General features: G+C 36.3%; 3 protein-coding genes across 3 annotated transcripts; all 3 read left to right on the top strand.

The window, feature by feature from the left end:
- The first annotated feature begins 15,242 nt into the window (after window positions 1-15,242).
- Window positions 15,243-97,939, top strand: LOC132844504 (metabotropic glutamate receptor 4-like). The gene is made up of 10 exons (XM_060868002.1): window positions 15,243-15,770; window positions 60,551-60,767; window positions 70,864-70,999; window positions 76,610-76,764; window positions 77,036-77,176; window positions 83,189-83,389; window positions 85,127-85,263; window positions 85,444-86,379; window positions 96,199-96,448; window positions 97,774-97,939. Exons 1-10 carry the CDS (start codon window positions 15,243-15,245, stop codon window positions 97,821-97,823), a joined length of 2,751 nt encoding a protein of 916 aa, XP_060723985.1. The 3' UTR covers window positions 97,824-97,939.
- Window positions 97,940-114,056: 16,117 nt separating this feature from the next.
- pxmp4 (peroxisomal membrane protein 4) lies at window positions 114,057-116,605 on the top strand. Its single transcript, XM_060867098.1, has 4 exons — window positions 114,057-114,237; window positions 114,959-115,021; window positions 115,262-115,460; window positions 115,621-116,605. The coding sequence occupies exons 1-4, from the start codon at window positions 114,125-114,127 to the stop codon at window positions 115,876-115,878; spliced, it is 633 nt and encodes a 210-aa protein (XP_060723081.1). The 5' UTR covers window positions 114,057-114,124; the 3' UTR covers window positions 115,879-116,605.
- Window positions 116,606-123,851: 7,246 nt separating this feature from the next.
- tgm5l (transglutaminase 5, like) lies at window positions 123,852-129,116 on the top strand. Its single transcript, XM_060867100.1, has 14 exons — window positions 123,852-123,890; window positions 124,075-124,266; window positions 124,579-124,815; window positions 124,986-125,104; window positions 125,553-125,681; window positions 125,770-125,947; window positions 126,025-126,157; window positions 126,246-126,349; window positions 126,481-126,720; window positions 126,850-126,876; window positions 127,028-127,237; window positions 127,675-127,832; window positions 128,027-128,163; window positions 128,728-129,116. Exons 1-14 carry the CDS (start codon window positions 123,884-123,886, stop codon window positions 128,879-128,881), a joined length of 2,025 nt encoding a protein of 674 aa, XP_060723083.1. The 5' UTR covers window positions 123,852-123,883; the 3' UTR covers window positions 128,882-129,116.
- The last annotated feature ends 15,063 nt before the right edge of the window (window positions 129,117-144,179 follow it).

The raw sequence follows: 144,179 nt of genomic DNA on the forward strand, positions 1-144,179 counted from the left end.
TTATAAGTACCACATTAATAATTCAATCTCATTCATAGTTTCATCATTTCTTTTGCATTTAAGAAACTTGCCTTCTGCTTTAGAGATATTATCCAAAACATTTAGTATTATTTTTGTTCGGACATATTTATGGGTACTCCGTCCAGGGTGTATCCTGCCTTGATGCCCGATGATGCCTGAGATAGGCACAGGCTCCCTGTGACCCAAGAATAGTTTGGATAAGCAGTAGAAAATGAATGAATGAATGAATGAATGAATGAATGAATATTTATGGGTTAAATCCTGTAGGTTGTTCTCAGCTATGCTAAAAAAGAAAGAAAGAAAGAAAAAAGTTCAACTGCTGTCTCCACTGAAAGTGTTTTTCTTTAAACAGGCTTTGCATTTGATTGAAAAACAACTTTTATGATCAACAATGATGTCAAAAGGTCAGAAATCATGCATTTCATGTATATTAACAGATTATTTTATATACTCTGGGAGTATATAAAATGCACAATTGCACAATTTTATTTGCAATTTCTGAGTTAAGACAGTTGCTGCACACTGCCTTTGATTTACTCCAGGTTAATTGTTTAATGTTCAAATGAATCCATCCATGCACACTTCATTATTGAGCTGTGAAAGGTTGCTCCATTGTGTGCCTGGATATCGACCTTTTCTTGCTCTGCTGATGTAAGGCATTTTTTTATACAGCTACATCCCAAACTCCAGAGATCCACGATTTCGGCTCAGGCTAGATGTGCATTCCCCTCTACTCACTGCTGATGAAATATTAATCACCTTCACAGCTTATCTTTGTACAATATGTGGCAGAGTTCCCACCAGAGAATGACAGTGAATTATTTAGCTCTAAAGACCTGTCTTCCAATTAGGGAGACTAGAATGACAGTTCTGAAGGTCATTACATTATGTCCACATTCTCCTGTACAGCTCAGAAAGAATTTTCCCCCACAATTTTTACCAAAAGCTGGAAAGTTAAAAAATGTTTCATTAATATTCATAGTGCTGTGCTAGATAGCCTAGTACTTCCCTGAAAATTAAATCACAGCAACAGTTTAAACACTATGTGGTGTGTGTGTGAGATGTGACTGAAATTTTTTTCTGCTAGCTTGTATATGCTTACAGTCTGGTGAGTCAGTCTCCTGAGTGCCATCGTACCTTGTGGATGTGTGCAGTACTTGTGTCAAGGTCGTCTATGTGAATTTGTTGATTTTTTTCTTCTTCAATTCTCATAGCAGATGTTAAAAGCATGATAACACAGCTACTATGCTAGAGCAAACCTTTCAAGACCACTGCATGCTGGAGCATCTCCACAACCAAAACAATTATGATTGTGTTTTTGACAACAGACTTGTTCATTGGGAGTTTGTGATTTTTCATTGTATCAGGAAAAATTCACCATGACAGTGCACTGAGACATCTTTTCCCCTTCAGTCTCATTTATAGTTTCGGCAAACAGAAAATACCACAAGGAGCAAGGATCAGGTGAATATGGGGAAATGATGTTTTTCTGCACACCCTTGTAAAGAGTGTTTGAATTACTGTAGCTTTCCTGTCAGCTTGACACAGTCTGGTTATTCCTCTTTGACCATTCTCATCAGTAAAGGGTGTACAGAGCTCACTGGATGTTTTTTTTTGTTTGTTTGCTTGCTTTTGGACCATTTTGTGTAAACTCTAAAGACTGTTGTATGAAAACAGTCATGAAAATCCCAGAAGATCACCAGTTTTTGATATATGCAAAACAGTCCATCTGGCACTGACAACCATGAAAGCTGTTGAGATGAAAAACCTTTGCCCCATTTTAATGTCTGATACGTTTTCTCATGAACTGAATCACAACCTTGACCTGTATTTGTATGATGCTTTTTAACTATTGTACTGTTTTGATTGACTGATTGGATAATTGCCTGAATGTGAAGGGCTATGGGGGTTTATATTATAGTCACTTGTCAATCATATCACAAATAAAGCAAATTATGAAATGTTTTAGGTCAATAATCGGGATTTCTATCAGAGAAACATGCCCCAGATTCACATGGAAGAACCATTTCCCACGAGTGTGATATACGCTGTACTTAGGAAGGAGTTAATACAAAAGCTGCACACATTTAATACTGCTCTGGTTTGTGTGTAGTGGCTGTGTTCTATAACTTCTGTATGTGTTCTAGCATCGTTAGTTAATTTTTTTAGCCATTTAAATTTACATTTTGGCCAAAGTAAATAAAACAAACCAGACTGCTATTTGATGACAATAATAAATATATAAATATGATTTTATGAAATAAATAAATAAATAGTCCATGCTTCTGCTGCAGCAGTGTCTTTTACCCCTAAGGTCTGTGATTCTTTATAGGGCTTAAATAGTATTTTAATAGATAACTGTGTATCAAATGGTTCCTGCAAGCCTGTAAATCCTGCAGATCTCTGTGCTGAGATTTACTGGTTATTTTATATAGAGAATGTAGACATTCTTTGTTCTGCCATTGTTCTCCATTGTTATTAGGATCGTATAATTATGTATAATATGCTGCTACTATATAGCCACAGACTGCAGGTGGATTCTAGGTTCAGGATTTTTGGCTTTGGATTTTTGGTTAATTAGTTAAATCTTTTCTTTTTTTTTAATCCACACGTGTGACAATTATTGGCATTCCTGTCAAAGAACTGTGATAGGCACAACAAATGTTGATTCTGTGGTCATTGAACCACAGAATCCTGAATGCTTCAGTTACAAATGTATTACATCTATTTATTTAGTTTGGGTTTTTATTTTCTTAGAACATATTTACTTTAATTAAAGCTTAGATATCTCTTACATCTTCAGTGTGAGATTAAGCTAATTAAACATTTTTGTGTGACCTTTTTTGCTCATCTTTATCAAGGCTACCAATAATTGTGAAACTGAACGTGTTCCTTTTTGAAACTTTATACGTTTTTTTAATTGTGTCTTGTTTTTATGCTATGTCAGTGTGCAATTGACAGAAATAATGTGATCAGCCTCATCAGTCTGCGTTATCTATTCCCCATTACTTTCAGGTGTAAAGGCTTTAAGTTTAAATGGAGAGGTCTGGGCAATATTGAGAATTTTCTTATCTCACACCTCTTTTTATTGAAATTAGCTGTGTGCACAAGAATAATCAGGCATCCTCAGAGATGTGAACTGCATGCAATTGTATTAATCTGAATGGGCCACCTAAAAAAATCAGGTTATGCATGCACTTACAGTAGCATAAGTCTGAATATGGATGACATTCATTTATATGAAATATATTGAGCTTATGATTCATATTCAAAATTTATAAGCATACAAAAAATATGCTTCTATTAGACCTGGGGTCTCCAACATGTCCCTCATAACACACTTCTGAGTAGCTTGCTTAAAGTTTCATAGAATATGTACAAAATTGCTAAAATCAAATTAACTCAATAAACATGTTTAAGTTTTATCCCAATCAAATTCACAGACGTCTTGCCCCTTTTCCGGACTTGGACTGAAGTCTGATTCCCTGGACACATCATACTCCGCTAGCATCAAGACCATACATGGACCCTTATATAAACCTAAATCCATAAGCACTAATTAAAGTAGTTTGGATAAAGGATAAAGAAAACACATGGCAGATCCATTCAACTTGGAAGCTGCTGGAGATAAAAGTTAGGAATAAAACTCAGATGCTGCCAAAGAAAAAACCTTTAATTTTACATGAAAATGAATATACCTGTATTTATCTACATAAAGATGCAGGACGAGTGTGCTGAGCACATTTCTTATTAGTGCAGGTGATGTTTCTTAGGAACCTACAATTTAATATTTCCCATTGCAATAGGCATAAAAATACTTTTATTTAATTTGTGAGAGCTCTTGAAAAAAACACTTTAAGTACTGTGTTTTTAGTTGGGATTTTCTCAAAGGTACAGAAAAAACACTGATGCTGAAAATCCAGTCAGAAATAAAAGCATTAAATAGCACCTGTTAATGATGTAATTAAAAAATGCTCTCCATGTAAAATCATTGCTGTCTAAATAGGGCTATTTTCAAATATCCAAAATAGAGTACTTACTGTAATTGAGTACTCACTTGCTTGTTCTCCAACCTAATTCTAGCAAATAACCAGCTCAAACTTGAAATATTGTAAAATAACACTGTTTAATAGAAAAAAAAATATTCTGTCACAAATATACCATGCTTATATAATATTATGCTGACCCATATCTGATCTACTAATGACTAATGACAAACAAATAGCAATACAAACTTCAATATAAGCTTATTTAAGCTACACATATTAATTATACTATACTCCCTATACTATACTATACATCAGAGTTAAATATTATTATTAATTGATCACACTTTCACTCAGATAAAATGTATAAACGATTAAATATAATTGTCTTGCATATGAATGCCATAAAAATACTATTATTTAATCACATAAAGTAAAATATTGACCGTCTCTGTTTTAAAAATTAATATTGCCTCAAAAGGTGTTCATTTTTTAATAAAAGGAGTCTTTTTAAATTGGCTGATAAATATCAAAATCCATATGAATGAAGGAAATCTGACAATGATAATCGATATGTTTTGTCAGCAAACCCATTGTGTTAAATCAATGAACTTGACTCAACTATTAACATGCTGCTTTATTTAAATAATATAAATAATAACTAATTGAAAATGATTTATTGCAGAATATGACAGCGTGATATCGGCATTATTTTAAGTTCACACAGAAATAGCTTATTCAGCTGGTTTGGTTTATGGTAATAAGCTATGTAAAGAAATGCTACTAATAATAAAAAAACATGAGTGGCTCTTTTCACCTTAGTTTCAAAAAAGTAGCTCTTAGAGGATAAAAGATTGGAAATCCCTGCATTAGACCATGTCTGCAGAGGAAAAAAAAAACTCTGGTATAATCTCAAGATAGCCGCTTTTTTCAGCTGTGATTGTTTTTTATAGATAACAGTTTGTCATACAGTCCAAGAACCCTCATATGGTAGTCTATTTGACATTTCTTAAATTCACCAAAACAGTTTAGGTTAGTATGTGATGATTCCTCTTGATGCTAAAATTCTGTATTTAAGAATCACCTACTTGTTAACTATATTAGCCTCATAGCTACAGTTAAAAATGTTGGGATTCTATTGGCATAAGAAGTGTCTAAAGAAATGTTCGAAACTAACCGTGCCTGATTGACAACCTTTTGGATAATTGGAAAATTGTGCACATCCCATTTTATTTTTAATGTTTAGATCTATTGCGTTAACACAATGAAAAGTAATCATGAAATTGTAATACATACAGGGGTTTATTTGTTCAACAGTCTTAAAAATCTATTAGACCATGGATTAAGTTTTTACTTTTCACACTCACTCAGTGCAGTGAACTTATATGGGACATTTTTGCATACCTCATAGCCAGAGGCACACAGCTGGATGGAAATGACAACAGCAAAAGTGTCCCATACTGCAGGTTTGTGCTTTGCTTTAGGGGCATAACAGTAGTAGGTAAAGGAAAGAAGGATCTGTTGATGTATTTAAACTTTTCACTACTGTTAAGTGGTGGCCTGCAGCATTTGGATCTTGCATGTCATGAACTGTGGTACTGAAATATACTGAAATCCATGTAATCCTATAGCCTGGGGCTAGACTAATCGACCTACCACAATGGTTAAAATGGAACTGTATTACTACAGTTTTTGTGGTTATTGAAATTCATTGGAGAGTGGATTTGGGTTTTCTACTTTCCAAAGATCAATTTCTCCTGTCCTTTTTTTCTGTGGTGGACGTTAGCCATACTGAGACATTATATTCTCATAATGACATCAATAATAAGATATTTTAGTCTATTCAGCGATATAAAAACATCTGGACATCTGTGAATTAACATGGACCTAGTGATTTCTCCTTTTCCAACTAATCTGGATGCGTGTGTTGGTTACTTTTATATATCATTTCTTTTATATATCATGTGGTAATCTCTTGATATTGTGGCATATAGTGAGATATTATTGCATATCTGCATCACTGGGATTAGCATAAAGTCAGCTAGCAATGGCATGCTCATTTGATTGACTTTATCTTCTTTTTCTTTATAATGGGATCTCAATTTAGACAATGTGATAATGGACCATAGCAGCTATATTATTTGAGAGTCTCCTGCAAAGCATCAATCATTTCATAATTGCTTTAAGTCTTTATAAAGATTCCCTGGACACGCATGCAACGACTGACAAATGAGGCTTATATCACTGGTCAAAATGTTATTTTATGCAGGAGACACCATCTGCATGTAAAATCGTGTGGTATGGACCAGTTTACTATTATCAGAGTATGCTTAAATTTGTGAGAACACTGTAAGTATTTTATTTTGTAGCTGGGATATTCTCAAAGGTACAAGAAAAAACACAGACCCTGAAAATCCAGTCAGAAATAAAAGCATTAAATGGCACCTGTAAATGATGCAATTAGAAAAATGCTCTCCATGTAAAATGAACGTTGTCCAAATAGGGCTATTATTAATTGCTATTATGTTATAAAAATATCCAAAATTGAGGACTTTTTTCCCTCACTTGCTTGTTCTCAGACCTAGTTCTAGAAAATCACCAGCTCAAACTTGAAATATTGTAAAATAACACTGTTTAATAGAAAATAAATAAATACTGTCACAAAAACACCATGCTTATATAATGTTATAAAACATTTAAAAAGTCCCTGATCCATATATGATGTATTTATGACTAATGACAAACAAATAGCAATACAAACTTCAATATAATCTTATATAAGCTACACATATTAAATATATTTTCATATTATAATTAGCAATGCAAAATAACATTCTCCATACTATACATCAGAGTTAAATATGAATTTTAATTGATCACTCACTCAGAAAAAACATTACTCACTCACTCACTCACTCACTCACTCACTCACTTTCTACCGCTTATCCGAACTACCTCGGGTCACGGGGAGCCTGTGCCTATCTCAGGCGTCATCGGGCATCAAGGCAGGATACACCCTGGACGGAGTGCCAACCCATAGCAGGGCACACACACACACTCTCATTCACTCACGCAATCACACACTACGGACAATTTTCCAGAAATGCCAATCAACCTACCATGCATGTCTTTGGACCGGGGAGGAAAACGGAGTACCCAGAGGAAACCCCGAGGCACGGGGAGAACATGCAAACTCCACACACACAAGGTGGAGGTGGGAATTGAACCCCCAACCCTGGAGGTGTGAGGCGAACGTGCTAACCACTAAGCCACCATGCCCAGAAAAAACATTAAAACAATGAAATATAATTGTCTAAACAGTTATAATTCTCTAAGCTGCTTGTCAGAAAGACTGACTCACATCCTGTGTCATCACTAATGCCCTTTTCTCTACGTTGAGTAGAGACACTGATGACTAACTGATATTCAAATGAATGAACTGTAAGAAATGACTCACCTAATGGAAATGTGTATTGAAAGGGGCTTGCCACCTTTAGTGAGCTAATAAATGAATGTGCAATGGATCTACTGGATTATGAGTACCTCTTTCAAAGGCAACCTTTACTCCAGTACATGCACGTTTTTGTATTTGTTAACCTTCTGAAGGGAGTTTATCTGAGATCAGTTACAGCTCTAACTGGCTTTATGGTGTTGGTGTAGTGGATATAATAAGCTGCAAAACACACATGATTTCAAAACTTGATTTTACAGCATAAGCAGAATTCTGCTGACGTTAACAACATTGCAGTTCTGTTAGACTGGTTTGTATTATCTATAAAATGTTATTTTTCAAATCTGAACCATTTATTTTGTGAGCAGAAATTGCAGAAACTTGCAAATGGGACATAATAAATGCTTATGGTTCATAATCTGTTACTGGATGAGGGTCTCAAATTAATTATATCTAGTATTTCATATATAATACAGCATAGAACAATAGTGAACATAGACAATATGGGACCTAGAACTCATTTTTCTTATTGCAATTGTTTCTTTTTCTCAAGTTTCTCCAATGTTGTAATGGGTACACACTCAAACAATAGCCATAGAAAAGGGACAATAATTCTTTTATCCACATTGTTTACTCGGCAGCTTACAAAACTTTCATCACAAAACATGTTTGCTATCATATAAATCCGTCTAAAGTTTTCATTTATTTGTTGTGGTTAAGTCAACAGTCCTACAAACAGTTATTATTCGGCTTGTGTTCAGTTACAACTCTAATCCTCTTACAGCTTTTTTAAAATTGGGATTGTGTATCAGAGCATGTGTAGTCATTTCCTACCTGTGGTAACATTCTAACAAAAGACTCAAGGTTCATGTCAACTTAAAAGGAAAAGGGTTTCAGTATAAATATTTGCCTACATGATCTCTTACAATACCAGATATTTCAGCTCAGTTCACAGTATTCTTTTAAAGTACTGAAGCAGCAGGACCAGTTTTTTTTTGTACACTGAAGACATTGTGGGTTTGAGATAAAATGGTGAAATTTAGCCAATGATCAGTATATAAGCCTTCGTTCCCTGATATTTACACTAGATATGTTTAACAACTTATGAACATAGCACCTCTGGTTTTATGAGCATTTCATTTGTTTTATGTTTTGCATGCTCAATAGGTTCCACTTTATATGTTTTTCCGATAATGAAGTCCTTTGTTGTGTTGTATAGTGTGGATCATTGTCTTGCTGCATGATGAATTTTCTCCTAATTAGATTGGATGAATTTCTCTTTATATTGTCAGAATGTTTCTGTAGTCTCCTGAAATCATTTTGCTGCTGCCGCCATCATGCTACCAGCATCATAAAAGATTAGTGAGCGCATTTCAGAAGCAGCCATGCAAACCGAAGCCAGGTACTGTACCTTTACTATGCCTGACTGATGAGCTTGTATGTTTTGGATCACAAGCAGATCCTTTCTTTCCCCCACACTTTGGCCTTTGGTAGAGGTTAATCTTGGTTCTAGATCATTTGTGGCTCATCTCTGTATGTCTTTGTGAATATCAATCTGGCTTTCAGATTCTTACTGGCAATGATTGTTTTGTATCATTTGCTATGGCCATTTTGCTATGTGACACCTTCACCAATGCCCTATGGAAATTTTGGTAATGTCACTGACTGTTGATTTTTGGGGATTATCTTCAGAGCTCTCAAAATGCTTCTGTCATCAGTGCTTCTGTTTTCTTTGGCCATGTCTGGTATAATAGTGGTTTCTTTCTTTTTAAGAGATTCCAAATTGTTGAATTGGCTATGCTTAAAGCTTGTGCAAAGGCTGATAAATTTTCTGTTTTTTTCATCTGCTCTTTATGTTGGTTTATCCTTTTTAACAAGTTAAACCTAGGGCTTAAATAAAGAGTAGACATTCATTCTTTTGTATCTTAATGGGCAAATCAGTCACACTCCAAAACCTAGTGGAAAACCTTTCTAGAATAAGTTACTATAACAGCAAAGGGGAGACAAATTTGGATTGTGATTTTCAACAAGCATTTCTGGGTGTGATTGATCAGGTGTCCACAAACTATTGGCCATATAGCATACAATTCAAATTTCTACATGTCATGTCATCTTTACATTTTTTTCTTCTTATACCCATCCATCAAATCATTCACCTATTCATCCAAATATACATCCAGTTTCTGTACCACTGGAACACTGGAGTCTCTCTGAGGGCAACTGGGGTACAATTCAGGAACACCCAAGATGGGGTGCCAACCCATCAGCTTTCTTATTACATGTTTTGTGGAAATATATGAATGAAGAAGGAAACATAACATACTGTATTTGTTTATGTATATGCAAATCAAGATAATTAAATTTTTCCTGTGCCCCAAGCTTTATGGTTGCATCTCTAAAGGATTTCTTCAGCAGGTTCAGTATATTGAGTGACATAAATTCGCTCATACACTACCGAATCTCATGGTATTAATTAACAAACTTCCCCAGCCAACAGCTTGGGTAAAGCACATGGGGTGTGGGGTGCAGGGCTTGCTGTAAGAGAGAGGGAGGATTCCCCGAGCACTTTGGTAATGAGAGATTGTTAGCAGCAGGTGCTTGAATCTTCTCCCACACATATCACTGAAATCACAGCCATGTTTGTTAAGTAGTTCAGGCTTCCCATACTGAATGTAGATAACAGCTAGTTTTCTCTGTAATCAAGGACAGTTATAATACCGTCCACTTTCGTTTAAAGCTCTTGAAACAAACAGCTGGAGAAAGAGCCTTAAACCTGTGGACCATTTTGTACATACTCAGGGGAAAGAATCCCTTGTTGTCTCTCTTATCAAAGCATATGGTTGAAAAAAATCATTTCATGGCTTCTACAAAAAACCAGGTTTAAGTATCAGACACTTTAGGAGACATATCTGCATCTTCTTAGTAACAGAGTAAGGGCTAGCGGTGAAATGAAGAAAGGTGAGATCGAATAAAAATGGTCTGCTGAGCATAGTACTGGGATTATAGACCACTGCAGTGTGCTGCTTCTAATACACTTATAAGTGAAGGTTAAAATGAGTTTCTGAGCTTTGGTGAGCAACAATAAAAGACAGTTGCAGAAAATTTTGAATCTGCTGTAGTGAAATAGGTCATGGTTGTGGTATCTTCTTACAATGTGATTAGATAACACTGGCACTCATGCAGCTGCTAATATTTTGCCCAAATCAAGAAAAGTGTAATAACTCATGCTAAGATATTGAGTGTCTTGTACAAGACTTTGTTAAATGGTCAGTTAGTAAATCATAATTATGGAGAATTTGTCTATTATTCTCAAAATCAGGCAAGCTGCCAAATAAATAAATAAAGAATCTTAACAAGTAAAAATATATACTGAATATCGGTAAATACGCCAAAATTTTTTTTCTGTTAGGTTATTATTAATCCAAATAAATTGTTCAAAATTGTTTTAGATGCATTTACAATTTTCAAGATTGAATTGTTCATTTCATTCAACTAAAATACTTAAAATGAGAAAATATCGACCAATAAAACAAGACTTTCAATTCTGAAGTTTATAGGTTTATAATAGGAAAAAAATGACTATAAGAGACTTATACCTGACAAAATGTTGTTTTACAGTGCTTGTGCAGAGACTGGAGGTGATTGTCTATTAATTAATTTGTCAAAAGTTCCACTTTCAATATAAATTAATAATGTTATTTAAGTCTATAATGAATTTTAACCTTGGAGTTGAAAAAGGAATAAGAAAAAAGGATCAGACATGAGTCATATTTTGCACATTGACCCTCCTTTGCTTCAGTAAGTTTATATTCCTTGCCATCTTCCTCTTCCTTCTCCTGTGTGAGAGACACAGAATGCATATAAAGTGAGTGTTTTTTAGGCAAAAGAGCACAGGGGGTGATTACAGACAGTGAATACTTAGAATAGTATCACTTGGTAGCAGACCAAAAAAAAAAAAAAAAAAATTCAATTCAGTTCAATTCAAGTTTATTTGTATAGCGCTTTTTACAATGGACATTGTCTCAAAGCAGCTTTACAGAACATAAACATAGAACAGAAGATAAACATAAGGAGTAATATAAAGAATTAATATAATAAAAATTCAAAATATATATAGTTCACAGTGTGTATGTACGTATGTATGTATATGTATTTATCCCCAATGAGCAAGTCTGAAGTGACTCAGGCAGCAGTGGCAAGGAAAAACTCCCTTAGATTGGTAAAGGAAGAAACCTTGAGAGGAACCAGACTCAAAGGGGAACCCATCCTCATATGGGTGACACTAGATGGTGTGATTACAAATATACAGTCAGACAAGTGTTGTATTGGTGTAGGGATCGCATGGAGTTCAGATCTCCTCTTAGTATCACAGAGTCCAACTGGAGCTGGTAGATCTGTAGATGTCTCAGGATTCTCACAGAGTCTGCCTCATCTCAGCGGAGGTCCAAGAACTTCATCGCATCGGAGCTGGTACAATGTCTGGGTGTCTCAGCATGGGTAGAAAAAGAGGAGAGCAGTGCAGAGGGATTAACATATCTGCTGTTCATAAAAATGTGCAAGTCTAGTGTAATAGTGCACAATATAATATAATGGGATATGTTATGTGTACGCCTGACTACAGAGATGAGTTTTTAATCTACATTTAAACTGAGAAAGTGTGTCTGAGCCCCGAACACTATCAGGAAGACTATTCCAGAGTTTGGGAGCTAAATAAGAAAACGCTCTACCGCCTTTAGTAGACTTAGATATTCTGGGAAATCCCAGAAGTCCTGGGTTTTGTGATCTCAGAGAGCGTGAAGGATTGTAACGTGTTAGAAGACTAGTTAGATACGTGGGAGCTAAACCGTTAAGAGCCTTGTACGTAAATAGCAGCAGTTTGTAATCAATTCTAAACTTAACAGGTAGCCAGTGTAGAGATGATAAAATTGGGGTTATATGGTCATACTTTCTAGTCCTAGTGAGAACTCTGGCAGCTGCATTTTGGACTAACTGTAGCCTATTTATTAAAGATGCAGGACAACCCCCTAGTAATGCATTACAATAGTCCAGTCTAGAGGTCATGAAAGCATGAACTAGTTTCTCAGCATCAGATACAGACAGGATGTTTCTCAGCTTGGCAATATTTCTAAGGTGAAAGGAGGCTGTTTTTGTGGTTTCGGCGACATGATTTTCAATATTTCAATTATATTGAAATTTCAATATGTCTAATATAACACCCAGGTCTTTCACTGTCGAGCTACTAGTAACAGTACATCCCTCTAATTGGAAGTTAAATTGTGAGAGTTTCTGTGTACTGGTTTTTGGACCTATAAGTAGTATTTCTGTCTTATCAGAGTTTAATAACAGAAAATTACGGCTCATCCAGTCTTTTATCTCTCTAAGACACTGAGTTAATTTGGACAATTTCGTTATTTCATCTGGTTTGGATGAGATATATAACTGTGTGTCGTCAGCATAGCAGTGAAAACTAATCCCATGTCTTCTAATGATGTTCCCTAATGGAAGCATGTATATCGAGAAAAGCAGAGGTCCTAGAACTGATCCTTGAGGGACCCCATGATTAACTGGTGGTAAACTGGAGGGTTCACCATCTAATTCTACAAAATGGTATCGGTCAGACAGGTAGGATCTAAACCAACTTAAAGCTTTCCATGAGTCCATGTGTAATTTTGTAAACGATCTAGGAGAAAACACCACAGTAACTATTTCGAGTCACTATTACAATGATATAAACGTTATAATGTGTTATATTATTATTTTCATCTGTTTTTATTTTCTTTGTTATAATCGGTCTGATATATATTGCTTTATGCTTTTTGTAATAAGCAACTTTGGGCAATTGAAATTGCAGTAAAATGTGCTATATAAATGAATAAAGTTGAAGTTGAAGTTATAATGTTATAATTACTTATTCTTATACTTTTGGCTTTTCCTGTTAGTAATTGCCACAGCGAATCATCTGTTTCCATCTAACTATATCCTCAGCATCCTCTACTCTCGCATCAATTACCTTCATATACACTTTCAACACATCCATATATCTCCTCTTTGGCCTTTCTCTTGACCCCTTACCTGGCAGCTCCATCTCCAACATCCTTCTATACCTCAATATAACCATCTCCCTCCTCTGTACATGTCCAAACTATCTCAATGTAGCCTCTCTGACCTTGGCCCCAAACAGCCAACCTGAGCTGTCCCTCTGATGTGCTCATTCCTAATCCTGTCCATTCTTGTCACTCCTAAAGAGAACCTCAACATCCTCATGCTACCTCCATCTCTACCTCATGTCTATTCCTCACTGCTACAGTCTCTAACCCATACAGCAGAGCTGGTCTCACTACTGTCTTTTACACCTTTCCTTTCAATTTTATAATTACTTATAATCTTATAATGTTATAATTGTCAGAAGAAAGGTTTTAAATTCAGAACTAATTAATGCTTTTTACAGCTCAGCTGACTAACTACATAATGTTATTAATTTATGGTAGATTTCAGGCCAGGATATGGTTTCCTAGCAGTGGGTTTCAATGCCAGAGTTTTGTCAGATTTTCACACATTTTAAATCTTTATGCTACATTTGAACCTTCATTGTAATAAAATAAAAATAAGTGACAGCAAGAAGCAAAAAAATGAAAGGGAGTGGCCATGTCTTTGTCTTTCTGAATAAAGAACCTTGAGAAGCAGACTTATATAAGGGATGTCATTATATATAGTGATGTACTTTCATCAAGAAACCTAACCAATAAAGACAATATATCATCTTCACATGCTACACATAGCTTACAAAGAATATCCTGCTGCATTATAAAGACACAGAAATTATTCCACACACTGTAGATGCCCCTTTTTCTTTTAACATCTGAACACGTCCCTGCTGATAATATGGTAATTCTCATTAATTCTTAGTAATATCTTCCCAATATATTTCAATTAGCAACCCCAACTGCAAATTAGGCTTATTTATGCATGACATAAAATCAAACTGAGATCACTTATTAGACCCTCACACTAATAGGTTTGCAAAATCCGTGTGAGGGTGCACATATTTTATTATTTAATTAATGCTCATTTACTTTCCTTGGGAACTGGAAAAACTGTAGAATTTTACAAGAGTAAAATACACCTTTTATCCTGCGATGACTTGCTCTTTCATATCAGCATATAGAGTGAAGAATAATTTTATTTTTTCTTATGACATACTATCATTAAATAAATAAAACAAAAAAACTGTATAGAATATGAATTTTGGTGAGACGAGAGAGAAAAGGTTAACCAGAATGCAGCTCTGTTACTCAAAGTAGCAAAACAGACAAGCGGGAACTAACCTTGGGAGCCCATAGCAACTATTTAAGTGTGTGTGTGTGAGAGAGAGAGAGAGAGACAGAGAGAGAGAGAGAGAGAGAGAGAGAGAGAGAGAGAGAGAGAGAGAGAGAGGATGCCTCAAACTGCCCAAACCAATCCAGATATTGCACACATTTTTGACTGATTCCTTTTCATCATTTCTCTTTTCCAGGAAGTCACTCCAGAGGACAAAGCCTAAAGGGAGCTATTGAAAAACCTGACCTCAAGGAGATGAATATTTATCAACTATGAACAATGGAGTAAAAGACAGAGCCTACTAGAAAAACCAAATGTCTGTTTCACTTTATTTCACCTATCTTGATATATCAATGCAACAATGAGCTTTAAAATGCTTTTATACCATTGAAAGGGGTCTCTGTTACTCATCTTCTGAACCACGTAAAAAAAAAAAACAAAAACATAGCAAAAGCTGGACTGTTGCAATGTCTCCACCCTTATTAAGTGGAATCAGATGGACCAAATGTTATGGCTTATATTCAGTGCTTGTTTTTTTTGGTCTTTTTCTGGCTACTTTGGCAGGGAAACCCAAAGTCCCAGGTCATACACATCTAAACTCCATTCGTATTGATGGAGACATCTCCCTTGGAGGACTGTTCCCAGTGCACGCAAGGGGCCATGGTGGAAAACCCTGTGGTGAACTGAAAAAAGAGAAGGGAATTCATCGTCTGGAGGCAATGCTTTTTGCTCTGGACCGCATCAACAATGACCATGACTTGCTTCCAAACATCACACTAGGTGCCCGTATACTGGACACATGTTCCCGAGATACACATGCACTGGAGCAGTCACTAACTTTTGTCCAGGCACTTATAGAGAAGGATGGGATGGATGTGAAGTGTGCTGATGGTGGATCTCCTATTATCACAAAGCCAGAGAGAGTTGTGGGTGTTATCGGTGCTTCTTCTAGCTCAGTGTCCATCATGGTGGCTAATATCCTGCGTTTGTTTAAGGTATGTACCCCTATGTTTAAGGTATGTTTCTTCTGGGCTGCAAGCATGTGTGGTCATATATTTCTAATGATGCAGTAAGCTAACATGAACATGGGTAAAATACATTACTGAACATTATTTTTTACACTTCCATGCTACGAAATTGCAAGTATAAATAAAAGTGTTTTTTAAAAATCAGGGTTAAATTGCAGTCCCCCAACATACCCAAAGCATTTAAGCAAACATCACTATGTGAGCTTTCACTCATTTCCTACCATTGCCTGTGGGAAAGAAATGGCATTGTGCTGTTCACTGGGATGAGGGTAGCATTTGAAGATTTTACAAGGCAGCATGTACATTTCACTATTTAAAAACTGCTGGCTATAACTAGCTACATTAACTGTGAACTTAGCAAACCATATTAATTGTTCATCACCTCTGAAAATCACACATTAAATCTTATTAGCATAGTGGTGCTGTTGAAAGTTGTCTTCCCAGACCCTATGGCTAATGCTAACCAGGCATATGCAGAATGGCATATAGGATGCATTATATACTGAAATTAAAATGGATTTTTGGTGGATGTGATTTATGCAACATGCGAACCCCTTTGAAGGTGCAAAATAAATTTTTATTGTGACACAACAATAGTTAGGGCAAGAAATAAGAAATCTGGAAGTATGAAAGTATAAAAGTGTCCCTTAAATGTGATACTTTGCTGAGAACCAAGAATTCTAGCATTTATTGCAGAGTGACAGTATAGGTACACACTCCTAGGTTTCCTTCTCAGTGATTCAAGTTTTCACACAGCTTTTTTTTTTTAGCCGAGAACACTGCAGTCCCTGGTGGCACAGCAGGTAGTGTTCTGAGCTTAAATTACTGTCTTTGTAGAGTTCCTCTGCATCCTCTGCTCATGTCCATGTGACTTTCCATCAGGTTCTCTAGTTTTCTCCCAACAGCATGTAAGTAGATGGATTGGCTCAGCTTAATGGTCCCTAGTTGTGAGTGTGTGTGAATGGTGCACTGTGATTTACCTCATACCCAGTGTTGCCATGCTAGGTTCTGGATCCACTCTGACCCAGACCAGGATAGTGCAGTTTTCAGAGGCATTACTAGACCTTTTTTTAAGCTTGTTAACTGTTAAAACAATGCTTGCTTATCTCTTCTAATTTGCCATTCTGCCATAAAGTCATCTGTAAAAGCTTTTTGCAATTACTTGGTTATTTAGGGGCTAGTAAAAGTATTTAGTTATTGTTTACAAATTATGAGTGTTAAAACAAAGTTCCAACGTATAAAAAATATGGAGTTTATCATCATCATTAACCAAAAGGCAACCAGATTTAATACCTAAACAAGTTTACATAAACAATTTTAGCAAAACACAAAGAAAATTGAAATGTAAAATTAATGAAATAATAAAATGCTCAGCAGCACATAGATACATTAAATAATATGACGAAAATAGAAAATAAGAGAAAAGAAAAGAAAGAAAGAAAATAAATAAATAATCACAAAAAGTCACCCAAATTTAATGCTTTGTTGCTGTTTTTGCAAAAAGAAAATCTTCACATGCAACATGCCTGTGACCTCCCTAGAGGTATTCTGTAAAGCTCTTGGAGTAGCCTGTGCCTCGGTAGTGATCAAACTGTAGAAATGCCTCCAACAGTTGCTAAAGATGAATGAATAAGTGAAAGAAAATTTGCCATTCTTCAATGACACTGTATATTCATTATCCATATGATCCGGTTTATATTTGTAAAACATGTTGATATATCGACCCTCGCGAACGAGAAAGTAATTTTATTTTCAAACATCCAGTATAGTGCATATGTATTTTGGAATGTCAGGTAATACATCAGTATGATGAATGTTAAATAGCAAGCTTTAATGAATGCTTGAGTGCTGAGGATATGAATATGTAAATTGCTAAATGATGAATTGAACGTATAAATAATGATTTTGCCCACCTTCATGCAGTGCAAACAGAACAGTAGTATGAAAATTATATACAAAAGGACTTCAGAGTCATTCTCTCTTGTATTTTTATTAACATTATAATGGAAACATACATCAAATCACCAGAATATTGCTACTCGAATTGTATTTTACTGTATTTTTTAGAATGCATGTGATTATTAAGCTCAGCTTTAAATATTTCAACAGGCTGAATTATTTTTTTGGTAAAGGAAGTGATTTGGGCCAAGCGTTCTGCTGCAGTTTGCACTTCCATGCTATTAGCAGTCTAACTGCCAGAGCTTATAACACCAGGAATAATCTCATACTAACCTAGAATAGCAAATATTTTCTCTGCTTTAACCAGATAAGCATTTACCGGATTTAAAAACCATGGATTTGGGCTAGCTTGTGGTATAATGAAATAGATCTGTAGACTCCATGGGCTGGTTTTTCCAGACACTGATTAAACTTAGTCATAAAATTAAAAGACCTTCCAGTGGGAAATGCCCAACACTTAATCCTGTCAAGAAAAAAAAAAATATGCCTCTATGATTCATATTTAATTCGTTCCTAATGCTACAACTAAAACAAGTCATTACTTTCACTCCTGATTGCTACATGAATTTTAAACCATTCTGAAAGATCAAAAGACACCTTTCAAATGTCTGATGGATTCTGTGTAGTAATGTACCCAAATTTTGTTTGCATTCAGGATCAATTTTGCACCTGCTGTGTATGAATAATGTACGAATCTACGTTTAGCTGTGATTGTCATCCACTGCTGTTCTGTAGTCTATGTGATTGATCCTTTTCCTTGTTCTAAGCTGTGTGGCCTAGAGACAGCTGTGTGTTTAATGGATGTTTACAAAAAAAAAGAAAAGAAAGAAAAAAAAGACATTTATGCTGGAGCATTCATCAGTGCTAGAGCTGTGATTACATATCTAAGGCTCTGTGCGTGTGTGCGCACATGTGTGTGTGTGTCACAATTGTGGCAGTGATGATACGCTTTGGGCACAAATGCTGCTATAAGCACATTTAAAGCATACAGCTACTAAAATGCTAGCATTACTAATTGAGCGGCAGCGTGGTCTGGATCAGAGCATGCTTGCTGTGGCTTGATCACAAACAGTGTAGACACAATTTTTTTTCATATTTTCACCTCTGCACAATAACAATCAGCTCTGAGATCGCCACTGATTAAACTCTTTAGTCTCTAACCCTCTACACAATCTTCTGAATCATCAGTTACACTTTACCTTGATCTATACTCTTCAGCTCTTCGCAATCAGCCTCAAAATTTTCTTGAACAAAAGAGGTATCTGTTTCCCCTATTTGACAAAATTACTAATTTCTATGCTTTCAATAAACATGCATTTCTCCTTGCATTCATCCATAAATGCCATTTGTTCTTCTTCATCAGTTACATTCATTTACTCATGGATAGCTCTCTATTTCCATTCTTTTTCTTCAACCGATTTCTGTCTGTGTAAAATTGCTGTATGGCACTGCTGGTGAGCACTTAGTTTCTGTAACATTTCCGTAGTCCTCAAGCTCCAGGATTTTCCTTCACCAGACATCAAAGGATTTACAAGATAGAGGCTGGTGCTAAATTGTGCACCTTTCTAAGATGCAAAAAATCTTGCCAGACAATAACACTCTTTTCCGAGATGCTTTATTATGGATTAAACGGTAAATCTGGAAATGATCTGGCTTCTCCCTCATTCACTTAAGGGCTGAACAGAGACACATTTACTCAGAGCAGACAAATGTGTTCACAGGGAAGCAAAGTGTCTTTCTTTCAAGTCATTTTAAGCCATTTCCCACTGAGATTTAAGCTCTTTCACCTATTGCATATAATATTCATTTGCATATCTCATGTCAAATATGATGACCAAGGATGCTGTATCACCTTGATACAGTCACACAAGCAAGATCAGACACCCACATAAACACGCTGGTTGACGTGCTTAACGGAAATCTATCTCAGCAGAAGTGGAGTGTAATAAGTGTCTTGCACTTTGCCTGATTAATATTTTAAATAAACATTGCATAACAGCTGGGGAAACCAGCTGCATCCCCACAAGACCTTGCTGAACTCATCTCAATATACACATTTAAAGGTCAAAATGCACTCAAGGTATTACACTGAGACCAATTTTGGCAGCTGTAAGCCAGTGATTAGGGTTCTGTGCTATTGGTCTGAAGGTTGTCAGTTGCCATTGCACATTGCACGGACTTGCTATTCTAATGTGCTTTGAGCTGTATGATTGTATGAATGTATATGTACACTGTGCCCTGTAATGGAATGGACTTTTGACAGTTTCTGGGCATGTGTAAGGCAAGCCTCAGATAAAGAGGTTAATGAAAACGAATGACTAAATAAACGAATGATATATGGTGCATTTTAAAATATTAATTTCATTAATAACCTTTGACAATGATTAGAATTTCACATTATTTACATTTTTCATAATTGCTTACATATTTGTATAAGTTGTGTTTATTTGTTTGTTTGTTTGTTTGTACATTCATTCTTTAATTCATTTATTTATTTGTTTACTTATTTAGTAGTACAATCAAGATCAATCAATACTTCTTGTATTATACAGACCACCGCAGTGTGGATTTTGGGTACATATGAAGTGATAGATTTCCCACTTCCATAAAATAACTTATAAGCTCTGTTCTGGTACATAGTTTATAATACAGGCATACTGATCATTTATTTTATCGATATTTCATTAAAGCCTGTTAATGTTTTAGTTGATAATTGATAGTTTAAGAATGCTCTACTTTATACTCCATCTCCATCTCTACTCTATACTCCATTAATATGATTAAAATTCAGAAGGACATAAAAACCCAACAGCAGACACCTTGGAAATAATAGATTTCTTTTGTAGATTTCTTGCCCTTTCAATTGTGAATTAGTTAGATATGCATTGTAAATGCTTTTAAAATGACTCAAAAACCTTCAATCCTCACTACGATTGCTGCAATTAAATTACTGAAAAATTGTACTGATTGGGACTTTACAAAGTTGACCACATTTGCATATGACTAACTGCAGCAACGTGGCTCTGTGCCCAGTTAGTAAATACCACAGTAACAAAAACACACCTCATCCTGTATGATCAGTTAATCGCGGTACAAAAAGGAATTTTGCAATATGCATGCTGTCAGTGATCATTTAAATATTCTTTTCAATTTGTGACAGCAATTAGGCAATTAATGTCCTTCCAAAACAACAATTTGTCATTTTTTTAGTTACACAACATTGGCAATATTAGAAGTATAATTTTGTGGCTGTACCATAGAGATGGGAAAAGAAAACTGTAACATTTGCCAGCATATTTGGGGGAAAAAATCTTTTCTTTAAGCTGTGTCTAGAGAGAGTCAAACTGCATGCATTTGTAAGCAAGAGGCACAGAGAGTCCACGTTTCAGCACATAGTGTATGTACCTTGTCCAAGATTTCCACTAAAATCAAGGCATTGATAGGGAACTGGACTTCGCATTTTTACGACATGCTGGCTGTCTATTAGATTATGAAACATTACTTCATTAGGTTTTTGGATGACGTTGAGGTCAGGGATCTGTGCAGGCCAGCCAAGATCTTCCCCTCTGTTCACAACAAACAATTTCAGCACAGACCACATGGATGGTATTTAGAATGTGCAGATTAAGATCTTCTTCTTCTTCTTCTTCTTCTTCTTCTTCTTCCTCCTCCTCCTCCTCTTCTTCTTCTTCTTCTTCTTCTTCTTCTAAGGTGATTAAGCTGATTTTCCTGCTGGCATGTTCAGATGGTTAAAATTGATTTCAAGTAAAAACAAGAGATAATTTAAAATAAGCAATTAATAACAAAGTGATCACAACTAATACAGTGATGAGAATTATATAGTCAAATTAACATCTAATAGGCATTTAGTGTATTGATAATATATTCCTGAATCAATAGTCATAGTTGTTATCATCACATTAATCACTGAAAATCAGTTCCCCACCTCATTATTTAGCACACTTACAAAATGATCCAGCACATCCAGTTTTTTACCTGGTCACGAAGAAGAAGTACAGTTGCAGAATGCATGCAGGTAGGCAGGGATATAAAACGCTGTATATGCTGTTGAGCATTGCTGTGGACAGGCCATAATAATATTTTATTTTATTAATATTATGTGTGGACACATGATTATACGCATAATTATACACATAATTAAATGCAGCCACAGGGTGCTAAATTAAGGTCATGAAATTATAATGTGTGTGCAGAATGTAAGCTTTTTTGTTATGCTTTTGATTGGGTATTTTGATATAAGAAAATTAATAAAATAATAGCAATGACAGAATTGTTGTGGAAGCCAAAGCATTATTTTTTGGTTATCTACAGTTTTACTATTGGTTTGTCTGTGCATCTATCCATCTATTTGTCTATATGAGCTACTCATTAGTGTGATATCTCAAGTGGTTAAATGTATGATTTATACAGCATTATTGTCATAACCAGCAGATGAACTGATTAAAGTTACATCAAGGTCAAATGTGTAAAATAGTCTTTCTTCATTGCCTTCATTCTTGTTTGAAGATAAGTTTAAGAGCATTTTTGAATTCTGAATTTTTGGACCCCTGTGGAGTCCTGCTTGTTTTTTTTTTACAGCCCAGAACATGATTTTCAGTATGACACATTGTGATTACAACAATTAGTCAAATAGTGGCACTGTACTTAATACTGCTCCTCCTTTGAGCCTCTATAACACAAGAGGCACAACTGCCTTTTAACTCTGTACTCATGTCTATGGTCTGACTAATATGTTCACTTTTGGTATTAACTCAGAATACAATGGCATGGACACAGGGACATTGTCATTCCGAAACCAAAATAATTGTCCCACAATGAAAAAAAAGGAAGAACTGTTTTGCATGTCACATGACTAGCTTCAAACATGAACAAAGCCTTAGAGCATTATTTTTCCTCTTTCACATTTTACAGTTGGAATTATATGTTGAGGCAGGTAGCGTTCTTAAGGCATCTGCCAAAACTAGACTTATCTGTCAGACTGCCAGGCACTGAAGTGTGATTCATCACTCCAGAGTACATGTTTATACTCCTCCAGAGTCTAATGGCACTGAATTTTATATCACTCATACTGAAGTTTGACATTGTGCATGGTGATCTTAGGGTTTTGTGAAACTGCTTAGACATAAAAAACAATGTTTAGCTCCTGGGCATTTGCTTCCAGAGACAGCCTGGAACTCAGTAGTGGTTGGACCAACAGAAGACAAATAATTTTTACTTGATATGTACTTCAGGACTCTTTAGTAGTGAGTCTGTGTGACCTGTCACTTCACAGATAAGCTGTTGTTGCTCTTGGTTGTTTCCACTCAGTTCTCCAGAGTATCCCAATATCCTGCCAGTGTTTTCCATTGAGATTACATGGCTGTGTGCACAAGTAAACATCTGTGGAAGGAAAAGGCATGACTTAAAAACTGAAATGCAATATTTTAAAGTGGTGTCGGGATACTCTTGTGGACATATGTGGTATACAATAGATGCATTTATTTCTTGTCACTGGCACTGTCTTTATTTGTAAATGTTCTAGCCTGCTTTATTAAATCCACTACCTGATCCTTGAAGTAAGCAAACAAAATAAACCTGAATACATAATCCCTAACTGAATTAATAAAATTAATATGTTTTATGTAAACTAAAAATTAGTTTGAACTAATTGTAGTTTTATTAATATGAATGTCTATGTGTATTTCTTGGTAAGGTCACCAGACAAATAACCTTGGTGAGCAGGGAAAGCTAAAGGTATCTGACATGACGAGCCCGTACTGATTACCTTGAGGGTCTTTGACCCAGTGTAAAGACTGCCTGGAACTCCGCTCCTCTCAGCACGGTCACTCAGAATAGGCACTCAGACTTGAGTCACACTCGAGTAGAATGTCGACTGACTCACAACGTGACTTGGAATGAAGACTGAAGATGTGACATTTTTGTCTTGATAAAAACAAACAAACAAAGAGAAGCATAATAAAAATAACTAAAAGAATATAACCATTGTTTTCCAGACTCTCTGCCATTGTCAGTTCTATGAATGCCATGCAGAGTAATTTATTGCAGTGGTATTAGTGTTCAAAACATGTTTTGTTTAAAAACATGGTGGAATCCCCAAAAATTTAGGAACAGGTATACATGGTAAAAGAGAGTATAATTAATATGCTTAATTTCTAAAACTATATTCAAAACAGATTTTTGTTTCTCTGTAAATGTATGTTGTCAATGCATTATTAGAAAGTTAGCATTATCACAGACATTCTAGGCTGATCTAGGTCTAGACAGATCTAGGCTGCTGTTCTAATTCAGCATTGCCTTTGTGTACTTCCTTTGCACAGCTTGAGCAGAAAATCTAACCTCAGTTGGCAACCAGGGAAGTTCTGACAGGATGTTGGATAAAAGCATACTATGATAAACAGTAGACCTTATTCAATATACATTATATACAGAGTGCGGCCTGATAAATTTACTGCTCGTAAAAAAAGACTCCAAAGTGCTTCCAAAATGACAAGAAACCTAGAATAATCCCAAGTAGTGCTTTTGGTGGAGAAATTTATAACTGGCAACTATAAAGAGAAAGAAATAACTATAATAATATAGAACATTATTATTTAAAGGCAATCAATGTCCAAAATACACATTTTCATTAGGGCTAGTATTATATTTTAATATGTTCAACCCTATTATCATAGGGCAAGTTTAGGTAGAGGCCCAGTGATATGTAAAGTAAGTCTACACTCTTAAAAAATGTCCTTGAGGTTCTATATAGTTATGTACTTGCCAATATAACCCCTCCAAATAGTTGTATGTAGAACCCTTAAAACAAACTTCCCAAAACTTTATGGTATGCTATCTATATGTAGGTAATGCTGTGAGAAGTTTTGAAATAATATGTTTTTTGAATGACATATTTTAGAAAATATCAAATAGTTTAATGAACCCTTCTATATAAATAACCATTTTGGAGTTCCATATATGAAGTGGGGTATACGAAATGGCATATACAGTATGAAGCGCATCTGATGTAAGACCTGTGCTAAATAAAATATGTGGAGCAAATGGTAATTTCAGAAACTATAAAAGGTTGATATAGATGGTAAAGTATATACTGTATATACAAGCCACTGATGTTTCAAATTTTAAATATTTCTTCAAATTATGAGCAATTAATATGAATTATTATGTGCCACTGTCTCTCAGTTTCACATTCGTCCAGTTATCTCTGACCTTTAGTCACCTCATGTTTTCTGGGTCATATGATAATTATGATTATGATATGAGCCTTAATATTCTAATGTACTGTGTCTACAGGATTTCTTCTGTCATTGTTCACTTGAAGAGTTTGTATTGACTGTGGAAAATATTTTCACTCTTAATGAAACATAATATGCAGCCACCGACAGTTAGAATAGCAGAATAGCAAGAGGCATCAACATTAGTGGTAAGACATGGAAAACCAGAAAATTTCTTTAACATTCTCATTATTATGCATTCAGGTCTAGTGCAAACCGTTCTGAAAAAGACTCTATTCTTCAAGCATGGTGAAATATATCTTGCTGTGTTCCTAGCAACAAGTTGGTTGAAACTATTCTAAGCTGTGAAAGAATTTGTTCTTGTGGGATTGTTTTGTGGGCGGTTATACAAGTCATTTCTGATTTAGGCATGTTGAGAATGATGAGACGTCTCTTACTACTAGACCAGTGGTAGGAAAGACAAAAAGACACTTAAGTCTATGCAAAAAAAAAAAAAAAATCCAATTCAGAGCAATGCTCTGTGACATTAAATGGCATAAATTTTACACAGATTAAGTGAAATTTAATATATTCATATTATTTTGAAAGATATCCAGGGTTCTCCTGTATAGAGGATGCTACTAAATGCTGTATAACACTGCAATGACATTATTTTAGTTTTTAGTTTATTTTAGTTATGTAGGACAGCTGCAAGAATATTAAATAAAAATAAATTCATTTGCTATGAGATCTCTCTTAGCCGACTGGTTTAATAAAAAATGTAAATGTTCAGTTTTCTTTGAAAATTCTGAAAATCTTTAAAATCTAGTAGTTTTTTAAAGGATGTATATATTTAAAGAATACTATTATCAATAATTAAATTTAGAGTAATTATTTTCTCATATCTGATACAGAGAGAGTAGCTTCGGTCCAAACGTATGTTCTTAGCTCAATTATTTTAAAGTCACAGTGAGGATGAATTAACTGGGTGATGGCAAAAAATAATACCTGACAATGTCTTCTCCTCCAAACTGTACTGTTAAAACTATGAATGATGTATCTCACTACATGGCATTTGAGAATACTGACAGCATGTCAACCTCACCCTTGGCTGCTTTTAACCTGTAAATTGGTCAATTGGGACAGTTGGGAAGCTTTCTTTTAATTCATAGTCCTGAGAGGTCTAATTTACAATATAGCTGCTGTTTTCTGCTCAGAGACCAAAGCAGGAATGATCCCATGACAGGTGTTTGGTAATCCATGTGGATGACTGTTTCTGCAAAAGGATTTGACGGTACAGCACTGGGTGGCTGAGTCACAAAAGGCAACTTAAAGCCCAGATAGCAATAGCTAGCACTGTACAGTACTTCTTTTGTCCTTTTTGAAGAAATGTATTTGAAGATGGCAGATTAGATGAACAACACCAGCGAGAACAACTGCAGCAGCTTGTGAATCTAGCTGTAAATTGTAAATAAATACATAAATAAATAATAAAGGAGAGAGATTGACACGTCTTACATACCCCTTTTATAAGAAAAAAGGTCACTATGGTGCAGACACCTTTCTGACTTTGAGTCTACTCTGCATTATCACATTTTCCTCTCCCAGTTTACAATAGACATCACTCTATACATCATATACATATTGTCTGAATTTAATTCTGATTATTTTCCCAATATGGCAACCCTGTCATTAATTTATATGTATATATATATACATTAGAGTATTTTAGTAGGTGAATTTAAATTCTAGATGGGTATAAGTCTAGATGTCTGCTTAGCACAACAATATGAAAATATATAAAAACTCTTGAGCACTTTCAAAGATTGTATTTCACCACACATTTTGTATTCCAGACGAATTTTTCCTCTTTCTTCTTCCCTTAGGATGGGTTATGCAAGGTTAGTGCTTTTTGCTTTTCTGACTGATGAGGCTTTTATGTCTTGGCAGAAAAATACAACGCTTTGATTGCACTGACATAAACTTGGCAAACTTTTGCAAAAGCCTACATTTACAATAAGACACCAGATAAACAAGAATCCATTTATTAATGAATTGTAGTCAATCCAAAGGGATGTTTTTACCCCCCTCCTTGCTCCCCTCCCCAACCTGAGCTGAATTAAATCCCTAAAGACAGAGCAGAGGAATTAGTTGACATAGTCTTTAGGCTCATAATGTATGGGTTACACATTATAAAATGAAAACCTTTCTGAATTAAAAGGGTCTGTCCAATTGATCACTAGTTAAAAATTTAAATGAACACAATGAACATTGATTTGTGGAATGAGATTAATGTGATTTATCGTCTTTGAATTAATTTAAGAAGCTTTTAAAATAAAAGATTTAGCTGTGGCTTTTTGTACAATGTTTCTAAGTTGTTTGTTCTGAAATGTTTCTAATGTTTTATTACATGCCCATAATGATGTTATGTGTGGGCACAAGCACTTCAATGTGTTGTCTCTCATCCTAGTCTCAGAAGGTGCCACTGTATTTATAATGTTATTTATTTCCAGTATTATCCAACTTTTTATTCATTGGTTCAATAAAAAAGTGCGGGGCACTGATTCACATTTTACTATACGTAAATATATTGTAAGGCATCAGAGGGATTTTCATCATAGAAAAACAAACTGAAACAATATGGTACTGCTGTGCTAAATTTTATTTTACTTGAACATACTGTAGTTTTTAATGTATCATACATAAGGTTGAAACATTTATTACCCAATATGATTGTAGTTTCTAGCCTTTTCAGAAATATTTAAGGCCTGTGGTCAGCAGTTTCCTCTGTTCAAATGTGAACATTATCAAACATTGTGACAGGAGCTGAAATTAGTTTGACTTGCAGCATACTGTATGTTTTGCAAATTAATACATAAGAGAGTAATGTTATGGGACCTAAAAAAAAGAAAACGCAATACTTTGATTATACATCTTACATTCAAAAGAATCTCCTATTAGTTATTCAGTTTTTTCCCAAGTTTCCCAAAAAATTCAGTTTTCCCATTTCTTGTAGCTTTGTTGGTATATACAGTATTTGTTGGACTGCTATAAGGTCCTGCTTGACAACTGCAGGTTAGTGGTTTGTGCAGGTTATAATATGGGTTTGTGGGAGATCTGTGTGTGAAGGACAGTGCCAAGAAATACACTGTAAAGGTCTTTGGAGAGTTCTTTCCCTTTAGGAATTGCCCAGGTACATTTTTTTCTGGAAATACAATGATATTGACCACTGACCTGAGATTAGTTTCGACTTACATCCTACCACACACTGTCATGGTGGTCGATTCCATCAAAGCACACAGACAGTTTTCACTCACAATCTCATTACACATTCTTTTTCTCCGGTTGAAAACTGACCATATGGCACAAGCAAAGAAAAACATAACAAAGGCTAGACATATTCTTGATGAGATTTTGTACAAAATAAGAGAGATTCAAACTGGCAAATCACCAAAAATGTTTCATTCTGAAAAAGGTACATTTCTGTCATGAGCAGCTGTTATTATTGCCACAGAGGAAAGTCTGTACAGAAATACTAATGGCATTGTGTATTAGTCGCATGTGTTACTATTTAAATCATATGATCATATTGTATAGATTTTGTAGACTCTAAGCTTTTTAGATGTGACTGAACTCATGGTGTGTCAGTTACACGCAGGTAACCAAGGTTGTATGTTAAAAACTTTGTAAAGGTTTTATTAAAAATATTCCTGTACTTTTATCGATTTAAGGATCAGATTTTATCGATTTAAGGATCAGATTTTATTGATTTAAGGATCAAATCACTTATCAGATCACTATTGTAATTAAAGCTGTGTCCTGGTTGTGCACATGAATGGCTATATTACATGCATTTACCCAAGTTACACTGTCTGCAAGAATACAGTACCATTACTAATTTCAAATAGTCCTGGTTTCACACACTGCTCTCAGTAGCACAGGGTTACCTGAAATTTTGGTTAAACTTAGTCCTTGCCAAATCATATTCCAGCACTGAAGTCCAAGCTTTATGTGCATGCACTTCAGAAAAAACACGCACTTCAAAACTTCAGGTGTCTCCTACAATTAGGAATTTCACCTTGTGTTCATTATTGTCCTGTGTGTTACACTGTTTGAATAAATGTAGAGAAATATTGTATTGTATACTCTCCATTGGTTTGTATATGTATATCAAACCTCACCAGTCCCTAATGAGGCTGAACAAACATTGATATTTCACAGCTCACATGTGCAACAAGGTCACATTTAAAATTTGTTCACATGCAACAAAAAAAAGGATAAAACTTGTTACCATATATTATATGCTTGATTACCCTTTCACTTATAGTAACTTGCTTTAAAGGGATGTGTTTCTGTAGATTCTGTTTCTGTGTTTCACATTATTGACATTTTAGCTAGCATTCTGTATCTAGTGTTAATGAACTTTTGTCTGAGGGAATTTGACCCAACCCCTGTTACGAATATGATATTTCCCTAGGCTGGTTTACTGTCTAGTCAGTCCCTGTAACTAATTAAAACGAAAGAACTCTAATTATGCCTGTACGTCTTTTAAACCCGACAAGGGCATTATTGAGTTATGTGCCATGTCGAATCTCTCCTATCCTAGATTTTTTTCTCATGCTTTTACAAAACCTGAATTTTGTTACATGTGTATTAGAAATACGTACAGTACAGTAAGTGTCTTGTGTTTGCCTAGTGGTTAAGGTGTTGCACTACCAATCGGAAGGTTGTGAGTTTGAATCCCATATCCACCAGGCTGTCTATGCTGGGGCTCTAAACAAGGCCCTTAACCCTCAATTGCTCAGTTGTATAAAAATAAGATAAAAAATGTAAGTCGCTCTGGATAAGGGCATCTGCTAAATGCTGTAAATGTAAACCTAAGAGCATGGGTATTAGAAAGTGCTACAATATTACTTAAAATATATTATTTATAATACAATATTATCATTCCCCCTGGTCCTTTCTTCTACTTAAATACAAACAAAAGTAGAAATAAAATATTATTTTTTAACATTATTATTTATATATTTTTATTATTATATCTTTTCAATTCTACTGCAATTAAACATGTTTACATTACAGCAGTGATCCAGTTTTAGATGTATACATGAGACTACAAGCATATCCAATCCAATTATCACCTCTCTGTCTATTGAAAGACTTATCCAGTTCTAAAATCATCAGCTATGCTTTTGCTGTTCCATTGATCCACTACACCAAGATTGCAGCTCATACAACCAGTGAACTCAGTGCACTGCAGCCCCTAAGGCAAATCCTTTCAATTTCTCAGCCCTGGGTTTCACCTAAGGTTTGCCCATAGTACTTATTATACTTTTACCAGATGTCTAATAAATTCTAAGCAGCAGTGACATATGCCACAATAAAATTTAGTCTCTAAATCTGAACATAAGGGCAAAATAATTTTACTTTAAACTATGGTGTGAAAGAAGGATGAACTCCAAATAACATTTTTTTGTTCATTCGTTGGGATTACTTTTGCAGGGCACCACGCATTTGTGTTGTCTCTGGGATTCGTGATGTATAACTAAGCCCCAGGACATGTCTCTGGATGACTGACAAATGAGTAGCTTCTGTTCAGGGACAAGCAAAGGAATCCAATGCTTTTCTTCACACCACTTTCTAAATCTGAGCTGCATATTACCTGGATATGCATAATACATGGATCTTCTGAGTCATGCTTTTATAATTCAGTCTCACTCAAGTACTACCCATGGAGTGTGATCTTTGCTGGGTCGTGTGTACACTGAGCCGTCCTCTGTGATATTTGGACAAGTCTGTTTGTCTGTTGACACCAAAGGCAGAACTCTCATATGTCATCCCAATGACAGTCTCCTCTACTAATCTTCCTCAGTATTGGCATACTGTAGTAATCTACCTGTAATTATCAAGCTCATTTAGTAAGTCCACTGATGCTTAACCTTAATATTAGTTATCACAGACTTTTGTTCATAGTTTGTTCACAATGATATGAATACGAATGTTTCTTTTTATGTTGTGTTTAATTTTACATTTCATGTGTTATACTTGGTTACTTACTGTAATGTTATGTGTTTCTCTATTTATCTAGAAAGCTAGAAAGTATTTCACCAAAAACTAAAGAACCAAATTCCCTTTTCATTAGTAATAATAATAGTTTTACTAAGTAGTAAATTAATATTATTGCTAGTTGTTACATTCTTGATGATACTGTTGCTCTGGGATTGTTTTCACAGGTGGAACATTGTTGCTGTCCCTTTGTGATATGAGAGATTGAGAAATATTGAATGTAAACACAAACTTGAGCTTGACATTCTTGCAGGTTTATTTTCTTTTCATAATTTAATTACAGCGATGATTAAAAAAGCTAGAACTTGTGTAATTATTTATGGACTGCTTAGAAATTGGCAGACTTTATACATGTTTAGGGAGAAATGTTTTAGACAATGGTTGCCATGAGCACAATTTCAACAGGCAGTTTGTGTATGGCTTATTTGGCTGTGTGTAAGTTGGTGAAATAGTCTTAGGATAAATGAATTTTAAATAACTCATTTGAATATCACCAAATGTGCTATACACAGACAATTCCCAATGTACAGACAGATGACAAATTAAAAGCCACAACCCGATTTAATTTGAAGAAACAAGAAGTGCAGATGCTTCCCGATAGGTCTTCTGCATGACATGTTAAAGCAGCACACAACCTACCCTGCACAGACGCATGTGTAAACAGACCTAACTAATCTTGATTTACGGATTAAGATGGCAAAAAGAAAATATCTATAAAAGAGGATTTTATTATCGGAGTATGCATGCAGTAGCTTCAGTTACAGAGACTGCTCGGCTACTCAGCTACTGCTTCAATAGACTAGTGACTAAAGTGACATCTGCATTTAGATATTGTGTATGAAAAGATATCAGTAAATAGGGTTGGAAATTGTGGTCTAAAGTGCACATTCAATGACTGTGTTGCTTTGTGCAGTAGTGTGATATGAAAAGAAAAACAGAAGAGGAGGTGGCTGAGAAGGTCAGTGCTGGATGATATTAGACTTTCAGCAAGACAATTGCGAAAAATGCCAGATTGAGAGGTATATTACACTAGGGTTGTAGTGTAAAACCCTCATTACAAATATGCATGCACATCTAAGAGTTTATTTGTACCAAAATCAGGTAATGTGTATCTGTAGATGTGATGAAACGTAACAGTCAGATCAGTGCATGTGTAGCATACACCAAGAGAACAGTACAGGCTTGAATGCTAGTGCCCTACGGTGAGGAATCCAGTGGTTTTTCTGGTCTACTTCTACACTTAGTTAGAAGGGTCACTGCAAATCAATACTAAGTTGATCTAACTGACTGATCGCTTACAATCTTGTGTGCTTGTACTCTGTGCCATCTCCATCAAAACACCAAATGAGAGAATAACCTTTGGAAGATTTATGTTCATCCTTCCAGTACACTACCAGAGACATAGTAGGATCTGTAGCAGAGCATCATTTGTTGTGGAGGAATGAACACAACTGAAAAATGCTGATTTTTTTTTTAAAATTCATCACTCATATACGCACAGTAAATTATTATTATAGCTTCAATGAGCTACAAATGCTAACGCCAATGTTAACATTAGCTACAATGTTGTTGTTAGGTGAAGTGGTGTATGGCATGTAGATAAAACAAAGATATTTCATGGGATACCACAGTCCGCGGTGTGTCGTTCACTGCATATAATTGAGATGATTACATGCCATGCTTAACTATGTAACATGTTATATTAACAAAAACGGTTTGTACAGCATAACTAGACCTGATTACTCCTTGTGCTGCATAGTCTAAAAAGCAAAACAGCAGTAAAGGCAAGCATCAAAACCTAATAAGTCATAAAAAGTAAAATAAGAAATGAAATTGCGATGCAAAAAATAACAGAAAAATTCAGAACTTAAAAAAGACAGAACAATGCAAAAGTGCAAAGACCCCACAACCACATCCAAAGAACTTCAGGCCTCACTTGCCTCAGTTAATGCCAGTGTCCATGACTCCACCATAAGAAAGATATTGGGGAAAAATGGCCTGCATGTCAGAGTTCCAAGAAGAAAACTGCTGCTGAGCAAAAATAAAATAAAGGCTCCTCTCAGATTTGCCAGAAAACATCTTGATATTCCCAAAGACTTTTGGGAAAATACTCTGTGGACCAAGACCAAGGGTGCTACTTAAAACAAAGACAGAGCAAACTACTTAGTAAGTAGGCCTAGCTACATAAAGTGCATCTGTGCAACCTGGTGCAAACAGTGCAGGACAAAAGAGGCAAAAAATAACAGAAAAATTCAGAACTTAAAAAAGACAGAACAATGCAAAAGTGACACCAACAAGACATCAAAATGAAGTGCTAAATACTGTGAAATGAAGAAGTTAACAAGAAAGGGGTAATGTCATGAACTGGTGTTATGGAAAAGTGGTAGCTTGTTGAGTTGACTTGCTGAGTGCCTCAAGCAAGAGCAGAAAATGAAAAGGAGAATGAATGAAACACAATTTAGTATAATACTTAAAAACTAATAAGACTGAAAAACTTGCTAACTTGTTGAGCAACATAAAATAAATATTTTAATGAATAATTAATTAATAAATCTGATCAACCAAATTTGAAGAGAATAAAAATAATATTCTGAACTGAAATTCACTTGATTTTCCATATCCATATCCAGTGAGGTGAGATGCCTCTCTCTCTTTTTGTTAGGCCCTATAATGGTGTTTAGGTTGTTTGTGTAAATACACTTTACAGTAGCTGACGGTTCAATAGAATATACATTTTCTGGTTTATTGATCAGATCAATTACTACATATTCCTAACACCTGACATAAAACTCATATGTCTGTTCTTTGTGTGTGTCGGTGTGATCCTTAAAATAAAGTAAAGGGGCTGCACAATTGTTATTCATCACCTTTTTTGTAACTTTAGAACTGCTTTATCAAAATTAACACCTTTGTTTAATAGGTGCTTAATGCACCCATTCCTGTTAAGCCTCATTAACTGAGTTGTGATTGCCAAGCTCACTGAATCCTGTTTGGACATGCATCAGTAGGATGCATTCGATTATGGTGATTTGTTTGTTTCCTTTTTGGATTGTCGTTGATAGATAACATATTGTTGGATTAGTTTACCATTCTAAATTTCTGGTGTGTAGATAGCTACAGCTCATTAACTATACTTCAGTAGTCATTGTATCTCCCTGAAGTTAAATGATGTGGATAGGTTGTAATAGAACTATAACAGTAGCTGTGTCAAAGCCAATGAAGCCTTTGTACTGTTGTCATATTGTTTCTATCTTTAGGCAGTCTCTTCTACTTTTGTCATATTTAAATCTAGTTGCATCTGAGCTAAAGCCACAAATACAGCATGTCTTCAACAGATCGTACTTGAGTGACCAAAATTTTACAGCATTATATCTGACTGACTCAAGAAACGGTTTCTTGTGTAACCTTCTCCCATTGGGATTTTCAAGGACTCCATTATTCACGTCATACTTTCTCTCTTTCACATCTCTGTGGATACCAATTATCTGAGCATTGTTTATACAATAATGTGAAAAGTGTTGGCCCCCTTCCTGATTTTTTTTTTTTGCACTTTTGTCACACTTTAATGTTTCAGATCATCAAATGAATTTATATATTAGTCAAAGATAACACGTAAATTCATAACAAGTAAATACAACATGCAGTTTTGAAATAAAGGTTTTTTTTTATTATTAATGGAAAACAAAATCCAAACCTATATGGCCCTGTGTGAAAAAATGTTTGCCCCTGTTAAAACATAACTTAACTGAGTTCAATTTCTCTAGCTACACCCAGGCCTGATTACTGCCACACCAGTAGTCGACCAAAATATCCTCAAAAGCTACACATCATGCATAGATATAAAGAAATTCAGGAACAAATGAGAAAGAAAGTAATTGAGATCTATCAGTCCGAAAATATTATAAAGCCACTTCTAAAGCTTTGGGACTCCAGCGAACCACAGTGAGAGCCATTATCCACAAATGTCGAAAACATGGAACAGTTGTGAACCTTCCAAGACCAAGATGTCACAAAAGACCCCACAACCACATCCAAAGAACTTCAAGCCTCACTTGCCTCAGTTAATGCCAGTGTCCATGACTCCACCATAAGAAAGATATTGGGGAAAAATGGCCTGCATGTCAGAGTTCCAAGAAGAAAACTGCTGCTGAGCAAAAATAAAATAAAGGCTCCTCTCAGATTTGCCAGAAAACATCTTGATGATCCCCAAGACTTTTGAGAAAATACTCTGTGGACCAAGACCAAGGGTGCTACTTAAAACAAAGACAGAGCAAACTACTTAGTAAGTAGGCCTAGCTACATAAAGTGCATCTGTGCAACCTGGTGCAAACAGTGCAGGACAAAAGACAAAAACTGTCTTTTGGGGATTGGGGGGGTGTCGCTGTAGACTTTCTTGGTGATGGAGATGGTGTTGAGTAACCAGATGAAGTGCTCCGCTAGACAGTAGCTCTACACCAGACAGTTAGCTGTCGCACCTCCTCTCTGTATGCTGACTCATCGTTCTTGATACCCACTATGGTTGTGTCATCGGCAAACTTGATGTTATGGTTCGATCTGTGCATTGCTGCACAGTCATGAGTCTGCAAGCTGAACAGCAGTGGGCTGAGCATGCAGCCCTTTGGGGCTCCAGTTCAGTGTGGTGGTGCTGGAGATGCTGTTTCCGATACGGACTGACTAAGGCCTCCCAGTCAGGAAGTCCAGGATCCAGTTGCAGAGGGAGGTGTTCAGTCCCAGCAGGCTCAGCTGAAGGATGACTGTGTTGAATTCTGAACTAAAGTCTATGCACAGCATTCGTACGTAAGTGTCTTTATTGTCCAGGTGGGTGAGGGCTAAATGAATGGCAATGGCATTGTCCATGGAGCGGTTTGGATGATGTGTAAACTGTAGGAGGTTCAGTGAGGCTGGTAACTGGGTCTTGATTTGCCTCATGACGAGCTTCTCGAAGCACTTCATTACAATGGGTGTGAGTGTGAGGGGTCAATAATCATTGAGGCAAGACAATGTAGACTTCTTTGGGACAGGGGCGATAGTGGTTGTCTTGAGGCACGTAGGAACAACAGCGCTGCTCTGGGAAATGTTGAAGATGTTACTGAAGACATCCGCTATCTGTTCTGTGCATTCCCCAAGCACCCTGCTAGTCCAGCAGCCTTCCGTAGGTTATCTCTGCACAGAGTTTTCCTCATGTCAGCCATGGATAGACAGAATACCTGATCTTTGGGGGGAGTAATGGTCTTCCTTGCCGCTACGTTGTTCTGCACCTCAAACCAAGTGTAGAAGTCATTCAGCACATCTGGGAGGGAGGCATCACTATCACAGGCAGGTGAAGCGGTCTTGCAGTTCTTGATCTCCTGTATGCTCTGCCACATGCGCCGGGTGTCTCCGCTGTCCTGCAAGTGGCTGTGGATTGTCTGGTCATGTACGTGCTTGGCTTCTATGATGGCTCGGGACAGTTTGGCCCTGTCCCCTGTTCTGAAGGCTAGGTCACTAGTATGGACTTTAGCAGTCAGAAAGTAACACTGAATTTCAGAAAAACTGGTAATAGTGTGTTGGTCTGGGGCTGTTTTGCTGCTTCAGGACCTGAAAAACTTGCTGTGATAAATGGAACCATGAATTCTTCAGTCTACCAAAAAATCCTGAAGGTCAATGTGCGTCCATCTGTTCGTAACCTCAAGCTGAAGCGAACTTGGGTTCTGCAGCAGGACAATGATCCAAAACATGCCAGCAAGTCCACCTCTGAATGGCTGAGGAAAAACAAAATGAAGACTTTGGAGTGGCCTAGTCAAAGACCTGACCCAAATCCTATTGAGATGCTGTGGCATGACCTTAAAAAAGGCAATTCATGCTCAAAAACCCTCCAATGTGGCTGAATTACAACAATTTTGCAAAGATGAGTGGACCAAAATTCCTCCACAGTGCTGTAACAGATTCATTGCACATTCATCGCAAACTCTTGATTGCAGTTCTTGCTGCTAAGGATGGCCCAACCAGTTTTTAGGTTTAGGAGCAAGCACTTTTTTTTCACAGGGCCATGTAGGTTTGGATTTTGCGTTCCCTTAATAATATAAACCTTCATTTAAAAACTGCATGTTGTGTTTATATTGTGTTATCTTTATCTTATATATATATATATATATATATATATATATATATATATATATATATATATATATATATATATATAAAAAACAAAACCATATAAGCTGTCATCATGAAAGGTGTCTAATTAAGTCCAAATAAAGCTGTTTCAGTAGGATTTTCTTCACATCTTCTTGGTTTCATCTGGCATGGTCTGCAAAAGGTTTACAAAGCATGGTATGGTGTCTCAGATTATTTAAAGGTATTGATCAGGAGAGGCATAAAATCATTTATTTAGATGTGCGTTAGAAATCCTTAAATGCCAAAACAAATAGAGAAATTAAGCATCACATTGACAGGATGTAAATAACCAACCAAACAAAAATGTATAAAAGGACAAGACAAAAACTTATCAGGGAGGCTTCTCAGAGACCTTCAGCAACATTAAAGGAGCTGACAAATACTCATTACTCTCTTTATGTGACATCATTCTCTCATATTCTCTCTTAAGCTATGGGGAGAGTTTTAAGATGGAAGTCCTTTCTCACAAAAACATCAAAGCTCAACTTAAAGCATTTGGCAAACTTCAGGAAGTTAAATAATTCCATAATTCCAAAAAAGGTTTTGTTTGGTGCATAAAAGTTGAAAGGTAAAGCAAATTACAAGGACAGCATCACCCACAGTGCAGCATGATGGCAACATGCTTCAGGGCTGCTTTTCTTAAGTCAGTACTGGGTGGAGGGAATTGTGTATAGCAACAAATACCAGTGAGTTTTACTGCAAAACCTTTGGTGTCTGTTAGTATGCTGTAGATGGCAAGGAATTTCACCTTTCAATATACAAAACAATAACCCAGACAAGGCATGGCAAAACCAATCAATATTTTAGAATGACTTAGAGTCCAGGTCAGAATCCAACTAAAAATCTTTGGGGTGACCTGAAACAGTGTGCACAGGCGATGCTCCTTGTTTAATAACCTCTTATCCAAAATTAATACAATTAATTATCTCATATTAATATGCTTTGACAAACTATTAGTTTAGGGTGTGCATACTTATTCAACTAGATTACTGTAAGTTTATCTTACAGTAAGTTTATAATGAGGGTGGAAAAACCTGACATGATTTATCTTGGTTTTAACAGGGGTGTGTAGACTTTTTAGATCCTTCTTTTGGTTTATAACTATACATGGATCAGCTATAACACTAAAACCACCTGCCCAATATTCTGTAGGTGCCCACTGTGCTACGCAATACTGACACTTTGAGGCATTGGACTCCATAAGAACTCTAAACGTGGCACAAAGATGTTAACAGAAAGTCCTATAAAATGTGAAGTATGCCCTCAATGTACTGGAAAAGCCACAGAGCTCACACTTTTCCCTATTTTTTAAGTTTTCTGTGAAAAGGACATTTTCCTACAAAGTCCAGCATCTGTACAATCAAAGTGTGTTGCTGGCTGTGTGCACTGCACTTAGCTGTAGGTAGAGTGAATGCTATGGTGCTCACCAAGAAAGCAGATTGCCTTGACATGATTTGCATTGGTTTTTTGCACCTGGCTTACTCATGTGACTTTACAGTTGTGCAGATTAAAAATATTCAGAATTTTTGGCAAGAAATATCATTTGTAACCTAGGTGTGCACCTCTATGTCTCCTATGTGGACAAGTTAGTCAAAACTTAATCAAAACTTAAAAAATGTAAGTTAATTTAAATGTTATTTGTGTTCAGAAATGTTGTTATAAAATCTCCAAATCTCCCATTTTTGCTCATGCCCATGTTTATACCTGAAGCAAATTTTTCATGTCTCAGATTGAAATGCATTATAGAAATTATCAGGCCAGATAATAGTTTTTTTAATCAAGAATGATATAATGCAAGCTGATACTGCATTAACTTTCTAGATAACATCGAAAACGCTGATGTCTGCTTGTTCAGAGTAAGAACTTAACTCACAATCTGCACACTGTTCATTAAAATGCCTGATAAAAAAAAGGCCTTCTCTAGTCTACTACTCCGTTATATTTTGACAGAGGGTGGATTTTCCCCCTTCCTTCTCAATATTACAGTCCACTGTTGCAAAACTGAAGCTATCTATTAATATCCAAAATTCAACTCTGAAACAGACTCAAAAAGAACATTATCTGTATTGTAATATTTAATTCTGACGGCCCAGTAGCACACCAGAGGCCAGGTAGGGTAGAGACAGACAACATTCCAAAAGCCGACGTGGCTTTTAACAAGTTTCCAAAAAATAATACACAAAAAATATAAACCCCTCTAAGTATCTCTATGCATGTATTAATCTTAGCACTATGGCGCTTCTGGGAAATTCACTCATGAACAATAATCTCAGAGATACGTATACTATTATATATTGGATGAAGATAAACTTTAATAAGATAATGTTGTAATACTAAGCAGTTATCTCTCTCTTATAATTAAAATCCAAGTTCATGACCCGAAGAAAGAAATTACATTCAGTATTTAACAATGAATTTTTTACAACTACAGCCTCTAAAGACACTCCTCATATTGTAACAGACAAGGTTTCTTCTAGCAATGCATAAGCCAATAGGTAATAGCTTTAAAACAACCAACCAACCAACCAAACAAACAAACAAAAGCATTGATTTTCTGAATGGACATTTGTAGAAACTTGTTGGGGTTGACTGGTGTAATTTTCCCAGTTGGTACTGAGAACTCTGAGAGATATTGTATTGATTACATCTGTCATTCATATTTAATTTAGTACTCTGATACTCTGATAATGCCTGACATATTGTTAAAGAAACTCCGAATTGTGGAACATTGACTTAAAGAATAAATAACAACAGAACTCTCATGGAGCCTTGTCAAGTATAAGATAAGTGTTCGTATTTATTACTAAATAATAACATATTCATCATAGAATTATTTTGTACAGTATATACATTGTTTAGGAACTGTGTTAAAACTGCATTTCTGAAATTAGGCCAGTCTTGGTTGGTCTTGCATGATGAATTACGTATATAGCTGCTTTCTAAAATCATTTAAGGCAGAAATGCAAAAGGTAGTTTCATGCAACACAATTAACCATTTGGACAGACACAGACTATGCCTTATCTTTAGGCTACTAGATTTAATTTCTTGCCTTCCTTCCTCCGTTTGTTTGTTCTTTCCTTCCTTCCTTCCTTTCTTCCTTCCTTCTTCCCTTCCTTCCTTCCTTCATTTATTAATTTATTAATCAATTAATTAATTTATTTACTTAAGAATACTGTTTGCTTTCCCTGAGATCCATTTTTGTGAGTGTGAGTGAAAGATTGTTCCTGTGATAGCACCATCTGGACTCAAAGTTGGTATCTCCTGAATATTTTACTATTGCATGATTGGCACCTGGTTTTACTGGTTACCTTTATTTATATCTCACATTTAAAATGTATTACTTACATCTCATTTAAAAATAAGATGTTTTACACAGTTCAATCCAGTCAATGTGAATCTGAGTGAAGGGCTGACAAGAAAATTATTTCTGTACTGTAATTGTATTTGAGCAACAAAGGCTATGCCACTATGGTTTGGGGGCCACGTTGGCTTTGTGTTTAACATGTATGACTTATACCTCCAGGGTTGGGGGTTTGATTCCACCCTCTGCCCTTTGTGCACACTGAGTTTGGGGGTTTTCACTGGGTACTCCAGTCTCCTCCCTGGACCACAGACCTCTGTTATAGGCTTATTGGAATCTCTAAATTTTATGTAACATGTGAAAAGGTGTGTGCAATTGTGCCCTGCCCTGTGCTGTTTCACTGTGTGTTACTGTGTGCTTTTTAATTAAGTGTTCCAATACACAGTGGCTGCATTAGAGGCACATAAAATGTGAATCTGTGCTTTATACTGCTCTGCACTGCACTGATGCAGTCTCTATTTATATTCACTTGCATGTGTGAAGTGTATGAACTTCATAGACGTGTAAACTTCACAGAAATTATTTAAAAAAAAACACAAGCTCACTTTCTATACAATGAGAATTTGGCTGCCACCTAGTCTGGGTGTTTAGCCAAAATATACTGTTATTAATACTAAGATTAGTCCATTTTAATCTATAGCTAGGCATGGGTGAAGTCAATTATCAGAACATTATAGGATGAACTGTTACTGCATCCCGTAAGTACCAGCCCACTTGAAAAGGTAATTTTGACTACTGGTCTGAAAGTAAAGTCAAAATCTCCATATATAGACTGAGAATTTAGACAATAAAACTAATGGATTGATCATTCAGAATGACCCATGGGTGAATGCTTTCTGTCTAGCCAAAATGTGTATTAGGAGAAGGATGTAACTGTCTCTGGTTATAGCTCATTATCCAGTGACTCAAATTCCACCGGGCCTTAAAAGCTGGACTGTGAATTCATACGGGGGGCACGGTGGCTTAGTGGTTAGCACGTTCGCCTCACACCTCCAGGGTTGGGGGTTTGATTCCCGCCTCCGCCTTGTGTGTGTAGAGTTTGCATGTTCTCCCCGTGCCTTGGGGGTTTCCTCCGGGTACTCCGGTTTCCTCCCCCGATCCAAAGATATGCATGGTAGGTTGATTGGCATCTCTGGAAAATTGTCCGTAGTGTGTGATTGCATGATTGAATGACAGTGTGTGTGCCCTGCGATGGGTTGGCACTCCGTCCAGGGTGTATCCTGCCTTGATGCCCAATGACGCCTGAGATAGGCACAGGCTCCCCGTGACCCGAGGTAGTTCGGATAAGCGGTAGAAAATGAATGAATGAATGAGTGAATGAATGAACTTCACATACGTTAGCATCGAGTTTTTAGTTTCCATGGTCCAAATTCTTTCTTCCACAGATCACTTGTGTTTGCAGCACTGATAATCAAAAACTGGTTATATTATTAGTGTGCCCACAAATCCTCTGGGAAATCAATGTAAATGGATAACTGCCCATCACTAAGGACCATCATGCCAGAGGTGGGTGTCCACTCCCTTCAGATGGTGTCTAATTTCATGCAGAGAAATCCCAGCACTGATGCCTGGGCAGCAAGCCAATTACACATGAATCTTGAGCAGTGTAAAAAACGAGGAGCTTGTAAATAAACCTCCTGAGCCTTGTTTTCTCAGTTGAAGAAAGCTCATCCTTCCTTCATTCCTTTTCCAAGTCATTCTTGTTCCAGGTCTCCTTTTCCCTGGCAGTGCATCTAAGTGACCACATTAAGTATAACAATATCCAAATTATGAAATGCCATATGGAATGTCATTTAGAGCACTGCTAATTAACAGCATGCATATGTGTGTAGTCATAGTCATAACTGCTGAGAGAAGATACCAACCTACAAACAGTGTATTGAGTGTAATTACACCAATACCAGTTTACTTGCCATTAAACAAAGTTTATTTCTCACGAAAGAAAGAACACTCATTAACTGTTTCTTTCATTTTTTCCCTTGACATGTCTGTCACCATGTTGTTATAATAGGACACTCAATATAATACCAAGACCACAAGCTTTCTTGTTCTCTTTTTGTTTCTGCAATCGGAAATTGGTTACTATGAAGGATATGAGGCAAATTAGTTATTATGAAAGCCATGTTTCAGTGATATTGCAAATAATGCTAATCCTTGTAATTAATGACATGCCTCAATATAATTGTTTACTTGTGAATCAGAAAATAATTAAAAATTAAGACATCTTGTAGAATTAATAGGATATTTTTGATCTGTTTACCTTCGGTTTAATCCATGCACAAGGTTTGGGGTGCAATATATTAAGGCTATAAAAATGTCAGTTATTTGGTAATATTTGGTAAGATGCAAGGCAGGTTAGCTCCATGGATTCATGCTCTTGGCACCAAATTCTGACATTACCCTATGCGAAATTCATCAGACCAAGCTACAGTTTTTTAAGTCTTCAACTGTCTAGTTTTGGTGGGTCTGTGCCCAGTGCAGCTTAAGCTTTCTGTTCTTGACTGACAGAAGTAGAACCCAACAAGATCTTCTGCTACTGAAGCCCAATGATGTGCATTCATGAGGTGTTTTTTTGCTCAGTGCTGTCTGGCCATTCCCATTTGACCCCTCTCATAAACAAGGTCTTTCTGCCAGTCACTGGATGTTTTTTATTTGTTGCACCATTCTGAGTAAACTCTAGAGACTGTTGTGTGTGAAAATACAAGGATATCAGCAGTCTCTGAAAACCAGCTCTTCTGGCACCAACAATCATGCCACAGTCAAAATCGCTGAGATTTTTTCCTTATTCTGATGGTTGATGAGGTAAAAACAGCTCAAAAAAGGTTATGGCTCTTATATGCTTGATTTTATGCATTGCAATGCTACTACACAGTTAACTGGTTAGATAATTACAGGAATGAGTAGATGTACAGGAGTTCCTAATAAAGAGCTCTGTGAATGCTATAGCCATTTAGCTGTGCTATGATAATCCTGAAAATTAGAATATATGTCAAACAAAAAAAAAAAAACCATCATGGATCAGTTGTAGTATGCTAGTTCATAATTCATGTAAGATAACAATAATTATCAATTTCTGACACCTAGCTAAAGTAACTAATCACTAATAGTCATAATTGAATACTGACAGGTAATGGGGATGGGGATATCCTCCTCAATCAACATCAGAAACTCACCTCACTAATGCTATTATAACCAGTGTTGTATAAAGTACTAGAAAGCAATACTTGAGTAAAAGTAAAAGTATCGTACTAGAAAAAGACTTTGGTAGAAGTGAAAGTTACCTTTTAGAATATTGCTCAAGTAAAAGTCTTAAAGTATTTGATATATACTGTACTTAAGTATCAAAAGTAATTTTCTGATATTTAATGTACATAAGTATTTGAAGTAAACGTAAAAAGTTTAAAAAAAAAAAAAAAAAGCAAGCGGTTAGAACTTTGATTGTGAACTTTATTGTGGCTTTCTTATAGTAAAGCATAAAGCATATTCAGGGTTCCCATATCTTCTTAATCTCACTCATCAAATCAAAATCACAGTCTTTTCCAGGACTTTTCAGGCACAATTCTCATAACTTCAAAGAACAAACAGCATATTTTTAAAGCTGACATCAAAGAAAAAAACAGAAATAGAAATTTCACTTTTGTATGAACTTCAGGTAAAAATGAAAAATAAATAATAGCTTATTTCTTAAAAAAAAAAAATGACCTGCTGGTAGGGAGAACATGTTGGTCATGTGGTATGAGCATTTGTAGTACTTACTCCCCTGGTCACCATCTCACACACACAGGCCACCTATGTCCAGCAGCTACTAATACACCAGTCATTAGTTGAAACTGAAAAGGTGTCTGTTCATCTTCAAAAGAAGCTGGTTTTCAAAGTTGCCAGAATTCAGTTTTACTCTTCTTGGACTATCGTCGTTGTGGTCGTCTACGATAACGGGAGGTCCTCCAGTAGGTGCTTCCATGGTGGTTTCAGTCGTGCTTCCTCCTCCTTTGGCAAAATTACAATGAAATAGAGCGTGTGGCGCGTAATGCAATCTAGGAGCAGTGATTTGCCAAAACCTCCCTTATTGCAGTCACACACATTTCTTCTGAATTTATTTTGTAGTAACGAGTAACGAAGATGCTTAGTGGAAATATAGCGGAGTAAAAGTATACATTTTATTTAGGAAATGTAGTGGAGTAAAAGTGAAAGTTGACATAAATTTAAATAGTGAGGTAAAGTACAGATACGTGAAATTTCTACTTAAGTACAGTAACGAAGTATTTGTACTCCGTTACATTACGACACTGCTTATAACTCATGGAGCAAAATCTAGTGGAAGGTATTTTCCCTGAACCCTGGACTATATCTGGAACTGGATTTTCAATCAGCACATTAGGGTTTGATTAGTGAGGTGTCCATAAACTATTAGTCTTGTATAAAGGCATCCACAAAGGATATTTAACCTTCAGGATAGTGATATGAAATCATATGTGTAAGGTTTAGATGAATTTTCTCCAAACCAAACAAAACAAAGCAACAGCCACTAAAGAATTGCTCAACTACTTAGAAGAAAATGCTGATTTCCAACTCATTTAGAATTCATCAGCACTGTTGGCTGACTCTTTACTTGAGCTAGTTGTGCATGTAATGTTTATGCCCTTTTAATTCATTTGGCTCACTTCATCAGCACACTATCTGCTCATTCTAGGGATTTTGCAGGTTTGATGATAGGAAAATGAGAGCCAACACGTGGGTGTTGGACTCCTCAAAAACACAGATTGGGAATGGCATTAGTTCAGACCATTTTATGTGCCAGAATCACTGAAGCTCTGTCTGTCTCTGCCTGTGGGTGTTCAACACTTACAGTGAATAGACGAGAATTGATTTTACAGCTTCTCAAAGCCTGCTGATATCTCCTGTCGTGACCAACTCTACACTGCTTGTTTTACCTAATATCTGTTTGCTTTCACATGGTCCCCTGGGAGGTGTTCAGATAACACTTGGTCTCCATCTTTCAGGGGGACAGAGTTTCAGAGAAAAAAAGGTGTTTCTCAAAATGGAAGCCCACAGACCTTTTGATTTTTTAAGATTAGACGGAAGACCAGTTTAAGTTACAAAACAGAATGATTGCTCCCACACAATACTCATAAATTTACTAAAATGCAAAGGATTCAGGGATTTATGGAGTGACTTTAGCCCTGTAAAAGCTTTTTCCCATAGAATATAACGGTTAGGCACCCTGCCACTTCACTGTTCTAATATGCACTATGCAGCAGACCAGTCTTGATGCTGAAACCAGTCACAGTTGTACTTCTATTGTGCCAGACTGCTGTCTAATGTTCTCCTGAGCCTGGCTGAATTACTCAGACTAACATATAGGACTTATTTCAATTGCTGCAGAAAATGCTGCAGAAAATGAGACATTATTTCCCTTTACTTTCCTTCCATGAACTTATTGATGAGATGTTTTCACTAAAATATGTAACTGCTATATCAGAAAAATCTACATAAATAATGTTTACCAGTGATATGTTAATAGCAGCCCGATGACGCCTGAGATAGGCACAGGCTCCCCGTGACCCGAGGTAGTTCGGATAAGCAGTAGAAGATGAATGAATGAATGAATGAATGAATGTTAATAGCAATAAATTCCACTGGCTTTGAAAATGTTACTGTGGAAAAGCCAGTGAGTTTTTTACTATCTGTCCACCCACATATTAAGTTGCCCAAACTCAGACTCTATTTTAACCCATAGTGATGTGATCGTACAAAATGTGATCGCTTTAAAGAACTACAGGCTAACATATTGCTTCTGTAAAGAAATAAGACCAGCTAGGGGAAAAAATTGATTACTCTTGGATACTGTGGGACATTGCCAGCAGGCCTTTTACATTTAGCAAACCACCCAGGGTTTCAAAGATAATGAAATCTTAGTTGCCAACTTGTGACTCATCCAGTCTGCATAAAAGTGTTAGAGAGCCAGAATACACATATAGGCACTGTATGTGTACTCAGTTTAATTTCATTTAAAAAAGGTCATCCTTGGAGTATCAGAAATGCCTTTTGCCATATATGGAATGTATTTTTATGCACACTCTTTCACACATATTGGATAGTTTTTATTAACTGATCTAGCATGTTTTGTCAGAAAATGTGATCACAAACTGGCAACTTTCACAGCAAGAAGCAATGTAACTGACATGGAAAACAATGTTTACACATCACTAAGCTTCAGATAAAATGTAAAATAACCTCTAAAGACTTTTTTTTTCTTGAAAAGCTCATTGTTTTCCAAAAAAAAAAAACATTTTTTCCTTCTGATATCTGACATAGAAAATGCACAGGACATACAAATGTTTGCCTTTATACACCTTAATGTTTCAAAATAAAAAAAAATCCTGAAAATTGTGGCCAGGAAAGTGTACAAAGCTATTCTATTATCCTTGCATGAGTAGAGTGTGTGGTGCCGAGACATAATTGTGATTTAAACTTAGTTGAATGCAAAGCACCCTACATCTATTGTTCATATTGTATATATAATTGTGAAAACATCTATAAGTCAATGAGACATCCAAAGAAACATATGTAGTTACAGTACATAGAGCCACTAAAACTTTGATGAATGGATAAATCTGGAATAAACAGACCAGTCACTAGAGTCAGTGTGAAAAATCTAAGTAGTTTGATTGTAGTAAATTTTTTAAATGTGATGTAATTGGACCCCCCCCCCAAAAAATAAATAAATAAATAAATAAATAAATAAATAAAAATAAAAAAAAATAAATAAATAAAATAAATAAAATTAAATTAAAACAAATCTAGATGTGTTATAAATCTAGATGTATTTTCATCTGCTTTATGAACTTCCAGTTCAAATTTAGTCTCCAATTTTCTGTTACAATAATGTCCACTCTTCTGAGAAGGCTTTCCACTAGAGTTTGGAGCATGGCTGTTAGGATTTGTTCATGTTGGGTGAGGAATCCTGGCTTGCAGTCACTGTTCAAGTTCATCCTGAACGTGTTCAGTGGGGTTGAGGTCAGGGCTCTGTGCAGGACACTCAAGGCCACTCATTTCTCTCCAACTTTGACAAACTGTACAAAACAACTTTGACAAAGTCTTTATCGACCTACCTTTGTGCACAGCTGGGTCAGGCCTCTCAGTTCCAGTGAAGAGAAATTGTAAAGCTACAGCATACAAAACCATTCCAGATGATATTATGATTCCAACTTAATGGGATACCAGTTAGAGTAACACTTTAACAGTTTAGGGAAGCTTTACACATTGGTATGAAATTCAACTGCCCATCCACTTTAGGTCATAAAGTGTAAAATGCTAAGTAGTTAATATGAAATAGTGGCTGATTTAGGGCTATATGGGCTGCACATATTGTAATATGCATATTGTATTGAAAAACAGAGACAGATCTTAGAGAATAAACATGAAAGTATGTAGTTCATAAATTTTATAGACTTTCAAAAATTAATTATGTGTTTTAATTATATTTCATTATTCAGCAAAATAAAACAAGCAGAGTGGACTTTCCTCTAGGTCATAGTTAGAGCCCATAACCTACAAAACTATCAAAACTCATAGCAGTTTATGAGCATAAACTGCTATGAGCTGTTTGTTTAAGGTTCATGACCACTTTGATTAAAGTTCCTGCAGGGAACTAATTACTAGCTAACAAAGTGTGCTGAGTTTCTGTTCTTGTTACACTGCACTGTATCACCTCATCTCTCCATATCTTCCAGAAACATGCTACTGTTAAATCCTACTACTACTGCAATTTGGACCTAATTAGTAGAGCATGAATCAACTAAATGAACATGGCTTGATCAATGCTATCATTACAATGAAGTCCTTGATATCTTGTACAAAATATGTACTCCAGTGAATCTTAATGAATTCAGTGCATTTACTGCAAAGTCCTTGCTTCTCAAATGCAGTGTTTTAGCTGACACACGCACACAGAGAGAGAGAGAGAGAGAGAGAGAGAGAGAGAGAGACAGTAGAAGGAAGTGCTTTTGCATTTTGTATAGTTTATTTAGTAATTTATAGAGTAAAATTAAAAATGAATCACGAAGAGTCAGTACTGAACTAATGATCCTCACTGTCTCCCAGAAATACATTGCAGCTGTATGCAGAATTGGAACTAGAAGCATAAAGATGTATTTTAAAAGTTTTGTCTTTTCTGCAGCCATCCAAAACCAGTCTGTCACTGCCTCTCACACTAAGATAAAATGTAATGTATTTTGATCTTCTGAAAATAAGCAAATGGGCTCTCTCATCATTTCTTTCTTTGGATATCAAGCAAAGGCAATGTCATCTCTGACCTATTTCATACAACATACCTCATGTTTCAACAGCGTCTGTATGGTAGATTATACTGACATCAACTAAAGATGCTTCTGAAATATTTTCTTTATTTTTAAAAAGGTCAGTGGAAATGTTCTCACATTCTACATTGCAACACTTTCCTGTAACAATATAGTGATTTGAATACTTATTCCTATTTTACACTTTCTGTTTTTCTGTTTTACATTTTCTGTGTCACTATTTATATTTAATATCTATCTATCTATCTATCTATCTATCTATCTATCTATCTATCTATCTATCTATCTATCTCTCTCTCTCTCTCTCTCTCTCTCTCTCTCTCTCTATATATATATATATATATATATATATATATATATATATATATATATATATATATATATATATATATATATATATATATATATATATATAATTATTTATTTATTGGATGTTTCCAATGACTTCCTGTTTTGCTACCATAACTGTGGGTTGCACTTTGTTTTTTGCTGGCTTGCACACATACAGTATAGCGCTAAAGCCAGATAAACCCAAATATTATTGTGTGGCAGTATGCTGATATTTTTTTTTCCACTCCACACTTGGAACAGTTTCTCAGTGCAAGCAGAGATAGCACATAGTTTATGGGGCTATGAATTCACAAATAAATCTCCTTACTTTTCCTCTGATATTCCATAAACACATTTGTATCTCTCATGGCTCATGAATCAACACTATACTACCAAAAGTTTGAACATTTGCAAGATCCCTTAGCAATTACTCAGGCAAAATAATATTTCAGTGATTAAATGTTCGTATTCAGAACCCTATAGATAATTCCGTTATAAAGCATCTCCAAGAACGTACTGCTTAGTGGAGATCTTAAAACAAAAACAGAAATAAGACAGAAGACTGTTGCAAAGAGGATTTTATTTGATACATTAAAAGCAGTCAGAATTTCATGATGTAAAATAATGTTAAAGAAAAGATCCATTCAGAACACAGAAAAAATATTTATATTGAATTATTTGTAATGTGCTTAGCGATTGTTAGCGTTGGAGCTATGCAACACCGATCAGCTACCTGATGATCTACAAGATTTGGGATGGCACAGTCAACATAAACAGTGAATCAGAGGCACCATTTATATTAGTACCAGAATTTACAGATGATTAGCTGAGAGAGATGGACAGACTAAAGCATTTAAGTACTGTTGCACCAGTTGCTTTTGTTATAAATTAATTCCCACTGGCAACGGCACAGGAAACAGCAATTTAGGTAATATTATTAAAAATAAATAAATAAATAAAAATAAAATTTGCACCAACAGACCAGCTTGTTAATGAAAGATGTTTAAACCAAAAAAGTCAAGAGAGAATTTAATTAAAAAATCTTAAACAGTGGATTATGACTATAATAAAATGCATCCATCATATTCATATTAGTTCTAAATACTGATACTAATACAGGTCATTCAAAGTGGATTTTTGATTTACATGTTTTACATGCCACACATTAGTGTATTATTAAACAGTGCAAATTCCAACAATGCAGAAATTCTTACAAGTTACACTTCCTAATTAAACTTTATATGTACTGGTTATCATTCAGGATTTAAAAACCGTCAAAGTAAAACAACCCAATTTGACAGCTTTCTTATTAACATGAGATGAAGCAGGAATGTTCTGCCAGTGAGTGGTCAGAATTGGTCATGCTTACTCGCAAGATTAATTTGTGGTCAGAATTTGAATGAATATGCATGCAAGTCACTGACATCTTCTTACCTTTGCTCCATCGTTGACAAGTAGTAGAAACCTTTACTGGGAACAATGTCTATCTAGAATTAGAATTACAACATACAGTAATGTTCCTCATTTATTTTTAAACGCTTCATAGGTGTTCAATCATCTATCCAGCTAATGTGTATTTGGCAATTAGTGTACTCTACCAATAAGCCCAGAATCCAGGCCAAATTAGTGAGTTGATAAACAAACACAACACTTTCACACCAATCTTTGTAAAGAGCAGAGTGGATGGGTTTGGTTTACAGTGAGCTTGATTTTTATAAATTGTGAGAAGTAAGTTATCTCAAGATGTGCAAATAGTTTGCCGTTGGAGGCTGATCAAATTGAAAAGCATTTTATATCATTTTTAGCTTGCTCTATTTGTGTATGTATGTGAGAGAGAGAGAGAGAGAGAGAGAGAGAGAGAGAGAGAGAGAGTTTATGAGTCTGTGAATGAGAGAAAATGAGAATGACTAAGTACACTCTCTGACACCGTGTTAATGCCTGTCAGGTAGAGTGTTAAGTGGAGGCTTCTAGGCCCTCAGCTGAATTGTGAAGCATCAGTCCCTGAATAACACTGATAACCTCTTTTCTGATGAAGGAAATAGTACTGAGAGATCTAAAGATCTGACAGCTTAGAAAAATCTTCAGTTTGCACCCTCTAAAATGATACCTTATACCAGTTTAGAAAAAAATTTGCTGGTCAAAATAATCAAACCTGAGTGATTTTGTTTTGCAAATATTTTGCTTTCTGGTGCAATTGACATTTACAGCAACTGCATTATAAAAGTCCAATACAGATGTTAATTACTGGTTCATACAATAAAACAGTAATCTCAAAACATTTGAGTAGAATATGTCAAACTATGTGAAACCCTTGAAAAGAAAAAGTATATTATGATGTAGTATTTTAGCTGGAGGCTAGTAAGCTGTCATAGAGCCTGCCATCTGTTCAGAAATTTTTTCTTCTGTCAACACCACACAACCTTTTACACTTGTGCTGATTTTCCGATAAATACTCTAATAAACCAAATCAAATAACCATCCTGAGCACTTATTATTTTGTGCTGTTAATTTTGATATATGCATAATTTATGTGATATACTGTATGGTCAGTATTTATTGCAAGAAAAGTGTTAAAAGTGTTAAGTGGAAACTTTATTGTAGTTTCTGAACTTTGTTTTTTTTAAAGAAAAAACAACTTGCCTTTAAAAAAATGTATATATATAATTTAATTCCCAATCTAGAGTGGTTCACTGATAACAAATATCAGCAGATTGAAGATGAGGTGGAGCTGTAAGCTAATTGCTATAATTATGCGGGTGGCATTTTCTTTGCCAGCATTTTACCCACAGCAGCCACTGAGAAACCAAAAAGACAACTTTAAATAATTAATGTTTTCAAGCCTCTCTTCATTAAGCATCTGAGGATGCTCCAAGCCAAGTATCATTGAGAAAATCTCTATAATTTAATTTTATTCAAATTTCTATACATTTTCTATGAATACTTCTTTTCCAGTTCAATTATGAAGCCTAATATCTAATTGATCAGACTGGCCTAAATTAGTCTTACATTATTTGTTTATGTGTTATATGAAATAAATAGGAAATATTGGATGGATATGCAATTAGTTTAACAGCGATATTTTGCTTTGTGACACTCAGAGTCTGTGTGAATTTTCCAGGCTACCATTCTGAATTCCACTGGGATTCCATTAAACTATCACATGAAATGAAGCTTTCTCACTATCCCTCAAAAGGCTCTCAATTTAGTCTTTGTAGGCAGTCTGAAAGTGTTGATTAGCACATAGTTGTTGATGAGAACAGACTTGACACTCTTTGATTGCAAGGACAGCATTTCCACTGGGGCGCAAAGCCACCTCACACCTCTAGGTATCTCAGTTCCATCCTGACCTTGGGGTAGTATCTGTGTGGCGTTTCCCCATTTCTCCCTATATTTGCATTGCTTTTCTCTGAGATCCCCAATCTGCCAAATAAAAAAAAATGTTTTGGGGCAGATTGGCTACTGTAATTTTCCCCTAGGTTATATGTATGTATAAGTATGTGTTTGTATATTTTGCCCTACAATGTACCAGAAACCCATCCAGGCTCCTGCTTCAAACCAACAGTTTAAAAAATCTGTAGAGCTGTTTTGCTGTGACCCTGACCCTGAAAATGTAATTAATAAATTAATTCCAGGATTTTTCAATACACCTTCATTACTCAGCACATATTGTTACATTATTTTAGCCCAATATCAATGGGGTCCAATATAATGGACTCTATGTATGATCCTAATTCTGGGCTAATACATTCAATCTAATGTGTGCACTCCATGGATGACTTCATTCATATTTATATTGCAAATAACAGCTCTCAGTAACAGCTGCTCCAGGACTCATCAAGCTATCAAATGCTTCTTCTGCCAAGTACAGACTATTAGCTGTCTTACACAAATCAATAGCTGGAGCCAATATCAGACTAGCCATCTGGAGCACCAGGAAAAATCCCCATAGACTTGTCTACGAGCTGGAGGTGGCCCTACAGAGAGAGACAAACATAGAACTGCATCCCAGATTCACACTCATAGCCAAAGTAGGACTGGGCAGAAATGTTCAGAGTGGGTAAAAATACACTGCTTTCTAATTTAGTGTTCTTTCTCTTACTATGATATCTTTGGATTTTGGCATACAGAGTAAAAAGGTAAAAGAAAGGAGAGGAAAAGAGAAGAAAACAAACAAATGTGACCAAAGCATCATGATAAGCATTTCAGTCACTTAACCATCAACATGAATGTGATTGTGAATAAAATGAGAAAAAAGTATGTCAGGTCCATCTAATCACTTAGCAACCTGAGCTGAGGGGATGTGATGATTTTCTATAACTGTGGCTTTCTCAGCTTTTCTTGTATAGTACCACTAAAGAGAGGAGGAGAAATGATTGTTACCTCCTAACTGCAAAGTTTTACAGAATGGCTTAAAGGGAGAAAGCCATTGTAAGTTCAATCCATTAGTGCAGTTGTAATTGTACAATAGTAAGTTCTTCTAAAATGATTAAACATGTACTTTTGTGCTTATGTAGTTTGAAATTGCCATAGTCTCTGAGGGTATTTGTGAATAAGGACATCCAGTGGATGTTCAGTCATGTACAAAAACTATAGTAAACAGATGTAACAGCTCATATGCCACAAATCTGTGCCAATGGATATTGCGAACAGTTATATGAACATTTGCACAATAAAAAATGTGACAGATCCAGTGAGAAACTAAGTGTAGCATATTTCAAATACACACATTCAGATACTATTGATTTGCTCATAAAAAGAATGAAATAAATTACAACTTCATAGCATATTTCTTAGTGGAATATTCTATTATCTTAACAGTATATTTATTACTGAAATATTGCTAGTCATTTTATTTTGCATTTATTCATTTTAATGGGTTAATATCAGTGTAGACTAGAAAATGTCTCACTCAGGTGTTGGCTTTAGCTGACTGATCAGTGGCCTTGAGGATGCTGTAGTGATAATGTCCAAACCCTTCTGATCCTGACACTTGATAAGCTACTCCACTGCCAGGCATCTCACAGGAGTTGTGCTGTTTGGAACAGATAATGAACCAGCAAATACTTCCTTCCCCTTCCTAACCCACACATATTGCTGCTGATCACTAGTCTGACCTTAAAGATTTCTCATTTATCACATTCACAGTATAAGACCAGTTTTATATAGGCAGAGCCAGAAGTGAGACTCATCAAAGTGGGGCATGGAAGTAACCTCTCCCTCAATGAAAGTCTTGCTTTTCTTTTCTTTTTTTAATAACCAGTATTTTACATAAGAGTATTGCTTATAAATACCTTTATTCATCCCACAATGGGGAAATTTCTCTGTTACAGCAACAAAGAAAAAGAAATGCAAATATATAAAAAGAAAAGACACAATATAGTTTACAGTATATACTGTACACAACACAATGTATAAATACAAAGAAAAAAGAGACCATGAGTAAGTAGTTACACTAACAGACATATTGCACACAGGTATTTCTGTTATTACACGTGTTGTTTAAAATACTTTGTTATTGTTATTATTGCAGTTAAACAGTAATCCAGTAAACAATAATAAGTAAACAGTAATAAAATAAGCTTACATAAACATTTACATGGTTTAATTGAAGAAGTGCCAGGGAAATACAGTCCTATCATCAGTTTTGATGTCAAACTAACATTACACATGATGTGACTCATTTTTGTTTTAGATCGATCTAAATACTTGGAAAAAATTGGATTATGTGTTATGACGTATATTAGAACATCTTGGCAACTGAATTTGTAGCTCACTGCACTTCTAGTATGTCAGTGTCAAATAATATAGTAATATAAGTTAAGATTAGATAAGATAAGATAAGATAAGATAAGATAAACTTTATTGATCCCACAGTGAGGAAATTCACTTATCACAGCAGCTCACAGCCAGTTAAAATGCAGGTATTAAAGACTTACAACAGGAGGAAAGAAAAGTTTAATATAAAACAATATCTAAAAAAGTTGATGATGATGTGACATTGCTTGTCATGTAGGGTTAATTGGAAAATTCAAGAATCTGAGATCATCTGCAATATTTCCTGAAATTAGCACTTTGTGGTACCATCGACCTTCTGTAAAGCCCTGCTGTATATCATTGTGACAGAGACATTTTCTCTGACCCTTAAGTAAAGTGAGTTTCTTTTTCCTGCTTTAACATTTTTATGAATTATTGAATAATTAGTGAAATGCCATGACACTATAACGATGCCATTAAGTTAAGTGAGTTTACTCTTTTACTGATTTTTCAAGACATCCGAATTGAGCCTTGAGGACATTACTAGTGTTATTTAGTTCAGCAGTAAAACCACACATGCCATTTCTAACCCCCTACAGTGATGCCTAACAATAATATTTTCACTAATTATACCATGATTTAATTACTGTGATATGTAGATAAAAGGCTTTCTTGTGTGAGAACACATAATTGCCCTGTCCCATTAATGAAAGCTTTTTTTAAATACTTTATGTATTTTCTCAATAACATACACTACATTTAGCTACTTTACATATTTATTTATTGAATACACAAGAGTTTGATTAACTCCAAGTTAAAACCGAGTGAGCATTAGTTGAAGCTTGTGTCATGCTATTGCTCAGGAAATGGAACACCACATTAAAACTGTTAATGTAAGCCCCTTTGTGAGCCTGAACCCAGGGGCGGCTATTTCCTCAGTTCCTTTATTATATTTGCCACTGTTCGGTCACACCCTTGGGACCCTTTTTGAATAAGAGTCAAATATTTTGATTCACCTGAAAGTGCACACTCACAAAGCTGTATGCACTTGAAGGCTGCAATGAGGGCAGCATGACTGCAGACACCAGGGGTACAGAATGAGATAAATGCCACTTCCAGCGTGCAATGCAAAGCTTCAAAGGTCAAATCTGAGCATTGAGTATATTATCTAAGAACCAATGCTTGCTATAAAACTGTATCATGTAGGGTTTCTCTCTGTGAAATGATCTAAAATTTATAACTAGTATTACTTACAAACATGCATTGGTTATTGAGTTCGGGTTCTGTGTGAATGTGGAGAAAACATAGAACATCTCTTTTAACTACTAGTGTGGTTCTCTAATTTGGTATTAGTAAAAGAGATCCCTAGCAAGCAGCCCAATTTTTGTATTACCTAAACATTTCATTTGGTGAAGGTCTAAATGGATGAAAGCTTGCCACTTTCTGTCAGTCATTGTGTGCTGCTCTGTCATTATGCTGACAGATCAATTTCACTGCTTCACAGCTTGAAGTCAGACACTTTTAGTGTCTAAATGTCTCTGTGGATGTCAGGAAGGTTCATCAGTAATAAGAATGGCCTCGTTAGACTATGCAGCGAGACTTTATAGCCAGTGTGGTACGTTTTTGATGGACGTTTCTCAGCAGTGGCCTTCTAACAAAGAACAAGGATTGCATGCTTCTCTTGAAGCAATAGCATTGCAAAATATTCACAGTTAAATTTTTCCATGCCAATCTAACCTTGTTGATTTTCTTGAACAGACAGGTGGATGAAAGTTCAGGTTTTCTTGTTTTGTTAAAATAAATGGCCATACTCATAAATGTAATCCAGACAAGTTTTCAAGTGAACCGACATAAACTAGAGGAGACTCAGTACAGGAGAAGCACTAATTAAAACAGTGCATATATCAAACAAAGCCTTGGATTTGGATCACATTTGCAAAGCTAAAATGAGCAATACCACACAAGCACGAGTGTGATTATACTGAATATTGGCATGGCTATGTAATCAGTAGAATATATTCAGTACAACCGCATGATTGCCAGTGGGGTATAATCTATATTAATTTAGTTTTTAAGAAAGTGATATTGAGTAAAACTGACATTTGGACACAATATATCCAAATTTTTTGTTTAGGTTTTGCTTCACTAGCGGTTCCCAAAGAATCTAGCCTTACCTAACTGCAGGTCAACTAGCTGTCTAGCTAGCTGTCTTCAATTTATACATTACGTTAAAGTGCTTCGTGTGGAATTGGAGTTTCTTCTTTCTTTTCATCTACATTCAACCTTTCATATCCAGGTCAAAAATTATATTTATGTGAAATTTATTGTAATCCGAGCTGCTGCCGCCGCTGCTGCTAACACTGCTGCAGTAACTGTTTTGAACTAAGAAGTGGAATTGCATGTGGAGTTAATGTGCTGAACGGTGCTGTGTTATACTAAGTATAAATATTCTTGAAAAGTGTCATGTCCGAGCAAATAAGCTGAGAACTTCTGTATAATAGGTATCTTAAGAATCTGCAGCGACTGACATGACAGCGTATACTAGATTTATATTTTTACCTGACTATCAACAACATGAAGACCTTTTGAGATTCCATTTATTAATGGGGTTTGGGAATTTATGATTCTAATTGCCTATTGGCCAGCATCTAAAAAATGAAATAAAATTGGTTTATGGATTGGTTTATGATTCTGGTGGGTAACCCTGCTCAACAGATTGCTGTTTTGGCACACCAAAGAATTTTTTTTCTGCAGCTTGTTATTGCACAAGCTTTTTGACATTTCATTTTAACTGCTCAACCTCTTGTTGTGCCACTTAGCCTGACACTGACAGATTGAAAATTGAACATCCTATCAGAATAAACAACAATTGAGCAACACCGCTATATAGTGGGAGGGAGATATTTGCTTCAAATTAGTTAATACCCTATCTGCAATGGGTATGCAAGCTGTCAAAAGCCTGAGACTGTGAACAGGGATTTACAATGATGAAAATTAATAAATCCTTCCATAAGTCTAAATTCTCCTACATTTTACATGATATAATTTGGTTTATGGAAACATATGTATGTATATAACTTCCCTGAGACATAAATATATATAATATACAGTAAGAGTTTAAAGGAAATGAGTCACATGATGCACTATTCACATATATTTATGCAAACTTATTCACGTTTAGAGTTTAATGTATTCACATACTGAGACATTTACTTCAGAGAGATAGTTGCTATGATTAGATGCCTTCCTTTGCACCAGCTGTCCAAGCAATCCAATATTAAATCTTAAAATAGATCCACATCTAAAGCATGACAACAGTAGTAACCATCAGCATCTCTGTTCAGCACTCCTCGGAGGTCAGACCACAGAGAAGTAAAGTTCAGCAATCTCATATTTCTTTCCCTGCATAGCTGGTTTCAGGAAATATACTGTATCATTTATTAAAATATATATACTAATAAATACAGTGAGGTTGTTTGACAATATGTTCTATAAAGGACTTTACAATGAAGGTCTTTTTTAGTACATTTTTTTGTACAATATAGATTAAAACAGTTAAACAGATTTCCTTTTAAGATTCTAGTTAGTTTGCTTTTGTTACTGATATATAAACATGACATCATGCATATATGGAATATCTAACAAAAGAACTTTAGAATTACTGGCACTGAAAGTTGTTTACCATTTTTATTTCAAAATGATGACTAATGATGAAAAATGATGGCTATGTACACAGACCTTATTTGGTAATGAAGAAGTGTGTTTTATATACATACGTATTATCTGATGCAATATTCAAAAAGTGGAACATACTTTTCCTGTAATAAAAAATGAATCACACCCAAAATTATTCAAACCCAAAAATCTATTGTCAACCTTGAAAAAAACAGTTTTTAAACTCCAGCACTGTAGAGAAAATAAAAAAAAAAACTCCAGCACTGTAGAGAAAATTTTTATTCTGAAAATAAAAACAGAATAGCTGTTGACCTGTACAGGTGAGGAGCATGATGATTATGACAAAGGACACAAAATTCAAAGCAGCAGTATAGCACAGATTATTAAGTCTCAAAATCATCTCCAGTGATTTTAGCCACACTAACAACCAGTTGCTTAAAACAATTGTAAGAACAATTAGGAACAACAAAGGCAAAATTACAATTGTGCGTTATAGTCAGATGATGTTATAACGAATAACAAAATCACCTGATACCAAAGGTAAAATTTGGTTTTGGGTCAGTGATGCTCTGGGGATTTTACAGCTAGTTAGTTTTGTTTAATAAAACGCAAATAATTTAGCAGAAAACACAAGTGAATATCTCAAGGTATTAAATTTGTTTGTCAGTTCATGCTGAAATTTACTATAGAGGAAATTTCACATATTTGGATTCATGAACCTGATTTCCTTAGCCAATTCTGTAGTTCTCATTTGTCTAGTTTTTAATTAGTCTAAGATTCACTTAGTATATTCATGAAAAATTGAATTAATTAATTTTAGTGTCTGCCAAGAAAACAAACAAAAAAACATTAATTTTTATTTTAAAATAAAAATTGATTGCAACATTTACAGACCTAATATTGTAAAAAAAAAAAAAAACAAACAAACAAAAAAAAAAACTAAACCTGTTTACCTAAGAAGTATCTGATGCATCATAGGCTAATTATTTTGCACAAGAAGCACTTGACTATTATTACACTGTGAATAATCTCACCATATTTAAGTCATATTTAGATGTCAGTGAAGCGAGTTCTGTCTAAATTCACCATCAATATCAAACCCAAACCTTGTGGACTGATTTAACATCTAGTCCAATTTGGACATGCTGCTCTTGTTAATATATAGTATATGTGGTCTGGAGGTTAGTGTTGCTTGGGTAACATTGAAGATTAAATGTAAAAATATAAAATATAAAAAATTATATAAGTAGATAAAATAGGGACAGTGGGATGTAAAAAGGATATTAAATGATAATTGAAGGAGTAAAAATAAAGAGCCTTTTGAAGGTACTAATTATTTTTTATCCTGTTATATTTTAACTGATTAAATAGCCTTTAAATGACTTGTGTGGGGGATTTTATAAAAACACTTCAAATTTGTAGAGATGGAGAAGGAAGCCGCGCTGTCTGTAATAGATTGGTTTGCCCAGTAACCCAACCTTAACCCCATCAATCTGTTCTGAGAGAAGCTGGATTGAAAGGTCCAGGTGTCCAACCACCTCCACAAAGTTTTCTAAAGTTCTGTAAGTGGCACAGCAGAATTAGTAGGTAGAACTGCTTATGGAGTTTGATAGTTATGTTGTTTGTTTATTTTCTATAATATTTACAGTGTCTTTGCAGTGATTAAAGAAAGTGCAAAATAAAAAACACATTTCATTTTTATATATTTCATAAACATTACAGGTTTCCCTATTGTAATAAATCTTAATGACAAAAACACAAAATAAATTTTTATTTTTCAGTTTGTAAGAGAGTTATATGTATACGTTTTTGCCATGAAAGTCAGAGTTGATGATGAATTTAGAAGGCTTTTTTATATTGTTTAATTAAAACTTAATGTTTTGTGTCCTTTCCAGATTCCTCAGGTGAGCTATGCATCCACAGCACCAGAGTTGAGTGATAACACACGCTATGACTACTTCTCTCGAGTTGTTCCCCCAGACACTTACCAGGCCCAGGCTATAGTGGACATAGTGCGGCACATGGGCTGGAACTATGTGGCCACTGTTGCCTCAGAAGGAAATTATGGAGAAAGTGGAGTGGATGCCTTTATCCAGAAGACTCGTGATGATGGTGAGAAAATGTCTGCTACATTAGACTATTGTGAATCTCTGTAATTACAAAGTGCATACTTAAATAAGTGCATACGTACATCATAAAATTAACTCATTCCCAAGCTTGTTTGGAGTTCAATCACTTGTGTTCAAAATGTGTCAGAAAAATAGAAGTAGAATTTTTAAATCACTTGCTTGGTAATTATGGAAATAAAATTCTACATAAATATTGAGGATGCCCTGTCAATTAATCTCAGACTACCTGTTATCATAACAATTGAGACTGTCTGTCTGTCTGTCTGTAACAGAAATAATTTGTAAAATATTTATGTTATAAAGTTTATCAGTAATAACCTGTATCTGTAGGGTTTGATGAAACCGAGAGATGTTTATTACAAAGCACCTTTTAAGAAAGAAAATTGCCTTTTGGTGGGAACTTTGTAAAAAAAAGTCAGAACAATAATTTATATAGTAGGTTGCAGACTGTACTGTACGTGCCTGTGCCTGTTCCTTGCTGTGAGCACAAATTCATACGGAATGTGATAGACAATATGGCTCCTGCAAAGAAAATGTGGGAATACTCTAAATATGTGGCTTCAATAGCAAGCAATAAAACAGTAACAGCAATCCACATAATAAAATAGTAACTCATAGCCATGATCATTTTACAAAGGCTTAATGAAACTATAACTTTAACAGTGAATTCTAAATATGTTGTTGAATTTCGAATTGTATTGTAGTTGTTGCTGAGGGCAATCACATTTCTTGTAATGTAACAAGATCCTTTCATACAAATTATGTTGACCAAGTATGCTTTTTATATACAGTTCAGAAATATACAAAGGAAATCAATAAATACTGTGTGTGTATATATATATATATATATATATATATATATATATATATATATATACGTGTATACGTCAACATATACGTATATATATATATATATATATATATATATATATATATATATATATATATATATATATATATATATATATATACACACACACACTTAGGAATATAAGGATAATTAATAGAATCATCTAATAACTTTATTGATTTGAATTATTGAAGTGTTTGGTGGAAGTATGTGGTTTTGGCATTAAATACAATAATGATACCCCGCTGCAAAACTTTTGAAACAATTCCATCTGACCTAAAAAAGAGAGAGAAGGTACAAAACTCCAAAATAGTTGAACCAAATTGAGACTCCCAAAGGTTGGTTCATCCTTGCTTTTACACACTTGCTTTTCTGTAATGCTCAGATTCCTCAAAAGACCTTGCTTTGTTGGTAGGTATGTTGTGTTTCAGGTGGAGCTAAATATTGCAGAGTTTGGTAACTCTGTTATAACATATCCCACAAGAAATTTGCTGCAGGGAAAAGAAACCCACTTACTGCTGTTGACATGTTCTGACTGCACAGTTCCCCAGTACAATTTTGCCTCTCTCCAGCCCAGTGGCACCAGCTGAGATACTGTTTCTTATCCACCTATTGACATTTTATCTCTCCATAAGGCTAATGTGGCAAAGGGAGATACAGCTTGGAACCTTAGATTTCAGCAACAAAAAATCATCACCTTAACACCAGGACATTAATGATCTGTCTTCTTGAACCACAAAGCTGAACCGAATGGATAGCAGCAGGCAAAGTCACAGTCTGTACTTGGTCTGTACTTGTGGGGAAATGGTTTACCCACAGTGCTGAAAATGGCCTTAGAAATGGCCAAGATTAAGCCATTAATAAACTGACAAAAAAATAATGATATACCCTGAGTCTCAAGTCACAAAGCTGCTCTGATAACTGAGTGGGTGGCAAATTTAATTTGAACATTTCAAATCACATTAACCATTAACTAATAAATATACATCTGAAGCAGATGAAATATAATGGCCATGAAATAAAATTGAGAACCCAAAAAATTGATATTTTTGTGTTAGAATTACAGGGGTATCAAAAGTAACATCTTTACTACAGTAACGCTCACCATTACATCATAAGCCCTACTTTGCATTCTTTTGTTGTTGTTGTTGTTTTGTTTTTAAAAGACTGAAAAGTATTTATCATAATATTTTGTACATAGAAAAATAACTTAAATAAACTTAAACTTATAAATCTTCAGTGCAGTGGTTGTAAATTATCAGCCTTGATTCATGTCATGTGCAAAGTTTTGCACAACATAAACAACATAAAGCAAACACACACACACACACACACACACACACACACAAATAATTTTTTCATGCCAGACTATCAGCATCAAACTTTATATCACCTAACGCTAAATTTCATACAGTAACATTTAATTTCATCAAAATAGAGTTTGTACAGTAAAAATTACAGTCTGAATAAAATTACAAAATAATATCCTATACCAAAAAACCCAATTTAAAAGTGCAATCCAAACTTATTCTGTCCCTTCTGGGGAACAAACATTTGCAGTTGCTACAGTGGCAGCTAAAAAGATTACTCTTTTCCATTATTTAGCTATGGCTTCTGTCCAGCTCAGTCCCATATCTGTGCTGGGGGGAAGGACAGCATGAGACTTGAGGACCGTGATATGAATAACCATGAGTCTCACAGCTGCACTCTGCTTTCTTCTAATAGCCTTTTCGTAAGCCACAGGGATGTTTGCACATCTGCCCAGGAAGCTTAGAGGCAGAGAAGGTGAGAGAAACAGACTGCAAAAAAAAGAGAACATGAAAAGGTGGCGCAAAGGCCTTATGGTTCTTTCTTATTTAGATTGTGTTTTACCGACATTAATCTTCCAGCCTCATGCTCCCTGATTCCCATATTCTGCCTTCCTATTTAGTGCTGAACACCTAGTTGGTTTTGTTTGTAATTTTCTTCATTTTCATATGGATAACACAGAATCCTTAATGAAGTTGCTATTTCCAGTTCCTTACAGAAATAGTAAACCATGAACTTATAATTCCCTCAGATACCTGTGTTTCTAAGAACAATAATCAAATCTTTCACTGTGAGTAAAAGAGTCTAGGCACCCTCCATCCACCCTATAAACTAAGTGGTGTTCCAGGCAGTTGGGTGCAGGCACTTGGCAGATCTGAGCACTTAGTCTCTTGACAAAGTGACTCTTTTTAATCAATTTGAATGCATCAGCAGCATTAAAAGCCCCCACTCCTTTGCTCCATTGACTCCCCCTGAATCTCAATATTTAATATATCTTCAGAGTTCCAGTAATGGTCCAGATTTATCATGTGTTGAGCAGCTATGATGGGTTGAAATGAGAAATGGCAGGCAGAGGAGATTTGGTGACTTTTAAAGGTGACTGCAGTGATTGCATACCACAAAGTATGGCTGTTAGCTAGAAACTCTGTGGAGTCTACATGATGTATGATGAGCATTGTAAAGGACAAGCATGCACAAACACACCTTTAAGGAGGAGTCAGAATTCATTTAATTCATTATATTTGAAAACTTTAAAGACCTAACTATTGCATGGTCCTGATGGCACAGAATTTAAACAGACAGATAAAATGCACAATGAAACAAAATCCATGCCACAAAATTTATCAAAATTAAGTATACGACCTTAAACAGGTGCCATTCAAAGACAAGCTTCAGTTAAATGAATCTTGTGATCTTGTTGTTTATTATAATTTAACAGAAAATATCCTTAGTGATTAAAATTCACAGTTATAATAAAATTGAATGACATTCTTTTATTATATTTACATTTACATTTACATTTACAGCATTTGGCAGACACCCTTATCCAGAGCGACATACATAAGTGCTTAAATCTCTAACATTGAATACATTAGTGCTGGCTCACTAGGTTACATACGTAATATGCCATGAGTTTAAAACATTTGTTCAAAGCTGCAATGAAAAAGTGTCAAATTTTGGGGGTTTTTTTTAAATGCAAAAGATAAGGAAAGAAGTGCTAGGTGAAGTGTTTCCTGAATAAGTAGGTCTTCAACCGTATACTTGCCTCTTACCCTGAGAGATGGTGGAACCAGTCGAGCAGTGCTGGTAGATCGGAAGGTGCAGGGTGCAGTGCGAGGAGTGATGAGGACTTTGAGGTAAGCGGGAGCTGGTCCATTTTTTGCTTTGTAGGCCAGCATCAGTGTTTTGAATCTAATGCGTGCAGCTACCGGAAGCCAGTGGAGGTATCGCAGCAGCAAAAAAAATGGCCGAATCCTTGTAATGTTGTAGAGAAGAACCCGAGATGAGCGTGTCACATTAGCAACATGAGAGGAAAAGGACAGTTGATTGTCCATGGTTACCCCATGGTTGCGAGCTGTGGCTGAATGGGAGATCAGATCGTTGTGCAAGGATATAGCAAGAACATGACCTGGGGATGAATCACCTGGTATGAACAGCAGTTCAGTTTTGTTAGGATTGATCTTTAACTGATGAGCAGTCATCCATGATGAAATTTCTGCAAGACATGCTGAGATCTGATCAGAAGCTGTGGTATCTGAGGGTGGGAAAGAGAAGATAAGTTGTGTATCATCAGCATAGCAGTGGTAAGGGAACCCATGTGAGGAAATAACTTCACCAAGAGAGTGAGTATACAGGGAGAAAAGAAGAGGACCAAGTACTGAGCCCTGTGGGACACCAGAGCAGATGTCACTCCCCTCCATGTTACCTGATATGAGTGTCCTTCCAGGTAGGAAGCAAACCATTCCCAAGCTGATCCGCAAATCCCAAGACTCCTGAGGGTGGACAAGAGAGTCTTGTGGTTGACCGTATCAAACGCTGCTGAAAGGTCAAGAAGGATAAGAACGGATGACAGTTTGGCTGATCTAGCAGCATGTAGTTTCTCAGAGACATCCAAAAGGGCTGTCTCTGTGGAATGAGCTGCTTTAAAGCAAGACTGTTTGGGATCTTGGAGGTTGTTCTGTGAGAGATAGACAGACAGTTGATTATAGACAATGCGTTCAAGAATTTTTGAAAGAAACGAAAGAAGTGATACCGGTCTGTAGTTACTGATGTCTGATGGATCCAGAGCAGGATTCTTTAGGATGGGAATAACCCTTGCTCTCTTGAAAGTAGTTGGTACCTGACCAGATGCTATGGATCTATTGATGATAGTGGTAATGAAGGGCAGAAGGTCTTGCGAGATGGTCTGGAGCATAGTGGAAGGGAGTGGATCCAATGGCCAGGTGGTAGGATTGCAAGACTGGATGAGTTGTAAAATCACTTCTGCTGCTACAGTTGAGAAATGCGATAACGAAGGTGTAGGGGAATCCATACTGTGAGATGTAAGTGCAGTCAGGGCTGAAGTGAAGGTCCGGCAGATTTCCTCAATTTTCTCCTGGTAGAAAGAAGCAAAGTCTTCTGCAGTCAGGGAGGATGAAGAAGGAGGAGCCAGGGGGTTGAGCAGAGAAGAGATGATGTTGTGGAATTTCCGAGGATCATGTGAGGAAGCTTCAAGCTTTTCCTTGTAGAAGGAAGTCTTGGCAGAAGTCACATCTGAGGAGAACTTGGCAAGGAGTGCTCGGTAAGAATCAAGATCTTCAACAAGCTGTGATTTCTTCCACTTTCTATCTGATGATCTTAGCTCTCTTCGATTATTGCACAATCAACTGTCCTTTTCCTCCCATGTTGCTAATGTGACTCGCTCATGTCGGTTTCTTCTCTACAACATTAGAAGGATTCGACCATTTCTGTCCACACAGGCTGCTCAGGTACTTGTTCAGTCTCTTGTCATTTCTAGACTGGATTACTGCAATGCACTGCTGGCAGGTCTACCTATGAACGCAATCCGTCCTCTGCAAATGATCCAAAATGCAGCTGCCCGGCTTGTTTTCAACCTGCCAAAGTTCTCGCATACCACCCCGCTGCTGCGATCCCTCCACTGGCTTCCGGTAGCTGCACGCATCAGATTCAAAACACTAATGCTGGCCTACAAAGCCAAAAATGGACCAGCTCCCTCTTACCTCAAAGCCCTCATAACTCCTCGCACTGCACCCCGCACCCTCCGATCTACCAGCACTGCTCGACTGGTTCCACCATCTCTCAGGGTAAGAGGCAAGTATACTACAAGACTCTTCTCTGTACTGGCACCAAGGTGGTGGAACGAACTTCCCCTAGAGGTCCGGACAGCTGAGTCACTGGCTATTTTCAAGCGGCGGTTGAAGACCTACTTATTCAGGAAACACTTCAACTAGCACTTCTTCATTATCAAAAAAAAAAAAAAAACAAAAAAAAAAAAACACCTTTGACACTTTCATTGTAACTTTGAACAAATGTTTTAAACTCATGGTATCTTAAGTATGTAACTTAGTGAGCCAGCATTAATGTATTCAATGTTAGAGATTTAAGCACTTATGTACGTCGCTCTGGATAAGGGCGTCTGCCAAATGCTGTAAATGTAAATGTAAATGTAAATGTATTGCACAGCACATCTGAAAGCCAAGGAGCAGAACAAGAAGTTTTCTTGGGTTTAGTGGACATAGGGCAGAGGAAGTCCATTCATTCATTCATTCATTTTCTACCGCTTCCCTCATTCCCTCACGCACTCACACACTACAGACAATTTTCCAGAGATGCCAATCAACCTACCATGCATGTCTTTGGACCGGGAGAGGAAACCGGAGTACCAGGAGGAAACCCCCGAGGCACGGGGAGAACATGCAAACTCCACACACACAAGGCGGAGGCGGGAATCGAAATCCCAACCCTGGAGGTGTGAGGCAAACGTGCTAGCCACTAAGCCACCGTGCCCCCCAGAGAAAGTCCAAAGTTGAGGAAATAGATGAGAGGAAAGTATCTGTGGCTGAGTCCAAGGGTAGTGAGGAAAAAGACTCAGGATCAGGAAGAAAAGAAGGGCGGGACCAGGAGGGCGGTAAACAACAATGATAACAAGGTTGATTGGAGAGGTAACTGAAATGGCATGGAATTCAAAAGAGGAGATGGTTAAATGGGACAAGAGTAGAGGTGTAAAGCACCATTTCTTTGACAACAATAAACCTGTACCACCACCCCTGCCTGTTTCTCGTGGTGAGTGAGAGAAAGCATAGGCAGAGGATAAAGCCGCTGGTGTAGTGTTCTGTGGGGATATCCAGGTTTCTGTTAGTGCAAGAAAATCAAAGGAATAATTGGAAGTTAAAGCAGAGATAAAATCAGCTTTCTTTACAGCAGACTGGCAATTCCAGAGCCCACCTACTACCACTGTTTGAGACTTATGCAACAGAGGAGGGTAGATGAGGTTACTGGGATTGTGACCTCTGCTCTGTAGACGAGAGCATCTGCGACAGTAGGATTTGACTACAGAGATGGGTTTAAGGCACATATTTGCAGCCAACCAAGAGTGAGAATTAAGGTATGGTAGAATATATCAAAATAGTACTAGACACTTATGTTACAATGTGAGATAGAGAGATACTTACAAACCGCTACAGACGCTTCAATTGAGACTGAAACTACTCCTGTTTAATCAGCTGAGAGAACAACAAAGACCAACACTATAAAATCAACAATGGTGTAGAATATAACAAAATTCAAATCACACTATTCTAGAACAAAGTTAGTTAAGCAGTTAGTTTACAAAAGTCAGGAACCTACTTTACCAGAAGACAATATATTCAAATGTAGAGAGTTAAAGCACATTATATTAATAAATATCACACACAGGTTTACCCTAGACTGTTAAAGAGAAGCTTTAGGAAATAAAACTCTTGAAAATCACTATTTAGGTCTGAGTCTGTATCTTTTAAAAAGACAGTGATTTAAAAACCTAAAGTTTGTTGGTGAACACAGTGTTAACGTCCTTGGACATTTGGAAGGATAAGTATATACACCTTGGCAGTTTGCATGGTGTATCTGCCCAGCTTAACTGACTCTGGCATAGGATCTGCTGACATTGACTTTGTGGCAACTTGAGGTATAACCACACAGAGGTGGATCATTTCATCAACTGAGGGCTGAGAAAAAGTTCAGTTAATTTTTAAATGTTAAAGTAAAAGTTTTTCTTTTTATGATTTGAATATATATTACTGTTGTTTATTAAATCAAAATATTTATTAAACATAAGTAAATGAAAATAATTTTATGTTATAAATAATATGTTTATGCAAAGAAATAAAATGAAATAAAATAGAATAATTTTTTTAAGAATCCTTCAGTTAATTTATTTCAGTGTATATAATAAAAAAAACATTTCAATTTCATAAATAAGACTCTTTCAGAAAACTTATATTGTTCATTTAAAAAGCACAATGAAAATTCACACCATTAGTATAAAATTAGAAAGAGGATGAAATCCCACAAGTGGCCATAATTGAGTACACAGACATGATGATATGCTTTCACTTTGGTTTTGTCAATCATCAGGGTGCCTGTGGAGACAAAATCTTTAAATCTAGTCTGTCAGTCACCTCGAATTCAGATGAGCACATATACAGTCTGAAACCCAACACATGTTTTGTTTCAACACAGATAGGTCAATTGTGAAAAAGTTACTAAATTTAGGAGGGTAACAAATAGTCTGTCAGTATTTGGCAGGGTTTAAGAGAGTCGCAGTGAGAAATAGGAGCAGAGTCAAGCTATGTCAAACTCATGTCAAACTCTATTAGTTGTGTTTGTGTGTGTGTATGTGTGTTTGTGTGTAGCCTAACCAGCAAGTAGGGTGAAATTCATATACTTAAATAGTTCTTTACTTTTTTTTTTTAGAACATACAGTAGTCTAATCAAAATCTCAGAAGACATATAATTAGGAAATCTACTGGAGCAATGCATGAAAAGCCTGGATTCTTAGGGAAATGGTTTTCATAGAACAGTAATTCTCTGAAGAGAAAGCAAAGTGAAAGCACTGCCTACAATAACTGGACTGCTGGAGCTATTTCAGTTTAAAAGGAACATACTGTATTATAGATTACTTATTCAAATCGGAAATTCAAAAGTGTTTATGAATCTTGGGTGAAATGTTTGCATTTAAAGCTTTACAGACACTGCATCCTAGTTTATACTTTATTTGTATGTATTAGTATGTATTAGTTTAACATTTATCTACATTAACAGTTTTTAGTTGTGCTACTGATGGAATGATTCAAGGTCCTTGAAGCCTGTGGTCCACAAGGTCCACAAGCCTGTGCCTATCTCAGGCGTCATCGGGCATCGAGGCAGGATACACCCTGGACGGAGTGCCAACCCATCGCAGAGCACACACACACTCTCATTCCCTCACGCAATCACACACTACGGACAATTTTTCCAGAGATGCCAATCAACCTACCATGCATGTCTTTGGACCGGGGGAGGAAACCGGAGTACCCGGAGGAAACCCCCGAGGCACGGGGAGAACACGCAAACTCCACACACACAAGGTGGAGGCGGGAATCGAACCCCCAACCCTGGAGGTGTGAGGCTAACGTGCTCACCACTACGCCACCGTGCCCCCCGCTTCCAAAAACAGTTCTGCTCAAAACTCTTTTTGATAAAAAAAAAAAAAAAAAAGTTTTGTCATCAGGTTATACACTCATCATCCATCTGTTTAACAAGAACACTTATTTATGCAGTTATTCAATCAGCCAACCACGTCTCAGCAGTACAATGCATACAATCATACAGACGCAGGTCAGACTTGGTAAAAATGTGATCTCTGTGACTAAAACTGAGGCATGTATATTGGTGCCAGATGGGCTGGTTTGAATACTTCAGAGACTGCTGATTTCTTAGGATTTTCAGTTTCAGTGAGTATTTTCCAAGCGATAACTTCAGATTTCTGCAGCGGAGCTGTGTGATGTGATCTTCTGCTGTTGTAGTTCATCCACCTCAAGGTTTAATGTATTGTGTGTTCTGAGATGTTTTTCTGCCTACCACATATTATAAATAGTGCTTATTTGAATTACTGTATCCCTCCTAGCAGCTAGAACCAATTAGGCCATTCAAGGTGTTTCTACCTGTCACACAATTTCTTTGCACCATTTTGTGTAAACCCAGGAGAGTGTAATCTGTAAAATTCTTAGCTCAGCAGCTACTGAGCAGCTACACTCAAACCAGACCATCTGTTACTGACATCCATCAAAGCCACAGAAATCACACTTTTTCTTGTGATGTTTGATGTAAATGTTAAGAGAAGTTGCAATTTAAGTTACAAGAAAATCATTCTTTATTTTATTTTTCTCTTTACATTTTCCAGGAAATGTATGTATATCACAGACTGTTAAAATCCCACGTGAGCCCAAACCAGGAGAGTTTGACAAGATTATCAACACCCTTGGAGAAAATTCTAATGCTAGAGTGGTCATAATTTTTGCAAGTGAAGATGATATAAGGTGAGTACCAAAAAAACCTACATGAACTGTGTTGCTAAAGGGGCACGGATTAGTTGAGTATTACAAGATAATTGCAACCTTCTACATTTGCTATAGAAGTCCACACCTAGTATTTTAAGAGCTATTTTCTATGCTATTTTAAGAGCATCTGTTTAATTTTTCTGGAGCTGCTGCTACTGTACCATTATAATACAATGCAGATAAAGCAGCAATCAAGTACAGACAAGCCTTTCACAATCATACCTTATTTAGCATCATTTTACGAGTGCTAAGCTCATAGACATACAGTATGTAAAAAATACACCAACAAACCTTCGCATTTATGATGCAAATTTGGTGGTACACAAAGGTTGTGTTTTATCATGTGTTAATATGTTCCCACTGCTAGTTTTGTGGTTTACCGAAACAAGGTGATGAGACTTTAATAATTATGTAATCTGACACAATTAGCGGGTCTTGAATATGCCCCAGTTAATGTGTGTGGAGTTTTTGTGTGATGCACCAAATGTTGAAAAGTCAAACTGACTGTTTGGGTGACCTTTTGATTATAATATAATCAAATATAATGAAAAATAACAACTGCATGTAAATGTTATCATAGTTGTTCATGTACATTGGTTTAGAAATTTGCACACTTTGTAAATTCTCACTCACTCATTTTCTACCGCTTATCCGAACTACCTCGGGTCACGGGGAGCCTGTGCCTATCTCAGGCGTCATTGGGCATCAAGGCAGGATACACCCTGGACAGAGTGCTAACCCATTGCAGGGCACACACACACTCTCATTCACTCACGGAATCACACACTACGGACAATTTTTCCAGAGATGCCAATCAACCTACCATGCATGTCTTTGGACCGGGGGAGGAAACCGGAGTACCTGGAGGAAACCCCCGAGGCACGGGGAGAACATGCAAACTCCACATACACAAGGTGGAGGCGGGAATCGAACCCCCTTGGTTGCAACAACTTTATCATGGCAGTTGGAAAACTACCAATTTATTTCTTATTAAGAACTAACTGACTTACTTTCAGAAACATGGATTAGCATCAAGAGGTAAGCTAGATATTACAGCTGATAGCCTGCTGATGGGCACTGTTTTAGGTGCACAGTTTGGAAATTTTCTAAGACATCACTACATTACCATAGGCTTGTGTGAGGCAAGCAGCATCTTTGGGAACAATGGAACCAGGGCTTCTTTAACTACAGACCCAAAGAGTGACTTTGCCATAAATGCAGAGAAGATATAGGCAACTATACTAGATTAGTGGTCAGTTACTTTAGCTACTCTACATACTGTAGTCATGCCATATTCTTTCCTAGGTCCTCTTTTGCAATTAATGAGGTTTGGATCAGCTCTTCATCTTTGTAGAATGCAGTGATTCTTCTTTTGCTTTCAGTAAAATGGATAATGTATTGCCAGTGTGCACTGCACATGATGCAATGTCGGAAGTTTCCAAAAGAACTTAATCAGCGCATCTGTATTCAGCAGTTATGCAGCACACATCTAATGTAGTGTTTCATCTCATGAGACCTCAGGCAACACAATACAGGAATGAATGACAGACAATCCTGACCTCCTTGTGACCCTTCATAATAGTTGGAACATGCACCATGGAGCTTGGGCTCAGTTGAGATATCGGTTCAAACCCTCTGTAAAAGATCCCTTGTGCCAATAAAATCCTTGTGCTGTGGCAGAGTAAAATCTGTCATGATCAGCACTATGAGAAAAAGCACATTTAATGCCATGGATTGTACACATCTTCCAATCCCCCTGCCTGCACCATTTTAAGAGTGCTTGCCATAGCTAGTTTGAAGCCTGTCATGAACAGATAGATGAAATCCTACCCAGTTGAAAAGAACAAGGGGTTTCTTGTTTGCAAGCGAACTTTAGCATGTTACCCAAAATCCATTTACTGTAACCAACCATACTCACAAATTAAAAGCATGTGGTATGGCAGGGGAAAACCACAAGGCCATACAAGCAGGCCTGATGGTTGGCTAGAGAGCAAGGGGTGTGGAATGCAAAGAGCTGATAATACAAAGCAAATTCATAGAGATAACTAGCAAACAACATTACAAGTTATAGATAGTAAGGCTAGCAATGCAAACTCGATACTAGCAGGCACAACATTTAACTAGAATTTTACAATGTATAAAAATACATGCACAGAGGTCCAAAAGATATGGAGATGAATTCACTGGCATTATACAGTAACTGTAGTTCTTGAAGTTAGGAAGTCTGAAAAAGAATTAGTTATTTACATCAATAATTTCACAGCAGAGACTGATTTTCATTAGGACACTGCTGCAGTGTAGATGTAATTATACCCAGGTATTATCACTTCAGCAAGATTTTCAGTTATACCATGTTTAATCTGTTGTCCCTGCCATTGATCATGCTACACTCTTTAAATTAAATTTGTTAATTTAGAATTTGTATTTAGATTAATAGTCTTTTAAACATTTAAACATCACTGTAAAGTTAATCTTAATTAAATGTGTTACACTTCAGTATAATATACTTCCGAATATTTTCAGTACAATTCTTTCCTAACATAATAACTAGAATGTTCACCTTTTAACATACTTGTTTATGTAAATAACTGTAAATCCAATTATTAAATTATTACATCAATCCTATATTTAAAGGTTAAATGTAGATGTAGGATTTAAATCTTATATAGTATATTAAAAATAATGTAAATTCCTACACAGAATGTTTCCTTTACTGCACATTTATATTTTCATTTCATAGTATAGAGGTGTAATTAGTGTTTAAATTTATATTTATGCTATTAACATTTATTTGAAATATGTGATTTTTCAATCATTATGTATGGCATAAGACACTCTTAAACTCTAAATATTCTCAAGGGTCAGCTAGAAAAGCTCTAACCTTCACATTTGGCATTCATATTTGTTTAACATTAATACAATAATAACATTGTAGCTAACAAATAAATATTTCTTAAATTTACTCTAAAGAAAATCAAAATTTTATTACTCAATGACATTTTAAGATATGTTCACATATGAGAATATATTTCTAAAGGATTCAGTGTTGACTGAAAAACAAATGCAACTGCAATGTAGTATCTGTAACACAAATAATAATAATAATAATAATAATAATAATAATAATAATAATAATAATAATAATAATAATAAACCATGTTTGTAGGTCAGAGGGGGTTTAGTTTTATATGTAGGAGGAACCACTGAAGCATTCATGCCACACTTTTTTTTCTTTTTAACATTAATGAATCATTCATACCATCATAGTTTGCTCCTTCACTTGCTTTACTGTCATTATACATTTATCATGGAAGCTATTGTAACAGCTATACACTCATATACACTCTGAGTGCATTTTCTCATATAACTTCTCAGTTTTGCGGTCTTCATTTAATAATGAATCAAATCCAGCTTGCATTAATTAATCATTATACCAGGGCACAAGTGAATTCTCAGATAAGTGGGTGTTGACATATTGTAAATTCATTATAATATTGTTCTCATTGTGGTATGTTATCTTTTTTTAGTTGAAATTCACACAAAGGTATCTCTAATAGTAGAAGCTCCTCATAAACTAAGTCTATTAATGGTTTTTAAAATCATGTGTTGTTATTTAGCAGTGTAAAATGTATAATTGTTGATAGGGTAAAGCTTTCTTTTAGGAGACGTTTTTCAAGGAGTTTCTGGTGTTAGCACTTTGCAACAGTCAGTTCTGAAACATGAAAGTCCCCAGGACTTTAAAGACTTGTGACTTTCTGTCTTGTTGGTAACAAGGAAAATTGCATGTTCATGTTATTAAAATAGAGAGATTGATAAGTGGATGTTTATAGCTATAGTAATGTAAGTAAATTGCAATTGCAAATATAAATAATAAAAAGCTTATTATGTCATTTATTGGCAAATCACTGCCATATTAGAGGAATTGCACATTTTGGGCTGTGCTGTCATAATCTACTTCAGAGTGTTGGGTTGAATCAGTCCAGTTCAGCATGGATAATTTTACTAAGATGGCCTGTTGTATGTTATTGCACACTTGAATTAATGTAAACAATGAAAAAAGCTACATAAAATCCCAAAGCAAATCAAAAAAGCTGCAGTTACTGTACATATCTCCAGAACAGCGTAACAACTTGGCTGTTGAATTGTGTATTGCTTTCTTGTGACTTTTGGCTAGTCTATTTTAGACATTTTGCCAGAAGAGTCTAAAACATTGCAATTCATTTTAGATGCTGTGAAGTGAGGGTGGGAATTAATGTGCCAAGAGCTAGAGAGGGAGGTGGCAGCTAGCACAGACATGTAAAGGTCAATGTGTTATTGACAAAACAAAGCTTATCAAAACATTTCATTGGTACCACCATTTTAAGGTGAACAGTAGATCAACATTCCTTGAATTTAGAGCATCAACTAATATTTCTTGTCAAAAATAAAGAATCTTTTCAATATAATTATTTAATTTATTAAATTCATGTTTTATAAAGTCATTTATTGGATACATTAACTATATAAAAAATAAAAAACAACCATGATTTTAAAGAAAAAAAATAAAAATATTTTTATAAGAAAAAAAAGAAATAAAATTTCTGCTTCACTTCTGCTGAACCACAACTCAAAAAGAGAAACAAAAAGTATAATAAAAGCTCTGATAATCAGTGTTTTCATTTAATCTAAATAATATTTAACCTATTCTTAATTGTTTTTGTTAATATTTGATTTATTTTTATTTGTATTTTTGTATATTGATCATTATGTTAGCTAAAAGCCATGTTTGTTTAGCTAACATTACATTACATTACTTGGTCAATCATTTATAACGAATGTTTATTTAATATAGTTCCATAATTGTGTAATGCAAAAATAAATGTAGGATTTCTACACTGATTCATTAGACTATTTTCTTGTTATTTGTAATAATTGGTGAAGTAGATTTAAAAGTGCTAGTAGAACTGACAGATCTTACAGCTAGCACAGACATGTAAAGGTATATATATATATATATATATATATATATATATATATATACATGTAAAGGTATATACATGTATATATATATATATATATATATATATATATATATATATATCTTTTTATATCTTTTCCTGTTTGATATTCAGTTAAAAGAACCAGATATGTAAACTAATGCTAATTTCCTCATAATTAATAAATACAGGGTGTGTTATGCATGATGAGTGTGCATTAAAGTCATTTACATGTTTGGATAAAGTAGCAATAGCTCACACAGGAATTACATTTTAACTCTGAATTGAAAATGGCTTTTGTAGGTTTTTTAATGCTTTTGAAGTTGTTTTTCGATTACAAACTTTAGTTTGTACAAAATTACCTTCTCTGAATATCAAAACAGAAAAAATTTTGTTGTACTGTTGCCACTGTTGCTAGCTAAATATATATAGCTATATATATTTGAGTATATATATATATAGCTAGTATGTTCACTAAGTACTAGGAGGACATTTGCTGTTATTTTATTGCCATTAACAAACTATACATTTGATTTGATTTTATTGAATAATATATTAGTATTTTATATATCTTCTGTCTATGCAACTATATATATTTTTTTTCTCTTTTAAGGCGACTCCTGCAGGCAGCAAAGAAAGCCAATCAAACAGGGCGTTTTATTTGGGTGGGATCAGACAGCTGGGGTTCTAAGATCTCTCCTGTGCTACACCAAGAAGAGATGGCTGAGGGAGCTATCACTATCCTACCCAAACGCCAGTCTATCAGAGGTAGATCAATGATTAGATTCTCTTTTTGACTCATTCTAATCCCTGAAACTAATACACTCTGTTATAAAATTTGCTCTTTTCGCCAGTATATATCTGCCAGATTAATGTCACACTACATAATACAACAGTTGAATATGGATCCATAATCATTTATGCAAACAAAATTGTTGTAGTATGATAATCTAAATCATAGGATTACACATTTAATCCTGAATCTTATGAAATTGGATTTCTGTGGACCGTAACACTGATATGACCTGTCTGATCTCAGGGTTTGATAATTACTTCATCGGGCGAACGCTGGAAAACAACAGGAGGAATGTCTGGTTTGCTGAATTTTGGGAGAACAATTTTAACTGCAAACTCAACCGCAATGCCTTGAAGAAAGGAACTGGCATTAAGAAGTGCACAAGTAAGGAGTAACAGTTAATTGTCAGATAGTTGAAAGTGCAAATGTCTGAAAGAGAGGGAAGAGTGAATGAAAGGTAATACAGCATAGTACAGGATGTGCAAACTCATGAGCATTTGAAATCATTTGAATTTTTGCATTTAAACCATCTGTTTCCTTCTGTATTCATGCATATCTGAGTAGCAAATCATATCCACTTTAAGACAGGAAAACACACACATCTATAAACATGAATTATATGATGAGGCTATGATTCCTTATGGTACGTTTTATAGAGAAGCTCAATGAAAGTAAATGCATTTCTCAGTATGTGGTCTCTGTTCTTTAACCACAGTGTTTATAACCTCAGGGTTCAGATATCATTTGTTATCCAGCTCAGGAGGAGCTCATTTATATGATGGTGCAAACCAGTTTGTTTTAGAATGAGTCACATGCAGTACTACTTATGATTAACATGAGTTTTACAGAATATACTGCATGGTATTAGTGTTATGTTGTTAAAAATGAATGCATATTATGCACATTGTTATAAGGCATCGTTTTATGTCTGCACCAAAACAGATAATAGATTCTAGCATGAAATGGACCCATTTTACCATTGCAGGATTGTACTGTAATTGCTAGGTTCACCTTGTCACTTTCCAGAAAATCTTACATTACTAGTGTGCACGTTAATGATTAGGCCAAAGTACAGTGGGTAATTATGTATGAGGATGAAAAATAATGAGAGACAGGAACTTCTTTTCTAATATGATGGGACTGAGCTACAGTACCTGAATGTAACTACTACTCAGTTTCCATGGCAATTTATAGGATTTACTGCATTTACTGGTTTCCCCTAAAATGCACGCTGATCCGATGCCTTAGCTATCAAGGATAAAATCAGAGATTTAAATTTTATCATTAAGTGAATGAACCGAAAAGACTAAAGTACAATACAAAGGCAAACAGTGTTCCACAATTTAATGCAAATGGTTGTCCTGTGGGTTGCAAGCTGTGTCACTGCAATAAATATTTGGGAAACACAAATAGTGGCAGTTATGTGTGTGTAATACCTACAATGACAAATAGTAATAGTGACAATAATGGCTAATTCGTGTAGAAAACATTGCAACTGCCTATATGTTTTAAAATATGGGGTACTTACTAGAGAACACACCTACACAGTGCTCTAGGTCCTCTGTCTACCACTGGCTGGACAAAATGATGTTTTTTTCTTAATATTATTATAGTACGTTCTAGAAATTAATACACAGGTGTTTGTGTAATACAACACATTACAAAACAGCATGGCCCAAAGTATTTTATTCCACTTCTACCAAATTATTTTGCTGATAATTACAATATTTAATTTGTAAATCTGTAAATGACATTTGATACTCAACTGTAGTGGAAAATTTACTCACTGATACAGTACAAAGCGCTGATGCCCAAGACTTCTTTCATAAATAGTAAACGCTATTATAGAATAACCAAATGTTCTAACCAATCACATCTGAGAATTCAACACCACTGTAGTATAAATAAATTTAATGAGTAAATGTATTTATTTGTATGTGATATGTTTTCATTTCATTGAACAAATTTGCAGTCCTTTAAATGAAAACATATCACATACATATAAAAAGATTTACCCATTAAATATATTTATACTACAATAGTGTTGAATTCTGAGAACAAATTTTCTAAGGTTCCATTGCAGTACCGCTGTGGTTATGGATGTATAGTCTGTGTTCTTTTTCAAATTTTTGTTTTTCTCTATGAACATTCTGACCTGCTTCTAACAGGTATATACAACAGAACAGTTATAGAGCTTATTATTGTGTGTCATTTATATAAAATTATTGCTTGTGAAAGTTTTACATTTTTCTCTGACTGATGTCTGTTGCTTGGGTGGGAAAGAAGATTTACAATATTTAACACATTATATTTTTGTATTTATAAAAGTAATTCCCTGAACAGAATAAAACACAATTCCAGTAAAACTAGAGGCAAGCATTATTACATTACCTTGCCTAAAAGATTAGGTCGGCGACAAAAGCCTTCAAGCTATCGTGCCTGAACTATTTTGAAAAGAACAATTACCTTTTCATAACTGGAAGGTTTTAATGGTTTAAGTAATGTGCAAAGTAATGCGCACAGTCTCTGAAGCAGTCAATGTGCTCTCTGAATTTTCATCATGATGGCTATGTCCATTCTGATTACTTTTTCTCTCCAGCCAAAAGTTAATGTATTGCTCCATTAAATTGCTTCATCTGGACACAGGAACATCCAGTGTCAGTATAATTCAAATGCTGCTGAATGCCAAATCAGTTGCCCTTTGGTCAATGTAATATATCACTATATTACTGTTTCTAAGTTTTCCACTAAGCATTAGTATTCAGTGTTGACTTTATTATGAGCAAATTGTTCTTTTGGACAGAATTTGTTTACTACCATGGGTTACCACATGACAGAAAAATAATAATGTGTTAAATAATGTGATACAGTTTATTCAACTGACAACTTATATATAACTTATATACATATATATATATATATGTATATATATATATATATATATATATATATATATATATATATATATATATATATATATATATATATATATATAACTTATATATACATATATATATAAGTTATATATAAATAATAGCACCAGTGTCATTGCACTAAACTAAAGTCTTTAAAGAAGGACATGTAAAGCCATCACTTAAGCATAAAGCTTCAAAATGAAACAAAATGAGAACGGGAGCATGCTGCTGAATTAGTCCTTTGGAGTTTCTCAGGGCACACCGAGCTATTAGTCTCTGGGGAAACTGCACCTTCAGAGGAAACAGGCTCAGTTCTTTAAAGCCCCTGAGTGGCACAAAGTGCAGGAGGTGAGGAGTGTGCTACTCTGTCACAGCCTGTGACACCTCTGAGACCCACAAAACCCCTCTGTGATGCCTCTTTTAATGTGAATGGATTTCTCTAAAGGCTGAAATCTAGCCAGTGAAGTGTTTGTGGGCGTGCTTTGACTCGGGATGAGAACTCTGTGTTTGTGTAGAAGGTGAGACGAAGATGTTTGGTTAAAGAGAGTATGTCATCACAATGGATTATTGTCCAATTTAAAATTAGATGGAAATTTTCATTGCCAAATATGAACTGTAAGAACATTAGTACTGAAATCAAGATCAAACCAATGCAACTATTGACAGTAATCAGACTTCTCTGCTGTAAGACAGTGTTGATTTCAAATATTGTTTAGATTTTATATAGGGAAACACTGGTAAGTAGTCAGTATATACTGTACATAACTTTCTTAGACCTGTAATAATCATATTGTTGGAAAAATGCTTTAGGAAAAACTAAATTCTTTCTTAATTACAGACATTTTTGCAGAGTTAGAAATTTTCCTTCTAATGTGGTGCTTGACTAATGTTAAAAATGTTGAAAAAACCCTAAAGTCAAGTCAAGAAGCTTTAATTGTCATTTCAACCATATACTGTATAGCTGTTGCAGTACACAGTAAAGGACTTAGTAAATAGTCCTAGCCACATAAAGTGCATCTGTGCAACCTGGTGCAAACAGTGAAAACAGTGCAAGTTTTATACTTCTCACAACTTTCAATAATTCAGAATAAAGAACTGCTACAGTTAATTGAGGGTTGGTTTTAAACAAAATTGTGACTTGCATTTGAGTCCTAAAAGCATAACAGATGATGTGCCATTTTTAGTTTGCTTGAACATGAACATGTTTGAAGCCAGTTCTTTACATTTAAAATGTTGTTAAATATTGTATAATCCAACTAAAACGAATACACAGCTATCTTTAGTAATTATAATAATAGTGAAATAATTAGTCTTATGTCCACCCTTGGGCATTAACAGACCTGTTCTTTTCATCATGTATTGCAAGAAGATAGGAGCATCTGTAATGTAATAGTTTTACAGAGGCATTTATAAGGGTTTGGACATTTCAGTGATTTCCTTTTATGAAGATAGTATAATTAGACTCACTCAGAAAATTATAATATGCAGTGGAGTGGATAATTAAAGCATCAGCTTGTTTTCCATTTTACTGCCAAATGCTTCATGTTGACCCTCTGAATTAGGAGCATTCTGATTTGTAATCTTTGTAATTTTCTAAAGTTTCAGTTGAACAGGCTGTGCTGATAAATCTACTGACCGCTCCTGAAAAAAGTCACAGTACTCACACAAAAAAGTATACTAATAGATTAGTGTGGTTTAAAAAAAGACTAGTACATAAAATGCAGGAGATTTATGTGAGCTTATAATGCTTTTAGTCAGCTCCATATTCTAATAATACATCCTTACTAAATATTAAATTATCTATTATTTAATGAAGGAAAAATGTCATAAAATGTCTATACCAGTGTTGGGCAATAACGCGTTACTAGTAACACGTTACTGTAACGCAGTTACTTTTGACAGTAACTAATAATCTAATGCATTACTTTTTAAATAAAGTAACTCCGTTACCGTTACCATATGGTGCGTTTGTCCCTTTTTTTAATTATTTTGGCTGAAGTGTAGCCTACAGCCTAACCTGTTTAAAGCGGAGACGCATTGTAGGATTGGTGGATGCCAACCTGTAAACACGAAGAGGCCGCACTGTGGGCGTGTTTCCGTTTATTCAAGTATGTGCGGCAGTAATGGCGAGTCAAGGTGAGAGCAAGACAAAGTTTCTCAAAGTGGAAATATGCTCATTATTTCACAGTTGAGCATAAAGACAAAAACCTTTTAGTCAAATGTAAGCTGTGTCTTTCTGGTTCGAAGGTCCTGTCCATTAATGGGAACATTAAAGAACGTTCTTTAAAAAAGTAACTAAAAGGTTACTTTTAACAGTAACGCGTTACTTTTGGTGTAAGTAATCAACAAAGTAATTGAGTTACTTTTTGAATGAAGTAACTAGTAACTGTAGCTAGTTACTATTTCTTAGTAACTAGCACAACACTGGTCTACACACCCTTCTTAAAACTGTCTTGTATTTGGTAATATCATGGTGGTGTCCCATTTTCTTCATTTGTTGATGATGAAAATCATAGTGTTCAGTGTTTCAACTAAAGTCCTGGAAATTTTTCTATATGATCGATACCGTTCCACCATAAAATCAGATACATGCTTTATAAGCTCCATAAAAACCATCTCTTTAGCATTTGTACGAAGCCAAGACATCAAGAAATCCCTACAGAAACAGCTGATATTTATTGATGCCAGCTGCGTGATAATTACTTTTGAGCATGAATTTGACTATGAGTGACTGGTGAGCACAGTCAGATGCTCCATTAGAAAACAGTGGGCAGACTTGTACAAATATTTTTGAGTTAATTTTTTCAGTTGTTTTATAACATTATTAATTTATCTGGGTTTCTGTTTTTTTTCTATTACAAAAAACACCGCCATTTTTACAGGTATGCCTAGAAGGTTTATATCGACCGTAGCAATGGCCTTAACACTTACCTGCAGGTGGGAATGAGAAGTGTGTGTGTGTGTGTGTGTGTGTGTGTGTGTGTGTGTGTGTGTTCCAAGTAATTACAGTAAATTGGTCTATTTAATTTGGCCCAGCAATTGGCCTATGTACTGGCAAATTACACAAAAAAAATTCAACAAATGTATTATTCTCATGGCTTTTGGTTCTTGGTGATGTCTCGTAATCAGATGACAGTGCATGTTTGTGTTTCTAAATACAGTTGCTCTGGTAAGTAGAGAGATGTGACAGGCAGGTGACAAATATGTCTGGGACACACAATTTACATCTTTTTAATTAACAGAGAGAGAGGTCATGCTCTGTGATGGGAATAGTGTCAGCTGGGAAGAAACCATTCCTATCAAGACAGAAATATCATCATTGGATACACAGTGATAAGTCAGAATAACTTTGTAATTATTTGCAGTGAGTCCATAAGGGGAGAAGTGAACCCAAAGTGGACCTTTAGCATATGGGATGCACTGATTTTCCTTTAATTTGTCACCCAGCTGTTCATTTAAGCTGTTCTTGATTTCCTTCCAGATCAAGAGAGGATTGGGAAAGATTCAGCATATGAGCAGGAGGGTAAAGTGATGTTTGTGATCAATGCTGTGTATGCCATGGCTCATGCCCTCCATAACATGCACAGAGATCTGTGTCATGGAAAGGTGGGACTTTGCTCCAAAATGGACCCTATCGATGGAAGCCTCCTTCTTAAGTACATCCGTAAAGTAAATGTTACAGGTTGGTTTTTTACTTGTTTTAAAATATTCTATACATTTTCTGCAGATACACCTGTATTCAAATGCCAAGAATTGAACCATGGCCAGAATTGGATAGCAATGTTTGATTTGAAAGTGGTTTTTACTTGTTAAAAGTATTTTAGAAGTTATAGAACTTGTCTCTATGCCTCGATTCTCCCCACATCTTTCTCTTAGCTATACTGACTCAATTTGCATATTCCTATGAAGATCTCCAGTCTTGGAGTGTGTCCCAAACTATTAGTACTTAAAACTGGTAGCTTGTAAAGCTCTTCTCAATTGAGACTACTTTGATATAGGCTTGCCTCTGACATTTATATCCTATAATTCTTTGTGATGGAGTGAGAATAAAGTGCCACTTGCAGTGAAGTGGGAGCGGTTAAGAGGCAACTCGAGACAGGTCCAAACAAAGTATCAGTATCTAACCTGTTCAACCCTCTTTTATGCTAAAGACTTGTCTTGTCTCCTGTGGTCATCTTTTTGTTTATATTCTTGTGGTGCCTTCTGTGGTATTTGTAACAGAATGTGAAAGACTTTTTTCATGCTGTAAAATGTCTCATTTATAGATTACAGTACATGTCAATCTCTTATCACTGTGTATAAATTCTGATCAATCACATAACCATGTTTAGACTATTACTTAATTCTCGTATGCCTTGGCCAGGGCACAAAAGAAAAATCAGGCCACTAAATAATATTTTCATGCTGTATTTTAAATTGACATAAAAGACATATAGTTGAGCTTGGTCACATGAGTTGATCTTTAAAGACTTACTGTCACCTCTCATCTGATAAGCTCATTGTGAGTTTAAGGACTACAAAATAATAAGAACTACTGAAATCAGTGTGATATCCACAATATCCTACTATTTAAAAAAACATGACTATTGGATCTCCTAAGGAAAATCATTAGCTTTGAAGGTTGACTTCAAGAGAAATGTTGTAGCTGAAATTGTTATCTTCGATGTTGTCCCTAAAAGGAAACCAGATGATATCACAATTTGCTGCTTAGCATATTTTGATAATCATAGAACTGATAAATTGTTCATCTGATTAAGAAAGCATTTCATGTAATAAATTTACGGTAAGGATTTATGTTCATCAGTTTTTGAAATGCTACTTTAATAACTATTCCTCCTACACAAAATATCATAATCCAGTGTCAGTGCAGTGCACTGTTGTCATGCTCTGTACGAAAAATATATTCAGCCTTTAATCCAGCTGGGTTGACTCATCCCACTTCACACCGTGGATTAGGAATCAAAAGTTTTCCAACCAAGCACAAATAAGTGGATATAATTATCTACATAAATCCACCCTTTTTTGATTATCTCTACTGGTTTTCTCAAGCTGTGCTTGTTCTGGAATTTGGAACAGCAATCCAGTGACAGTAAAACTGTTTTATTATGGTATTGCTGCACATGGAAAAGGAAATCATGACTCGCTGATATTGTGTGTATCATGTATGTGTATGCTTGCTTTAAATATATCATATATCCCCAAGATATTATCCTTTGCATTGCCTATTTTTTCCCAATTTTGTTGGACATTAGACATTAGGACCTATAACAGGTACAATATTTGTCACCAAATGTACTTTTTGTCCTTTTAGCACACTGACAATTCATGTACCTCCAAAAAAAATGCCCATACTGATCATACTCATGGTACTGGAATGCATTTTGTGATTAACTATCTGTCCCCATGTGCTTATCTCCAGTCACAGCTGGCAATCCAGTGCAGTTCAATGAGAATGGAGATGCCCCAGGTCGTTACGATATCTTTCAGTACCAGATAAATAACAAAAGTGCTGAGTACAAAATCATTGGCAGCTGGATTGACAAGCTCAACCTTAATGTAAGTCTTAATTTGGGTGCAACTTTAAGTCCACTTCTTATTAAAGCCTAAAACATGCAATGATTCACAAATAAATGTGTTTTCTAAAGGTTAATTTTTACTTGTAATTTTATGTACAAGTTTATTAGAAGTATGCTAGAACTAAGCTTATGTCTAAAATAAAATCTTATGCTGCCCCAGATCTCCATGATGCAGTGGCCGGGTGTTTTGCAGCAGGTGCCCTACTCCAACTGTAGCCAACCCTGCAAGCCAGGCTGGCGAAAAAAGATTGTGAAAGGCATTCCCTGTTGTTGGCACTGTGAGCGATGTGAAGGCTACCAGTACCAAGCTGACCCATTCACTTGCAAGATGTGTCGCTTTGACCTTCGCCCCAACAAGAACCACACAGGCTGCCAACCCATCCCAATCATCAAATTGGAATGGAGCTCACCCTGGGTGGTTATGCCTGTTTTTCTTTCTATCCTCGGCATCATGGCTACACTATTTGTGGTGGTCACTTTCATACGCTACAATGATACACCAATTGTTAAGGCATCAGGACGGGAGCTTAGCTATGTCTTGCTGACAGGCATTTTCCTGTGCTATGCTACCACTTTTCTGATGATTGCGACTCCTGATGTTGGGATTTGTTCATTCAGACGTATTTTTCTAGGCCTTGGAATGAGCATAAGTTATGCTGCTTTGCTTACCAAGACCAACCGCATTTACCGTATTTTTGAACAAGGCAAGATGTGTGTCAGTGCCCCACGGTTCATTAGCCCTGCCTCCCAGTTAGTTATCACTTTCATCCTGATCTCGCTCCAACTCTTGGGGGTGTGTATCTGGTTTGTGGTAGACACTCCACAGGCATTTGTGGACTATGAAGACCAACGCATGTCAAACCCTGAGATGGCACGAGGTGTGCTAAAATGCGATATCTCAGACTTGTCACTCATCTGCCTGCTGGGATACAGCATGCTGCTGATGGTCACATGTACAGTATATGCCATTAAGACACGTGGGGTACCTGAGACCTTCAATGAGGCAAAGCCTATTGGCTTCACCATGTATACCACCTGCATCATCTGGCTTGCATTTATCCCTATCTTCTTTGGCACTTCACAATCAATGGAAAAGGTGAGTTTTGATGGATTCCTAGCATCACATTGCATTTACAAAAAGGTTTAAAAATGTATAGGCATCAAGAAAGGGATAATCTGAATCTGAACTGTTAATTGTTATTTAATAGAACTAACACATTGTTACCACAGATTTAAATATGTGGGGGTTTTGTTTGTTTAACCTTTATTTTTACAGGCAAGTCATTAAGAACAGGTTCTTATTTACAATGGCGGCCTGAAAGTCGTGGCCTAATGCTTAGAGAGTCTGACTCCTAACCCTAAGGTTGTGGGTTAGAGTCTCGGGCCGGCCACGACTGAGGTGCCCTTGAGCAAGGCACCGAACCCCCCCAACTGCTCCCCGGGCGCCGCAGCATAAATGGCTGCCCACTGCTCCGGGTGTGTGTTCACGGTGTGTGTGTTCACTGCTGTGTGTGTGCACTTTGGATGGGTTAAATGCAGAGAACGAATTCTGAGTATGGGTCACCATACTTAGCCGTATGTCACATCACTTTAAATTTTGCTAAGATTTTAAAATAACAGATTTTATAAAAAGAGTTGTTGGAGAAAAGAGATTACCGCTATGGCAGAGACCAAGAACGTATTGATGTGTATGCATAATATGTGTGTAACTGCAAAATTATCTCCAGATATTGCGATTGATTATATATTTATTAATTAATTTCATGTATTAAATGATTACATTTTTATTTACTTTAGTTATTGTGAAACACTGAAATTAGTTCAAGTGCAACCATTTGTCATAAAAGTCACATAATTAATTAATTTAAGAGAGCATGCAATGGAGCTATCAAAACAAGTCCAGGACAATGTTCTGTTAAAGTATCAATCAGGGTTGGGTTCAAAAGAATACACTTAGCTTTTAACACCAGACATTTAAATCCTTAAATATTTTATTTAAAAAATGGAAAGAATATGGAAACTCTTCCAGGACCAACTAAAGTCCATGTCAGGATGGCATTAGTCAGAGCCAAGATATGTGGAAACCTGACCATCACACCCATATTTGAGCCTTCTCCAAAAATGACGTTTGTCACAATTTGATCCAAACAATTGTCTCGAATGCCTTTGTATGCTGTAGCATTGAGAATTCCCTTACTAAAGCTAAGGGGCACCATGCAAGGTGCTTGTGATTCAGACTGTTTACCACTCTGACTTCTGATTCTGCTCTTTGGAATATTCTGCCTGTTTTTCTGGACTCTGACATTTGCCTGACAACTTGGATTGTTTGCTGTGTGTTTAACTTTAATAAAACCCAGCAAATGGATTCAGCTACATGGATGGATCAGAGATGATCTGTGATGTGTTTAAGTATCCGGCAGGGGAAGGAAGTCTCCGTGCAGCTATTGCAACTACACCAGGGCCCCAACACTGCCCCTGAGTCCGAAGTTAAGTTTCAACCTTGGCTTCACAAAATGGATGGAAAAATGAAGACCTGTGAGTGATCTACAGAGAGGATGAGCAGATATCTCACTCAAAATATATCACCCTGTCCATCCAGCTGGATAACTTGCTCCAAAACCAGCACCCAAGTGTCCAGTCACAAACCTTGGTCCAGTACGGAGTAGGTCCCTCCTCACAGCTTATGCAACATGGAAAAAACTAACTGATTTGCTGGTCCCCCTGCTGCCATGACCACTGCAGGGAGCTTGAGTTTGCAGTGCTAGACTACTTCCATAGAGAGCCCAAAGTGCCAACCTGCCATGGACATTCCACGAGAACTAGGGGACACTAGGGGACATTCCCACTAGGGGACACTATGAATATTAAATGCCATATGAACTCACCAATGTTCCTGGAGTATTTCAATCATTCATTTTAGAGAACTTCCGAGACCTCCTCAATATGTGGGTCATATATTGAATATCATAGTAACACTATTTAATTCCGGGGATATGTCAGTAACCCCCGTAACAGGATGGAAATAGACTCAGACGGAAGTCAAATGTACAGGCAGTGACGGAATAGCCTGTTCCTCCCAGTGTAAAGAAATTACTGTGATTCCTCGGCTTTGCAAATTTGCACCGCCGGTTTATAAGACACTACAATCTAGCCACAGGGGTTGCAAGTCAGCGACTTCTGTGCTGGGCACAAGCCCAGATAAATAGAAAGGGTTGCATCAGGAAGGGCATCAGGTAGAAGGGATAAGGGTTTGTAGGCAGAGAGAAAAGAGAAAAGGCAGGAGTATAGGTCTGAGATTAGGGACTCTTAATGTTAGTACAATGACATGGAAAGGTAGAGAGCTGGCAGACATGATGGAGAGAAGAAAAGTGGATATACCGTGTGTGTAGGAGACTAGGTGGAATTGGAGCAAAGCATGTAGTATTGGAGGGGGATGCAAACTGTTTTATTATGGTGTGGATAGAAAGAGAAATAGGGTAGGAGTGATCCTGTAGGAGGACTTAATTAGTTTCAGGTAAAAAGATTGTCAGATAGGGTATTTAGTTTAAAATTAGAAATCAAAGGTGTAATGTTGAATGTTGTTAGTGGTTATGCTCCACAAGTAGGCTGTGAGTTAGAAGAGATGGAGAGATTCTGGAGTGAGTTAGATGAGTTAATAGAGAGTATTCCCAGATGAGAGTAGTGAGGCAGGACACTGTAGACTTCTTTGGGACGGGGACGATGGTGGTTGTCTTAAGGCATGTAGGAACAACAGCGCTGCTCAGGAAAATGTTGAAGATGTCAGTGAATACATCCACTAGCTGTGCTGCACATTCCCTGAGCACCCTGCCAGGAATGTTGACTGGTCCAGCAGCCTTCCGTGAGTTAACTCTCTGTGAGTTCTCCTCACGTCGGCTGTGGATCGAAAGAGTAGAGCTGTGGATAGAAAGAGTACCTGATCTTTGGGGGGGGGTCTTCCTTGCCGCTAGGTTGTTCTGCGATTTCAAACTGAGTGTAGAACTCTTTCAGCGCATCTGGGAAGGAGGCATCACTATCACAGGCAGGTGAAGCTGTCTTGTAGTTTGTGATTGCCTGTATGCCCTGCCACATGCGCTGGGTGTCTTTGCTGTCCTGGAAGTGGCTGTGGATTGTCTGGGCATGTGCACACTTCGCTTCTCTGATTGCTCGGGACAGTTTGGCACTTGCTGTTCCCTGTCCCCCATTCTGAAGGCTCGGTTTCTAGACACAGCTTCTGGTTGGAGCGTTTGGTGATGGTTTTGGAGACGGTCATCAATGCACTTGCCGATGTAGCTGGTCACTGATGCCATGTACTCATCCAAGTTGACAGAGTTGCCGTTGGTTGCAGGTTTGGTGTTAAGGAAACGAACCTAGAAGGGCAGATGGTGGTTGACTTTGCTAAGCAGATGGAAATGGCTGTAGTTAACACTTATTTCCAGAAAAGAGTGGAACATAGAGTTAAATATAAGTGTGGAGGTGGGAGTATGCAGGTAGACAATATTCTATGTAGATGAGGCAATCTGAGTGAGATTTCTGGCTGCAAAGTGGTGGTAGGAGAAAGTGTAGCCAGACAGCATCAGATGGTGATTTGTAGGATGTCTCTGGTGGTCAGGAAGAAGAGAAGAGGAAAGATAAAAAAGAAGACCAAGTGAAACAAAAGCTGAGTCAGGCTTTGGGTGGTTAGAAAGATCTTCCACATGACCGGGAAACTACAGCAGAAGTGATCAGGGAGTCAGGTAGGAGGGTGCTAGGTGTGTCATCTAGAAGGAGAAAAGAAGATATGGAAACACTGTGGTGGAATGATGAAGTAAACAGCATTCAGCAGGTCAAGGCTAGCTAAAAATAAGTGGGATGTAGAAAGGACTGAAAAAAGTAGACAGGACTACAAGGATTCACAGAACAGAGTGAAGAGGGACATGGCAAAGGCCAAACAGAAAGCATATGCCAGGTTAGACATGAAGGAAGGTGAGAAGGACTTGTACAGATTAGCGAGACAGAGAGATAGAGATAGGAAGGATGTACAACAGATAAGGGTTATTAAAGATAGAGATGGTAAGTTTGCTGACAGGTAAGGAGAGTGTGTAAAGAAAGAATTTTGAGGAGCTGATGAATGAGGAAAATGAGAGGGAAAGAAGGCTCTGAGGTGGTTCAAGAATGGAAAGGCTGTTGGTCCAGATGACATAACTGTGGAGGTGTGGAAGTGTCTAGGAGAGACAGCAGTGGAGTTTCTATCTAGATTGTTTAAGAGGATTTTAGAAAGCGAGAAGATTCCTGAGGAATGGAGGAGAAGTGTTCTAGTGCCGATCTTCAAGAACAAGGGTGATGTGCAGAGTTGTAGCAACTACAGATGTATAAAGCTGATGAGCCCCACAATGAAGTTATGGGAAAGAGTAGTGGTAGCTAGGCTAAGAAAGAAAGTGGGCATTTGTGAGTAGTAGTATGGCTTCATGCCCAGAAAGAGCACAACTGATGCAATTTTACTCTGAGAGTGTTAATGGAGAAGTACAGAGATGGTCAGAAGGAGCTGCACTGCATCTTTGTGGATTTAGAGAAAGCGTATGACAGGGTGCTGAGAGAGGAGCTATGGTACTGTATGAGGCTGTCAGGAGTGGAAGAGAAGTACGTCAGAGTAGTTCAGGATATGTATGAGAGGTGTATGACAGCAGTGAGATGTGCTGTAGGTCAGATAGAGGACTTCAAGGTGGAGTTCGACGATCAGCTTTGAGCCCCTTCTTGTTTGCTATTTTGATGGACAGGTTGACAGATGAAGTCAGACAGGAATCTCCATGGACAATGATGTTTGCGGATGACATTGTGATCTGTAGTGGGAGTAGGGAGCAGGTGGATGAACCCCTGGAAAAGATGGAGGTCTGTTTTAGAAATGAATGTGGAATAAGCACATCTGCACAAATGGGTTTTAAATCGTGTTTAGAATGTAGTGATGGGGTCTGTGTGATGGATGTTTTCTGGGAGAGAATTCCAGAGACGTAGAGTGGTGTGACTTAAAGCTTTAGCACCTACAGTATGGTGGTTAAACAAGCAGGGGGTGTAATGAGAAGCCTAGATGAGGAAGAGTGGAGAGTACGGCAGGGCACATAGAACTGTATAAGATCTGAGAGGTATAATGGAGCAAGATTATGAAGTGCTTTAAAAGTGAGGAGAAGAATCTTAAAATCAATACCGTGTTTGATAGGGAGCCAGTGGAGTTGTTGAAGGGATGTGGTAATGTGATGCATTATGGGTGTTTGGGTTATGATACAGGTGGCAGAGTTCTGAATAAGTTGAAGCTTATTAAGAAGGCTTTAGGTTAAGCCAAATAAGAGTGAATTACAGTAGTCGATACAGGAGGTGACCAGAGCATGTGTAAGAATGGCAGCAGTTTGCGGGGTGAGGTATGAGCAGAGATGGAATGTAGCAATGCTACGGAGGTGGGAAGTAACTTGGTTTAGAAAAGATGACCTCCAAATTCCTAACCTGGGCTGAGAAAGAAAATGAGGAACCAACAATATAAAGTGAGTGACTGTTGGATTAGGACAGGCTAGATTTTGAATTTTTAAGGAGAGCCTCAGTCGTATTACTGTTAAGTTTGAGAAAGTTGGAGCAGAGAATCATCTGCATAACAATGAAAATGTATACCAAATTTCCTAAAAATGTGACCTAGGGAGAGAAGATAGATTAAGAATAAAAGAGGGGCCAGGACAGAACCTTGGGGGGCACCACTACTGACAGGGAACCAATAAGAACAGAAATATTTTATTTCACAGGTTAATATGATAGTGTGTGAATTTGTGTCAAAGGCTGCACTCAAATCTAACAGGAAAAGGATTGTTAATTGTCCAGTAGCAGCAGCCATCTGGAGATCAGTAGTAGCCTGTTTTTAGTACGGAACCCAGACTGGAATGATTCAAACAGATTATTGTAGTTAAGATGAGCATAAACCTGTGTGGCACCTGCTTTCTCCAGACTTTTGGCAATAAAGGGGAAATTTGATATTGGATGGAAATTACTGGGGTCAGCACCTAGTCTGAAATCAGAACTAAATTCTATCGAAATCCTGTAGAATGACATTTAGAGGGCTGTGCACTGGACATCCCCATACAACTTGGATTTAGAGCATTTTTGCAAGAAAGAGTGGAATGAAGTATTGTCCAAAAAAGTAATGAGTTCTCTATTCTAAGCAAAAGAAAGCTTTTCTTAAGGTATGTGCAAACTTGAACAACCAGGTTATCATAGTTTTTTCCTTCCTTAAAATCTTCTATTTGGGTTTCATTTGAATTGTTTAATTGACTAAATGCGGACATAGATTTGACATGATTTATTTTGGTTTCACTATTTTAACATGGTGTAGACTTATTATATTCACTGTTCAACCAGCTTTGGCAAATTAAATTTAACTTTAATACAATTTTCTGAATATTTATAAAATTTGAGTATTTAAAATAATCATGTTCCAAGTGTAATTATATTTACGTTATTGTTGTGTATTCATATAAGGTGAGCTGAATTAAAATGCCTCAATTTTGTATTATCCTGAATACCTAATGTGGTCATTTGTATTCTGCAACCAATATGAGAGAAAAGAAAAAAGACATAGACATAGCACACAAAATGGGGCAAAGAGGTGATTATTACCTTTAGCAAGCTACCTAGAAAATGCTGTCTTATCCAAGACATAAGTTGGTACTGTGACCCAGACCAAGGCTAGTTGTGACTTAATAAGTAACTCTCTCCATGTTTATGAATTCATGATTTCATGTTTACCTCATTCCAATACACACACACACACACACACACACACAACAAAATCCATTCTATCCTCTATAAATTTAAATTAGAACGCCTTTCGATTTCGAATCTTAATATAAAAGGTTTCTCCACATTTTCAGGGATATTTAATTAAGGAGGATAGGAGGACCAAACATGGTGGTAGAATGAATGGGAATTTTCACCAGGCAACTCTTAACTTTAGTAATTACAACTGAGTAATTAAACACATAACTAAAAAAGTGTGAAATTAAACTGGCAAATACTTCTGCAAAAGGTTGTTTTATACAAAAATCAATAAATAATATGTCTATTTATAATATATGTGGATTCATGCATATCTGGACCTACAGTACCTCTAGTCAACTACATAGTTTTACAGAGATCTAAAGTGCCATATTTAGAGTCATGTATAAGACTAGAGGAATATAGGTCAGGAGAGAATTTTGTACACTGTAGGTCTCACACTCGCAAAGCTCAAGCTTTGAAAAAACATGGGAAATATTGTAGCTAATTCACACACTATGTTTGGGAAAAAAATGTTAGCTGATAAGAATTGACACATCACAACAAAAATGTTTCACAATCAGTTGAGCTTACAAGTATAACAAAACACACAGAGTCACTGATGACTTGTTTTTTCAAAGCAATTAAATGCCTCACTTCCTCCAAGATCATGATTTACTTCTTCTGTCATCCTGTTCATTCATCGCCAGTTTACTGCCTGCCCCTTATCAGGATTCTGGCTACCAACCTCATATGGCTTGTGTCAAAATTAATGTGATGAATGCCACTAGAGGTTTTCTTGATCATTTGAAAAGAGTCGTCTGGTACAACCTTTATGGTTTGTAATCAGCCAGGGAAATTCCTGGTCTAAAGGGAAGAACAAACCTCCTCTGAAGTCCTAGATATTAGATTAATCTTCCTGTAAGTATCGTGAGCACCGAGTTTGATACTGAGGTCTGAGTGCAAGCCACCCACCTCCTGAGACTGCTATTTTCATGCATTCTCACATGGGAGAATTGTAGGCTGTCACACTGGTGCTAAATGCTTCATTTGCTCGAGATTTAGTCTGTATTGTTCTATTGACAGAATAATTGTTGTCTCTTTGAGAGGGAGAGCTCTTATTTACATACAGGTGTATTCCAATGCAGGAAGACACTTTGAATAACATCCTTGATATTTTGTCACACCACAAAAAATGAACTATTTTCTCTGAGAGCCTAAAACCGTGTTGTGCTTTGTTGTATTGTTCAATCATGTCATTATTTATGGTTACCAAAACAATATGTTTGGAAGTCATTCATGACTACAAATATATTGTGATGCAACGTGAAATAGCAGTTTCCAGAAAAAACCTAAGAACATAGAATATTGGTATTGAAGTTATTGTCAATTTTTTTTTAGCTTTCTGAATTGGAAAAGAAAGTGGAGCAGTATGAATACATGTCTCTGAGTCTCTGAGGGCCAAACCTGTTTTAGTCCCCTGTTCCCATTTCACTTGTCTGCTCTCTTACTGCAGTTGTTAATTTGATAAAATTAGATACAAAATTCTAGTTGGCATGGTGCTGCTGCAGGTAGTGCATTTGCCTGACAATGGGTTCAATACTGAGCTTAGATTACTTGTATGTATCTGTGCTATAGGTCTGTACACTGTAAGAGTCCATGGGATACATGGATTTGTGGATTGACTATATAAATGTGTGTATGTTTGTGTCTGTCTTAGAGAGATGCTCTGTTGAACTTTTATGGAATTTTTTGTGGGTACTATGAAAAGAAAATGAGCAGTGTCTCAAATCAACATGTGAACACAAGTACAAAGACGTTTCAAGAGAGAAAACTTTGTTGTTTGTGTGTATTCAAATAGCAGTTTGAAATATTCATCGTTTTTGGAGCAGTGCTACTAGAGAACTTCAAAGTCATATTGAGAAAGATGTGGAGGTGGAGGTGGGTAACAATTGATAACTACTTAGTGAGCTGAATTTGTAACACAAGGCACTATACAGATTTAGCTGGATACTCACAAGAACCATCTGGGATGCCTGGGATCATTTGGCAGACTTTTGGTGAAGATTAGTGTAGCTTCCATCTCATACCATATAAAGATCTGCCTTAAGCAGAGTAAGGTCATGAACATGAGTCTAAATGGATCAGGATCAAGCTTACAGTCATAAAGTCAGTTGCAAGAAACTGTCGCTGAAAGGCTGCTTGTGACTGTCAGTAACCTTAGGATGCACTGGTGTATACTAGTGGTCAGGGAAGTTATCAAATTGAATGAGGCCTTCTTCTATTAAACTGAGAATTATAGTAGTGAAAAAGCAGTTATAGAAGTGAAAGTTTGGGCATAGTAAGACCCTGCTGATGGCTGCAAAAAGACACACTTTGGCACCTTTGGAGGGTGACAAAAACAAGCACAAACTGTGTTGTGCAAGTACATGACAGAATTAATATCTCCTAGAGATATTAATGAGTAATAACTGGAGCATTTTAAAGAGCTTCTTAACACTGTGCCTGATATCTATGGTATATTGAGTTTTTCAGGGTTTTCCACTGTAGCTGTTACTATGGCACCAAAAACTTTAATAGTGGCAAGCTTGCATGGAAAGGCATGGTTGGAGGTGTTGAAGGCTTTGTAAAAGTTGAGGATGTAAAGTAAACACACATATTCTGTGTTGCTTGGAGATCAGGGGCATTGTCATTATTTTTGAAAAAGGTGACCAGAGGTTAAATTTATAGGGGCATCACATTCCTCAGCCTCTGCTCTGCCATCTTTACCTTGAAGAATTAAAATTTTAGCAGAAAGTACTGTATAGGTCCAGTCAATTTATAGAGTTATTGTGAGCAAAAATGAATCATATCTTTATTTATAGAAAAATATTTCTTTGTTTTCTAAGTGTTAAAAAAAATTAATAGACGCCTAAGAATTTAGCCCTTGTCCTTGAAAAAAATGTTAATCTTAACTAAAAACAGTATGGCTGCTTACTAACTGCTGTTTCCTTATCTATATCACTGTGGATTTGGAGCCTATTTTAGGAACAGTAATAACAGTGAAGCATGCATGTTATGTCTTTTAAGGGGCAGGTTGCTTAAATTGATTAATTAATTCATCCATGGTTCTTATTTGTCATTTTGTATATATTTCTCTCAATGGCAGATGTACATTCAAACGACTACTCTTACCATCTCAGTCAGCCTGAGTGCCTCTGTGTCTCTGGGATTGCTCTACATGCCCAAAGTCTATGTGGTACTCTTCCACCCAGAGCAGAATGTGGCTAAGCGCAGCACACGTAGCCTGAAGGCTGTGGTCACTGCTGCCACCATGTCCAACAAATTCAACCCCAAGTCCAACCTCAGACCCAATGGAGAGGCCAAGACTGAGCTGTGTGAGAACCTGGAAACTCAAGGTGAGAAAGTCCTTGTTGTATACCACCATGTTCTACACATTTATTTAATATAGGCTCTGTAAAATAATTGGAAGAGTATATTCTCAGTAAAAGTATTTTCCTATATGAAAACTGATGTACTTGTCATATTTTTATAATGCTGTTTGTTACAGAGGTCATATTTAAACTATTTTGACCTGAGCAACAAGCGGAAATCACAAAGTTAAATATTTGTAAATAAGAAATAAAAGAATGAGTTTTATTCTTTGTAATATTCCCTCCCACATATCAAGATGTTTGAAGACCATTTACAGAATGAACTGCTGAACCAGCCACCAATATTCTAAAAGAGCATTATAAGCCACACCATATATCATTAGTAAAAACTTAATCCTGGTGAAGTGGTTTCTGAACCTGTCCTGGGAACACTGGACATGAATATGCCCTGTATGGAAAGACACCCATTGACACCCATATGGCACACATTGACAACCCCATTCATACCAAGAGGATAGCCGTAATTACAATTCAACTACAAAAGATGCACAATGCAACTACAAAAACACAAAAAATGTCTGTTCTCTATCTTCTTTGTGCAAAGGCCTGTCATCCTGTGGATCCTCAATTTTGTGAGTTTTTTTGTGTCTGTTACATAGCTATTGTAATTGTTATATTGCATTATATTATGGTGCTTGTTTTTTTGTTTATTTTTTTTTCAAATAGGCAAGTAATTTGAAAATCAGTGTATAAATTATTTTGAGCTATTATGACAAAAATCAGAAAAGATTCCCTGAACTAGCAGGTCATATTCAACAGAATGTGAGGGTCAAGATAAAATGAGATGATCATGGAAAGCAAAGTACTGAAAATGCTTGAATTTGCTGCAGTGTTCCTTGTATTCTGTTATGCAGTAGGTACAATTAGGTCACTGCAGCAATAAGGATCCCTTTATTACTTCACAAATTTTTTGAAAATTTGTATATTTACTTGTCAGAAATAAAACTAGAAGGTAAATTGATATATTATTAGTTGCCCTTTAGTCATGAAACTCCTTGTTTACTATTTGAATATCAGTAAAATATTGGAATATGTAAATATGTCTTTGTACCTCATAAAATAGTAGTAGTCTATTCAGCAGAAATAACTTTGGTGATTATGCAAACACACTGCTCCTGGCCTGAGGCGAGCTGTAAAGTGTGTCTATGGAGAAAGTTAGCCACCATAGGCTTTGCATTCAGGGGAGTAAGAATCTGGTTCATTCTTGTGATTTAATTTATACATGAAGAAACATGTTATTACAAGCAGTTACATTTTGATTTACTGATCATACACTCTCTTTCTTTTAGGACTTAGCCCAAGACAAACATACATCAGCTACAGCAATCATGCAATGTAACAGAATGAACTGACAACTATCACATCATGATGACAGGAAAACAGGTCATTACAGCTGGTTTCTCGTATGGTTTCTATACAGACAAATGACTGGAAGAATTTGGGCAGTATACAGAAATATTCTAATGAAGGCCAAATAAAGATCCTAGAGGGACATCTTTATGTCTCAGGACATGATTCAACTTTATCTAGTTATTCCAAAGGATCTACCTAACTGTCATCCCAAGGGATCCCAAAGGATCTGCCCAACAGAAAAGCACAAGAAGCAAGTCTAAATTACTGCTATGGACCTCAGTGATCAGATGAGTTTCAGTGCAAACAAGCAAGAAACCTCCTGGATAAGAACTTACAAATTGTTATGAACAGTGGTGCATGTGTTAACCAGAGAATGTAAAAGTAAACATGTATGCAATGCTTCTCTGTTCTAATTGGTATTTGAACAATTACATGTCTGTTTGCTTATTCAGAAGAGACAGTGATTCGACCCTATGGATTTGCAATGGACAATATATTGCATAGAAATCAGCCATTCCAAACATCCTTTACTGATTGTTCTTCAAGTCTGCATCTTCATTTCCAACAACCAGTTCTAGCTTGGTCAGACACGTTATTTTGATAATTTAAATGATAATTTAAAATTCCTCTTCTTTTAGATAGAGAAAATAAACAAATGTTAACTGTTATCTCTTGGTGCAGTCCAATTCAAAGGGGAAAAAAGGTGGCTAATACAGACTTGGATCATACTGGATCTCAATGCACAGCTGTCACAAGAGTCAAAGATAGGCCTAACAGTATGGTATTTATTTCTTCTAGGCCAAGTCTTATGGTATGGTATCAGTAATGCAGTTGAAAATAATTAAATTAACAGTTATGAAATTTGCAATACTTTGGGATTTGTGCCCCATTGAAAAATACAATATAAGCCACAAACTCTCAGCTACTACACAATTAGGTGCATCTACTGTAGTCGTTGATTGGTTAAGACAAGCCATACAGCTCCTGACTTTAGCAAAGCCCTCAGCCACTAGACAGTTTGGTCTAATTGTCTTCTCTGACTATCAGACTTCTTTTAGCTGAATATTCTTTCAGTAACAATGAGGTGTTCAAAAACCCTAGGGACAACTCTAAGCCTGATACACTCACACCATGTCATCAAATAGTATGTAGTTTTCTGTGTTCCTAAGCTGGTTACTTTCCATTGATGGACAGAATAGGCTGATAAAGTGTGTATAGGAGCATGGGCTATGTCAATAACTATATACAACAACAACAACAACAACAAATCTATATGTTCCAGAAAGAAATGTCCAATGACTGTACCTGCAAAGTGGTTTTGTGCAAGAAATAAGAATACTAATAAATATATTTTTATAGGTAACCCTGAACTGATGCCATTTACTGTGGAGAAATCTTTGGATCCAAGGGTCATATGATAATCCCTAAATGAGTTCTAAAGTCCTGAAAATAAATCAAAGTGTGATTAGTCATGCTTTTTCTATATTACAATTTCTTTGCTACAATTTTTCTATTGTCTTTACCCATTGAAAACAATGATCGTTAAAATGTGCTGAACAATAATCCTAAGAATAGGACTATAAACATTCTTAAAATGATTGACAAAATTTTTAAATATATTACTATACTGTGATCTAATCTTTGTGTGTGTGTGTGCACTAATGTATTGAAACATTTGATTGTTTAATTGCAACTCTGTATAATTGTGCATAAATAAAGAGCAAATAACTGATGTCACCTCATTGTTGGGAGGGTCTGCAATTTTAATACTAGCTGTGGCTCACAAATAGATAGTCGCATATGTAACTACATCAGGTTATGTATGTAATCCCTGAGAAGGGAATGAGACGCTGTGTCATGGCTGACGTTATGGGAACGCTACTTTGTGGAAGTTGTATCTGAAGCTCTTTGTGAAGTATTGCACTAGGTTGCATACTATGCACTTTACTTTTTAGTCCATAGCTCTGTGTTGTTGTTTTATTTATGCTACTATGTGTTGTCTTATGTACCCCTTTGTTGTTCTGTGTAACACCATGAACCTGGAGAATCGTTTTTTCATTTCACTATGTACTGCATCAGCTATATATGGTTGAAATGACAATAAAAGCTCCTTGACATGACTTGATTTGAAATCAAGCAGATTCATCGACTCGGGTAGGTCATGTGACAAAGCAGAGCATGCCAGCAAGACCATAAAATCACATATATGTCACATTACTCTTGCTTCTACTTGTCTGAAGGAAGCACGAAAGAACACCTGGAGTGTGGCAAGTGATACAGCATATTTTTTCTTTCTCAGGGAACTGAGTTACATACATAACCTGGTGTACTTCACTTTTGAGGGAACTCAATGCCGCATCATGACTGACGCTGTGGGAATCGCAATAACAATGCCGCCACATACTGGGAGGTGTCTGTCCCACAGGTCATCAGATGCAGTCTCACCTGCGCCACCAACTCATGGGGTGGAGGGCAGGAGGCCTGCAGACGACTGGCCATTATGTGTTTTTTTGTGAACGTATCCCACCCTGAAATGCAGGGCAGACTTGATCATTCCAGAAGCAGACTCTAGGCAGGAGAGGGCAACTGACAGGGCCCACAGAACTCCAAGGAGGCCAAGGCTAATAGCAGAGCTGTTTCCAGGGTTAGAAACTCCTCAGAGGCTGACTCCATTGGCTCAAAGGTGGTTTATAGCAGCCACTCCAGGACCACTGAGAGGTCAGAGGGGGGGAGGTATGGTATGCAGGAAAGCTTTAGCTGCCTAGACCCTCACAGAAAGAAAGAGGTGTGTCTACAGGAAATCTCGTACTGCACTAACTGAGCTAGATCCTGACAACACAAATTACACCAAGCTTGAAAGTTCATAGTGTCCATATCCTTCCTTGGTTTAGGAGTTGGTCCCCCTCAGGGGCCAAACCAAGAGGTACCAAAGCTTGTGGCAGAGGTTGAGAATCACCCCTGTGCCTGAGAGAGGAGGATCTACCTGACAGGAAATCTCCAAAGGAGCACCATCCAGAAGGGAAACTAATAAAACATACAGATACAGTACAGCTTCAGCTGTTTGTACCATTCTCTTTTTAAAGAGAAAGCCACAGGGTACCATGGGTCGCCCCCTCAGAGGCAAACAAATCCACTTCTGCCTGGCCAAAAATTGTCATATGCATTTCACCACCTATGGGTGGATATGACATTCCGCAGACCTCAGACCCTCTGCCCCTGTGTTAATCACTCTCAGCAAGAGAAATCTGGTTTCTACATAGGGCAAATTCTGGTGTGCCAACCAAACAGCCAAACAGAGGGTGTGAACACACCCTAATGATCAATGTAGAGGAGAGTTTCAACACTTGGCCTCCATTTAAGCAATCTGTGTCCTAAGAGAAACAGGAGGCCTTCCAAATGCCATGGGAGGGGCTGCCATCTAGGTCCGCTCCCCAAGCTAAAAGATAGATATCTGTTTACCTGGGGTCTTTCCACATACATAATGCTGTCATGTGTAGCAGACCCAATGGAAGAGTTTGGCCGCTACTGCCATAAACTGAGCACCCTCTGTGCCTGGGAAATCTCTTGTGCTCATGCATGATGCCTATGTGAAAATAGGCATAATTTGGTGTTGCCCTGTCCTTATCAAGAAAAGATGGCTGTAAAGCCAGAAGCTCAATCTGGGAGGGGAATATGCTTTACAGTACATCCCCTTTCTCAGATGCAAGAGTATATCCTCCTGGAGGAATAAAGTTTAGTCTGTGCCAGTGATAGTGGACAACGCACCTTAAAAGAAGAACAATGGGAGGTGAACTGGATTCTGTAGCCATTTGCCACAGTATCCAGAACCCACTGGGACACATCATGGAAGCTTCTGCCAGGTGGTCTGAGAGAGGTGTTAGCCTCTCTCTGTTATCACCTTGCCTGGTGCATTGAAACAGCAAGCTGGCATGGGCTAATTCAGGAGGCATTGACACATAAGGAGCATGAGTGGGCATGGCTGAATCCGGGAGCACCAGAGGTGGCAGGGTAGGCAGCAGTGGAGATGGCTCTTAATGGACATCCCTAGAAATCCTAGCCCATGGGCGTCACGATTACTTTCGATTCCAGGTCCTTTCTCACCTGAAAGGCCTGGAGGGGCACCTAAAAGAAAAGTTTGCTTAGTCAGATTGCCTAGCAACCAGTGCAGCCTTGGAATGGCAGATGACATGGGCTGTCTGCTTTGTGTGACAGAGGGCTAAATGAGTGGCTTAGCATACAAGCTTCTTTAACAGGTCAGCCTGGTATGCCTCAAAACTGCCTTTGTGTGCAGCACCACATTGGCTTGACTTGCAGGGCTTCAATGGGAGCTCAGACTTTCTCCATGCAGCCAATGAAGGGGGAGATATAGCTCGCAAGTGTCCCTTCAACACTAGGCATTACCACATACCTGTGTTCATATAGGCCCACAATGGCTGAATAGTTAGTAGTGGCCAAGGAGAACGAATGGGCAGAATAAGGATTGCTTAGAGCAGACAACGCTAACCTTTTGATTGGACCAAGCTAAGCTAAGCTTAGCAGCAGTGCATGTAATCACCTCCAGGATATCTCTGAACAACATAGAACGTGGTGGCTATTTGAATGCTGCTTGCTCCTTGTTGGCCATCCAGGTCGGGAGAAATCATAAAGTGAGCACTCAGAGCCAAAGCAAAGGCATTAGACTCCGATACCGATAACTTAACCTGCAACCTTCATGACCAAAGCCAGCTCCTGTCAGGAAGCAATTCCGTGGCATAACGCTCATCATTGCCCACATAAAACTTTTCAAATTCCGATGAAGACAATGATATTTTCTCGTATTATTTTCCTCATTTGGGTCAGGAGAAATTGCAAAGCGAGCTGAGGTGGCGATTATCCAAGTGTGGAGAAAGGACAAGAGAAAGGTATCACCCGTCTTTTGTTATTTTTTTTGTGGCAGCAGATGGGCGGGAAAAGTTTCCATGGCATTCAGCCAGCTCCCTTGAAAGCCACGCATGCATCGGGCCATTCACTTGCTGAAATGTTTGCTCTTTCCTAAACTTTCTCATATATATATATTCTTCTTCCCTAATCTACACAGCACTCGGCACAAACATGCACAGAGCACTTCCTGAACAAAAAGAAGCTGAATTTATGACTGACGTACATGCCCTTTTACCTAGCCAAGCTGATAAATTGGCATGATTTCACACAGAGCTTTAGACACAACTTCCACAAATAAGTATTCCCAGCATTGAGTTCCCTTTATACATACACACATTCAAATGGCTAACATAAACAACAGGTATGGTGAGTCACCTGAGTTGTTCAAATAACCCGAATACTTCTAACAAAGTCACACAGTGATATAAATACAAATTTAATTCAATACAAGTATAATGCACTATAATGATCGCTAGCAAAAGGGCAATTATTAGATATACTGTACCAATTCTAATGTGCTGTAGTATGGTGAGATGGCTGACACATACACACTTTAGCATGTCAGTCCCTGATGAAAAATTTGCATCTTTAGAATTGGGCAGTGTGCCAAATAATACCAATAAGATGCACAATCTTCCATTTAAGGGCATAGGCCAGTGTGCTGGAAGCTCTGCTAGTCTGCAGTTCTCATTTTTAAATTCTGCTTGAGAGACTAGACCCACGCATGCATGATAATATCTGCTACATTGAGGTAATAGGGTGGCTAGCTTCATAGTGAATCTACACTTGATGATTAATTGTGCCTGCTTCAGATACACTACAGATACAGTGTAGTTTGTGTCATTAAATAGACAGTGTTGAATATTTAAAATAGATATTAAATATTCAATATGAATATTTAAATGGCTGACCATAGTTGAGTTTTTATGGAGAGAATACTCATTTTTATCAAGAGAATTTATTGGTATATTAGACACCTCTATGTCACTGCTTGCATGAGAACAGTACGCCATCCAATAGGATCCGCCAAGAAAAAGTGATGTGGTCAGAAACAGGGTATAAAATGTACCAAAGTGTTATAGTTTAAAACTGCATACCTGCATAAGATCAACCAAAAAATAAAGTGTGTTTAATAAAACGATTTGCAAATATACACCATATTAAAAGAAAAACAGCATCACATCCTTATCTAATACAATTGTACCAGCCCCACACACAGTGTAATTCCTGTGTGGAGATTTGTCCACCCCTTAATAATATCTGGTAAATACTATGCTTATCACCATCCCTTTCTATTGATAGATGTGGGGCTGTATGTGTAGAAATGGGACTGATAAATTATGCATAGAAATAGACAGACTACAGTCAGTAATTATATACTAACAGAGTGCACTTATATGTAGGTGGACCTGTTAAAACATCCAAGGAGTACAGTAGATAGATACAAGATGCAGTGTCCTCGATAATTATGTAAAATTCAAAAATTGGCAAAATGAGCAAAGACAATTATATAAAATAAACATTACACACAAAAACATGCCAATCCAACAATAAGAACAACTATTTTATCATAATTGTAAAAAATCTTCAAACTACTAAGTAATAATATTTTCTCTCATAAATATATGTGCAAAATGATTAACATTCTAAGAAATATTTTAAACTAATGCAAACAAATTATCAAATATTTTCATTTGTTCTTAGTCCTAAGAAACTCTAATGTTACTTTTAGGGTTTTCTAGAGTTTTGTTTCCTTGAGGCAAGTATGAGGTTGCACACATTACCATTTGAAAAGCCAAACGAAATATAAAATGTAGACAGGTGAATGTTAACCTACTGTAATCAGGTGTTGCAAGATTGAGTCCTAATACCTGAAGGTTTTATCAATTCCGTCATTTCTAAAGCTTTTTTTTTTATAGGTTTTTGGATAAAAGTCTAAAATAAATGGCTAACCCTAACCCATGTGTATCATGTTTAGCAACTAAAGCAGAGCATAACTAGATAATGAGCCAAAATAAACAAAGCAATGGTTAAAGAACACAAAACACAAAATGCAAAGACCACTGCAGTCTCTAGAACTGAACCCGTTGAGTGAATTGCTTAAATGTCAAGTCAAATCAAGAAGCTTTTATTAAATGTAACAATATAAAGGAGTTTAAGATGTTTTGTATGAAGCAGAAGTCTGAAATTGCTCTACTAGTGTCTCCAAACTTGTTAGAAATTATAGGAAGACATTAAGTGTTATTATTTTAGGCAACTTTCACAAAACATTAATCATTGGGGTGTTAATGACTTTTTTTTGTTGAAGAAATTGCACTACATAAAAAAAGTTTTTATAATTTAGAAATTGAAATGTCTTTGTATATTTAAGATGAAAATATGAATGTTATTATGTGTTTTTATTTTTTATATAGAAAAGAGAGAGAGAGAGAGAGAGAGAGAGAGAGAGAGAGTTTTGTCCTACATTTTATCTGTCATTTTATTTTATTTTATTTTATTTGATCTTCATGCTTTTGCAATATTGTATGCTACCAATCATGCTTACATCATAGAGTACTTTAAAACTATAATTAAAAATAGTAAACTATAAAAAAATAAAACTATAATTCAAAAAATGATGAATGAATGTTTGCATTACGTTCTCCATATCAAAATCATTTAATAAACTGTGGATAGCATTTGTTGTTCACATGGCTAAGAGGCAAAATATAAATGTAAGTGTAAAGTAAACCAACACTATAATTACATTGTAGTGGATTTGGTTTATTTCTTTGTTAGAGTTGTTTTTAGTCAATGCAAAAGCAAATTAAATTTTCTATTTAAAAAATGTCTCTTAACAACCTTGCCCAATTCCTCTAGTTGACTAAAGAATGACAAGAATGCTCACAATTTTCCATTAATGATTTAATTATTCAATTAACAAGCAGATCTATTCAATCTGGCTTTTACTGAAACTATAATAAACAAATAGAAAAGCAGTCAATATTAGCTATAAGTGTGTTAGTTATTACACTGAAATCATATGTATTTTATAGTGAAATGAAGTGCTAATTCTTATTTATAGCTTTTAGCTAAATCAAATTATAAGTTAGGGGGCACGGTGGCTTAGTGGTTAGCACGTTCGCCTCACACCTCCAGGGTTGGGGGTTCGATTCCCGCCTCCACCTTGTGTGTGTGGAGTTTGCATGTTCTCCCCGTGCCTCGGGGGTTTCCTCCGGGTACTCCGGTTTCCTCCCCCGGTCCAAAAACATGCATGGTAGGTTGATTGGCATCTCTGGAAAATTGTCCGTAGTGTGTGATTGTGTGAGTGAATGAGAGTGTGTGTGTGCCCTGCGATGGGTTGGCACTCCGTCCAGGGTGTATCCTGCCTTGATGCCCGATGACGCCTGAGATAGGCACAGGCTCCCCGTGACCCGAGGTAGTTCGGATAAGCGGTAGAAGATGAATGAATGAATGAATGAAATTATAAGTTAAAGATTTTCTCCTGTGTTGTACTCTCATGTTATGTTTTGTCATGAAAAAGGTTTAGAGGGCCAAAGAAGAAATTACACCTACAGTATAAAGTCTAGTCTAGTTAGAATATCATGATCAGTTAAGATAAGTGGGTAGTCAGTTTCAACTCTCAGAACATGTTTGAAAACTAAAACACCTAGACACCTAATGAACATTTACACTTTAGTTCTATTTTAAATAAAAATACACAAACTAGACAGCCTGATGAGCTTGAGGTCTCATTTGAGTGGAATGAAAATCCAAAGTAACATGATACAAGAAGTAGAGATTAAGGATTACTAACAACCAACTGAGCAGTAGCCCAAAGCCTTAGCCTGTAAGTCAACATTTCTATATTTGCCATTTAAAAATCTTGTTTGTAGAGTGGTACAGTGGGTCGAGTTCCAACCTCACAACTCCGGGGTTAACAGTCTGAACTATGTAGGTAGTTTTGCATACATTCCCCTCATCCATGTGGATTTCATCTGGGTTCTCCGGTATTCTTCCACTTTACACCATCCACCGTTACCGGGTTAAACTCCAGATTCAGCATTTCCCTCAACAGGAAAAGGCAGTTGCTATAGATAGATAGATAGATTTTCCATTTAGAATGTTTAGTATACAATTATTGTTTTACAATGTATATAATCTTATATATTCTAATGTGTATTTTAAAGAATATATTTCATTGCCATTTTCCAACAAATGTATTATTGTGAAGCACAAAATGGAATTTAGACACAAGCTTTGAATTTCTTAGCCAATTGCAAAAAGTTGCAAAATATTGATTTGTATCTTTATGAATGTAGTCCATTCTCCAGCTTTGACAGAGGGTTGACAGAAGTACACTTTTTTTTCAGGTGATGGGAAATTTCTGGGGGAAATTTATGACCTGGTAGATCTTTAATATACCTATTAAAAACTAAAATGTTTTTAAGACATTGGGAGACTCCTAGTGGTTTAGGAGGTTATTGCAGACTTGTGATGATTCGTGATCACCAGATTGTCGCTATAACGTGTAATATGTGATATTTTTTACTTGTATTAACAGTATATTGTTAGATTTTATGATGTTACATGAAATTTCATCTAAAATTGAAATTAGAGTCAATACTGATTTAGTAGCTAACCTAAAGCAGTATCACAGCAAACTTAAATTCGGGTGATTCATATGATCATTCAAAAGATTAGTGTCTGAGAGAAATATAACATGCTTGACACATATGAAGTCATGCAGCATAAGACTATATAGTATATTATGGCAATAGTAATATTATGGTGGTTGCTTATATTTCCCTTTAATGTTTCTACTTTCATCCAGAACATTTTCATTTTCTAATTCTGTCAAGGCTTTTCTTATTTGCTGCAGGGCAAAATAAGCAAACACACAAAACGTGTATTTCAGAATTATCAGTATTTGTATTTAGATACAGACAGTATTTGAATTATATTAAGCATGTTACATTTAATTTCCCATTTATTAATTTGACCAGTGTTTTACCCAGAGACACTCAAGAGCACAATGATCAAGAAATTTCTAGAACCTTTTTGGCAGCACTGAAACTCTACTTTTGGCTTTTCCCGTTAATGGTCGCCACAGCGAGTCATATACTTCCACCTAACTCTATCCTTGGCATCCTCTACTCTCACACAAATTTACTTCATGTCCTCTTTTAAAACATGTATCTCTCTCTTTGGCCTTCCTCTTGACCTCTTACCTGGCAGCTCCATCTCCAACATCTTTCTATCCCTCAATATAACCATCTCCCTCCTCTGTACATGTCCAAACCATCTCAGTCTAGCCTCTCTTATCTTGTCACAAAAACAGACAACCTGAGCTGTCCCTCTGATGTGCTCGTTCCTAATCCTGTCCATCCTCGTCACTCCTAAAGAGAACCTCATCATCGTCTCTGCTACCTCCATCTCTGCCTCAAGTCTTTTCCTCACTGCGACAGTCTCTATACAGCATAGCTGGTCTCACTACTGTCTTATACACCTTTCCTTTGACTCTTGCCAACACACTCTTCTTTCACACTTCAACCCACCTGCACTCGCCTCTTCTCCTCTTTTCCACATTCCCCGTCACACTGGACAGTTGAAACTAAATACTTAAATTCCTGCACCTTCTTGACCTCAGCCTATAGCATCACTGTTCTACTTCCCTCTGTTGTATTCTGTCTTACAAATCTTCAGAGGAAAAGCAGACCTCCATCTTTCCATGTGTTCCTCCACCTGCTCTCTACTCTCTGCTCTCTACCGATCACAATGTCATCTGCAAACATCCGTGTCCACGGAGATTCCAGTCTGACTTTATCTGCCAACCTGTCCATCAAAATAGCAAACAATAAGGGACTCAAAGCCAATCCTTGATAAAGCCCCTTCTCCACCTTGAACACCTTGAAACATACAGAAAAACAAACAAACAAAAAAAACAATGATCAGGTGTTTGTTTATCTTGTTTATGACCACTAAACAATTTTAGAAAAAAATCAGTTTAATAAATTAATATGTTTAATTTAGTATTTCAAACATAATCTACTTAGATCTTAGGCCACACATACAAAGCCACTACAAATACAATGAGGTGATAGCTAGAATAAACCACACTTTAAAATACACATTTGAATAGAAATTGAATATTTTAAAATGTTAAAAAAAAAAAAAGATTTTAATGTTTTAATTTAAAACATGATCACAAAAATATGGGAATCAGGAATTAGGAATTAGGAATTAGGAATAGGAAAACATGGGGGAATATCCAGGAGATTACACTGAGAACAACATAACCCAGAAGAAATGAGAACAACATAACCCATCCCAGTGACACCAGATAATAGGATTATATGCTATCATTGTAGACATTCAGAGAAAATACAAACAGCATAAAATATGCTGATATTTATGATATTTCATATTATATACTAAATTAAAAAATCGGCAAAGGACTGTCTTTATGATTTCAGCACCAATTCATGAAGATAAGACTGTGTACAGTTAGTAGGTGAGTTACAAGAAAGCTCCAAGTGAAGGAAGAAGAAGCCCAGTAATAGTATCAATTAGTTTGATGTATAGATGCATACAGGGGCTGAAAATTCACTGTAGTCTAAATATACAGTTCAACATACAGAAAACATATTATTATTATTATTATTATTATTATTATTATTATTATATAAACATAAAAAGCTCACACATAGGTAAAAAGCATGAACACTATGATCTTACATAACTGAGTATATACAGTACATGTACAATATTTTCGCCTACATATTTTGGGTTTGAAAATCTGTAGCCGACATTTTATATTAAACCTTCTGTAAATAGGACAGACTGTCTTGTTTTCTTTTTTCCCTCTTGCCAGGATGTGGGCCTCAGATTGCTCATTAGAGACCAACACCCAGATTTCTGTAAAGCTGCTGACAATGTTTGTTAAAAAAATGCTATACAAATAAAATCGAAGTGAACTGAATTCAATTTATTTTGCTCTGAGTGCCTACCTACAAATTGTCCTTGTCATGCACATTTATCAGTGTCCTGTGTTAATCATGACAGTATGTAATTCATGTAGATATTGGACATATTCCAGATAATGTGACTAGCTCAGCTGCATCGTCGGCAGCTATTACAGACCTGAACTTGGCACCAGACTCAGATGAAAAGGCAGCTGGGATGATGTTTTCCCAACCTAATCAAAAAACTTAATCATCATACAGATTCATTGCTGAGAAAAATATCTCACAGTGATTCAGTACGAGACCATGAAGGCAGAAACAACATATAGAGGGGTTAATGTGAACACCCATTGTTATACTGTAGGGTTTAAAAATATTTGTGTAGGCTACTGTAAAAAAAATAAACGTTGTGATTATCATTTATTTATTTTTAGTTACTATATATTGTCTAGGTAGCATGCTAGTATGGAACAAATTGTACTCAGCAGTGGTTAGTTTAAGATATTGTAATCTTTACAGCCTATCTCTTTGGTGTTTCAAGAGCAACAGTTTGCACAATAATAACTGTAAACAAAGAATAGCAGGTGGACAAAATTCAAAACTTAATAAAAGGAACAGTCAAACACTAAGAAGGATTGTGTCCAATCAGCACAGAACTACCACAAGAAGATTCCATTAGAAGATATACAGAAATTGTATTAATCTATTCCAAGAAGGTTGGAAGATGTATTAATTGCAAATGGTGTTCCAATACCTTATTAATAAACATATATTACATATTGTATTTCTGTTCACATTATTTTTTGAACCCCTGTAGTACCATGCCTGACATAATATAGATTGTTAGATCATCTATACATTAACAGTTAAAGAGAAACAAAAATGCACTCACAGAAAAGGAAGAGCAGAATAAGTCCACATACAAAATTAAGCCAGTGTTCACTAGTTTTAATGTGATATAGTGATTGTTCTATTGCACTGGAACCAGACTCACAACATGGTGACATTTCCCCACTGTTTATTGTCATCAAGGGAAATTGAATCGAGCAGGCTATTGTCTCAAAGCAAGCATTTGTAGGAAAAATTTATATATATAAATTTATATATATAAATTATTTTTATTTATATATATATATATGATATAAAAATTTGAGAAAAATGTATAAACACTTGATTTTCTGAAATATTATTTTATGTTAATTTTTTATTAGCGTGTTTTACAAAATAACCAAGGCACTTCAACATTTATGTTGCGTAATACACAGTAACCACTGTAGCAAAAGAAGATAACTAAAATTTCTGAGGGCTAAAGCTATCAGTAATTTGTAGGAAGTGTAGAGGCACATCCGCGGCCACAGGATTTTATCTTTGTCCACTCTACTTCCAACAGTCTCTTCCACAGTTCAGTAACCTTAGTGGTCAGTAACTTTATTGCCAAGGATTTACCAGACATTTTCAATCAGGTGTAGCTCAGGACTCTCTGCTGGCTGCTTCATTGTTTCAAAGTTCTTAGCTTCCAGGAACTACAAGTACCCATTTTTTCAATGCGACAAAGGGCATCTTCTTGCATGAAAATTGCAGACTGGTGGGAGATGCTCACAGGGAAGGAATTGCATGTTGCCAAAGGAGGTTCTGATAAACAATTGCATTCACACTGCCTTGTAGCTGCATAAGAGGCTCACCCTCCCACTGCAGAAAACATCCCCCAAACCAGAACACCTCCTCATTCACCTTTCACCATTCACCTTTAAACCCTTTATGCACTTTTTCCAGTCTTTCCACAGTTTAATGCCAAACATAATGGTTCCTACTGGACCCAAATAAATTGCTTAATTAATTAATAAATTAAAAACTTTTAACCAGTTGTCCTCTGTCTACACAACATGCTCCTCTGAAAAGGATAGTCTTTTTATTCTTTCTGCTGATGTGATGCTTGGTCACTTTAGAGTTGGCTTTCAGCCCGAATTCTCTTAAACTGTATGATGTTATTAATCCTCTGTTCATCACTGAACTGGCAAGCAAATCCAGCTATAGTGTTGAACCAATATTCCAGTGAGACTCTCCAAATTATCCTGCCCTCTCACCTGTTGTCTTATGAGCAGCCTTTTTGTAAGACTTAACTAAATTAGTCACTGTAAAGCTGCAACAGATTTGGAATGGCTAACTTCTTTTGCAATGGTCATCCCTTTTGGCCTTTATCTGGACACCTGCTTTCTCACGGTTTCAGTTCACCTTAGAGCAAAAGATAGATAGATAGATAGATAGATAGATAGATAGATAGATAGATAGATAGATAGATAGATACTGTAGATAGACCCAATCAAACAGATAAGACAAATATATTATACGTGGTAATTTTTTTTTATTCAGAAAAATGTTCGATTATTATATATCTGTGAGAAGCAAAAGTATGTGAAACTCATGAGGGTCCTATTTTATTTAAAGAACTTAAATATATCAAAGTCTGATTTTCATGACGTGTAATTTTTGGAAGTAAAGCAAAGGTTCACAAACAGATGTGTAATTCTGGATCATTTTTCTCAATAACTAAATGAAGAAGTGTAATATTGTTGGCACATTTGTTTGATTGTGTTCACTTTGTTCACTTTTAGGACTTGTGTGAAAATCTGATGTTTTGTAGGAATTTCTAAAGGGTTTACAAACTTTATTTAAGAATAGTGGTCATTTGAACTCATTAATTATCACATAGTTGTTTGACTCCTTTTTAAAACCTAATGATAACTGAAATCACCTAAACAACCCTGATCAAAAGTTTACATATCCTTGAATGTTTGGCCATATTATAAACTCACAGGTTGACACACAGAGGTTTAACCCTAACCCTACTGCCAGAAGAATTATTTGGAACGCAAAGAAAAACCCACAAGCATCTTTGAGAGAAATACAGGCAGCTCTGGAATATGGTATGATATACTAAAGATTTACAGGAACTGGAGGCATTTATCCCAAGATGCATGGGCAGCTAGATCACCTGAGAGGATTAAGGACCTCATGCACAATTATTACCAAAATCTACATGCGAGGCAATACACAATATTAAAAACTAAAGATATGCAAACTTTTGAAAGGGATTCTTTCCCTTTTTTCTTTTTTTATGTTTTGTTTGATTGTGACTATCTATCTCTCTATCTATCTACCTATCTGTCTGTCTGTCTATCTGTCTATATAACTGTCTATCTTTCTGTCTATCTATCTATCTATCTATCTGTCTATCTATCTATCTGTCTGTCTGTCTGTCTGTCTGTCTGTCTGTCTGTCTGTCTGTCTGTCTATAAGTTGTTTATCAGTTTCTGTTGAAATGTGATTACAGACTTTCCTTTCATCATCTTAGGCATTATTTATCTATTTTAAAGACGTATGTCAGTATTAGTACTACACTTGATATTAGCCGTGGATATAGGGTTGCCACCTTCAATACAGAAAAATAAGGGACGCCTGCCGCAGCAGGTGCCACACCCCTCGGGGCCACGATGACCACAGTCCCGATGGTGTGCCAGTGGTGGTATATCATAACTTAAAACATGTATTCATAAAAATATTAAGATTTATACCAATGGACATTATAATAAGATATCTGCTATTGAAATCAGTGTGAACAGATGCACTCAGTCTCTCACTATCACAACTTAAGTGGTCATATTGAATACACAGCTATGACAATAATAAAAATACGCCAACAAAGTGTGACTGAGAACATAAAAAAATAAGCTTTTGGAGGAACTTGTGAGATGTGAACCATATTTTATTAACTTATTATTAAATTATCAGATCCATAACTTAGTAATTATAACTTGCAAACTTGCAAAAGATCTTCCATGAACATAATAACATCAGTGGATGTATATCAGTGTATCAGTGAATATCAGTGGACCAGAAGTAGTAGTGTGCAGTATTGGAGCATGGCCTACTTTCTTTTATAAGTGTACTTCTTGTCACTCCGTTTCATATGGATTTTCTGTCACTCTGACTCTGTCAAAAGAACCGGCGAGGTGGCGTCCTGCCCTCCTCTGACTCTGATTGGCCGTGATTCACGGCCCGTAACCCTAAAACGAACCAATCAAACCAATGATGGCAACGAGTATTACCCAATCAGGGGCAGAATAGGACACGTCGCCACACAATGCGGGTGGGGTGATTTGCATGGGATGCTGTATAATGTGGACCTATGTAAAATACGGGACAAATCGCCTCCCATATTGATTTGATACAGGACGCGTCATTTTGCCTGTAAATACGGGACGATTCCGTTTTTCACGGGACGGGTGGCAACCCTACGTGGATACGAGATCATAAACAAAGTTTCACGCGGAACCTTTTTTTCGCCAATTTGTTTCCGATCGACTCTTCCGCTCTGTGCTCGCGTGTACTTAGCTACAGCAATAAGAATCCCTACTACTCAGCTATGGCAGGGTCTGATGTTTTGCGCACTTTACTTTACACAGTAAACACCCTCCTGCAGCAGGAAAAATACAAAGCCGTTCTCGCTGTGCTTAAAGGGTTCAGGAATGGCGCCGTGTGAGTGTTTCTGTTCCTGAGAGTTAGTTTGTACACATTTTTGTTTTGTTCTATTCATATATCGTTTGTGTTTTCAGTTCTATATCGATTTTTTAACAGCTTTGAATTGTTTGAGTAAAAAAAAACAATCACAGACACATTGTAATATCGCTTGATTAAAAACACTGGCTTTTGGTGTAGTAACTTGTACAACCTCTGTGCTAATTTAGTGAATAGACAAATGGGGCACAGGTCATTGTAAATAAAGCTCATTCATTTCAGTCCACAAAAACTACATTGCTGTGATACACATCACCGCACTGTGCCGCCTTTTCTCCTTCTTCTTCATCTCTTTTTAAGCTATTCGGGTATTTTAATGTGTAAATGACACCAAATACACAAACAATACAGTGATTATTTGGTCACAGTAGTGTTAAACGATAGCACTGATTATTTTCTCCTTATCCAATCACGATAATGACAAGTCTGTTATTCTAAAACTAATTACATTTATTCATCTGCTCTCGGTGGGGTTTAATATAAGTGTTTTACAGAAATGCTTTACATGAGTTCATATTCTCTCTGGCAGCTATTCAGTACTAATATACTTATACCTGCATGTGGCTCTGTTCAGAATTAGCATACTGCAGTGTTGAGAGTTTTTTCCTGTATTGTATTAATACTGTATTGAGTTGGATTTAGTTTGAATGATGTTCTGATTGTCATTCATCTTATTTTACAGATACGGTGCCAAGATCCGGGCTCCACATGCACTGGTGATGACATTTCTTTTCCGAAGTGGCAGGTAAAGCAGACTATTATACAGATGGAAGTTAAATTAGCTTGTTGAGTTGCAGCTTAACAGTTGTTTAGCAAATAGCTTTTTACTATTTACTATCTAATGTCTAATCCAGTACTGCTTGATTGTATAATGCTGTTTGTTGAAAATATATTATTAAAGCCAACTGTTAGTTATTGTGTGTGTGTGTGTGTGTGTGTGTGTGTGTGTGTGTGTGTGTGTGTGTATTCTGTCTTTACATTCTAGCCTTCAGTCCAAGCTGAAAGCTATAGCCCAGGCCACGTATACACACTCAAGGAACCTAGCCTACTTTGTATTTTCATATAAAGGGCTGTTGGCACTTCAAAAAGGCATTCAGGGAAAGAGTCTTCAGTCTCACTCATTCTTAGCTGCTTGTCTTGGAGGTTGGCTGGTATTCGGGGACAATAACAATATAAACAGCCAGGTAAATTATAAAATTTGCATATCAATAGATATGAACATTTGATGTGAGAGAAATATAAATGTTGGTTTAATGCAGGATGACCTTTCCTTGACTGATCTGTAGATATGATCTTTGTGTGCTCTCTTGAAATATGTCTGACACATTATCTTTTGCTCCCTAGATAAACATGTACTTGCTGTCTAGAATTCTGTTTGCCTTATGTCGTTTGGCTGTGGAAAAGGGCTACATTCCGAAGCCCAAAAGAGACCCCTTCCCACTGTTTGCCATGTTGGTGTGGGGCATCGTCCTCTGGCTATTTGAGTACCATCCTCACACACTGCAGCCATCACTCCAATCTTCTATGACCTACCTCTACCATGACAGCAACACATGGCACGACCTCTCTGATTTTCTCATTTACAACAAACCACAGATTTAATCTTGTTGAACATGGTTCTCTATTAAACTATTACTAGTGATTATGGTCAGGAAACAGTACAGAGTAGCTGTTTTGGATTATGGCTTTTTAATGACAGCCATCAAATCTGCACTTTTAGGTAATGTTCTCTATTCTAATTTCAAGTGAACATATGATAACCTCTGATTTTGTACTTTTTGCACATTTGTAAACTGGTGTTCAAAAAGAGCTTATTTCATAATTTGCTAAATGAAGAACAAGATAGAATTTGAACACAGTTGTTTTGTTAATTTTCATTATTAACTGAATGTGTTTTAAATAATTAACTGTGTTGCCAGTGACAATTTTCTTGCTCTTTGGTGTGGGGGAATGTTGAATCTCCTGTTTGAACTTCATTTCCTTTGCAGAATTGACTGCAAGCAAACAGTTTCTAAACTTGTCAGTCAGTCCATGACACTGTACAATCAATCAAGCATAATTAAATTTAGTTTATGACCTTTTTGGGTGATTTTGGTCCCCACTGTAGCAGCTAAGCAATTAGGGCCAGTTTAATCATGATTTAAGGGTACTGATATGCAGCTAACACAAATTGACATTTTATATGTAACCATTAAAGATTAGTTAATTGCTATCATTGACATCAATTTTAATTGGTTGTTTTGACCACATTTGAGTATTATCAAGGTTGAGGATATGAGGTATTTGTTTTGAACCTGAAGCAGAAAATAAACACTCATCTCTCCATCAAGTTGTCTTTAAACTTCTGCATTTGTTTATCACTAATCCACAGACTGCTAAACTAAAAATAAATAAATAAATCTGTGAATACATTCATTGAGTACACACATACACTCATTTCATTATCATTTACTGCTTTAGCTGTCAACTCATCTCCACAATCATCAATTCATTGGTCAATTCTTCCAGTTAAAGACCTATAGTCTATAATTGCTGTTATTGCCAATTAACATTCTATACCATAGTAAATACCTGTCTGCATATTTTACCAAACACTGTGTGTTTGGCAAAGCTGAGACTTAAAAAGAAATTTAGGCCATAATTCCTGATTGTTACTGATTATGCAGTAAAGAGGTTTATGTGTTTGTCACGTAAGACAAATAAAAGTGCAGCACAGATGATTTAATATTTTAGCATGTCCTAACACTAACTCATTAAATTCATTCTGAAAGATATACACAAACGCAGATACAACCTATGCAAAGCAACTCCAAAAGGAGTAGCAGGTACTGTGTTATTTGTTCGTCACACATTTCTGTGAATTTGTTACAACGTGCCACTAGAGGTCACTGGATTCTTTGGAATCCACACAACTCACCATCAAAGTGCTGATTCCAGGTCAGTTTATCAATGATTTTTCTGGTCGAACAAGCAAAGAACAATCCTTCACACAGCAGGAACGCTGTGTACGATTATGTACACAGTGTCCTGTACAGGTTATTATGTTGGCTTTGTAGAAGCCAACATTCTGTTTTCCTATTTAAGCTTAGACAAAAATGTATAAAATTTAATGCGGCCTAGGGGTTTCTAATTCGGATTTGTTTAAGACCCTGCTCTGAAGTTTGTTGCTATTACTTTTCTAAGCGATCTGAGTACCGGTACTTCCGGTACCGGGTCTCAAAGTGACCTTTTTTCCCATAGACTCCCGTTATAAACTTTGAAGGTTTATAACTCGGCAAGCTTTTGAACTATCTCCACCAAACTCGGCCAGCTCCTTTAGGGTGATACTCTGAACAAAGATTTAAATTGGTGTACCGACTGGCCTTTCAGTTGTGCCGCAGCCCCGCCCCCAAAATATGCAAAATCAAAAAACTTTTTACAACATGGACATGTGACATATCAAAACACTCCGAACAATGAGGGGAACTTCCTCACGTGTATTCTGATGACATCACGTGACGTCAGGTGATGTCACGTGAAAATCAAAAATTAGCACAACATGAACATGTGACATATCAACCCAATGAGGGGAACTTCCTCAGGAGTATTCGGATGACGTCACATGCTCATCTCCACTTGCCTCCAAATGTTTTGGCACCCTATCTTTCTGTCCACTTGCCTCCAAAACTAACACTGCCCCTTATGTCCACTCGCCTCCAAAAAGCACCGGCCTTTGCGAATCCTTGCCTCGTCAAAGCCAACATCAAAGTTTGTCTCGACGAACTTTACAAATCTAGTTCTCTTTTTCTCTCTTTCGCTCAGCTTGTAAAGTTTGGAACGGGGCTCATAAATGGCCCCATTCCAAAACCATTGGCATTACCATCAATTTGGTCCAAGTTTGTTGTTATTAATAACTTAATATTATCACTGGAAAGTGTAGTTCCAGGTCTAAAACTGTTTAAAAACACAGAACAACAAATGCATTTTAAATCTACTGAACATTTATGTGGTGGCATAAAAAACAATTCTGTAACAATCTTGGCATTGCCAATTTTGACGTTTTTATTTGGGCTGTACCATAAGCATAGTAGTCAGAGTTTACAACTCAGCATCAACTCAAAGTCAAGTATACAACTAGTGAACAGGGCCCAGGTGTGCCACGTGACTCATCCAGATGCTTCTCTCCAAGTGCACACCCAAGCTGTCACCTGCTTTCCATAGTAATACTGTTGTTACTGTGGTGTGGCTGTGGTTGCTCTGTAGTTTAAAAAAAAATGCTGATACTGTATACTACTATTAAAATATATGCATGAAATATTTTTGCCATCTCCAAATACTGCAAATAATGTAATTTCCTCATGTTATTTAGCATGTTATATTATTCTGTTCCTATTGTTCTTCATTTTAGAAGTTAGCAGGTATACGATATTTTAATATTTTATTCCTGTATATTCCTGGCCTCCTGGTGGTCCAGTCCCAAGAAATTGGACCACCTGATCTGCTGTGGAGATCCAGAACAGGGCGGAAAAAATCCTGTATATTCCTTTTTTATTTCACTGTTCATTTTCAATGAAATGTATGTGAATTGGAATTGCTTTAATGAATCATTATTATTAGATTCTATTGTTAAACTATTGTATTGTTGTTCTATTTTTTATCAGATTCTAGTTTTTGCCATAATCAAATTTGGTCTGTGGTGTGTTATTTCGTACTTTTTAGTTAGAGACATAAACTATTCTAGTAGTTTTGCATCATTAAATTACTAATCTACTAGACCTTTGATGAATTAATTGAGATTACTGTAGATTTAAGGATATCCAGGAAGTGGTCTGCCAACACCTCCCAACTTGTGATGAAAACTCAACAAAGCTATTCTTCCTGTGAAAAATTAAACAGGTCAGACTTCCTACACAGCTACACAGTGTGGTATGCTAGGTGTACTGAAGAAAACCACAAGTTTAAGTTCAAGTTCAAGTTCAACTTTATTTGTATGGCACATTTACAAACAACCACACAGCTGACCAAAGTGCTTCACAGTGCGTTTGACATTGCACATACACTTAAGAATACACACATGCACAAAGTAGTTCAAGAAACTAAAATAAGAATTATATATATATATATATATACGTATATATATATATATATATATATATATATATATATATATATATATATATATATATATATATATATATAAAGTAACCAGTTTAAAAGAAGGTGAAATAAATATAAACCATAAGCCAGATATAAACAGACATAAACCCCTGGGCAATCATGAAAAGGCTAGAGAAAATAAGTGGGTCTTTAGCATGGACTTAAAACTAGAAATGGTGGGTGCAGTCCTAATCTCTAGTGGCAGGGAGTTCCATAGTCTAGGACCAGCCACAGAAAAGGCACGCTCTCCTCTACGCTTGATCCGTACACGAGGAACCACCAACATGGCCTGGTCAGATGAGCGAAGACTTATAATAGGAGAGTAGGGATGAAGAAGTGCAGATAAGTAGAGAGGAGCGGTATTATGGAGAGACTTATAGACAAAGAGTAGAATCTTAAAATCTATTCTCTGAGAAATCGGCAGCCAGTGTAGAGATTTGAGAATGGGAGTGATGTGTTCATGTTTGTGACAGCTAGAGAGAAATCTGGCAGCAGCATTTTTGAACGAGCTGGAGACGTGTAATCTGAGTTTTAGATATACTGCAATATAAAGAGTTACAGTAATTTATAAAGCGGTTATAAACGCATGAACATCCATTTCTAAAGTCTTAGGGGTTATAAAGTGTTTAATTTTGGAGAGAATCCGCAGTTGGTAAAAGCTAGACCCAATAACAGACGAGATGTGTTTGTCAAATTTTAAGTGCTGATCAATAAAGATGCCAAGATTCTGCACCCGTGAAGATCTAAAAACAGATAAACTCTCTAGGTTGATGCTTGAGGACTGAGAGTTCTCATTTGGGCTAAACATTTTTACCTCAGTCTTTTCTTCATTTAAAAACAGAAAATTTTGTGCCAGCCATAATTTAACCTCTTCTAAACATTTTAGAAGAGATGAGATTGCTAAAGGATTATTTTTCATAATTGGTAAGTAGATTTGAGTGTCATCAGCATAGAAATGGGTAGCCCAGGGGTAGCATATACTGTATAACGATAATAGAGAAGGAGCTAAAATAGAGCCTTGTGGAAGGCCATAGGACAGCGCGGCAGGGGAGGAGGAAAGGTTACCCAGTTTCACTATGAACTTTCTGTCAGTTAGGTATGACTGAAACCAGCTCAAAACATTTGCTTTAAGACCTACCCAGGTCTCGAGTCTTGATAATAAAAGTAATACAATTGTTATTCAGAAAACTTTGGAGTTGATTTAGCACAATTTTCTCCAGAATTTTTGACATGAAAGGCAAGACAGAGATAAGTCGAAAGTTTTTTTGAATGGAGGGGTCCAGTGAAGGCTTCTTGAGCAAGGGAGTGACAGTGGCAACCTTAAGGTTGGCAGGGACTGAGCCAGTTTGCAGGCACTTGTTGATCAAAGACAGCAGGCCTGGACCAATTGAGTGAAAGATTTGTTTTAAAACTTTTGGGTGAATTATGTCACTGGGACAAAATGAGGGTTTGAGCTCATCAATCACCTCCTTCAGTTGCTGGAGGTTGATGAGCTCAAAAGCTTTAAAAAATGCAGAGACCTTTGACGTGATTGGAGAAGAGATAGGAGTTATAGTGGGGCGAACACTTAACCTTAGTTTAGTGATTTTGTCACTAAAGAATCTCGAGAAGCCTTCACAGACAGCAACAAAGGCAACAGGCATAGATTTAACAGAAGCATTTGTCACAGATTTAATGATAGAAAAAACCATAGGTTTAGAGTGGTTTCTTTCAATTTAGTTGGCTAAAGTCTGGAAAGATGTAAGAGAGTCTCTAAATATCTGAAGAGAAACATGCAGCCTGTCCTTTTTCCATTTACGTTCTGCCTTTCTGCAAAGTTGTATTCTCACAAATACTGTCTATCTTAAATATATAATATAAATGTACATGTTATTGTTTTTAAAATCTAATATTGTGGGGTTTTTTTTAATGAAAAGCATTATTAAAACTTATTATTATTATACTGAAAAATAAATGTTGTAAATATTGTTCTTCTGATGGTGAATTAAAGTAATTAAAAAAAGGAATGCAATAATTAAAAAATCTCATAAACATATATTTTATTAACAATAGAATATAGATAACATATCAAATGTTGAAAGTGAGACATTTTGAAATGTCATGCCAAATATTGGCTCATTTTGGATTTCATGAGAGCTACACATTCCAAAAAAGTTGGGACAGCTAGCAATAAGAGGCCAGAAAAGTTAAATGTACATATAAGGAACAGCTGGAGGACCAATTTGCAACTTATTAGGTCAATTGGCAACATGATTGGGTATAAAAAGAGCCTCTCAGTGTGGTAGTGTCTCTCAGATGGGCAGAGGATCACCAATTCCCCCAATGCTGCGGCGAAATAGAATAGTGGAGCAATATCAGAAAGGAGTTTCTCAGAGAAAAATTGCAAAGAGTTTGAAGTTATCATCATTTACAGTGTATAACATCCAAAGATTCAGAGAATCTGGAACAATCTCTGTGCATAAGGGTCAAGGCAAAACCATACTGGATGCCCGTGATCTTTGGGCCCTTAGACGGCACTGCATCACATACAGGAATGCTACTGTAATGGAAATCACAACATGGGCTCAGGAATACTTCCAGAAAACTGTCGGTGAACACAATCCCCCGTGCCATTCGACGTTGCCGGATAAAACTCTATAGGTCAAAAAAGAAGCCATATCTAAACATGATCCAGAACCGCAGCCGTTTTCTCTGGGCCAAGGCTCATTTAAAATGGACTGTGGCAAAGTGGAAAACTGTTCTGTGGTCAGACGAATCAAAATTTGAAGTTCTTTTTGGCAAACTGGGACGCCCATGTCATCCGGACTATAGAGGACAAGGACAAACCAAGTTGTATCAGCGCTCAGTTCAGAAGCCTGCATCTCTGATGGTATGGGGTATGGATGAGTGTGTGTGGCATGGGCAGCACATCTGGAAAGGCACCATCAATGCTGAAAGGTATAATCCAAGCTCTAGAACAGTGGTTCCCAAACTGGGGTACGCGTACCCCCCGGGGTACGCCACGTGACGGAGGGGGTACGTGAACAAAATGCTGAAGTGTACTGTTAATGTAATTATACCGCACCTAATATTTAAGCAGACATGTATTTCTCGGACTAAATATAAAGACGTGTCCCCTCTAGTGTAGTACTCACAGCAAAGTAGCCAGTTAGTGCCATAAAAGGTCAAAAGTAAAAAAAGGTAAAAGGTTTGGGAACCATTGCTCTAGAACAACATATGCTCCCATCCAGACGTCGCCTCCTTCAGGGAAAACCGTAAATTTTTCTACATGACAATGCCAGACAACATTACAACGTCATGGCTGCGTAGAAGAAGGATCCGGGTACTGAAATGGCCAGCCTGCAGTCCAGATCTTTCACCCATAGAAAACATGAACATGCAACTAGAAGCCTGTATTAGACAAGAATGGGACAACATTCCTATTCCTAAACTTGAGCAACTTGTGTCCTCAGTCCCCAGACATTTGCAGACTGTTATAAAAAGAAGAGGGGATGCCAAACAGTGGTAAATAAAAGAAGAAGAAGAAGAACTTTTTTGAGATGTGTTGATGCCATGAAATTTAAAATCAACTTATTTTTTCCTTATAATGATATATTTTCTCAGTTTAAGCATTTTGATATGTCATCTATGTTGTATTCTGAATAAAATATTGAAATTTGAAACTTCCACATCATTGCATTCTGTTTTTATTCACAATTTGTAAAGTGTCCCAACTTTTTTAGAATCGGGTTTGTATATACAGTATACCCCAATAGTATGTGCTCTATTCTATTACTCAGTTATTTAAATATTCTCCCATCCCACTTTTACTCATCATAAGCCACACCAGTGGAAAAAGGAAAGTCATGTCAATCACACCTGAGTACCAGTGAAACAGATAAGCCAACACTCTGAAACCGCACCCAAGTATTGGTTGACAGCTTTTGTTAGACTTTTTATGTGATGTTCACTTGACTGTTCATGTTTGGGTATGTCAGCAAGACTGTTAGGTTATGTACTGTATGTGAAACCATAGATGAGTTACAGGGATAAAAAAATTCACTTTGTTGAACCAAACACTAGGTAACAATTAAACCTCACATTAAACGCTAAAAGTAAATACTATATTTAGAACAGGAGTAAAAATGTGGAAATTTCTCACATATTCAATTGTCATATAAACCATTTTTTTGTATAAACAGATTTTAGTAGACCAAATCATGCCTAATGATATTTATTAAATACAAGGCATTGTGATATTGATTTAGTTCTAAAAGAAAACACAATCTATATTTAGAAGAAATCTGTGATCATGTGTGAAGATATGTGAATATATGTGCTTTCAACACTGGGGATGGCGTCACTGCATGTCTGTAGTTGGTTACACAAGAAATTCTTTGGAGAATTTGCCAAGGAGTGGCATGATGCTGGTTATATAAAGGACTAGTGACTTTACGACAGACAGCTTAAACAACAAACAGCACAGTGAACAATGGAAGGTGAGATTCTTCAATTGCATTTTGTTTTGATGCATGATACATTCATATAACAGATGAATTTTTATATGATTCATCATATATATTTCTATACAACATTGTGCAAAGGTCTTACTGATTTTTAGCTTTACATAAGAAAATTTTCAATTTATCAATTTGCTCTTCTTCTGCATTTATCTGTGTGCAGGTTTGAAACTCATATATGCTAACCTGGAAGAAGCTCAGAACCAGGTGCAGCACAAGACAGAAGGGCTAAACTCAGTTGGTCTGGTAGTGAGGAGGGGGCAGGCCTTTAGAATCACACTGAGCTTTGATGGACCTTATATGTCAATCAAAGATGACATTATACTCAGAACAGACTTAGCTATGACTCCAAAAGGTATGATTTTATCAATCCATTTTAACATTCTCTTTCTGATTTATCTTTATTTTTGTCACACTAAGTCTGTTATTATGAAATTCAAAAAGTGTTTCAATTTTGGTAGGTTATATTTGGACAGAGAAAGCTCAGGATTCCTTGATGGCAGTACTAACAATGTCAATGTCATGTTTAATCATTCAGAGATATGACCATTTAGCACTGCAATTTAGAAGCATCTTTAACTTTGGTGTTCCTCAAATAGCCATCCTACCGTACCCTGTTTTCTCAATCGATAACGTTCTTCCTCTTTTCATTCATTCTTACCTGCAGAAAATCTTGCCTGTGATATTCCCATCACTTCCTCAAAAGTCACTTCTCAGTCCCAGTGGACTGCCTACTTTCAGCATGGAATGATGAACCCCAGAGCCCCTCACAAGGCTTTTGTGTGTGTTTCCAGTCCACCTACAGCTATTGTGGGAGTGTATCAGCTCTATTTGGTGTCTCGCAATGGCTCTTACAGCTGCAGGATTGGACAGATCACCCTGCTCTGTAATCCTTGGTGCATAGGTGAGTCTGGATTTTTCTGCAGTTTGCAAACATTTAATCTAATAAATGTTAAGTTACACTATACAGTACACTGAACCATTGTACTTCTACATAATAACACTATTCTGTCTCATATTATCTATCCAAAACTTATATGAGATACTGAATTTGTGTGTGTCTGTACTTTTTAGATGACTCTGTCTACTTGCCTGATGAAAATCAGAGAGAAGAGTATGTGAGGAATGACTTTGGCGTGCTGTACCAGGGAACACCCAAACAAATCAACCATAGGCCATGGGACTTTGATCAAGTAAGAGCAGCTTCAGTCTATTACTTTAAGGATTGGTAGAGGATATGTTTGACCTATGGTATTAAAATAATGAAACGTTTTTAGGTGGTAATGAGTTATTGCTTTAATTATCAGCACAATTCATCATCTTCTCTTTGCTTGACTAATCTTGGTTGATGAACTATATCAATGCAAATATAATCAACCATGCAGAATTTAACTTAAGCCAGACATCGTGCAGACCTCATTTTTGAGCTATGTGCAAATAAAGCCACAAAGTGGTGAAAAACATGGATCCCTTAATGTTCGTCCATTGTTAGCAACAAGCTAGGCAGATAATTGTAATGAGTGATGTATACTTATTTCCTCAAATAAAAATAAATCATACTCTATACAGCAATCTGTATAGTCAATGTTATATGTTGATGCTACAGTACCAGTGCAGTTGAGTAATGTTTTATGTTTTCAGTATGAGAGTGGTATCCTGGACATCTGTATGATGATGCTGCAGGTGAGCAATGAACACAAGGAAAACTGGAATAAAGATTATGCTAAACGCTTTGACCCTGTTTACATCAGCAGAGTCGTCTCAGCTATGGTGAGGAACTTCACACCATCCTCTTCTTCCTCTCTTCCATGTCTCAGTTCTTTTTCTGTGTCCTGATAGAGTTTTTTTTTTTGAGCAGGTAAATCATAATGATGACTGTGGTGTTTTGAAAGGGAAATGGACGGAGAATTACAGCAATGGTGTCAACCCATCAAAGTGGGAGGACAGTGGAAGCATTCTGAAACAGTGGGCTAAATCTGACTTCCGTCCTGTCAAATATGGGCAGTGCTGGGTTTTTGCTGCCGTCATGTGCACTGGTACTAAATATAAGCTTTCGGTGATGATGAGAGTTTTTTGGAGAAAAATGCATGCTTAAAAACTCTGTCTTCCTTAGTAATGAGAGTCCTGGGAATCCCAACTCGTGTGGTCACAAACTTTAACTCGGCTCATGACACTAATGGGAACCTGGTGATTGACGAGTATTACACTGAGAAAGGAGAAAAGCTGCCTCATCGTGACAGCATCTGGTCAGTTGTTATTGGCACTAATTGGCACTGAGTTATTATGATAGGCACACAAGTTTTGGGCTTAAACCCTGTTATATCTTATTTGTAGGAACTTTCATGTGTGGGTGGAGTGCTGGATGAAGAGAGGAGATCTGCCAAAAGGGTATGATGGGTGGCAGGTGGTTGACCCAACTCCACAGGAGAGAAGTGAAGGTCAGACTGTTTCCACAGCTGAAGCATATTATGAATATCTGGAATCAGTCATTGTTGCTGTTAGTGGTACATTTGGGTATAGCATTTTAATTGTGTCTGTACTTAATACTGAATTACACATCCCATAACAGGAATATACAGGTGTGGTCCTGCCCCAGTAAGAGCTATACAGGAGCAACAGATTGACATAGCCTATGATGTCCCTTTCATCTATGCTGAAGTTAACGCTAATGTGAATAGGTACATTATGCGGCAATCACAAGTACTGAGCAGCACCACTGTGACAGACAGCGTGGGTACTCTCATATGCACCAAGAGCCTGGGATCCAACAAACCACAGGATATCACTTCTACCTACAAACACAACAAAGGTAAAATAAGCAAGCAAGCAACAGAGAGAGAGAGAGAGAGAGAGAGAGAGAGAGAGAGAGAGAGAGAGAGAGAGAGAGAGAGAGAGACATTGTTTCTACATAGCTAATTTTTTTTCCCTTATCATACAGTGCCAAGACCACTTCACGCTAACACAGGTATTGTATGTCATTTTTAACTCTTATTTTTACAATACTGTTTATGAAAATGGATAATTGTTGTCTTTCATCAGTGTCTTTCATCATTGTTCATTTTTATTGAAATAAGACTAGTAAATCATCTATTTTCTTTTAATTTCTTTGTGCATAGAATCAGCTCAAGGTCTTTCTGTAGAGCTGAACCTTGATAAAAAACCTGTTGTTGGAGAAAATATCTGCTTCTCAGTCATTGTGACTAATCATGACAGCGTTCAGAAGAATGTGAGAGAATGCGCCAATGCTCAGGCAAAGCGTTATGACCGCAATCCATCTGATACCTTCTGGGAGGTTGATAATCTCATCCAGCTTTCTCCTTATGGAAGTATGTGTTTATGTGTATAATTTCTGTTTAATTGAAGTGATGTCTAAACAAGATTTAGCCTAAGTCTAGATTCACTGAAAGGTATTAAATAAAGGTATTTTAAACATTATCTATAGATGTTTAAAAATATGTCTATGTCTCTATTCAGAGTGACTGAATAGAGCTACAGTCATTGATTTAGTCTTGTTTCAGGAGTTTGTCTATGAAATGTATATAATAAGGCAAAGTATTTTTAACCTTTTGTCTTTATGGGAAACATTGCTATGGCCTCTCAGGCTATGTAATGCATTCAATTTAGGAATATTTTGCAGTAGAGCGATTTTACTTTGAAAATTTGATGAAATTGTGCAATCAGTAAAATTTATGAGTAATGACTAAATCTGAACATTTTCATGTTATCTGTTTTCTAACATATTTTTCTACTGCTTTTTACTCAGGTACAGTGCTACAACATCAGATCCCATACAGTCAGTACTCAGCACTGGGAAATGAACAGCTAGTCAATCTGGCAGTGGTCATAATGGATATGGCTACTAAGAAGGGAGTCTTGACTTCTGAAGAGTTTAGCATCACCAGGCCATTCATCCACATGCAGGTACAAGATCCAGACTAAAACATGTTAGAAGAAAAAGAGGTCTTTACATTAAGTACACTTTTATTTACACTGTTATTCAGATCTATATAGTTTACATTATCGTGAATCATATCATTATAATGAGCTGATATAGTAAACAAGGTAGAACTATAAAAAAAAATCTTGTACCAAACATCACTGTTTTTCTTGTCCAGGTTGCCGAATCAGAAACTATCACGGTAGGCAGGCGCCAGGCTGCTACGTTGACATTCACCAATCCATTCTCTGTAGCGGTGAGAGGCATGTTGACTGTGGCGGGTTCAGCCTTGCTGGAGGGCAAAATACTTATCAAGTATGTGTAAAGATTTTATTTCAGTTGCTGATAATGACATTCTTTAAAAATACACATTTTCTCTTGAAGGGTCATAGAGTAGAGAGTAAAAGCAACAAAAATAAATACTGTTGTATCCATTAAATTGTTGTGACATCATCATCCTCCCACTAAATATTTAAATATTACATGCCTAAATTGGGTGTGGTGACAAATTGGGAAACTTCAGTATTATCAGCAACGACTCATGTTCATTATGAGATAAACCATCTTTTTTTCATGAGACACACAAAGAAAGTGTACGTGAAATATGTTTGTAATGCAGACATGCAGATTACACAGGAATGTTTGTACTAAACAAAGTTCAGGTGTTGTCTTAAAGAGAATGAATTTTGCATTCAAACAATATGTAATACTAACCTTTAACCTTTATACCTTATATAGATCTCTGCAAGTTAACTGTTTACATACATTTTTCCACAATATCAATTATATTACCAAATTGGTTAAAAAATACTTTATTGACACTGAATGTGTAGTAAGTTCACTCTATTCATTTTTAAATCTTCTTTTTCCCTGCAACAGTGTTGACGATTTGAAGCCCAGAGAGACCATGAACACTGTAGTACGTTTCACACCAAAGATGGCAGGAGTGAAGATGCTGCATGCTACTCTGAACCTGGATTTCAACAACATTGTTATCCGTGGCTTCAGAACCTTTGTTGTCCGACCAGAATGAAAGAATGAAACAGGAAATCAGAACCATGTACCTGAGCCACTGACTGGGAAATGCTTGTTTTTTCTAATTATGGGAAATATGAACATGAAATTGTATATATTTTTAAATCTCTAAAGATAATGAAGGGATGTACATGTATGTATGTCATTTATTGCATAACTTCTATTATCTTGCTTTTATATATATAATATCACTAAATGGCAAGAAACATATAAACATAAACCTGAATACAAAACCTTTGCAAGAATACCTTTAGTCATGATAACTTGGATAACAATACCGTTTTTCTTTGCTAAAACCATTCAAAACTGTTAAAATGTTTATCCAGTAGAGGGCATTATGTTTCTTTTCTTAACAACAGTCCCCCAGGTACAGGCCCCAATCTTATGCCCTGAACTACCTCCAACACCTGCCCAAATACAGTACGACAAATTTGAGTCTGTTTAATTAGTTGCAATGTTTAGGAAAATTGGCATTAATAAGATTGGTCATTACTGGATCGTAGCATGTTAACAGTTTGGACAAAAACAGTCTGCCTAAAGGTGCTCATAGAAAGTAGTTTCACTAAATATTCAGTGATATACATTTGGTTTGGGGATAACAATGTAAGCTCAACTGTGGTACGAATAACTGTCATCCTATTCAGGGTTTTTTCCTGCTTTGCTCCTAAGGATAGGCTCCAAATCTACCACAGGCCTGATCTGAATTAAGCAGTAACTAAAAATGAATGAAGGAATCAATGTTCAAGCAGCATATTGACCCTGTTGGTACTTTAGCCATTGCAGAAAAGAAATACAAGATTGGCTTCTGTGGGAATTAACTGCTTTATCCTTAGTCTGAGCCAAAAGAACCCACTTACTCTTTTTTCCCTCTCTAAGGTAATGCTTTTGTGTGTGTCATGTTCTGTTGGCAAGAGATGCAGCTATTATTGATTGCTAGCAGGATAATGAAAAGAACACAGTTCAGTGCACATTGCAGTGTCTTTCTCTTCCTTCACTAAATCTGTCACATTCCTTTCTGCCATGAACTAGCCGGTCACTGATGAATGTCACTCATCTACAGATTAACATTGCCTAACAGAGCATGACTGTAATGAACCTTTAGTGGAGTATTCGCCGATCTTGTTTACCATGAATTCTCAGTGGTCATATGAATACACTTGTTTTTCCCACAAGTGTGAACAATACTGCATATAGGGGGCTAAATGTTACAGCTTTTAGACTGCAACATGAGAACTATTAACACTTCTCGGAGCACACTGCATTCAGAAATGGTTTGTTTTCATATGCAGAAAGGTGTGTAGTACAAAGGTGTGTTACATGAAAAACAATAACAAATAATTATACGTATATACAGTATATTTATGGCTGAGGGAATATCAGAATACCAAGTATAAAGGTATTTCAGAAATACAGAGCTTCATTAACCAAGAAGCTGGCCACACAGTATATAATGCTTATTTAACCAATACATTTTATTTTTGCAATGACTCTATAAATGCTAAATGATTAATATGATTAAGATCAAGTAATTTAGGAGTAATTTGTAGTAATGTCTTAATGGTTAATGCATGCACACAAGAGGATGTTATGTGGTCAGGCAGAAGAAATCAAATGTATCTATTATTCACACACAAATACGATGCCATAAATTTTCTATTTACGTGATGTGGTTAGCTGGATTTCATGATAGCAGTTTTTATGTATCATGCCATAAAGATAATACGTGCCAAGGGCATTTTTCTCCCTAAGGATGAAGTCAAAATGGAAATCATCTAGTTGTCTTTGCTTAATAGAAGTTTCATGTTATCTGATCACTATATAAAATATTTTTTTTTTATTTCACACACACGGACAAATGTTGCTTTCCATAAAGCTGGTTTGTTAAAATAAGATGCTTGACTTTTGTGCTTCATGCTCAAGCAAAACACAATACTGACACTCCCATGTTCCAGGATGAAGCTTGTATGATGCATAATACCAAAGTGTGACTTGTTTGAACATTGGTAGATTACTAAGACAAGACAAAGACAAGACAAAGACAAAATAAAAGCTTAATTCTATGAATTAATTATACGATTACTTGAATCGTGACATTCCTGACCTCCTCACCTAATAGGATTGGCATATTAAGGATAAAAGGAAAAAACAATGCAGGAAACAAGGTGACTGAGTTGAAGATGAAAGACTGTCTTCTAAATAACTGTTTGCAAATAGTTAATTTTTAAATTAACAAGATTTTTCAAGGCATGGTTCCCTAAATTGTAAAATAAATAAATAAATAAATAAAAAAGCAAAGCAAATATAACAGTTTATTAGCTAACACACAATGTGCACTATTTATTAAACACACAGTGTGTCCTAGCCAACAACAATAATCCTAATACAATAAAGTTGTTAATTTATCCTATTTAATTTCTACCATTATAACCATACCATAATGTGGTTTACTTCTTGAATTAGAAGATGTAGATTAATTTTCTTTAACTGGAAGGCTCTAACAACTGTTCTGGTTGTAACATAAATGGTTTATAGTAATGCACAATTTCTAATATGTTATTGTGTCTATAAAAACATATTCACAAGGACTTGTATGGTAGACACTCCACATAAAACCTAATGCTAATGAAACAGATTTTAAAAACTGCTGCTATTAATCAAAGTAAAACACATTCATCAGATTATTAACTTAAAGAGAAAGTAAGAGAGGCAGGTGAGGGCCTAGTGCATGATGTTGCTGATTGTCTTACCAAAGAATGCTTACTGTTTATGCCTGAAAATCTTTTTTTTTACTTTTGTTTGCATCTTCCATCGTAACAATGTTTACAGCTGATATAGTGTTATTTCTTACAAATTGTTTTTCTTACAAATTACTATTTCTCATCCAATCTTGACAAGAACATCATCAGCAAGAAGTTGAAGATCATTTCCAGTCCGAATTGTTTTTAAACACAGATCTGGCTTGCATTAGATGCACATTGATTTTAACCAGCATTTCAGCCTTGTGAGATTTGAGCCTGCACTGTCCAGAAGTCTCTGCACACTGTTTTGTATTCTTGATAGTGAGAAACTACTGAGCACTAGATACTGTGGGCTGTTACAATATTGTTTTTGCAAGTTCATAAAAGCTGATTGAAATGAGGCAGTTTGCTGTATTTTATACCAATCTACCACATAATATGCTAAATGTAATATTTATAAAATGAATCATTAAATTCTTAAATTTATTAATTAATTCTAAATTATTTTTATTCTTTCGGTTATGTTTGCCTTTTTGTTTGTAATGAAGAAGTAAAGAACCGATTCGTGTCAGATTAGCTGTATGTGTCTGAGCAATCAGACCATCTCCAGTCTCTTGTTTGTGCATGTGGGTGGTTTAGTGAGGGTTTTCAGATACGACTGTCTGATTAACACTTATCCTGTCCTATCTGTTTCACTTTTTTTAAGAAAGTTTTTGTAGAGTGACATTTTTAATGTTATTGTCACTGTACTGCTCATGCTATTCAGTTGTGGTGACCAAATATAAATGTGTTAGTTTACCTATAGTTATCCACACCAAATCATGTTGTTTTTGGAAAGATTAAAATAGCTAACAAAATGAATTATACACCAGTTCTTACTTATTATTGAGTAGTAGGCTCTGTGAGCTGATACAATATTATTTGCAAGCTCTTAAGAGCTAAGGCAGTGGGTTTTGTTTGATTTGAGGACCTGAGGGCTTGATTGAGGACAGATATAAAGACCCATTTGAGGGCTGTGTATAGAGTTATATAGAGATCTAATTAATGGTTTAATGGTTTGAATAACACCTATCTATTGTTGTACATTCTAACCTTCAACCTATGAACTGGAGCACCATACAAAAATTAAAAGAAATGCCACAGCTGATGGAAGATTAATGTCAGGCCTATGAAAGTAAGGCTGTGTAAAGACCAGTATGACTGCTTTTAGAGAATGTCTTACAAATCAGTTCTTTTTGGCATAATATCTTCTTTTAACACTGTGCAAAATTTCATGTCAGCATGAAAGTGAATGTTTAAAAGAATTTATTAACATCAGTTTCCCTGTGCGACTTGCTTGGTGTGCACGATCACCTGAGTACATTTTAAATCTTTTTTCTCCTCCTTTTTCATGACACACTCTTCATTTCACCACTTTTCTGTAACTTGTGTCTATATTTTAACCTGTTCAGGTGCCATTACACTGCTGAGCATTTCTATTGGCACAGATTTGAGACAAAATTACTTCCACTTATTCCTTTCTGCTTTTTCTTTCAATATTCTTTTCACATTTTCAGCGATCTATGCATTTGAACTTTTATAGAGTATTTTAGGCATCAGTTAATGCAAATGAGATTTGTCTGGAACATGTGTTGCAATTACCGGTAATCAACATAGTAAAAAAATTGTAGAAAAATAATCTTTCTAAAACTAGTAAATGCAGTGGGATATTTTAGTTTGGCATGCATATGCAAACATTTACACAAAGCTTTATTAAAAGATTCATTAATGAGGCCCATTCCCTCTTTATAAGGCATTCTCTTTTTGTCTGTTACTAGTTTAATCCACCAGGAGGTCATTTTAAATTCTTTTGTAATAATTCAAATCATTATTTTAAAAACACAAAACTCTAAATCTCTTTGAACACCATCAGCAGTTCCTGACATGCACACACACTTTCTATTTAACAACCTTTAGTAACAACATATTAAATTTAGGATATAACTTACTGTAACATATCAAATTCGGAGCATTTCTGGTTGTCATATCATTCATAATTGAATTAGTTAAAATGTCAGGCTCAGTGACGTGACTGCTAAACACGAGTTTCTGCGTCTCCTCTCTGCACGATTAAAACGTCTCTAATAAAACAATTTGACATTCAGGGTATGCAGGTAACAACATCTGTCTGACAAACACTTTGTTATCCCTTATATTCCAGTGAATACATTAAAAAATACCATTCACATGCAAAATATGCTAAACATAATATTCACAACTGAGCATTAAATATACAGTATCTATTTTAACCTTTTATTTGTTCTGTCATGCTATTCTGTTTAAATTTCTAATGAAGATGTAAGTAAGATAACCTTTTATGTGTCAGATTAGCTGTACAGTATGTGTCTGAGCAATCAGACCATCTCTAATCTCTTATTTGTGCATGTGGGTGGTTTAGTGAGGGTTTTCAGATACGACTGACTGATTAACACTTATCCTGTCCTATCTGTTTCACTTTTTGTAGGAATGGTTTTGTGGAGGGACATTATTAATGTTATTGTCACTGTACTGCTCGTGCTATTCAGTTAATTCAGATAGCTTACCTGCCATTATGCACACCATATCATATTATCACACTAAAATTAAAGTAGCTATCAAAAATAAAACAGAACAGTTATCAATTATGCCACTGGTCATGAACATACATAGTCACATGTGCCAAATAAAAAAATCTGCAAAACAGGCCCTGAGGGTGAGAGAAAGAAATAAGAAGGAAACCAAGGGAGCGAAAGACAGAAAGAGAGCAAGAGTGTGAGAAAAAACATGTATTAATGAAATATCGATTTGGTTACAGACAGTAGTCCTGTGGTGTGAATAAAATGGCCAACCCCATCTTTAACCCCAGTTTTCCTGATTGACTGATATTACACGTCACGTAATCTTAAACCTTGATTGGTGAAGCAGCATCTTCTCTCCAGTGAAATGCAAGTTAATGTCCCATAAACATTAATTTGTGACAATTTTACAAAATATCTGAAAATTATGCAACTATAGCATTAAATAATGATTTCCATTGAAAGTACTAGTTTTGCAGTTTTGTGCAGTGCCATAATTCACTGAATACTGGATACATTGTTCTGGTCCCTGTTTGCACCATTACACAAATATGATGGATGGACACATAATAGTGAGGCCGTGTAAAATTATATTTTCTCATTTATATGTGACAGTAAAAAGCAATCCTGTTAGCTAATGGTTTAGATAACTGCAACATCACAAACATATAGGCACATGTGTAAGTGCAAAGCCCTACAATAAGAATTATAAACATTTAAAAATATAAATATGTAAAATATTTCTGAATACTCCTGAAACACAGGGCAGTTACTTCCATAAACCCCAGTGGAATATACACAAAATAATTATGTTCTTTATGTTCTTCTAATGACTGGTTTTATTCTATTATGCAAGCTGTTTTCTTTATATATATATATATATATATATATATATATATATATATATATATATATATATATATATATATATATATATATATATATATGATACTATATCACAAATTGTCTTTTATAATTAGGTTAATGAAAAAACATGCTGTATCTGTATTTGGTTTGAAAATGAATATTTTGGCTAGTTCATCCTGTGAAGAAGCAGCTCTCTTGGGCTTTCGCCTTTGGTGTGAACTGACAGGGTCACGGTGCTGACTGATGATGTGTCTTTCTGGCACAGACGGGTATGGGCTGACGGATGGCCAGTGCTGCATGCTGGCACAAACACAACTCACCAGGCAGAAATGAAGGATGCTGGGGCTAATTTTAAACACCGTAAACTAAATAGTTCTAGCCGACCTCTCTCCCACAGCAAGAAGTGGGGCACAGCTGACTGACTAATATAACTAAGATTCTTCTAGCAAACCAGATTAAGGAAAATCTATGTGCATGTCCATATTTAACACAATCTGTGCACCCAAAAATGGACAAAGTCATCGAATCTTCAGAGTAGGCAAAATCTGGACCTGCCTGATTCATCCTAATGCTCTATATCTGTTGGGATACAGATCCTTAATCTGAGAAACCTATGATGCTACTGTACTGAGGAAACACCCACATTGTCTAATTATTACTGTGGATAGGATACTATACCACACAGATACAGTACTCTAAAGATGGTCACTTATTAAAATCAGTTTATGCCCAAATCAAATTCATTGTTCAATTGATAATTTCACTTAAATAATATAGATTTAAAACAGCTACAGAAAAAAAAATCAAATGAAATCACATGTGGTTTGACTTCATAGCATACAGTTGTGAAAGTGTAATATCTATTAATCACATCTCAGAGGACTTGCCAATCTCACCTCTCGCTTGCTCATTAAGTATCCAAATCTAAAAGCATGTGCAGATTTCTATGAAGATGCTTTGTGGTCATGTCTACTATCATTTCTATGTAAATAAAATCAAATTGATTTGAATTGAATATGCCAGAAAGATAAAACAACAAATAGAACACAGATAGTCAGAATAACATGATTCAGAAATTACATGTCTAGTAAATAGTGGTAAGACTTACTGAAAGAAAAACATACTGAAAACCATGTCCTTACATGGTCCATGATCAGGAACTGCAAATGAATTAAGAACAGGAAGAAAGCAGCAGAACTCTTCTGGCAGGGAAGGGTTCTTTTCTGAGATGTTTGTAACTGCATAACCCCACCCATACCCTACAAGCATTTCAGCAACTGGCATTCAATATAACGTTTAACATTTAGAACATGTGTACATATGTTGTGTTTTTCCACATACACACATTGTGATATTTAGGTAAGTTTGTGCTCGTATGTATTTATCAGCAGAGTTTGTGTGAGCACCTTCTTCAAGCACAACAGTATCCTGTGGTAGTACTGGACTGGCAATGCTTTGTAAGATGTCTACATGTCTATTTCTGCATTCTTATAGCATTCAAGTAGAGAGTATCTTTACAGTTCTGTTTTGTCAAGAAAAGACTTGGCTTTTTGCACCACTTTTTTTCTGCAAGGCCATTGCTTTGGGCTTGATGAAGTGAGGTGTGAATGAAATCTCATGCTGCTGCAAAAATGGCAGAATCTTGTGAACTGTATTGGGGAGCACTGTCTGAGATCACATTCTCCACAGTAGTGGATTGATATTTGCTATAGTAAGCATATTCCATATGAACTCTAGCAGTGACTTGCTTTGCATTTCCTGTGATAGGAAGGAAGGATCATCTTATTTGGAATTGATTTTTTGCTCCTGGAGACAAACAAGACACTTCTCAACAATATGGTGAAAACAGTAGATTCCTGGAGCTTTTGATTTTATTAATACCTGCGTGCCCAATTTTACTGATCTCAGTGCTTGCAGAACAATTGGTTTTTGGAGATCTTATGAATGTAGTTCCTTTATTCTGCAATGGCAGACAGACATTTTTCCTCAATTTGTTCCATTCTATTTGTATTATTTGCCTGGTGAGATGTGTGTCCAGTTGCTTTAGAGAATTTTCAGATAGTCTTCTAGTGCTTAATTCAATTCAATTCAAGTTTATTTGTATAGCGCTTTTTACAATGGACATTGTCACAAAGCAGCTTTACAGAACATAAACATAGAACAAAAGATAAACATAAGGAGTAGTATAAAGAATTAATATAATAGAAATTCAAGATATATACTGTATAGTTCACAGTGTGTATGTATGTATATGTATTGTCCCCAATGAGCAAGTCTGAAGTGACTCAGGCAGCCGTGGCAAGGAAAAACTCCCTTAGATTGGTAAAGGAAGAAACCTTGAGAGGAACCAGACTCAAGGGGAACCCATCCTCATATGGGTGACACTAGATGGTGTGGTTACAAATATACAAGTATCATAGAGTCCAACTGGAGCTGGTAGATCTGTAGATGTCTCAGGATTCTCACAGAGTCGGCCTCATCTCAGTGGTGGTCCAAAAACCTCATCACACGGAAGACGATTGGAGCTGGTACAATGTCAGGGTGTCTCGGCATGGGTAGAAAAAGAGAAGCGCAGTGCAGAGGGGATTAACATATCTGCTGTTAATAAAAATTTGCAAGTCTAGTGTAATAGTGCACAATATGATGGGATGTGTTATGTGTACACCTGACTAAAGAGATGAGTTTTTAATCTACATTTAAACTGGGAAAGTGTGTCTGAGCCCCGAACTCTATCAGGAAGACTATTCCAGAGTTTGGGAGCTAAATAAGAGAATGCTCTACCACCTTTAGTGGCCATTCTGGGAACTACCAGAAGTCCTGAGTTTTGTGATCTCAGAGAGCGCGATGGGTTGTAACGTGTTAGAAGACTAGTTAGATACGTGGGAGCTAAACCGTTAAGAGCCTTGTATGTAAGTAGCAGCAGTTTGTAATCGATTCTAAACTTAACAGGTAGCCAGTGTAGAATGATAAAATTGGGGTTATATGGTCATACTTTCTAGTCCTAGTGAGAACTCTGGCAGCTGCATTTTGGACTAACTGTAGCCTATTTATTAAAGATGCAGGACAACCACCTAGTAAAGCATTACAATAGTCCAGTCTAGAGGTCATGAAAGCATGAACTAGCTTCTCAGCATCAGATAGCTTCACAGACAGGATGTTTCTCAGCTTGGCAATATTTCAATAAGGTGAAAGAAGGTTGTTTTTGTGGTATGGGCGATATGATTTTCAAAAGACAAGTTGCTGTCTAATATAACACCCAGGTCTTTCACTGTCGAGCTACTAGTAACAGTACATCCCTCTAATTGGAAGTTGAATTGTGAGAGTTTCTGTGTACTGGTTTTTGGGCCTATAAGTAGTATTTCTGTCTTATCAGAGTTTAACAACAAAACTTAACAACAAAGCTTAATGAGAGATTACTCATGACTCATGTGTTCAATTAATCCTGTGATCACCGGATGATTATTGTTTTCTCTGATTCACATAGGTATGATAAGCTAAGCTATCTGAACTGACACTAGTGTAACCCGACAGAAATAAAGATCAGAGGAAGTTAGGAAGTAAAACTAGCAAAAGTGCAACATCTCCCACACATTACTGTATCAAAAGAATGCTGTGTCCTCCATGGCAGCTCAACTCTAGGTGAGATTTCCTGAGCAGACAAAGAAACAGAATTGTACAAAGCGACATGGAAAGTGGGAGAGATTTTATGAGTGTCTGCGTCAGGTCCCAGGTGGACAGATAGACCATCTGGCCAGGTCTTATTCCTGTCTGAACAGATCTTGCAATCTAACTTGTGGCTTTTTTTTTGTCCTGGAATAATTTTCTACTGCAGGGACCTTGCATGGGTCTCCAGACCACAGAAATAATTAAGTGTGTGCTAAAGGAACCTAGGACTCTTTGGAATTGGACAGGTCCAGTAGAAAAATGAGTTATGGAGTTCTTTTTGTTGCTTATTCACCCCACGGTTATAACACAGGGTTCCAGTCATGCTTGTTATTATTATGGTAAGACTGCAGGAAACTACCTATTTTTTTCTAGGTATTCTGCTTGGTCTCACTGTGATATTGACCTGTTCAAAAATGTCATACATGTGCAGTAAAACTAACCCTTCTCAGATACAGTTTATTAGGGGAGTTCAAGCGTGCTTTTAAATCTTAATATTGTTGTCTGATTTGCTTATCCTATTCTATGTTAATCTGTAAAAGTATGAAATTTATGTCCCTCAGCTGTTTGATTGTGGCTTAGATTTTGTGGGATAAAGTGATTGTTCTTTAGACTTTAGCTAAAGTGGAGTAAACTGGAGTAATATCACATAATAATATTGTGAATTTATAGTGAATTCATACTGTACTGTGTACTTTGATTTATATGATGAGCATGTGCCCCAACAATTGCCACTGGAATTGTGTACATCAGAAGAAGTATGTGGAGAAAATTGTAATCATATATTTTAATTGTAGATCATATTTCTTTAACAAACAGGAGTTGCATATGTACACACGTGGACAAAATTGTTGGTACCCTTTGGTCAATGAAAGAAAAATTCACAATGGTCACAGAAAAAATAATCTGACAAAAGTAATAATAAATAAAAATTCTATGAATGTTAACCAATGAAAGTCAGACATTGCTTTTCAACCATGCTTCAACGGAATTATTTAAAAACATAAACTCATGGAACAGGCCTAGACAAAAATGATGGTACCCCTAACTTAATATTTTGTTGCACAACCTTTTGAGGCAATCACTGCAATCAGATGATTCCTGTAACTGTCAATGAGACTTCTGCACCTCTCAGCAGGTATTTTGGCCCACTCCTCATGAGCAAACTGCTCCAGTTGTTTCCGGTTTGACGGGTGTCTTTTCCAGACGGCATGTTTCAGCTCCTTCCAAAGATGTTCAATAGGATTGAGGTCAGGGCTCATAGAAGGCCACTTTAGAATAGTCCAATGTTTTCCTCTTGGGATTCTTGGGTGTTTTTATCTGTGCTTTGGGTCATTGTCCTGTTGCAAGACACATGACCTGCGACTGAGACCAAGCTTTTACCATTCAGATTATCCGTCTCTTTGATTTGTCATCAATTTTCTTCCTGCGACCACGCCCAGGGAGGTTGGCTACAGTCCCATGGATCTTAAATTTCTGAATAATATGTGCAACTGTAGTCACAGGAACATCTAGCTGCTTGGAGATGGTCTTATAGCCTTTACCTTTATCATGCTTGTCTATAATTTTCTTTCTAATCTCCTGAGACAACGCTTTCCTTCGCTTCCTCTGGTCCATGTTGAGTGTGGTACACACCATGTCACCAGACAACACAGTGACCTGGAGCCCTACATACTGTATAGGCCCACTGACTGATTACAAGATTGTAGACACCTGTGATGCTATTAAGTGGACACACCTTGAATTAACGTCTTTTCTAGGGGTACCATCATTTTTGTCCAGGCCTGTTCCATGAGTTTATGTTTTTAAATAATTCCATTGAAGCATGGTAGAAAAGCAATGTCTGACTTTCATTGGTTAACATTCACTCACTCACTCACTCACTCATTTTCTACCGCTTATCTGAACTACCTTGGGTCACGGGGAGCCTATGCCTATCTCAGGCGTCATCGGGCATCAAGGCAAGATACACCCTGGACGGAGTGCCAACCCATCGCAGGGCACACACACTCTCACACACGGAGTGCCAACACATCACAGGGCACACAACATTCATAGATATTTATTATTACTTTTGTCAGATTAAAGTTTTTTCTGTGACCATTGTGAGTTTTTCTTTCATTGACCGAAGGGTACCAACAATTTTGTCCACGTGTGTAATTAACAAAACCGCTTATGTCTGACTAACAAGAATTTTAATGATGCACTGATCATTTAAGAATCAGTACTGTAACTAAATGTCTTATTGTTATTGTATTGTTTCTGATATTTCCTTTCCCATCCCAATCGAGTGATTGTTTACCACTAGCTAGTACAGTAACCTAACACTGTAAACTTGTACAGTAATACTGAAACCAGAATAAGCACACAGCTGCAAATTCTTTGTTTGAGTCAACTATAGGGTGAAAGTAATGTGCATTCATTTTTAGTTGAAAATTCAATTAAAAACTTTTGCTAATTAGAATTTCTACATTTTGGAACTATATTGCACATTATGCAAATAATTTTGAATCACACTTCAAACACATATCTCAAATAATTTGTGTCTCTTTTACTTTAGCTTAGATCCTTTTATTTTTTTCCTCTGCTTTCCTTTACTGGATCCAGCTAGGTTGGTATCTTAAAACATGCTAGATTTGACAAACACTGGCTCCTTTAAGAATAACATGTACTCTTACAAAAAGGTGCTCCTCAAGTGTTCATTTGTTTCTACTAAAAACATCTATGATTGGGAAACCTTCTGTTAAAGGTTTGTACCTAGAACATTTAAGGGTTTGTCCAAAGGTCCAGGACGATGGCCATTTTAGGGTTTGTAAAAAGTAGTAAGGTATTATTCCGAGCAGAGAATGAATAAAGAAAGAGGAAGGAGTTTCATTTGAAAATATTTTCAATTGGAAATCTCTTTAATGTAAAAATCATTAGTGCTAAGGTGCAAATAATTTGGAAAAGGTGACTGTTTTGACCTCTAATTTGTGTAACTGAAATGCAATGGCAAAGTGCTGTGAGACTAATTTTTTTTTACTGTGGTGTGAAGAATGACCTTCCTATGTTTGAAGTTGCTGCCTGATGCAGTGTAGCCATGGTGACGCTCACAGCATGAAGTCAGTCCGGCTCATCAGGCCTCAGATTACACAGATTACAGCATGGCTCCCTTCTAATCATTGTCTAAGCCTGCCACTGGAATTGAGTTTCACCTGAATTGCAATTAATTCCCTAGTTCACCCTGACATCCACAGTTCCAAAAGAAACTAGTAGGAAATGGAAAGAGAATAAATAGGAGAATGAATAGGTGCAGACATAAAATCTGAGTCTGTAATATGGATAAAAGAAATTTACCAAGAATAGAGAATGGGTGCCAAGAAAAGGTAAGACTTAGAGCTAACAGGGAGATAGACTTAATTTGCTTGGGTGCTGCTCTGTAACTGCTAAAATTAATTTGAAACCACAAACATTACCATCAGTGTCTGGCATCTGCAGTCAAGTACAGTCAAGTCAAGCATCAATAAAAATGAATTTTAGTTATTTTCTAGTGCTAATATTGTATATTACCTACCTGTCTGTGAGCAATATTGTGCACCACCATGACACAATTCTGTAATCATCATATGCTACATTGATGCATATTAAAATGAAACTTTACTGAATGAAAAATAAATCAAATGTTTTCTCAGTGAGAAGGAAAATTAATAAGATTTCTCTGGAAGGCAAACTTCCACCATTGAAACGATACATACAGTATGTGCACACAAGGCAGTAATAAAGAACAAGGGGTAAATCTTTTTGATTTTAAAGACTACACTGCTGTAATACCAAGAGTAATCATAATACAAGTCCTAATAAAAATTGTACACCAATATGGGTCGCAGGATGAAATGAAGGAGTGGAGAGGCAGAGAGGTCAGGTATAGATAGGATGGCTGATTGAAATTCTGCCTGCCAGTAGCATTTGCTTCTGAATGATCCTCCTTTCACCTGGTAATGGCCATCTCACTGAGAGCACCATCCTCCATTAACGGCCCTGATTAACCTGGACGTGTGTGTGTGTGTGTTCTACCCACTTGGTGGATGCAGACAGCATTAGGCCTAAAGATAACTGATGGAGGGAATGAGGGTGAAATGATAGCTGAAATTGAGAGAAGGGGAGTTGGTTAAAATGTATGAGTTTCAGTCATACTCATTTAACAAAGTTCATTTGGCTGATTAAAGCAGCAGCCCTGCATAGAGGTCTGGGATGAGATTCTGTCTGCCACTGTCCCTGAGGTGTTGACCCTGTCTGTCAGTTATAAAAAACTGACAAACACAGTCAAAACACACACACATACACACACACGCACACACACACATTCCTGTACAAACCTGAACAATTTCATCAATTCTTCATAGAGTCAGCCGTCAGCCTCTTTAGGAGAGTGACCAGAAGGAAGTCACTTCTGGGAAAGGTCATCTGACAGAAAAACTGAAAGGTTTTAGAAAGGGATTTTGTGGTCGGTCTGTTCAGCCGTGTTGTTTAAAGCTAAAGCATAAAGTTTGAAAATGTCAAAAATAAAAATGGGCATCTGTTATATAGACACACATAGAAAATTGTTTATTTAATTGGATTTCTGAAGAATCACTTCAAAGGAAGCAGTGAGTGAAAAAAAATCCATTTTGACATTTAATTTGATGTTGCATAAAGCAAAAAAAAGAAATAATTATTGGGGGTGACTATTTTCTGGAGGCACTGTATACATACAACTTGTAATAATAATAATAATAATAATAATAATAATAATAATAATAATAATAATAATAATAATAATAATAATAATAATAATTTACTCCCCAGAACACACATTCACTTCCACATTCAAAGTCACTCAGCTACTGATTGAACACAGCTCATACTCTAACATTCACAGTTACAGTTAAACACAAAATATGTGATCATTTCATTGTTGTTCTTGATGTTACCAAGCTTTTCAATCTTTTTGATGGCATACCTGATTGTCAGTTGTCTCCTGACTTAATAATAATAATAATAATAATAATAATAATAATAATAATAATAATAATAATAATAATAATCATCATCATCATCATCATCATATTCATCATTATCATCATCCTCTTTTTTCTTCTTTTCTTCTTCCTATATTCCTTCCTATTTTCTTCTTCTTCTTCTTCTTCTTCTTCTTCTTCTTCTTCTTCTTCTTCTTCTTCTTCTTTTACTACTACTACTACTTCTCATTTTAATGTTTTAGATTGCTTGTATTGTTGCCACAGCAGGTCTTTCACAAAACCGTTGATCCTAACAAGTTTCTTTGTAGAGATTATTTTAGTCTGTTTTGGGCTATACTGTACTATCACTATATCTGCAGTGTAAATGTGGCATTATAAACAAGTCATAAGCTTGATCTTCATTAAACTACTAACACTCCCAAAATGGAGAAACACTG

This window comes from Tachysurus vachellii, chromosome 4, assembly GCF_030014155.1.
Source record: "Tachysurus vachellii isolate PV-2020 chromosome 4, HZAU_Pvac_v1, whole genome shotgun sequence".
Lineage (NCBI taxonomy): Eukaryota > Metazoa > Chordata > Actinopteri > Siluriformes > Bagridae > Tachysurus > Tachysurus vachellii.

Excerpts from the sequence above, each read along its gene's own strand:
- pxmp4 (XM_060867098.1), top strand. The coding sequence starts at position 114,125 with ATGGCAGGGTCTGATGTTTTGCGCACTTTACTTTACACAGTAAACACC. Across the intron at positions 114,238-114,958 it reads GGGTTCAGGAATGGCGCCGT|ATACGGTGCCAAGATCCGGG; the intron begins GTGAGTGTTTCT and ends CTTATTTTACAG. Across the intron at positions 115,022-115,261 it reads TTTCTTTTCCGAAGTGGCAG|CCTTCAGTCCAAGCTGAAAG; the intron begins GTAAAGCAGACT and ends TTTACATTCTAG.
- tgm5l (XM_060867100.1), top strand. Across the intron at positions 125,682-125,769 it reads GCAGAGTCGTCTCAGCTATG|GTAAATCATAATGATGACTG; the intron begins GTGAGGAACTTC and ends TTTTTTGAGCAG. Across the intron at positions 126,350-126,480 it reads TCCACAGGAGAGAAGTGAAG|GAATATACAGGTGTGGTCCT; the intron begins GTCAGACTGTTT and ends ATCCCATAACAG.
- LOC132844504 (XM_060868002.1), top strand. The coding sequence starts at position 15,243 with ATGTCTCCACCCTTATTAAGTGGAATCAGATGGACCAAATGTTATGGC. Across the intron at positions 15,771-60,550 it reads ATATCCTGCGTTTGTTTAAG|ATTCCTCAGGTGAGCTATGC; the intron begins GTATGTACCCCT and ends TGTCCTTTCCAG. Across the intron at positions 71,000-76,609 it reads GCAAGTGAAGATGATATAAG|GCGACTCCTGCAGGCAGCAA; the intron begins GTGAGTACCAAA and ends TTCTCTTTTAAG.